Source organism: Elgaria multicarinata, chromosome 3 (genome assembly GCF_023053635.1).
Source record: "Elgaria multicarinata webbii isolate HBS135686 ecotype San Diego chromosome 3, rElgMul1.1.pri, whole genome shotgun sequence".
NCBI lineage: Eukaryota > Metazoa > Chordata > Lepidosauria > Squamata > Anguidae > Elgaria > Elgaria multicarinata.
The window spans coordinates 71,781,291-71,903,186 of NC_086173.1; the positions used below are offsets into that span (position 1 = coordinate 71,781,291).

The 121,896-nt window shown below is 42.1% G+C and overlaps 5 protein-coding genes across 7 annotated transcripts in view; 4 read left to right on the forward strand and 1 right to left on the reverse strand.

Annotated features, from left to right (window-relative positions):
• The window catches only part of IL12B (interleukin 12B), an 11,263-nt gene extending 4,821 nt beyond the window's left edge, over positions 1 to 6,442 (forward strand). Inside the window, exons 3-7 of the mRNA XM_063121540.1 lie at positions 1,013 to 1,145; positions 1,918 to 2,111; positions 2,406 to 2,554; positions 3,503 to 3,657; positions 6,409 to 6,442. Of these exons, the coding sequence (XP_062977610.1) occupies positions 1,013 to 1,145; positions 1,918 to 2,111; positions 2,406 to 2,554; positions 3,503 to 3,657; positions 6,409 to 6,442 (665 nt within the window). The remainder of the gene's footprint in view (positions 1 to 1,012; positions 1,146 to 1,917; positions 2,112 to 2,405; positions 2,555 to 3,502; positions 3,658 to 6,408) is intronic.
• Positions 6,443 to 14,181: 7,739 nt separating this feature from the next.
• SPINK5 (serine peptidase inhibitor Kazal type 5) lies at positions 14,182 to 55,710 on the forward strand. Its single transcript, XM_063121541.1, has 17 exons — positions 14,182 to 14,193; positions 14,604 to 14,719; positions 16,626 to 16,662; positions 20,139 to 20,254; positions 20,880 to 20,931; positions 36,348 to 36,475; positions 36,884 to 36,941; positions 44,133 to 44,260; positions 45,756 to 45,813; positions 50,513 to 50,640; positions 52,174 to 52,231; positions 53,546 to 53,661; positions 53,849 to 53,900; positions 54,127 to 54,254; positions 54,545 to 54,596; positions 55,328 to 55,443; positions 55,632 to 55,710. Exons 1-17 carry the CDS (start codon positions 14,182 to 14,184, stop codon positions 55,708 to 55,710), a joined length of 1,434 nt encoding a protein of 477 aa, XP_062977611.1.
• Positions 55,711 to 74,973: 19,263 nt separating this feature from the next.
• LOC134395380 (ovomucoid-like) lies at positions 74,974 to 79,142 on the forward strand. The gene is made up of 6 exons (XM_063121542.1): positions 74,974 to 75,031; positions 75,539 to 75,561; positions 76,483 to 76,598; positions 78,074 to 78,113; positions 78,752 to 78,870; positions 79,004 to 79,142. The coding sequence occupies exons 1-6, from the start codon at positions 74,974 to 74,976 to the stop codon at positions 79,140 to 79,142; spliced, it is 495 nt and encodes a 164-aa protein (XP_062977612.1).
• Positions 79,143 to 82,982: 3,840 nt separating this feature from the next.
• On the reverse strand, positions 82,983 to 85,071 carry ECHS1 (enoyl-CoA hydratase, short chain 1). Its single transcript, XM_063120570.1, has one exon. It carries the CDS (start codon positions 84,734 to 84,736, stop codon positions 83,864 to 83,866), a length of 873 nt encoding a protein of 290 aa, XP_062976640.1. The 5' UTR covers positions 84,737 to 85,071; the 3' UTR covers positions 82,983 to 83,863.
• A 694-nt stretch (positions 85,072 to 85,765) lies between these two features.
• FBXO38 (F-box protein 38) lies at positions 85,766 to 121,678 on the forward strand. Of its 3 annotated transcripts, XM_063120571.1 has the most exons (23): positions 85,768 to 85,849; positions 86,467 to 86,565; positions 88,102 to 88,285; positions 89,921 to 90,054; positions 93,727 to 93,890; positions 95,014 to 95,179; positions 95,491 to 95,628; positions 96,211 to 96,348; positions 97,188 to 97,281; positions 97,680 to 97,810; positions 99,446 to 99,616; positions 101,014 to 101,156; positions 102,151 to 102,370; positions 103,040 to 103,159; positions 103,706 to 103,885; positions 106,003 to 106,716; positions 112,991 to 113,091; positions 113,574 to 113,676; positions 114,370 to 114,536; positions 116,731 to 116,876; positions 118,325 to 118,428; positions 119,059 to 119,172; positions 120,817 to 121,678. In XM_063120571.1, exons 3-23 carry the CDS (start codon positions 88,158 to 88,160, stop codon positions 120,993 to 120,995), a joined length of 3,555 nt encoding a protein of 1,184 aa, XP_062976641.1. In that variant the 5' UTR covers positions 85,768 to 85,849; positions 86,467 to 86,565; positions 88,102 to 88,157; the 3' UTR covers positions 120,996 to 121,678. The 3 variants fall into 3 exon arrangements, with proteins under 3 accessions (XP_062976642.1, XP_062976643.1, XP_062976641.1); XM_063120572.1 differs by lacking the exon at positions 86,467 to 86,565 and having other exon boundaries at positions 85,766 to 85,849; XM_063120573.1 differs by lacking the exons at positions 116,731 to 116,876; positions 118,325 to 118,428; positions 119,059 to 119,172; positions 120,817 to 121,678 and adding an exon at positions 115,860 to 116,136 and having other exon boundaries at positions 85,766 to 85,849.
• The last annotated feature ends 218 nt before the right edge of the window (positions 121,679 to 121,896 follow it).

The following is a 121,896-nucleotide window of genomic DNA, read 5'->3' on the forward strand; positions in this document are numbered from 1 at the left end:
CTCCTGTATCTTTAACAATTGTATAGAAAAGGGAATTTCAGAAGGTATCATTTATATGCATGCTGCACTTGGTGAAATTCCCTCTTCATCACAACAGTTAAAGCTGCAGGAGCCCTGCCCTCTAGAGTGACCAGATACAAGAGAGGGCAAGGCACCTGCAGCTTTAACTGTTGTGATGAAGAGGGAATTTCACCAAGTGCAGCATGCATATAAATTATACCTGCTGAAATTCCCTTTTCTATACAACTGTTAAAAATATAGGATCCCTGTCCTCCTTTTCATATGGTCACCCTATATATAGGATTACAGTGAGCATCTTCAGACACTTCTTCCATTGTCCACTTAAAACAATTTGCTGATAACGGATAAATCCCATGCCTTTACACAGAAACACCAAGTCCTCCTTCCTGTAAAAGGGTTTTCTTAAACATCTGCTACATGACAGTTCTTTGTAACTTAAAAGTTCACATACTGTACTGGAAAAAATGGTTAGCCTTAATAAAAATGTATCCATTTGGCAACCATGTAATGGATATGGGTATTTAGGATTCCAACTGCTGTTTCTCACCTCAGTTAATTTAGTTTACATTGGGCCTGTTCAGACAACATGGTAAGCTATGGTTAGGCCGCTAACCCTTTTGCAGCAAATGGTTAATAAGCGTGTTTAAATCATGGTTATGTGTAGTCTCCATGACACGTTAGTCATAGTTCATATGACACACTAAGCCATAATGTTTAGCTCAAAATGCTTAACAACCATGGCTTAGCGTATCATCTGAACAGGGTCACTATGTTAAACACTTCAGTCAACCAGTACATATTCATATGTTAACTGTTAAGTCTATTTTATGGACTTCACACTTTCATTGTCTATAAAAGCTTGTGAAATCTTGAATCAGATTTAGCTTTTTGGTATGCTCTTAACCTTGTTATCTTTTTTTCTACTACAGTCTAACAGGGCTACTTTTTTAAAAACAAAACAAAACCCTGTGCATTCTTTGTTTTGTTCCAGAAACAAATGGCAGAAGCTACTTCAAATGTATGGCAAACAATTACTCTGGGAAGTTCAAATGTTTTTGGGAACCAGTTAAAGAGGATTCAGATTTGAAGTTTAAGGTCCAAACTGGAACTGAACATCAACCTAAGTGAGATTCATTTTCTTTTCCTTTTTTCTACATCTTTTCAAGCAATCTCAGCATAGACAGCGGAGCCCCTATAATAAGGCATTTAATGGGTTGCTGTATTACTACAGGTAGAGAATGGGTGAGAATCACTCTCACTTTTTCTTTTCTTGGTTTACAAAAAATCCAACATTATTGAGGGATGGAGTGAAACTATGGCAGCAGAGAGTGGCAGCATTGGGTAAAAGCTACAACAACACAACATTTATATGCTACCTTATCTGCTAAAAAAGCAGTGTACAATTTAAACCAATAAAACCTTACAATAAAAACAAGAACATAAAAAATTAAAACTACCCATTTTGAAAGGCTAAACTGAAAAGATACATCTTTGCACCCTTTCTAAAAGCCAGTAAAATGGGAGCCAATTATAGTTCTTGAGGGAGCACAGTCCATAGTTTGGGAGCAATGCAGGAGAAAGCCCTTTCATGTGTGCCTAACAAACAGGTCTCTGCAAGACAGGGCACCCTCAAAAGTCCCTCTCCTACAGAACTTAATCCAAATGATGAAATGGGCTCTACTCCATAAAAGTTGATGACACAATAAATCTGCTAGTCTTAAAGGTGCCACCGGACTTTTTCTTCCACCACCACCCCTTATTTCTGAATGCCTGTGTTTAATCATGTCATGTGTTCTTGCTGCTGAGCTTAGAAAACAAAATTAGAAAGTAAAAACGTTTTCTGAATTTTGGAGGAAACACTTATTCACTTCAGTTCCATCCCGGTTTTGAATTCAGGTCCAAAGAGAGCACTTCGGGAAACATTGTTTGTGAGGAGCCCGTGAAGAATGAAGGAATGTACTCAGTCTCCTGCAGTAAAGAACATTTCTGCCCAGTGACTGAAGAGTACCACCCAACCGAGATGGTCCTAGAAGTTTTCCATGGAGTTGTATACGAAAAACACACTGACAACTTCTTCTTCAAAGACATCGGTGAGTCATGCCCTTTCTCAATTTAGCTTAGCTGGGGGGAAAGGCGAGAAATGAAGTCCTGGTTTTTTGCCTTTATTCACAGTATCTGGTATTGGCACTAGAGGGCAGCATGGGTCCTTCCACGGTTGAGCTATACGTCTTCCTGAGAAAACCTTTCTCACTTCCCAATTAAAAAGTTCAGAAAAAATAACAAGACTGGTGTTTTGACATCAGGACACTCTCTTGGAAGGCGCAAGGCAGTCAATTTAGTGTGCATAAGCTTTAAAATGATGCCAATTTCATTTCTTCTTGCAGTAAAGCCTGACATTTCAAAGTGCCAGATTGACAAAAATGGCTATTTGACGTTGATGCCTCCCCCAAATTGGAGCACCCCAGCTTCTTATTTTGTACTGACGTACCAGATCAAAGTTTCTCGATGCAAGAGCACACTGAGGAAGCCTCAGGTACTTTGATGAATCTTACACTATCTATCATGGAGAGGCACACATATGGAGAAGCTATTAGAACGAGGATAAGGGATGAACTCAGTGATATTTTGATTCTTGCTGGACTAGGCAAAGGCCCACTTAGCTCATCATTTTGTTTCCCTTCCAACCTTGGACATCTGGAGGGGATCTACACTACTGCTTTTAAAGCGCTTTAAAGCACTTTGAAAACGTTTTGAAAACTGTATATGCAGTGTGTCCTGGGCCCCAACAGTTGTCAAAACTGTTATAAAGCGCTTTAAAGCGCTTTAAAGCAGTAGTGTAGATCCTGCCCCAGATGCCTGTGGGATGCTTGCAAGCGAGGGATGTTGTATCCAGTTTTGTACTCAGAGGTACATTGCACTGGAATATAGAACACATGGTGACATCAGCCTATGATATCAGCAATGACCCTGTGAACTCTGAACCAAGTCCTAAGCAGTTTCAGGGTTTGTCTTGAGAGCTGCTGAAAGCAGAAAACAGAGGGGGGAAAACACGTATGCACCCAGAAGTCTTCATGCCAAATGCCCAGTTGCTTTTTAAATCATGGGTTTGTAGGGGTTTTCCATGGGGAAACTGCTTCAAGGGCATTTCATGAGAGCTCAACTAAATGGGTGCTTCCCTGTCACCATTTTCAGTTTGACTAAGATCATGAAGCCACTGCAGCACGAAGGAGCAATCACCAGTGCTGTGTGTGTGGCTCTTCTAATTAAACTTCAGTAGCTTTCCATAAAGTCATTGAAAACAAGCCTCCGAGCCAAATTAAATCCAGCCCTTTCCAGACAACGAAGCTGAATATACTATAGACGTGGCGTACCAGATCATGGCACCAGGACGCTTCACATTCAGTTGGCTGTCCTAAGCTTTCCCACTTGATTGATGATCCTTGTAGTTCCCTCCTAAAGCTGGCTCTGCTTTTATTCTCAGGTCTTTGATGTTGATCGTGCTATATTACTTCAAAATGGAAGTACCCTGAAGTGCTCTTATCCACAGTGCAGCTCTGACCGGTACTGCTGCTTTATTCGATCGAGGGACCTCTATTACAAACATTCTCTTTGGAGTGACTGGTCTGAGGTTTGCAGGTATGATTCGACGCACCATTGATTTCTGTGATTGGGGTGTTTTGATGGTCAGAAGGATGCATTCGCGAGTGTTTTGGGTGCTCTGTCTGCAGCTAATCCACATTAGTAGTGATATCTGAAATTATTTTAGACAGGGAGAAACTCTCCCGTGTATAAGATAAATCTCATCATATCATCTTGGCCAGCATTTCCCAACCAGGTCCCCTCAAGATGTGCTGGACAACAACTCCCATCATTCCCTGCTGTGTTGGGGAAGATGCAGCATGGGGAATGCTGCGGCTCCAGGATTCCTCCAGCTGCCACCTCAATTGGGGCAGCTTTGCTGCGTGCAAGCATTCCTCGGATGGGGAAAGACTATGCCCAGTGAAGCCACTCCCTGGCTGAAACACCGGCTGGAACTTTGGCAAGGGGTCAGATGATATCAGGCTCCTTCTTGTCATCCGGACCCCAAAGTGTTCACCACCCTTGATCTATATAGATGTTGTAAGGGTAGCTGGGGGGGGGTACAAACTGCTTACCCCCCTTATCTCCATTGCAACCACCTGCCTGGCCTCTTGGTACCAGAAGCCTCAAGGAACCCTAGCACTGTAGCCCTGGATTTAGCACTGACCCAAATAGCAAGAACATAGCAGCACAAGCAGCTGAGGTAGAAGGGGTTTATTTACAAGTAAGGGTAGGGGTTGGGGGAAGGATAAAAGTAAAACACACATGCAGGCATGCAGGCCATAGGAAACCCCGTAACCTTAAAACAATAAAAACCTAGCTAAACTATCTACTTACTCCAAAGTAGGGCATTGTAGTCTGAGCCAACCATGGACAAGATGAAGACCGGGGGGGGGGGGAAGTTCTCTAACTTTATACCGTCAACAAGCTCTCACCTCCCTCCATGTTGCCTCCTCCCTCTCGCACAGCCCTGTTTCACACCTCTCTCCAGCTACAGCACCTCCTTCCTGTCATGCTGCTGGTTTATGGCCTTGAGACCTGATAAGAGAGCTCTCCTCTGGCACCAAGGTCTCTCCTATCTTTTCCACTTTTCCCCTAGCTGTCTTTGTGTTAAATCTTCAGGCCAGCACCCTTCTCCTTCTATATTTTAAAAGGGTCGTGCATTTTAAAAGTGTCATGCTAAAAACTATTCAGCCCTCTCTGCATGACTAGTATATGTGCAGTCTGTCTGATGTCCAACTCCTTTACAGATGTAGAGGGACAGCCTGAAGCGGGATAGGAAAGGAACATGCAAGCCCTTTGGCTGCTCCCAGTTTCTCCACTATGGTTAAGACTGCAGACCTATATCTATTTATAGCCCCATTGAACTCAATTGGGCATCTATAGGACTGTACTCTAAGAGATTCACAGCACTGTAATTTAACTGATTTCAAATTCTGGACGTGTTACATTTACTGCTTTTTTCCATGATTACTGTTTTATGTACTCCTGCACTATGGATTATACTCTTTGGGTGTTTTATTGTTGCAGGTTGCCTGGAGTTCTTTTTTGAAATAGGCGGGATTATATCCATTTTCTAAATAAAACAAGAAAGGAAAGGAAATAAATTTATATTCTCACGAGGCTGTAGGCCTTTCCACTGCTACCTCCATGCAAGGGGATTTAGGCCTTAGCTAGACCAGGCTTTATCACAGGGGATGCACAGGGGATCCCGGGATCAGGGAGGGATCATACCTCCCTTGCCCCGGGATAGAGCACTCCCCTTTGGGCCCGGAGCCAGGAGTACTGTGCCCATTGGGGGTAGGGTGGGGAGAGCAGGGAAATGAAATTATTTTTTTTAAAAGCACCTATCTTTAGCGCAGAAGCGTTGGTGCGCTCCTCTTCATTTAAAAATTTAAAAATGACAGGCGTGACGCCTCTCTTCCTGAGGTCGTCGCACCTTGCGTGTAAATGGAGGAGGGATCTCGCATTAATCGCAACGCACAGACTATCAGGCAGGTCTAGCTAAGGCCTTAGAGTAAATGTCGGGAAAATAAGGAATTGTTCAGAGAAATAATATGAGCAGGGAGAAGAACGTGGTCCAAGTTGTCAATGAGAAAGAACTTCTTGCTAAAATTATCAAACACATATGCAGCGGAGTTTCAGCATTTTACATTCCCCTCACCCAAGTTTTATTTTATTTTTCAGCACTGAATCTCACAACAATGACAAACTATACAATGAAGACAAAATAAATTCATGCGTGCTTCCAAAGAATTGAAACTGAAAACCTCCTGTGTATGTGTGTTTGAGGGATTATTTATAATAATTGTTATTTATAATTTTAAGACTAATAGCTTTTAAAATGTAATGGTGCCTCTAGAACTCCTGTTGCTCTCAAGAAGAACTAGCACAGTTTGGGCTGCAACACATTCCTCCTATATCCTACGTCTTTACTAAATGTGTTGATTATAATGGATGCAAATGGCTTCTCCTTTATAAAAACAGTGAGAGTATGTTCCAAATGTGAAATCAATGGTATTTTTGTAAGGAAATATGTTAAGAATTTGTGCATTCAATTACTCCATATGTGCTGTTTTGATGTAAACAATCCCAAGCTGCTAAAGGAGTAATAAGTTAATTTTATGAAGAAGGAAATTTAATAATAATAATAATAATAATAATAATAATAATAATAATAATAATAGATTGGTGGGTTCAATGCAAAGTAAGAACTTTCTCCAAGAGCAGACCCCCTTTGTGTTGAAGAATGTTTCTGTAAAAGCAAGATAAACATGAATTTCATCTTTCTTGGTCTTTGCACTGTAGCTATGATTTACAAGACTTGGATGAAAGGGCTTGATATGCAATCCTCATTTTATACTCAAGCTCAATATTTGAATGGTAATACAACCTTGGAATTTGCATTTAAGGAAAGAAGTGTGTCTTCTTTTTTGTAGCCACAATATTAATAGTAACAGAGAGGCACTGTCAAAATAGCCATGAGTAAACTTTGGGGACCATAGCAGCAGCAAAAGATGTGGGTGGCTAGGAGGAGCCAAAAACTGGTGACTGACACAGTCCTCTTTCCCCTGTACTTTAGGAATGAGGCCACTATAGGTTTTGTTTGATTGCTATTACTTACTGAAAAGGTTTTTGGGATTTTTTTTAAACAATAAATCCCCTCTCCTTCCTAATTAGACAGTTGATGGCACTAGACCTATAACATTAAGCCCTCATTTTGCCCTAGTTCCCTCCCCACCCATCCTCCACTCTTCCCTTCAGGGTATAAACTTCTGTGACCTACATATTAAACAATTTACATATCCCTTTCCCATCTACAAATTTGCTATTATGGTATATAAGGAGGAGGAGGAGGATCAAAAGAATGTGAGGAAAGGGAAAAGGAAAGTGATGGCCACCAATTTGGATGGTTTTAAAAGGGGGTTGGATAAATTCTTAGAGGACAAGGCTATCAATGGCTACCAGCCCTGATGGTTATGTGCTATGCCAGTATCCAAGGCAGTAAGCCTGCGTGCACCAGTTGCTGGGGAACATGAACAGGAGAGTACTTTTGCATGCATGTCGTGCTTGTGGGTTCCTCTTATGAGAAGCCATCATGGATGAAATTCCCCATTGAGTTTCTCATTTGAGTGATGGCCACCATTTTGAATATTTGACCAATGCCAGGGCCATGCCATAGCTTGTCATTATGGATAAACAAGCAATGGTGGGTTATTGGGGTGGTTATTTCTAAATTTGCTATACATACACACACACACACACACACACACACACTAGCTAAAAATGGGCTAGATGGAACAACTATTAGGGGGATCCACAGTTGGCTACGGAATCGGAGTCAAAGAGTGCTTATCAAAGGTACCTTCTCAAACTGTGGGGAGGTAATGAGTGGGGTACTGCAGGGCTCAGTCCTGGGCCCAGTGCTCTTCAACATTTTTATTAATGATTTGGAGGAGGAGATTGCAGTGCACGTAACTATACAAAGATCACTTTCTCATTTATCACTGACATTATACACCAGACGTGGCTCACTAGGACTGCTACCAGACCATAATGAATTCCTCTTTCTCAACCAGTTCCATTGAAATACAGAGGAAGTGTCAGATGCTGTATATTGTAAGTAATAGGGATTTACAAACTTGCACCACTATCCATTCGTAATTGTATTGGGTTGACACAAAGAAGGTGGAATGGTTGTTGTTGTTGTTTTGTTTTAATATCCACAATTTCATTCATAAGGAAAATTCAAGTTTTGAGAAATAGAAGGATTCTGCACTATAAGGTTGCCCCTTGATCTGGGATGTAACATGTACATGCACATTTAATACCAAATATTTTGCTTGAGCACATAAGTAGAGAGGGATAAACTTTTGTTGGTTTGATTCAAAATCAGCTCAGTATTTGTGCTTTTGGGTAGTTTCTTCCTGGCTCATAACATTGGTGCACACACCCTGGTTGTGTTGCACGCATGCACTTTGTCATACTGCTAATGGCTGGCTTGAGCTACACCTTCAAAGCTCTTCCATATCCACTGAGGAGGCTGCCCAGAGCAAGGAGAACTGACCAAGAAGGGATGTTGCTCTGCACTAGTGATAGATAAATCCAGTTAACAATGTAATATGCTATTATATATTAATAATATAATATATCAATAATATAATATTTCAGTTAATATAATATACACATTTTAGCAGCAATTTCCCTAGTATAATGCATTTTTGAACATTATTTTTCCTAATATGTGCATTTTTAATGCATTTTTTTGCATTTTAAAAACTTGACTGCAAAATTCAGAGAAGTGTAAATTTCGAAAGGTAACTGAGCTTCAGTTTGCATAGCGGTGTGAAATTGTGTCAGTCTGCACTAACATGCAAAGTGAACAACATTTTGCCACATCTCCACTCTACCACAGAGAAAAGGCCTCCTCCATGCAAAATGGCAGAAAGTCCATCTCTCTGTCCTGCAAGCCTTGCCTAGGCTAGGCAGCAGCAAGGAACATTTCCCTGTGCTTCTCTGAGCCAGAAGAAGCACAGGGAAATCTTCAGACCTTTCACCCAGCTTAGCCAGGAACTTGGCACCTCTCAAGATGTTTAAAAACCCATTTTTGTACTTCCGTAAACATCAGCATCTCCCCAAACCTGCTAATACCTCTGTCTTGTGCTTGGATGGTGCCATTATGGCTAAGGGTTGGCTCTTGGAGAACAGATATTGCAACATCTGTGTTGTGAAGTCCTTATTGCTAGTTGGCAGCAACTTTGTCATGACATCAGATCAGCCATGAGGGAGCTAATGTGTGTGAAAACATTCACTTCTGGTCCAAAAGACCTTTGTCTGGAGAATAAAGTAGGCCCTGAACGTACGGAATTTACCTTCTCTTCTCTAGATATTATTCACATTAGTCCTATTTAAAAATGATGGCATAGGCATTCACTGAACTCTTGAGTGGGGAGGATGGCCAGCCAGCTAGCCCAATCTCTGATCGCTAGTGACCCTGGATCGCTAGGTCTATGAGGTGCATGATGTTAAGGGTGGAGCTAACAGGCACAACCCTATTCCCTGTCAAGCACTCAATTAGCACATGGTCCCTAGCTCTCACTCTTCTTAACTAAGGCTGAGCTGAATTTCAAATTTGCAAAACCGACCATATCCCTTGGGAGGGGGACATAGCTCAGTGGTAGTGTATCTGTGTTGCATGCAGAAGGTCCCAGGTTTGATCCCCAGCATCTCCAGGTAGGGCTAAAAAAAAATTTCCTGAAATCCTGGGGAGCCACTGCCGGTCAGTGTCGACAATACTGGGGCCGATCTACACCAAGCAGGATATAACACTTTTAAAACGGTATGAAAACTGTATATGCAATGTGTCCTGGGCCTGAACAGTTGTCAACCATTATAAACAGTTATAAGCAGTTGTGTAGATCCTGCCCAGGGCTAGATGGACCAATGGTCTGACTCAGTATAAGGCAGCTTCCTATGTTCCTATTCTATGGCAGCTATATATTTCCTCACAAATTAATATGCCATTACTCTGTATTGCTATGTCCCTGGCACTTGCTCAAGGAAAGCACTCTGTTATGCATCTGGCCTTTTGAAAATGCAGTAGGTAGTATATCTTCCAAATATCCAGGAGTAGAGCCTAGAGAAGAATCCTGTTATATGCAGAAATCATACCAGAGACTTGAACGATGGTAGATGGTTAGAGCAGGTGACAGAACTGGCCACACATCCATAACTGAAAATCTGAGCCTCCCTCCACCCCAATTTTAGTTCATAATTCCCTTCCCCTCTTTCCTGTTGCTCTATTTTACAAGCTGGATCATCCAGATCACCCAGTTTCTTTAACATTGTTTTCGGCGTACGTTCATTGAGGACGTCAAGTTATTATCTTTATAGAGTTACGGAGCATGTTTCTAATAGTTTCTTTGTTTGAGCCCTGCTGGCTAATGATGATAGGATGCTAACAATATTGCATACAGAGTATATTAACCCTGTGCTGGCATGATGAAAAATGTAACATAGAATCATAGAATAGTAGAGTTAGAAGGGGCCTATAAGGCCATCGAGTCCAACCCCCTGCTCAAGGCAGGAATCCACCCTAAAGCATCCCTGACAGATGGTTGCCCAGCTGCCTCTTGACTTTTAGAGCTGTTCAGGGTGTCCTTCTCCTTCGGTTTTTCTGGATGACAGGGATGGGGAATACCTGGCCTTCCAGATGGTGAGGGATGATGGTAATTGTAGTCGAACAAGATATGTAGGTCCACATGTAGGGATGGCTGTCACCAGGAAATCAATTTTGTTTTGGGCTTCTTAGAGTTTTCTGGCATGCCCAACTTGGTTCTCATTTCTGGGCGAAGCTGCAGGTTTTGCCTGAACTCCAGGAATTTTTCCGTACTTTTTTATTTGTGCAAATAGGGATTTGTGCAAAGTGCGGTCACAATTTGCATGATTTGCTCAAATTGCAGCTGCAGTTTGCACAAATTATGCAAACTGAGGTTCCTGACCCACTTACAACAAGCAGGGCTACTGCTCTCTGTTACATGAACATATTCTCCAGGCCAAACAAGAAATCGTCCCTTAGTTCAGCGGAGTTCTTTCATACATCAAGCTTAATATTTGAACTGCAAATGGTATGCTTACTTCTTACTTACACTTACTTCTTCAGCTGAAATCAAAAGGACGTAAAAGTACTCATGCTTGGCTGTATAATGGCCAATAAAATCATGAGCAGAATTCTAGTTTCCAAATGAAATAAAGACCTTCCATGTTTTTAGGGGATTTGTGGTGCAATCCTATGCATTTTGAGAAAGAAAGAAAAAAGTCCTACAATTCCCAACATGCCCCAGCCAGCACAGGGAGTTGTATGTCTTTTTTTTATTTATTATTTGTTTTGTCCAAACATGTATAGAATTATGCCCTTGCATACATTTGTGGAAAGAATGATTGCATATACCCCTACAAACAATCTCTTATAAAGGATTTGGAGCAGAATGGGAAGAAAGACAACACTCCCACATTATGTACCTCTACAGAATTTTGCAGGGTCTCAGCTTAGATTTGAGGAAATCAGTGGGGTTCCATGCTCAGTAGGCATCCTCACAAATTTCCTAATGTGATGAGAGTCACAAAATGCCCAGAGCAATAAGATCATCTAGTTGCAGGTGTGCGAAAGGATTTACAAGAAAAGAAAGGCCAAAGGATCTCCCTGGGTGGTGCTTTCCCTTCTCTATTCTCAGTATCTATTAGTGACCTTTAGAGATGATGATCTTACGATGACAAGGAATATGTCCAGAAGAATGAATATAAACCAGGTGGGAATCTACACTGATGTTATTCTAACGTTTTGAATGGGTTACTGTGACGCACAGCGTCACGTGACCCTGGGTCTCCAACGCTGCAAATGAGTTGTACTTACAGGTTCTATTTCTTAGTTCTAGCGTGGCTACAGATTCATGTGCCTCATTCTACCGGTAATTCTCCTCTCCCTTTCTCAGAGCTGCTGGGTTTGCTCCGCCCACTTCCTGTTCTCCTTCCTTCGCCCCATTTGCTATCTTATCTGCTACAGCAGATAAATCACACCAGTGTTATACTGTGCAATCACTGACAATTGCATGCAAAGGACTCAGAAGTTTTCCACCTTAGAATCTGCTTTGATTGTGAAGTAGTCCCATGCATCCAGCCTTAATTGTGCTCCTTTTGCAAAAGATTCGTCCGAGCCGCTGCTGTGGCCGCAGGAGCAGGATTTTAAACAAATGCTTACATCTGCGTAAGCTTTATAGATAAAGACACCAAAATTGGCACAGTAATTCAAATACCAAATTTGAATCAAATTGGGTCATCGGTTGATTTTTTATGATTTTTTAAAAAACATTTTCCCCCTCTTTGCAAAGGAGCTGAGGAGCGCTCAAAGGATCGCTGTAGCTCCGTGCAGGAAAATTAACAAGGGTCCAAAATCCAAAACTCATGACCGGCAGGGCTTAAATGGGGCTGCTGCTAAAACTTTTCAATTTGGTCTCCCATCTAAACTCTGACCAGACCCAGCCCTGCTTAGCTTCAGCGAAGTGGCTGGCTCCTATACATTCAGGCAATTCCCTGGGACTTGCATTAAGATGTTTTGGGAGAAGGTTTGTGTGTGCTTATGACTATTGCCCTGCCCTGCTGGCTAGGAATGAGGCAGGCAGTGGGCAGAGCAAACCCAGCAGCTCTCACAGAAGAGGGAGAACAACGGAAGGATTGCACAATGTGCCCTGAAGTTCCCTTGCAGCGAAACGTAAGTCACGCTAGTGTGTCCCGTGATACAGAGAACCGATACAGAGAACCACGTTAGAAAGGGACACTAGCAACGTTATAAGACTAGTGTAGATCCGGCCCAGAACTCTGTGAAGTGTCAAGGATCCACCCTCTGAGCTTAGTTGCAGTTGATGGTGCATCTCTCCACCATGAAGACAATGCACATCTTCAAACTTCTCAGCTTTCTGGCACTTTTCTGTTGCTTCTCAGGTAAGTAGCTTTTGCTTATAGGCTGATGGTTGCACCATCCTCCAGGCTGTTTCTATTATAGATAAAGTCATGGGCATGGATCCCATTAAATAAAATCCTGCATAGCAGTACAGCTAAGGATGGGCTTTGGGGGCAACGTCAGCTAGAGAGCGGCAGGTAAAGAGGGCATCAAGGTAGCAGAAGCAAGCTCCATTTTATTCCTAGCCCTCATCTATACGACAGCTGAATGTCTTCTCATTAAATTTTAACCCTTTTTTGCTGATTCGGATTAGTCAACGAGCGTCACAGTGCAGCAGCAACAGCAATTTCTATTGAGTGTGCTTGATGCTGCGCACATTCTCACCTCTGCAATGGGTCTCACTCTTGTCATTCAGGTGCCAGTGGGGCTTTTTTGAGAGCTCTCTCTAGGCTCCAGCTGCATTCACAACAAGCTTCTCTTCCCCCCCCCCTCCTCTCTTTTCAGTGGTTTTATTTCTGGCCCTGCAAAACCTGAGAGGCTCTGACAGCTTCTCTGCAACTGTTTATGTCAGGCATAAACCACCCCACGGTTTACTATTTTCCCAAAATCAAAGCACAGCCACTTTGGAAAATTGTGTTTAAAAAGTAGGGTTTCAATGATGAAAAAGTAATGTGTGTTTTTTAAAAAATTGCAAGTTGCAGGGATTCATATTCCAAATCAGGACATTTCAAACTCCAGCAACAGCCCTGGTAAAATGACATGCTGAGGTTAAGTGTTATGCATCAAAAAAGGAGATGGGCAAAGCAAAAGCTAGCTGCTGCTGTAGACTCATCCTAAGCGTGACCTGGTGGTGTATTTCTGGTGGCCAGTTCTACTCCAAGCAGGATACAAAACTTTGAAATCAATTTGAAAACGGTATACAGAGTGTATCCTGGGCCCCAACAGTTGTCAATACCGTTATAAACTGTTTTAAAGCAGTGGTGTAGATCCTGCCAGTGTCATAGATCAGGAAGAACTAATGGGTTGTCTTAAGCAGCTGCATACGCAGAACCCCAGATCGGAGAATGCTTTCTTTATTCACCTGAGGCCTCAGCTAGACCTACAGATCTAGCACGATGGAGGGGTGAAGATCTCACAATATTTTTATCGTGAGATCTTCCCTGTCTTTACACATGGTGTGCGATGACCTTGGAGGGAGAGGACGTCATGCCCGCCATTTTGTTTTTTGTTTGTTTGTTAAAGGAGAAGAGCACACGAGAGCTCATGCGCAAAAGGCAAAGGATTTTTTATTTAAAATCATTTTCCCTGCTCCCAACCCCCATCCCCGATGGGCACAGAGCTCCTGAGGAGCTCTGCGCCCCGTGCGCGGTTCCCGGCTCCTTGCAAGTAACCGTGAGTAGCCGGGACAAACCACGACACCCGCCCACACGTTCCACAGTTTTGGGATCAGCCTGAGGCTGCAGAAAAAGTGGGCTCAAAGGGTAGGCTGAGATCCCTGGGAAAGGGAGGGATAATCCCTCCCTGCTCCTGGAATCCCCTGTGCATCATGTGGATGCACAGGGACGATCCCAGTAATTGCCCTGGGATATCGCCCCGTCTAGCTATGGCCTTAATCTATAAGTGGTATGGTAATTCAGGTACAGCTATCTTAACATGGAACCCATTTTTATTTAAACACTGAAACATGCCAAGGTTCATTGTTCTGTCATGCAAAAGTGTACTGTTTGTTAGGAACATCTATCAAACAATTCTTTTGCAAAAGAAACCGTTTTCTCCTTTGTGCATATACTGCCACTTTCTTATTTGTCTTACAACTGCAGAAAAAAAGGACAAAATATGCTGATCACCCTCCTTGGGTGGATGTTACCGTCATACTTTCCCACCTATTTTTTCTTCATTAACAAATTCATGGAACTCACTGGTATACATTTGAATTATATGTGACAACACTGCATGCTTGCCCAAGTAATCCGTGATTAAACACAATACTCATTCTTTTTTCAGTTCTTTATCCTTTCAGCTTTGAACACTCTCATTATGATTGCAGGATGAATGCAGCAGATGGCCCAAACCGATACAAGGTTGCACAAGGGAGCTCAATCCAGTCTGTGGTACCAATGGTGTGACGTATGACAATAAATGCCTTCTGTGTTTAGAAAGGCAGTGAGTAAACTGTTCATAGGATTTGCTCACAACAGTGCGATCAGCTGGAATAGTATTTATGGAAATCTGCACTTAAAAGGCATTGTGAGCCAAACTGGATCAAAATATGTATACCTGGATTCCAGAGAGATTCCACACAAAGTAATCTGGCAAAGGCAGGGGTTTTTCTATCCAGAAGCAGCACCTCATGTCTAATGGTATACTGCTTTGGAGGGCCTCCAAGCCACAGGGCAGCATAGGGGATGTCCACCAGAAGGGGCCACTGAAAAGACCCCATGCATGCTCATAATTCCGTATGTGTTTAGTGTGGGATCCAATCTCTCCACATCACGTTATCCTTCCATTTTCCAAAGTTGATAGCCTGATAATATGTTCTGCTGTACAAGGACAACAGAAAGTAGCACTGAGTAGACCATTGCTGTCTGTTATTGCCAGGGAGACAACTCTTATCTCTGGCCCAGAAGTAGAAACCAGCCATTCCTAAAATAGCAGCAGGTATCCTTAGTATTACCATGCCATCACTGCTGGAAAGCACACATCATTCAAAGAGCAGAAGGGGTTACATCCATATGCACTCACTAGAACCACAGAAGCCTAACATCAACACATGATGGTCCTGCAAAATTCTATAGCAAATGGCCTTTCAAAAGTCAGAAATGTGATTGTCCCACTGATCTCTCACAGGATGCTACTTAAGCCATTTCAACACAAGTCACTGCACATTAAAGTGTGTGTGTGTGTGTATCAAATTCATGATCATTGCCTCATTTGGGAAGTCACTTTGTTTTGTTTCTTCACTGGCATCCTCACTTTATAGCGTCACTTTTAAAAGTTAGAACATTTTAAATAGATCTTTGCTTTTTGCCACATGGAGGGTTTTTTTTGGGGGGGGGTTGTTATTATTGTAATAAGTGTTGCATGAATTTGAAGGGCATGCAGAGGTTCCCTTTGGTAAGATCTCTGCAAAGGTTTAAGTCAGTTATGTGCAGGGGTTGCTGACAACAGCAAAAATAGACTTTAAGATTCCTTTATTAATTGTATTATTTATACCCAACTGGTATAGAGATTATGCAGAACGGATGCTAGGAAAGAGGAAGGCACAGCACAACTACTTTGAAAAAATATCCTTTTCTTTCCTTTCCTAACATGGGACAACCAGACTTGATCCAAAATGTATACCTGGATTACAGACAGACTTATTCATACACACTAAGAAGTTCTGCAAATGCAGGGGTGTCCCTTGATTTTCCTAATGGCAGAGTCTCTTCCTTCGCAGGGAATACTGCACTGGGGGGTAGGCTGAGCTTGGACAGGCTTTGGGTGCCACAGGATGCCACTTCAGGCCTTTTAAGCTACTGAATGCTCCGAAGCAGTCAATGCTAAGATGTCAGAAGATGTCTATCGATATTATGACATTGCAAAATGTGTTAAACTTTAGGTCATCACAATTTTGCATCTTTTCCCTCTTACAAGAAACACAGGGGAAGACATCCACTTAAAGCATGAAGGCAAATGTAAGGGAAAGGTATCCATCAGTATTTCGTTCTGCATTTTATGTCGCTCTCTAGTCAACATTTCCACTGAGATGATGTGCGTACATAGCATACAGGACAGGCGCAGTCTGTATTTGAAAGCAATGAATAGGAGCGGTGCAGCACCATCAGGGTGGCATAGCTTCAGCAGGGTGTGATGACTAGGGATTGGATTCACATTTTAATGTGAGATTACCCAGTTTGCAGCCCTTGGACCAGGATGCAAACTGCAATAAAAAAAATCTGTACATTTCCGAGTGGCCAATACATTTCACGCACACGCACACACACTACTTTATGCAATGTATGTGCACATTTCAAAAATGTGGAAGGAGAAATTTTAGTCAATAGTTGATTTTTGGTGATTTTCACAGAATGGTATTGGAAAATGGCATTGGCATTGTGTTAGAGGTATCTTATGCAAGTTCAGCATAATTTAAGTCTGCGCTAGTGCTGAATACAACCCTTCTGTGATTCACTGACACTTCTTGGTCCCACAGCAATGAGCTCAACACTCTGAGCTCCTCCCTTTTACTTCACTGCTGCCACTATATAACTTTGCACCTTACCTCAGGTACTTTAAGAATCCAATCCAGTTTGGGAAACAAAATAACTTTTATTTTGCAATCAGTAAGTTCATGCAGTTCATCAATCTTGTGGTTTCATTTGTTTCAATACTTGGTTGTTACAATACAATATATCATTTATCCTTGCCTTCTCTACCCACTAGTCAAATCTATCTCCTCCTATTCCCTTTTTTCTCCAAAACAATAAAACACAGACCCTACATTGAGCCACCAACCTCCCTTCAGCAGACAAACCCCGACTCTCTCTCACTCTGTCAACTCTCAACTACTCACTCTAACTGCTAACTGCTTTTAGCTGTCATTCCCCTTCACATGCTTGAATCCAACAGCCAATCAGCATTCACTCCAACATTACATTCACTCACTCCCCCTCCCAACAGAATTAACCACTTACCATCCTTACCATATGAAGTCCAAACTGCATTTACATCATAAACATAAAACAGTGAACCACCACAGGCTCCAATTATGGTGGGGCTGTGCTGGGTTTTAGTCAGAACCAGCCAGAACACTAAAGGAGCTATCTAAGCTGCTGAACTGTATTCCCCCATCAGAGGTTCAGCACCTTGGATAGCTCCTTTAGAGTTCTATCTGGTTCTGACTGAGGCCACAGCTAGACCTAAGGTTTATCCTGGGATCATCCAGGGTTCGCCCCTGCCTGAGCACTGGATCCCCTGTGTGTCACCTAGATGAACAGGTTTGACCCCTGGACAATCCAGGGATAAACTTGAGGTCTAGCTATGGCCTAAATCTCAGAATGGATTCACAATCCTTCTGAAATCAGCGCCACCAGTTTCCACATGCTATTGTACTTATTTGATACCATAGAAGTACTTGGGCAGATTTTAGACTAAAATCTGGTTCAATGGAGCAGGGGTATTTTCTAGGGATGTGCTCCGCTCCGATTAGGAGCGTAGAAGCAGTAGCGGATTGGCCTGCTCCGCCTTACCCAGAGGCGGAGTAGGAGCGGACCGCGGACCCCCTAGAAGCAAGGCGAAGAGAAGCGCCCATTTTTCGGAGCTCCGAGTTCAGGCGGAGCGCTCCGGTCGCCATCTTGAAAACATTTCGCCATAGGATTGCATTGCGGCAAATAATCGCGCATAACTACGTTGTTTTTGAAGCTATCGTTCTGGAAATTCTTGTGCACAGAGAGTCGTGGATGGGGGTCATTTTGAGACCACTCTCACCTCTCTGCGTTGTCTGGGTCGCGGGCTATATTTTTTTGAAAATCGGGTCAACCGCGCGGCTCAAACTGCGTTTTCGGCTTTTCGCCCATAGGATTGCATTGAGGGAAAGAATCGGGGATAACTGGGGGGGGGGGTTTAAGCTATCGTTCTGGAAATTCTTGTGCACAGAGAGCCGTGGATGGGGGTCATTTTGAGACCACTCTCAACTTTCTGCATCGTACGGGTCGCGGGCTATATTTTTGTGAAAATCGGGTCAACCGCGCGGCTCAAACTGCGTTTTCGGCTTTTCGCCCATAGGATTGCATTGAGGGAAAGAATCGGGGATAACTGGGGGGGTTTTTAAGCTATCGTTCTGAAAATTCTTGTGCACAGAGAGTCGTGGATGGGGGTCATTTTGAGACCACTCTCAACTTTCTGCATCGTACGGGTCGCGGGCTAGACGTTTTTAAAAAATCGGCGGGAAAAATACCTTTTTCAAAGGGCTGAGGGGCAGAGTCAGCTCCCGGTCATGATGATCCCAAAGTTGGAGGAGGGCATAGGCAAAACAGGTAACTTGGGATTCTGGGAAACTTCTCTTTCTTCATCTGAACGGGCTTTTCCCCGTGTTTTTTAACACAGTAGCCCCACCAAATGCACAAACACAACCTGAAATCATATACTAAGCCAAGAATAAGAGATAGAAACACAGCACTGCTCCCCACCCTAACCTTGGGGAACAACTGAATCGATGTGGTGCAAGGGGATGAGCTCCCCTAGGGCATCTCATCGTGGACGTGCCCCCACTCTCTCCTGCACTGGAAGGCCATTAGAGCCTTCCAAAGAGAGTAAAACGGTGGAGCAATGCCTATCATGAGTTGAAGTGAATGGTCACTTTTCAGTGGTGGAGCAATGCCTGTTCTGAGTCGAAGTGAGCGTTTTACTTCTTCTCAGAGCTGTGGCTGTCAGTGTCTTGAACTGGCAGCTACTTCCCCCTCCCCCGGGCACGTCCCCCTATTGCTGGTAAAAGACAGATATAGCCTTTTAAAAAAAGTTCTTCTTGTTGTTTATTGAGCAACACTGCTGCTTTTAATTCCACCCCTCCTTTGTTTATTGATTGATTTATTCCATTTTATATGCATTACTGGCTTATCCTTGGCTCACTTCCTTATGCCCCCAGAAATGCCAGCTGCATGCCTGCCTGCCTTCCCTCCCTCCTCCCCTGCCCACCTCGCAGGGATGGTGTGTGTGGGGTGCCCGATTTTCAAAAATTCGCCAAAAATCAGGGGATGATGGGATTGCTTTGAAACTTGGCATGCATGTGTATATCCCCATGAGGTGTCATGGTGCCAAACATGAGGTTTCTAACTTGAACAGAAAAAAAGTTGTATAATTTTTTAGCTTTCAATGCAAGCCTATGGGGGGGGGAAACGGAGCTCCGGATCCGGATCCGGAGCTCCGGGCGGAGCGGAGCGGAAGTGGGCAGAGCGGGGGCGGGGCGGAGCGGCCCGATCCGGAAAATGGCGGATCTGCAAGTGAAGCGGAGCGGGGGGTCTGTGCACACCCCTAGTATTTTCCTCCTCTGGTGTTTCATTATTGCCTTTATGTCGGAATTAATATTGTTTTATTTCATTTTTCATATTTCTGTTGCATTGGAAGTGTTTATAGGCAGTAGAGATCACAAAGGATTGTTGAATTTTCTTATGGCCAAACTAATCATAATATCAAAAGCATATTGAAAAACTGTACATATTAAATGCATTTTAATGTAATGTAAGGTATGTCGAAAACCTGTCCCCCTGCCCAAGGAGAAAATTCTCTGAAATTCTCACCTCTCCCAGCCTCTTCCGCTGGAATTTTCATTTCTCCCCATCCCCCATGAAATGCTGAAAATGGAACGGGTTAACCCTTACCTCTCCTGCTGCAATCCTCCCCCTTCCTCGGGACTTCAATTTGCCTTGGGAGAGAAACTCTCATTGTTGGCAAATGCTCAGAACTAACAGTATGTGTTTGAAAACTTATGTCGAAGTGCCCCATTTGCCAAAGTATTGTATATAAGCACGGAAAGAATAAAACGCAACACTTCATCATTCAATTGTTTCGTCTTTTGACTTGAACTCTTTGATTATGATTGCAGGATGAATGCAGCCAGTTGCCCAGGCAGCTGAGCGGCTGCACAACAGTCTTCGCCCCAGTCTGTGGCAGCAATGGTGTGACGTACAACAATGAATGCCTGCTTTGTTCAGCAAGGCAGTAAGTAAACTGTTCGTACGAATGTTGCCAGCGATAAGGTCTGCTGGAAGAATGTTTGTGGAAATCTGCACTTAAAAGGTATTGTCAGCCAAACTACAACAACAAATTTTATTTTGTGTAGCAAAACCCATTACAAAAAACAGGACACATAAAAACAATAGTAAAATACACATCAGTTTAAAATAGTATTAAAACCCAACAGTAATGGCTTACTCATCAGTATAGATCAGCTTATCTCAAATTTCTCTCCTTAAAATGGGCCACCTTTTCAGAAACCTGGTGCAGTCTATCCCCCAGTAAGAAGTGGGGGTAAGACTGCACCAGGGGATACAAAAGTGGGGGATACAAAACATGTATTCCTGGATTCCAGACAGGCTTATTCATATGCACTAAGAAGTTCTGCAAATGCAGGGGTGTGCCCTGGTTTTCCTAATGGCAGAGCCTCTTCCTTCGCATGGAATACTGCACTGGACAGGCTTTGGGTGCCACTTCAGGCCTTTTAAGCTACTGAACGCTCCAAAGCAGTTGATGCTAAGATGTCACAAGGTGTCTCTCTATATTGTGACATTGTAAAATGTGTTGAACTCTAGGTCATCACAATTTTGCATTCTTTTCCTCTTTCAAGGGACACAGGGGAAGATGTTCAAATAAAGCATGGAGGCAAATGCAAGGAAAAGGTATCCGTCAGTATTTCATTCTGCAATTTATGTCGCTCTCTATTCAACATGTCCACTGATATGATAATAGAAATAGGAGAGTTGGAAGGGGCCTATAAGGCCATCTTGTCCAACCGCCTGATCTACGTATACAAAACACGGGGCTGGGGAGGTTTGCTTGCTTGCTTTGTTTTCTCTGTTATTAGTTTTCCTATCAATATTTCATTCTTCATTCATGTGCATTTCTCCATATTTTATTAATTTATTTCCTTCTTTATAACATTTCTATACTTGCCCAGTAGCCCAAGTCCTCTGGGTGGTTCTTTCTCAGACTTATGATAGAGTTGAAGCACATACCATGAGCACAATACAGATGCAGTTGTTAGTTGAAATCAATGAAGAAGAGAAGCATTGTGCTCCATCCATCACATCCATGGAGACAGCAGAGGGATTTATATGATCCCTCTCATGCTTTTTGTGAATACATGAGGGGTTGTGGGGCAGCTCCCCTTTCCTAGCAGTAAAAAATTCAATGAGTTGGATCCAGTCTTTGATCTGTATGAGGAGACCCATTGAAACTCATAGGTTTAAGTTAGTGATATCTAACTGAAGTCGTATTGATTTCAGTGGGTCTTCTCTATGTATTGCTAAGTTTGGATCCCACCCAATAATAACAAATTAAATTAAATAACTAACAGTTTGCTGCCTTTTCAGGACACCAAAAGATATCATGAAAAGATTGCCTCACTCTTTTTAAGTAGGACTGACCCTGCTTATCATGGTATCCCTGCTTTTCATTCCAATATTTAGTACTCTTCTTCTTTCATGTGTAACACTACTGATTGTCCAAACCAAGGTTTGGAAGACTGGAAGCAAACCTTGTGTTTCTGTGCTCCTCTCTATCCCTCTTCCCCTCCCCTCCTCTCCCCTCCCCCCTCACACACACAATCAGAGACAACAAATACCCAAACTGGTAAACTATAGTTTACACTGCACCCCCCCCCCCACAACCATGAAGAGCAACCAACCAAGAAGATTGAAGTTAGTTTGAAGTTCTAGGATTGAATCCAGAATCTTCATTCTGTTAGTGGAAAGATACCACTTGTGGAATTGGAATTCTGCATCCTCTCATTCCTCCTGCACCCCCTGTATACTTCATATTTCCTCCAGAGCGGCCTTCAATCCTCTGGAGGAGATTTGGAGGGTGTGGGAGGTCAGCAGAAGGGATGAGAGGATGTGGAAGTCCCATTCCACAAATGGTATTCTTGTGCTGGTGGAATGCAGAGTCTGGATCCAAGCTCTTGTTTGGATGGAAATTTCAAACCCTCAATGCTAAGATTGTACTTCAGATATAACAGCAAACTATGGTTTGCTGCAAACCAGGAAGTAAACGTCTGAGCATGTGAAGATGGAGGAAGCGCATAAGAGAGAGTTCTCCAAACTACAGGATGGGTGATCAGGTATGTTATGTATGCACCCACCTCATTGATATAATAAGAACTTTTTTTTTCATTTACCCAGGACAAGAGAAGGAAGAGTTAATGCAAAGCGGGAAGCTCTATTCTTAAACTGAAAAAATACCTCTATGAAAAGCTACAATCTGTATCATCAACTATTGTGAATGGTTTCTTGGTTTGCTGATAGAATAAAGTGAATTGGATTAAGTTTTCTGCCTTTTCTTTTTCTTTCAATGGATCTTGCATTGAAAATAATATTATTCGATTGGATTTTCATTTGTATGACACTTTCCTAAAGAAAACTACTGAGTGGTTCACCATATACCAAGACAAACAAAAATCAGAATAACATATCATAAAGCATTTCAGTTCCAACGTATTTCAGTTCTAAGCAAAAGAACAGTATCAGTCTAATGATGTAAATCCTACCCTATATCAAAGCAGCACTAGAATATCCGCAATACATAAAATACAAATGCAACCAAGTAAGCAATAATCACCAACAATTCGTAAAGCAAGCCTAGAGCCCTACACAAATGCTAGCCATCCATACAGGAAAAACAAAACAAATCCAGCCTCCTACCTCCAACAGAAACACAGGGGAGGAGTGAAAGTTCCCCTAGAACTATCTACCATTTCATGGATAGATGCTACACAACTATCTGATGCTCTCATTGTGAGACCAAAAGGAGACCCAACTTCAGAGGGGAAGTATCCTCTCACCAAGTAATCCATTCTGATTTGAGTGTAAGTATCAAATGACATTAAAGGGCTAGTCCTCATCCAAACACAACCCACCAACACTGATCTCCTATCCATGGCTGAAATATCTCTTCAGAGCCTCAGCGGAAAGGTTTTATTACATGGTGGTTGGTTCTTGCAGCTTCTTTGACAACTCCTGTATGGCAGTGGCTAACAGAGACACTGGAGGAGATGCAAATACAAAACATCCCCCAATGCTCCCTCTCCCATGTAGCTCTTCCCATGTACAGATGCTGCCCAATGGTGAAAAAGCTGTCTATTCTCTGTGCACAGAAGCAGACCCTTTTTATAAGTTCCAATAAAGGTGTAGGTATGTGTGTGTAAAGAGCAGGCAAGCCCAACTCAAAGCCCTGAAGATGATGAAACTCTCCTTTTATCTACCTACCTCAATGGTCTAGCAGTGATGAGCCAAATTAAACAGCAGCTGCCTGATGGCATTACAATGCCTGAGAAAATCTAAAGGTGCTTAACGCACATTGCCCCAGTCAAAACGCATCTCGACCAAAGCACACACAAAAGGGGGGAGGGTAGGAGATGTTTGCTAAACAATTTTTGAATGTGATACTTCTAAAAGAAATAACTCATTCAGATCTGCTCTGGTTCTTTTAGATATAGAGCTCCATAACACCAACTTTTTTTTCCTGATATGCACCCATGATTTTGACCTCCATTTCATTAATGCAGCAAGCGCTGGTCACTTTCACCTGCGTGCATTGTTGCACTATTTCATCTTATTTGCTCTCCCACTCGACCCCTCCCCTTCTCCTTCCCCCTCCATTTCATTGGTTCTTGTCATTGATGGACAGCTACCTTTCCTCCCTCTCTGGCTTTTTGTCTAGGAGGGGTGTGCAGAGCAGGTCTACTCCACCCCAAACCATTCCATTTTCAGATAACCGCTATATTATAGCCTATAGGAATTAACCAAAACACTTACAGGTCTGTCATTTTTAAAGATAAGGAGATGAAACTTTGCAATGTGGTAGCACTTAAGTGGGGCTTTAGGCATGCCAAGTTTGAAGCAGATCAGTCCATCCCTTAATTTTTAAGGATTTTTTAAAAAATTTCTCCCCTTAAACCATCCCCCACAAACACATACATGCATCTCTCTGATTCTGCATTAATTCACCCCTGTGCATTTATGGAGGGAGATTTTATCCTTTACTTTGCGGATGCACAGATGAACTCTGTTTTTCAGTTAATAAAAATAGAGATCAGCTGTGCATCTGCAAAGTAAAGGATAAAAGCTCCCTCCATAAATGTGCAGGGGTGAATGAACGCAGAATCAGAGACATGTGTGTGTTTATGGGGGGAATGGTTTGAGGGGAGAATTTTTTAAAAAAATCTCCTAAAAAATCAAGCGAGGAGCTGATCTGTTTCAAACTTCGCATGCCTAAAGCCCTGCTTAGTTCTCATAGGCTATAATAGAGCGGTTATCCAAAACCGGAATGATTCAGGGTGGATCAGACCCGCTCTGCACACCCCTACTCAACAACAAAGCCAGAGTGAGGGGGGAAGGCGACCACATCCATCATAATGTCCATCAACAATAAGAACCAATGAAATGGAGGGGGAAGGAGAAGGAGAAGGGGTGGGATGGAGTGGGAAAGCAAATGAGATGAAATAACACAACAATGTATGCATGTGAAAGTGACCAGCGCTTGCTGCTATAATGAAATTGAAGTCAAAATCAGGGGTGCATATCAGGAAAAACAAGTTGGTGTGATGGTGCTCATTCTCATTCTATTTCATATAATCTGATCTGTATAGGGAGGGCTCCTGTATCTTTAACACTTGTATAGAAAAGGGAATTTCTGCAGATGTCATTTGTATGCAGGCAAAAGGAGGACAGGGCATTTGTATGTATGCTGCACCTGGTGAAATTCCCTCTTCATCACAACAGTTAAAGCTGCAGTTGCTCTGCCTAGTGTGACCAGATGCAAATTCCTACTTGGGCCCTGAGTAACCAACTAAGCTTGTATATTACTACAATTTCTGGGTGAGAAGAAGCGATGGTTACGTATCTAGTTCAGGCTCCACCTCCAGTCTTGGTGCAGATGTGTCCTAAATTGCTGTGTTCCTGCCCCATCCTTGAAAGCATGCCAGAAATTATGCCTCTCCTGCAGGCATTAGGGAAACAGGTGTGTAGAAAAAGAAGATTATTTAAAAATGTTACATTATGGTTGTTGACAAAATACTAGGGGTTTGGGGAGGGTGTGTGTGTTTTAATCTCATTGTTGAATTATTGTTTTTGAGAAGTAGCAGCACTCCTGTTGCCTTACGTCTGCCCCAGGTAAAATAACGTAAGAATGTCCATTGTTAGAGATAATTGTAATGAACCATGACTTGATTTAGGTCAAGACTATGATTGCTTCTATAGATATGGAGTACTATAAGTACTTCCATGATTGCTGTCAGTAAGCTCTTGGGCAGACCAACCCACAGCCTGGATCTCAAGAGAACAGCCTTCATGAACCATGAAGATAACAGCGATATTTGAGATCCTTTCTCTAGCAAACTATTACTTCTTTTTAGGTAAGCATTGTGGTATGATCCTCAAATCTCCATAAGTGATGACCTCTTTATACATTACTTTTTCTCTATCCAAGTAAAAGAAAATCACAATATAGAATAACATGGGTTGGATCCAGAGTCTGCATTATGCAAGAGAAAGGGACTTTCCATGAGAAGAAGGGCTCTGCTTGAAGATGGTCCCCCTCCCCAGTTTGGGGGGATCCACCTTTGCCCCACACTGGGGGTCATCCCATTCAGCAGGGACTTCTGACTCTCTGTGTAGCATTTTAAATGGGCTGGAAGGACTGCTATAGGAGGAAGAGTGGGGGAAGTTCCCCACACTTCTACCAGTAGGGTGACCATATGAAAAGGAGGACAGGGCATTTGTATGTATGCTGCACCTGGTGAAATTCCCTCATCATCACAATAGTTAAAGTGGCTCTAGCTATAGAGTGACCAGATACAAAAGATGGCAGGGCTCCTGCAGCTTTGACTGTTGTGATGAAGAGGGAATTTCACCAGGTGCTGCATGCATACAAATGACACCTGCTGAAAATCCCTTTTCTACGCAACTGTTAAACAGGGTGACCATATGAAAAGGACAGGCCTCCTGTATCTTTAACAGTTGCATAGAAAAGGAAATTTCAGCAGGTGTCATTTGTATATATGGAGAACCTGGTGAAATTCCTTCTTCATCACAACAGTTAAAGTGCAGGAGCTATACTACAGTGACCAGATTTAAAAGAGGGCAGGGCACCTGCAGCTTTAACTGTTGTGATGAAGAGGGAATTTCACCAGGTTCTCCATATATATAAATGACACCTGCAGAAATTCCCTTTACAATACAACTATTAAAGATACAGGAGCCCTGTCCTCCTTTTCATATGGTCACCAGCATAGTTGATCCAGTTTAAATCTGGATCCAACCTTATGTGTTTTGCAATGGTTAAAAACTATGTGTTTTTGCTACTTTGGGGCATATTTTTTAATGCAGGTGAGACACTATTGTCTGCCTGATGCATGGATCGGTGATTAGGCAAATAGGGGTGGCAGGGAAATTTGCGTACTGCTCTTCAGTCATTGGGTTGGATCCAGATTTAGTCATTCTTGCAATAGAAATAATGTGACAAATTAATAATGAATAACTTGGCTACTTAAGTGCCCATTGATTTCAGTAGACCTACCCTAAGACTATGTCTGGATCCAAGCCACAAACACCATGTAGGGAACATAACTGGACTCAAGACACAATTCACTTGGTTATTACAAAACACTATGATTGTTAATGTGAGAAATCCATTGTATGCATGGCTTTGCTCTCAAAACCAGAAGCCACTGTGGGACCTCACTGGAGAAAATCCAGTGCTTTAGATTTATTGCATTTATTTATTTATTGCATTTATATACCACCCCATAACCGAAGCTCTCTGGGTGGTTTACAAAGATTGAGATTAATTTTTCCAAGAACTAGTAGAGTCCGAATCCAATACTGTAGAAAAATTACTGAAGATTGGGTTATTGAAATTAGTATTATTTTACAAATTTCTAGTAGTGTGGTGTTAGTAGGACCACAGCACTATCAAAGTTCATGTCATTTTATGAAGTGACGTCACAAAACAAAATGAAAGCAGGTCCCTCTCACAAGGAGCTTGCAAGCTAAATTATCACTTCCAGGTTACCAGCGTTACATTTTATTTACCACCAACACCCATTTTAAATGCTTTGAAATGTTAACATTTTGTTTTTACCTTATTTTTATACCACTTTTTCTGCCAAAGTAGCCAAAACAGTTTATATTTCCTATCCATGGCTTCCAATCTAAGAAATACGACAGCAGGAGGGGGAAAAAGGAATAGGGAAGGAAGAGGAAAATCAGCACATTCAGATACCAACTATTTCACAGTGTTCTTAGTGAAGTTGCATAATGATAAGGAGGAACAGTTGCTTCAGGGGAAACATTCTGGACGGAGAGAGACGAATGCAGTTGATCCCAGCTGAGCTACTGGAGGGGGTCTCATGGTCTCACCTCTCCCCTTGCTGCAGCTGGAAAGAATGTCTGCTGATGGAGACAGTTGTGGGAGGGCAGGAACCAAATGGCAGCTGGTCTCAGCTAGGCCAACAGAGGGGACCTCACTGTGTCACCTCTCATTCAATTGCAGCCAGGTAGAAGGAGTCTGTTTTTGAAATACAGTATATTATTATTATTATTATTATTATTATTATTATTATTATTATTATTATTTTGCAATAGACCACATGGACCAGGTGTATTCAGCATTTTTTAACGAAAAAATAGGAATAATTAGTGGCCAGAAAAGATTGATGCCCATGATCTAACTTTCTATAAGGTCATTTTCAATTCCTGGTAATTAGCGTTTGGAAGTATTGCCCTCTCAGCATTGAAAACTCTAGCATGTAATAACAATTGCAAGATAAGACTGCCTGAACAATGTATTGGAAGTTCTTAATGCTTTCTCAAATTATTTTTCAGGTGCTCAAGCTTCAAGAAAGGTCAGTTAATACAACATATTCTGCACGTTTTGTTGTTGTTTAAGAACTAAATTGTGCTCACTTTCTGCAGAGCAAAAATAAAAATGAATGTGTCACACAAATGAATAATGAAAGCAGATTAAAAGTATACAACATGACAGATATTATTTAAAAGTTGTAGCTAGCTAGCAGCTATGACTTTTTTCATTTTTACTCTAGAGTGGGTGCAGAGCCTCTGATCTGGACTGGGTAGCCTGGGAGTAGGGGTTTTTAGTCCTTTCACCTCCCCCCCCCCCAATCTCCCTGATCTGTGTGTGATCTGGGTCGGGGTGTGTGTGTTACACCTGCAATTTCAGTTTGCAAAACAGTGATCCTTAAAGCAAATCTATTGTCTGTTTTGAACCTACTGAGGGGCTCTGCTTTGAACTACACATGCCGCTTGAATAAACAGCAGTTCCTCTTTTGTACATTCTGCATGGTATATTTTGCCACAAGGCTTTTAATCTACTGCATCTACTTTTAGTTTTGTTGCAGAATTCAGCTCTATACAAAAAGCTCTTCCTTTCCTGCTTTTCTGCTACACAATCTCTAGGCGGCACTGTGGTGTAGCAGATTAATGCAAACACACAAGAGGAACTCACACTTCCTTTCGCAATTAGAAATAACACACCATTTCCCCTGGTCTAAAAAAAAAAACCTCGCAGAAAGTGCTATTTACAAACAGAAGTGAAACTAGAGGATCAGAATGTCATCTGAAGAACCCATAAACAGCCATGAGTAGGGAATGACAAGTCTCCAACAAATGTCTCATGTAGAAAAACTCAATGTGGATTAGCACCGGATGAAAGTTAAAGATCATGCAAATTTTTCTAAGCAAGTGAATACCAAGTCTGAGTTTAAAAATGCTTAAAATTATTTAGAATTTAGCAGGGGAACAAAATCTAGGATTGAAGAGATTGTAGAAAGATAATATCTCAAGGCGCAATACAGCTAGGTGACTATAAATAAAGACTTTAACAGCACTATATTTTAACTGGACTAATTTCCAGGTAAGTCAGTGTTTCCTGGGAATAAGTCTCATTTAACTCAATGGTGCTTACTTCTGAGTAGGCCTTTGTAGGAGTGCACTGTAAGGCTCCAACCCTTTTCACACTGAAAAACCAAATTAAGAAAAGCAGCTTTTAATTTGTTATTTTAACTCATTCATTTCTTACTCCTTTGTGTCACCTATAAAATCCAGAAGTGATATTATTAGAAAAAAATGAATATAAAGTAAATTATGTATTGTTTCAGCCTTGTAAATTAGCCTATGAAGGTTACTAGCTTGTAAAATTATTTGCTAAAAAATCTAGTAAACCCTGTTTCCATTCTAATTATTGAGGAAGGTAAGTCCCTTCCTTCAATGCCAGCATGGAAATGGAGTTTTCTAGTCTTTCTGCAAGCTATTAAAAAAGAAAAAAGGGTGTGTGGGGGTGGGGAGTGAAGCATTCTGCGGAAGCAGATGAGGGAGGGAGCGGTCTCTTCTCTGGTGACCTGCTTGGAGAAAGAGGCTTCTCTTTCTTTGGGACCAGCACAGAAACCAAGCAAGAGTTATGGAGGAAGGAGCGACCTGTCCTTCCTCTGCCAGGCTGCTCACTCACCTGTATGGAATTCCTGGTTGGCTATGGCCACAAGGTGAGTTGTTAAATATTTATTTTAGGTATTTATATGCCGCTTTTCAGTCAGCCCTCAAATTACATAAAATATTAAAACAATACATATCAATACAAAATACATAATAAAACAGAAAGGGTGAGTTGTGAGGGCGGGGGAGAGGCTTTTTGAAATCCAATTTCAGTTCTTAAATGAGATTGTCTTCTCCCCTCAGGTTAGGGTGGGTCAGGTTTTTCCCAGATCTGGCCAAGTCACATGTTGGCCATTTAAGCAGTTACCTGGTCCAGATTCTAGCCCTTATAGAAGCAGAGTCATTTTATTTATTTATTTATTACATTTCTATACCGCCCAATAGCCGGAGCTCTCTGGGCGGTTCACAAAAATTAAAACCACTCAAAGTATAAAACAACAGTATAAAACCATAATATAAAATACAATATAAAAGCTCAACCAGATAAAAACAGCAGCAATGCAAAATTACAAATTTAAAACACCATGTTAAAATGTATTTATAGATTGTTAAAATGTTGGGAGAATAAAAAGGTCATGAGAGAGAAAATGTAAATGCAGTTTACTACTCAATTACATGGTGAGAAACAAGACCCCAGAACCCATACCATTGTTGCTGCCAGTGAGGGAAGTCACAGAGCATAGGACTGACATGTCAAGGAAGGGAAAGGAAAGGAACCTCTCGTGCAAGCACTGAGTCATTACTGACTCTTGGAGGGACGCCAGCTTTCGCTGACGTTTTCTTGGCAGGCCTTATAGTGGGGTGGTTTGCCGTTGCCTTCCCCGGCCGTTATTCCCTTCCCCCCAGCTACCTGGGTACTCATTTTACCGACCTCAGGAGGATGGAAGGCTGAGTCGACCCGAGCCGGCTGCCTGAGAACCAGCTTCTGCTGGGATCGAACTCAGGCCGTGGGGAGAGTTTCAGCTGCAGAAACTGCTGCTTTACCGCTCTGCGCCACACGAGGCTCGACATGTCAAGGAAGCAGTGTAATATTCATAGAGATAGGAAAAGAGTAGAGTTCAATGTCTGAAAAAACTTCCTGACTGTTAGAGCAGTGTGACGGTGGAATCAGTTACCTAGGGAGGTTGTGGGCTCTCCCACACTAGAGGCATTCAAGAGGCAGCTGGACAACCATCTGTCAGGGATGCTTTAGGGTGGATTCCTGCATTGAGCAGGGGGTTGGACTAGATGGCCTTGTAGGACCCTTCCAACTCTGCTATTCTATGATTCTATGATTCTATAAGATAGAACTTTCATATTGCTTCTTTCTGAAGTTTCCCTGCACCCCTCCCTGGTAGTGGAAGTGAGAGCTCCTCATAAAAATAACTAATAGAGAATTTAAAGAAAGTAGCATAGTCTAAGCAACAGACAGCAGCAAACATGAGTTAATGCTCTTTCTAACTCAGGTCTTTGTTTGTTTGTTTGTTTGATATGATTCACAGTGCAATTCAGAAGGGTGTTCCATTGGTTTCAGCTCTGTGTATCTAACATTTGCAGCCTTGTTTGTTTATAATTTTCAAACATTGCTCTGCCAATGCTAATACAGTTCATTCTCTCCATATCACAAGTTGAGGATGGGAGCTGTGCCTGAGACAGAGTAACTTACAACAGTCATGCAATGTGGTCCAGGTTAGAGCTGCCCAGTTCTGCCCAATTCCTCACTGAGCTGTTGTTTTGTGAAAAAAAATGGTGGCTCAATTTTTGGAAATTGAATGTAGCTTAAATGCCAGCTGTAAGGGGGGGGGGCATTTATGCAGCATTACAGGTATGAACATGTTCAGGCCTGTAATCTTGCATAAATGGCTGCTTTACAGCCACCGTTTGAGAAAAAGGCATTTTACGTAGAACAATGAGCTGCCATTTTTTATTTCAAAATGGTGGCTCCCTGCGGGTTGGGCAGCTGCACGTCACTCATTGGATGGTTGCGAACCATATGGTGGCTTGTCTAGGGCACTGAGGCCTGGAGTCCAGGAGATCGCGCTGAAGGGAGTCCGCCAGTCTCAATCCCCCTCTTGGACTCCTGTGACATCTCTAGGTCCTGGATTGTCTTTGGCTGATTGTTTTAAAATTGCTTTTGGATATATGTTGTCTCTATTAATATGTTTTATGTGAATGGTTTTTGTATAATTTTGAACACCAACAATATGTACTAGCAGAGCGAGTGATGCTCGCAAAGTGAACCACCTTGGTATGAGAAGAGAGGTTGTTCAAGCATGTTCCTATTTCCATGTTTTAAAAGTTGGAGGGTATGACAGACCTAAAATAGTTCATACCAACAAAATGGCCCTTTTCCTTTCTACAGCATTACGATGGGGAGATTTGGATTAGGAAAGTGTGCGGGGAGGTTGCTTAATATAACCATTACTTGATTTGCATCGTTACGAATCTATTTGCATAATATGCAAGTTAGGATGCTTAGATTTGGGGAGACTGGATTATGGCAACTGTACCTGAGACTAAAGGCCTTGCTGGACCAGGGGTTAGTGCGGTGCGAGGCCCGTGCTTGTCCCTGTGTGTCCAAATGACACACAAGGGATCCCGGCCTCAGCCAGGGCTCGAGCTGCCCTGGAACTGCGCTAACCAGAACCGCCTGTAGCGCTGTTCTTCATGCGGTCCCAGCCTCAGGTTGGGCTGAGGCCGGGACCGCATGTGTGTGGACCGGTCCGCTGCTTTTCCTGGCTACCACACTTATGCGTGAGTAGCCGGGAAAAGCAGCGGACGGGCTGCAGTGCTCCATGTCCCCGGCCTCCGTTTCCCGCCCCCCCATGTGCTCGGTCTCCGTTTCCCACCCCCCCCCATGTCCCCAGCCTGTGTTGGCCTCCGCCGCCGAGTCCCCGGCCTGTGATGCCCGGCGCTGCCATGTCCCCCGGCCGGGTATCACAGGCCGGGGACTCGGCAGCGGAGGCCATCACAGGCTGGGGACATGGAGGGGCAGCCATCAAAGGCTGGGGACATGGGGGGGCGGGAAATAGAGGCCGGGGACATGGGGGGGGCAAGAAACGGAGGCCGGGGACATGGGGGGGAATTGCGGGCGGGGGACATCGGGCAGGGGATAGGACATCGTGGGCGGGCAGGGGAAGGAGAACGAGGCCGGGGGACATCAGGTGGGGTATCGGACATTGCGGGTGGGGGGGCAGGCGGGGGAAGGAGAACGGGGCCGGGGGACATCGGGCGGGGGATTGGACATCGCGGGCGCGGGCGCGGGCAGGGGAAGGAGAACAAGGCTGGGAGGAGAAGAAGACTTTAAAAAACAAACCCTACTTACCTTTCCTGGCTCCTGCGCTGCTGCTGCCTCTTTAAAAATAAAAAATGGCATCCGCGACAGCTCTCCTCCAGAGCTCGTCGTGGCTCACGTGTAATAAGGGTGAGATCTCACGTTATTCATAATGCAAGTTCTCCCCTCCTCTCCCCCGGATTTTCGACCACGTCTAGCAAGGCCCTAAGATGCTTTTTCAGTAACCTGGTTATGGCAATTGGGATAGGGGGGCATATTTGATGGATGGCGGGGGCAGTTCACCAAGTTGTTCCTGCTTCTTCTCACTTTGCTTCAGGCCGCAGCGTTCTTCAGCAGCCCCCTGGTAGAAGTTGGGGGAGGGAAGGGCCCTCACAATAATCACTTTTCAGCACCAAACCCTTTCCCTGTGCCATGTCAGCTATGAGATTAACCATGTCAATGAAACCTAGCATGAATTGAAGTAATTAAATCCACTCCTTGAGAAAACAGCCAAATGTCACAGCAATCCCCACGTTCTTTTGCCACCCTCCCACATTTTGATAAAGAAAGTAGCACAGACTTTAACCCTGTAAGGACCCATCTTTCTTAACGGTAAAATAACAAAGGAAAAATGACTCCTGTTTGTCACGCATTGTGAACTCATTTTATCTTCATTTTGCAGATTAACTGTGGAGGATACCCAAAAGATAAACAAGGCAAGCTAGGCTGCCCTAAGAACTTTGCGCCAGTTTGTGGAACTGATGGCATTACTTATGACAACGAATGTATGCTGTGCACCGCAATCATGTGAATACTTGCATATTCTGTTTGCATGAGTTGGGAGAGTGGTTGATAACAGTAACAGGTTTTTAGGGTGGGAAATGCTTCTGTGTGCCAGTATCCAAATTCCACGTTGTCCTGTTGTTTACCTCTGTTTTACTTTTCGTTACATACAGGATGCCGCCATTCTACCCCATCCTAAAATACTGCTTCAAGTCCATCTGCTTAGCACCATGTCTCTGCAATGTTAGTATATAGCACAGTAGTGCAGCTGTTGATATACGTCATTGAAAGAACAGATCAGCAGGCATATTATGGCTGCTCTTGGAGGCTGCTTTGAACTACTGCCTATGGTGCCTTTTCTCATTTGGCAGTCCATTCATTCATACCAGATCATCAAGTGTCTTGGACTATTGAGCATTTCTTCCAAGTTACTACCGGGTTTTTGGTTTCAGTTGTTTGCACTGGTAAAGCCACATTTATCTGAGCTATTGCACACCAATGGCTCATGTTATAGCTGCCACTTTTGATTGGTTATTATATTTGTCCGTTTACCATATGCACTCCAAACATAGCATATGCTTTTTCACCCCGTTACAGAGAAAAACATTTCAACCATTCCAAGAGGTAGATCCAAAATGTGATATCACTTTTCCTCATTCATTACTCCTGTGTTATACTATCAGTGAAAGAGAATCCAAGAACCAGAATATGACAAATTTTAAATATGCTTTGGATGTCAGTAGAGAACGAGGTTTGATCTCAATCGCCTATTTAAGGAGGAGACAGTACCAGACTAGAAAATCAAACACTGTATATTTTATTGTGGCTAATAAATATAAGCAAATTTAGCAAGCAAATATATAATTTCATCTTCATCTTAGAAAGATCTATTAATTGCAGCCTCTTTCTTTCTAGTTATGGAAGTAAGCTAGATCTGGCACATGAAGGAAAATGTGTAAGTATCATTGTCATTTCAGTTAAAAATAAAGAACTGTCTATTCATGGGGAAAGCTCTGTGGTGGCTGTGGATCTGCGCTGAATCAGTTATAAGACGCAGGTGCAGCTTCGCTGCCACCGCAGCGCTCTCCCACGACGCTGCAGAATGAAAACATCAGGGACTTACCCTGACTTTTTCAATTGGAGCAACGTCAGTTCAGCGCTTCTGCCATCTGACATCACTTCAGGGCCAATACGGGGCCAATAAGGGAGCAGCGCCTGGTGGAAGGCAACCAGCGATTGGTCGCCTTCCACCAGGAACAGGGCAGGGGTGGCTCCGGTACCCAGATGGCTGCTGGAAACCCCATTCTCCCTCCTCGGAATCAGAATTACCTGACAGCAACTCGGGAGAGGGATTTTGGAGGGAGCCGTAGCCAACCCAGCACCGTGAAGACACCTCCTGATCATTCCTTAAGAACAAACCTAATATTTCTACTCATATACTTACATGTAATGTTTCTGCCCAAGAACGAACACTATATTGCAAATTGCACCTTGAATCTATAAATGTGTAGCCCTGCTGAAGCACAAGCAAACTTAATCCAAAACTTATTTATTTCTTCATTTTCTATCCCACCTTTCAGTTTGGAAGGAACCCTGAGGCATCTTACATTAAAAGTAAATCAAAATCAATTAAATATATTAAACACAGATGAAATACAAATACATTAGACAGTTTCTGTTCCTTCCAACATGTATCATTTCTCCCCAACACAGTTCTCATTCGGTCATTTTGGCCCATCACAGTGATGGCAGATGAATGTTCTGTGGGCTAGCTGTGAGGTCTTTACTCTCTCCCTGCAAGACATGCACATCTTCTCACTGACTAAAGTCAAAGCCAGGTGCAGCACCTTGGCTTCAGGTGGGAGGCTGATATGGCAGGTAGATGTTCTGCATTAACTAGAATAAATATAAAGTAAAATATAAGGTAGAAAATAACAATAGCAGCATGGTTGACTAGCAGCAAGTTGTGATAGTACTGAACCACCAAAAACCATATTATTTGCCCCAAAGGTGACATTGCAGTAAATGATACCTTGGGGACAAATAGCACCTTAATGGACCATTTTGAAAGGAAATCAGCATGAGTCACACACACCCATCCCCCCCACACACACACACTGTGGTCCTGATTTGGATCACCCCTGCAAGTTCTAAAAGATAAATGCTGGGATAGACAATCATATGGCAAACATGCCATCTGGTCCATGCCAGGCTAGGGGAAGCAGAGAGTTGGTACATAGGAGGAAAGGCACCACATGACTGCTGGGTGCTCTGATTTGAGACAACCCCACTCACCCCCTACCTCATAATTAGCAGCTGAAGTGTTTCAATAAGCCACTAAAATTTCTGATATTCAGAGATCCTCCACAAAACCTGGCAGTATCTCCATCTGTGAACACTCTGGATAGAAACAGCCTGCATTCCCTTGGCAAATTTCTCAACCTGCTCTTTCTCATGAGCCATTATCAGTAGTGTCATATCCTGTATATATAATTACAGAATGATGTTCTGCTAACTAATGGATTATTTGGAGAACATTCTATCCTTGGTTTCACAGGATGAATGCAGTGAGTTGCTAGGGCCAGAGAAGGGCTACCCTCCTGTGTGCTCACTGTACTATTGGAAGTTCTGTGGCAGTGATGGCAGGACGTACCAAAACAAGTGTGAATTTTGTGATGCCAAAAGGTAAGTCACATAAAGTCCTTGTATACAAAAAAGAATCTTTGGAAATAGAGTCCTGCATCAAGGAGTAGAATCCAGCCTGAGGTACTGATGGAGCAACATCTACAAGCAAATGTTTCTCCAGTGAGGCAAGACAACCAGTGAACTTAGTATCAAAATGGTAGATCCTCCAATATAAGAATATATCACCCATACAGTGCCACAAGGTCATTCCAGCCATATGTATTTATCATGAGTTCATCTTCCAGTGAACAACTAGCAAATCATGCAGGAAATCATGACCTTTGCCTACTTCTGAATAATATATCAACCAAGCTGTATTGACCTATTAGCTGAAACATATACCCCTATTTCCTTTGTTTACTTTAAGGAAAGTTTTCAGAAGATCAATTGTGTTGCCTTGTTTTCCAGGAAGAGTGGAGGAACTCTTGAAATAGAGTACGAGGGAGAATGTGTGAACAAAGTAGAGGTAGGTTTAGATTTTACTGTGTTTACATTTCTGCTACATGTTATAAACCTGGAGGCATGAGCTAGAAGCCTATTGCCCTCAGGTCCCCCTTTCCCTTATATCACACCTTGATACAGAAGTATTAGAAAATGAATTTGTTTGCACCCACACCTGGAAGAAAGAGGAAAGTCACAGTTATTGGATCAGTTCAGAGCACAACTTCATTTAACATGAACAAAAGAAAACAGCAGCAAACTTTAACTGTGCAGGCTAGAGATCTCCCCTTCATTTTGAAGTTAACTGGGTGGGCCTGTTTCTGCTCCAGATGTGCAGGTAGCCCCAACAGCCCCAGCTGGCCACACCTTTAAGTCTTTTTTTATTATAAAATTTCGACAAAACAAAACAAAACAATAAAAAATGAAAAAGTGTAGCTACATATATCTGAATATATCAATTTCAGTATATTGGTATGATACACACACACACACACACACACACACACACGAAAATATAGCTTTCTAAGGTTTATACATAAACTTCAACAAAGGCAGACTAAATATCCATCTAAGTATCCATTCACACATGTAAGTCTAGAGGGATACCCTCCTAGATCACTACCACCCACCCCAAGGCCCAAAGTTTTAGGCATGTTATCCAGGCGAGCCTCAAAGGGGGCCCTTTCCCAACCCCATAGCTCCCACAGCCCACTGCCTACAGGGGACAGTTTAGGGGACATCAACATAAAAATGCCTCAAACCAGCTCTGCCCTGATCCCAGCAGCGCCTCTCCCAATATATGCCTGCCTGAGATTTGAGATCTGTTGGAGGAGCCCTCCTCTGCATCTCACCAACATGAGACGTACATTATTGTGGGACATGGGAGAGGGCTTTCTCGGTTGTGGCACCCTAGTTGTGAAATACCCTCCTCTTGGAGGCCTGACTGGCACCGGCACTAGTTTCATTTTAGCACCAGGTTAAAACATGGCTTTTTATCAAAGCCTCTGAGGGCTAAATTCTCCATGGTCACACATAGTTTTAATTGTTTTAACTGTTTTAATTATTTTATTGCTTTTAATTTTTTCCCCTACTGGCTTTAATTTGATAACAATTTAATACCTTTTTAGCTACGTATATTTATGTTTACATTGTTCAGATTTTATCTGTACACCACCCTGAGATCCTAGTGATATAGGGCAAAATACAAATGTTTAAATAAATAAATAAATAAATAATAAAAAAATCACGTATGTTCCTGCTTGGAACCTTAGGTCATTTTTAGATGTCCTCCTTTCCCAAAGAATGTAAGGCAGGTAGTTACTGGGTTGTTTATGCAATGTCAGTCCCAAGAAGACATGCCTGGCCACCTACATTGTTATTTTTTCAACACAAGATCTTTCTTTTTCCCCCCAAGCATTTTAGAGATTTAGTTTTTAGATTTTATGGATGCTGTTATATTTGTTTATATTTACTTATTCCTGTGCTGTTTGTTGTTTTGTAATCCACCCAGAGGACTATTGTTATTGGACTGATTAAAATTAAATGTTAAAATAAAAACAAAAATAAAAACACAAGTGTTTCTTTGTCTTGTTGGGGCTGGGATTTGTGCAATATTGATCTTCTCTTGTTCCTTCTGTTATATATTGGAATCTGGCTTGAGCATATTTTTCCTGGGCCATCTAGAAAGAAGGGCATTTACTTCCCTTTGGTTTGCCTTGGGATAGGGTGACCACATGACCGGTAAAACCCCAGAGACCTCCGGTAAAACAAGGCTTCTCCAGGGCAACCGGGGCTGGGGCCCAAAATATCAGGAAAAACAGGTGCCCGGCAGTTCCCAGACTTCCAGGAACACATTCCCCAGCCCCTCTCCATGCCAATCTGGCCTCTCCTTGGCCGGTGCCATTGTGCCGGCCAAGAAGAAGATCCAGATCGGTGTGGGGAGGGCCTAGGAAGACACATTCCCAGACTTCTGGAAACACGTCCCCCAGCCCCTCCCCACACTGATCTGGCCTTCTCCTTGGCCAGTGCCATCGAATCTGTGGGGGGAGGGCCTAGGAGGATGCATTCTTGAACTTCAGGGAACATGTCCCAAAGCCCCTCCCCACGCCGATTTGGCTGTGCCAGCCAAGAACAAAGCCCAGATCATTTGCAGGGGAGGGCCTAGAAGGACATGTTTCCCATGCCTCCCTGCCCAGCGCCTCCCAGAAAAGAAGCAAGTAAAGAGGTGTGTGTGTGAGAGAGAGTGTATGGGTGAATGCAGTGCATAGGGTGCCTGGTTGTTTGACTAAATGGATGGATGTGCATGTGTTTTGGAGTGGGTGATCCTGAGTGTGTGTGTGTTTGTGTGCTGGCAGCGGGTGAGTGTATTGATGTGATGATGTCTGAATAGGGTGCCTGGTTGTTTGACTGAATGGATGTGTGTGCATGTTGGCAGTGTGTGTGTGTGGGGATGATCCATAGACTTTCCTCTCCAATTTGTTTGATATAATTGGCATGACGTATAGTTTGTAACAATTGCTGATAATTGTTCATCCTTCTTAAAAAAAAATCTTTAAAAAAATTAACAATGTTGCCATAATCATCATCATCATCTCTCTCTTTTCTTGCTCGTGGTGGTTTTTCTAGATGAATGTGATGGGCTTTGCCAAGTCATGCTGCCTTTTACTTATTCAGACATTTCCTGACTATTGAACATGTTTTATGTATGACTGCTTTCTGGATGTTGGCGTGGATGTATTTTGGTAGGCCTAATTTCTGAAGGGTTTCTGATATGTGTGTGTGTGTGTGTGTGTGTGTGTGTGTGTGTGTGTGAGATGCTGGTGACTGATGTAACTAATGGAATAATTGTAACTTTTTCCTGTTGCCATAGTTCTTTGACTTCCATAGCCAGTGGTGTATATTTCCTCTCTTGTCCTCTTCCTTTTTTGCAACATTTTTTTCATTAGTATTGATATGTCAATGAGGTAGGTGTGCTTTTCTTTGTTGTTTTTGACTGTTATGTCTGGTTGAAGTTGAAACAAGCTGCTAGCCTTTAGTCCATTTTGTTCCATGGCTAATGTTTGTGGGGCAATAGTAATTTATACTCTCTCTGAATGCTTATTTGTTGTACTAGATTTTTCTGTACTTGTCAACTGCTTCATTTGTTCAGTGGTAGCAGTATGCTGAAACTGTGAGTATGGATATGAAAAAGCTGATGAGGAAAGAGTGTTAAATGTTAGGAAAGATGAGACTATGGTCTTCCAGTAAAGGATTTGCAGACAGAAAAGATATTTGAGGGAAGGGGAGATTGGATCACACAGAGTACAGCAAAAGCTACGAAAGCAGGAATGAGTGAAGATAATTTCAGATACATTGAATGTCTCATTTGTTCTTTATTCCAGTGATTTTAACATTAAGATGTCATGTAGAAGAGGTTTGTCTTAATTGTGTGCTGTGAAATCAGACATGTGACCAAGGCCATGTTTGGGTGGAAATGCCCCCTTGTCGGCTGGGTGTATTGGTGGGCACCCCCCTTAGGGTGACCATGTTGTTCTCCTTTTTGGTTTCCAAAATATGGTCACCCTATGCCTGCCCAAACAAGCAAGTTCTCCCCCTCCAAAGTCCTCCCCCTCCCCACTCTAAGAAAAATTGTTACAAGCATAGACAAGCTTGTAAAACTGCTCCGAATAGCCTTGGAGTGATTTGGGGTGCTGGGGACAAGCCTCGACTCTATTATGAGGTCCCCCAAATCACCCTGCCATGGATTCAGGATTCAGATCCGAGGGGATGAACAGCCCTAGCATAAAGTTGCATTTAGCTCAATGCCTCTATTTTATAATGGGCATCGTCTTAGTGACAGAGGTGGCAGCATAGAACCTCAAAATACCTTAATTAACCTTATATTATCACATTGGAAGAACAAATGCTCGCCTCCCATAATGCAATGGACTGAAGACCTAGTAACACTATCAACTTTTGAACGGGTGTTATATAGGTGCAACATGTGAGTGGACAAATAAACGGATATCTAGTCTGCTTTTTTTGAAATCTATGTATAACTCTATCTCTCCACCCCCCTTTTTTTTAATGAATGGTACACATAATGAAAAATGATGATATTCCTATATATATATAGTGTTTTTTTTTTCTTTACATGATATATTTTCTGTTCTGCGTTGTTGATATACACAATAAAAGGGGGGAAATACCTTAATTATATATCTTTATGTCCCAAGGTTCTGTGTGTTTAGTCATTTCAAAATGGGAGATTTTTCATACCCTGCTAATAAACAGTTGTTTCTGAAAAGCATGTATTTTTTCTCTCTCTTACTAGTGCATATAGTGTTTGATTTTACAAAAGCAGAAAAGGAAAAAATAATAGGCTGATCATCCTCTTCTTCCTTTTCCAACTGTGTAATTTTTCTTCAATGAACAAATTCATGAAACAAACTCTGCATATTATTTGCATTTTCTATGAGAAACTCCACACTTGTCAAAAACATTCACAGGACCATGAAAACCATGAATCAAAATACTTACTCTTCTTTCAGTTGTTCAATGAATCAACTTAAGAACATTTTAATTATTACCGCAGGATATATGCAGCGAATTTTCTAAACCCATAGTATTCTGCACAGATGTCTTCCGTCCAGTCTGTGGCACAGATGGTGTGACATATGATAATAAATGCAAGTTTTGTTCAGCACGAGAGTAAGTAATCCATTCATAAACATTTTTGTTAAGAACTAGATCCATTGGAATAATTTTATGGAATTCTGTACTTAAAAGATATTCTCATCATAACTGGTTAAAATTATATATACTGCTGGGATCAAGAGTATTTATATATCAGGCAACCATTTATTCCTTTCTCCATATTATGTCATCCTTTCAACTTCCTGAGTTAGCCACCTGATTTAATGACAGAAGAACATAGAGCTTCTCTACATGAGTGATTTATTGCACACTTATGAATGGCCACACAAGGAAGTTTGCAGGTCCTTTATATGGTGCATCAACCTCCAGGATGCCTCCCACACTTTCCCCTGGTAATCTCACATTTTTTAAAAAAAAGAAATGGAGATAATGCAGTATTTTAAATAATCACAGGATTAATTCTGCCACTAGATGGTGGTGTTTCATTGAACTTTATGGAACATTGCCCAGAGGGGAAGTTTTCAGTTACACATTATGTGGTTGCTGTCTGAAGAAGTCCATAGTGGATGTGGAAAGACGGGGAGGGGAAACCATGGTAAGGGTGCATTTTTTTCCTCTTAGTGTAGAGAAGCCTGTAGCATTGAGCGATATACTACGTAAGGCTGGATCATGGCAGCACTTCATACTTTCACTGCAATACCCAGCACCTGCCGGTCATATCTGCCAGAGCACTGGTGTGACTACCCAAGCACTGGGGGAAATCATGCAACATCCAAAGGGATTTGCTGGTGCATAGACCTGTGTGGAGGAGGCACCTCACGGTCTTCAAAAGTATATATGCCAAATTCTCAGTGCAATATTGTGGTGCAAGATGGCATTGTAAAGGGTGATTTATTGCATGCTTATGATTGCCCACTTAATGAAGTTTGAAGGTCCTCTACATGATGCCATCAACCTCCGGGATGTCTCCAACACTTTCCCCTGGAAAAAAAATGGAGATAATGCAGTATTTTAAATAATCACAGGACTAATTCTGCCACTAGATGGTGGTATTTCATTGAACTTTATGGAACATTGCCCAGAGGGAAGTATTCAGTTATACATCATGTGGTTTCTGTCTAAAGAAGTCCATAGTGGATGTGGAATGATTTGGGGAGGGGGAACTCTGGTAAGGGTGCATTTTTTCCTCTTAGTGTTGAGCTGCCCATAGTATTGAGCGATATACTACCTAAGGCTGGATCATGGCAGCACTTCATACTTTCACTGCAATACCCAACATCTGCCGGTCATATCTGCCAGGGCACTGGTGGGACTACCCAAGCACTGGGGGAAATCATGCAACATCCAAAGGGATTTGCTGGTGCATAGACCTGTGCGGAGGAGGCACTTCACGGTCTTCAAAAGTATATATGCCAAATTCTCAGTGCAATATTGTGGTGCAAGATGGCATTGTAAAGGGCCTTTCAAACATCACCTATGGGTTTGCCTCACTTCGTTCACAAGGGTTCCCCTTCAGTCTTTTCATTCTAAGCTACTGAGCAACTAGACCATATCATTAGTATTTAATGTGACTTTATGAATTATGTTAATTTGAAGAAGAGTCATCAAACATATTACTCTTTTGTTTTTTAAAGGGGAATATGGGAAGACATTGGCATTCATCATGAAGGCAAATGCGAGCAAGAGGTATCTCTCATTCTGTATTTTTATCAGCATTTATGTTTTCCTTCTCAAAATGATTACTGACAGCCAAACTGGATGTGGCTTCAGAGATGTTTGAATGCTTTTATGGACCTCTTTTTGTTTGGCTAAAACCAGCAGCAGGGAGCTGAATTTAGATCTGGGCCGCAGCATGAAAAGAAAGATTTAACCCCCCTGCTCCTGTGCCATGGCCCAATTGGAATCAAGGGCCTGCATGGGTATTTTTAGGAATTAAAAAATGAGCCAGAAACTCCATCCACTCATCTCCAACTTCACATCCAGTCCTGTGTTGTGCAGTTAGATACACATTGCACAGAGTACAGGTGCAGTCAGTATTTAAAAGCAGTGGCCCAGAAGTGATGGCAAGGAGGAAATGAATACAGAGTTCTTGGGTGAGTGGGTGGGAATAACAAGGTGAAAAACTAAGAACAAGATTAGGATGTGGACTTCAAGTGTAGGACGAGGCAAAACCACCCAGATTTTTGTGAACCTCCCAGAGAGCTTCAGCTATTGGCCGGTAGAAAAATATAATAAATAAATAAAAATGCAAGGGAAGACATGTATGGTTCAAAGAAAAGTATTGTTTTCAAGACTAAGGTATCAATGCAAACTGATACAGAGGGTTTTCTGCTTGAGTGCATTCCATTACAAGTAAAGGCAACTTGACAATAGATATCACCAAAATGTATGATATTCAGACTCTCAAGACTCCCTGCCCCGTTTTCTTTTGTCAAATTTCTCAATCTGCTCTTGCTCATGGGGTTATTAGGGGGTTTGTTTAATACTCTGAATACATACAACTAATGTGCAATGTTACAAAATGGCATCATGCTAATGAGTGGATTTGTGGGTGGGGGAGATTCTGTGGTCGATTTTACAGGATGAATGCAGTGAGTTTCGAGAGATAAAGAAAGGCTACCCTGTTATGTGCATTCTGGATCATGAGAAAGTCTGTGGCACTGATGGCGTGACGTACCCAAACAAGTGTGAATTTTGTGTTGCCAAAAAGTGAGTAAATCCAAATATTCTCAGAAGAAACTTTGGACAAATTTCCTGTTAATGGTTTTTTCCCTGAATTCCACCTGACTGATGTGTCAATGTCACACACCCCGAGTAATATTTGGCAACATCCACCCGATACAAACACAATTTTGATATACACTCACAGGATGGAAAATTTCAGGTGCTACTGTGGCTCCAGCTTTAATGGTATTAACTAATATTATTGTAATACTTTTGAAGGGAGTTTGGGACCTGGTTCACATAGGATAATGCCTTACTGGAAGTTTACCCATGATTTATCTGCCAGACAGTCATGGAAAGTGCAGGTTGTTTTTTCAATTATTGGGTTGTTTGATTCCCTCCTCCTTTGTCTGCTCCCTCCCTATATCCAAAAAAGCTTTGTGGTGTTGTAGTACTGGCCTGTAGAGCAGCTGGGTTTTTTTACCATTCTGGCCCGCTGCCTCTCTAGAAAAAAAATATGGTTATTGGTTCACACATAACAAGCCAAAGTTAAAACAACCAGAGTTGGGTTGTTTATGGTTAACAACCCATAGTTAACCCATAGATCTAGGTTCACCTACAACAACAACCCAGGATTCAATAACCTATACTCAACCCATACTCTGGGTTGTCATTTCATGCAAACCAGGTCCTCATCTCTTAGCTCATTGCTTTCTGCAATGATAGATGTGTAAACAAAGAACAGTGTGTGTAGCAGCATTTTGTTCAAACAGGTACCAACGTAGTAAATCCTCTAATGTGCGGATATAATATCCATGCAATCATGAAGTCATTTCAGCCATGTATATTAGTGCACAGTCTTATGGGTTGCACCCTCATCCGATGGAAACCTCCAATCTCAGAGGCTTCTGAGCACCCAATGTCCTGAAAAGCTGCTACCAGCAGGGTGGGAGGAACAGAGCATGTGATTTTCACCTGTCCATCCTCCTTCCTTCCCCCCCCCCAGATGGGTCACTCAGCCTGTCTAGTGGAGGCCCATTGGTGGGGGCGGGGGGCGGGTTATGGATGTGGTTGAAGAGGCCATCAGATTTCTTGTATCCTAGCCTCCCTTCCCATCCTGACTCACTGCAACCCCCCTTTCAGACCTCTCTGTGGTTCTCCGATGCTGCTTTTATGACCTCATATGGCAAATGCCAAAGTTCTTGCTATGACAGTTGTGAGGGGCTGCAGGGAGGGATCAAATTCTGAGTTTGTAGCATTGCCTATGGTCTCATGGGCTTATCTTGGAAGAATCCTAGGGCCCCTGGGACACTGTTTAGGGACCACAAGATTGTTTTGTTGATCAGGGTTCACCTTTCAATTCGTACAATGTCATCTGTGAACAACCAATAAAGCATGTAGAAAATCATGATGTTTGCATACTTCTGAATAGTATATTAACAAAGTTGTATTGTCCAAAAAGATGAAACGTATACCTTAAATCTTTGATTTCTTTAAAAAAAAGATTTCAGAAGTTTAATTATGTTTCCTTGTTTTCCAGGAACTATGGAGGAGCTCTTGAAATACACTACGAGGGAGAATGTGAGAATGTAATAAAAGTAGGTCTATATTTTATTGTGTTTACATTGATGTTACATTTTTGTGCTTTAAACCTGCTGTCATCTCTATCCCCATGATCTTCACTATTCTCATTATACTTGCTTGCATCTGTCTTCATATGCAAGTAGTGCAAAGCAGAAGTATGAATTGAATTGAAAATAAATCAGTTGCAACGCGTTATAACCTGAGGACAGGTTGGAACTCATCCAAGTGTCAATAAATACCTAAATGTATGTGCGTTTGTTTGTTTTTCTTTTGACCTGGGACAGTACAGGATTGCCCCTTCTCCTTTCGGTGCTGTTAGGTGCTGCCATCTTGCTTGAGGGATGATCTTTGGCAGATGGTACTCATATCCCTTCCATTGGGCCTGGAAATAGTCTAGGTTCCACTCAAATGTTGGGACTGAAACTGCCTTGGTTGCCTTGGTGGCCAGTGTTTCCTGGGAGATACAAGGAATGTGAGCCTATTGATGATCTTTGAACTCTCATTGGCTTTCACAAACTGGCCCTGTCTAGGTGGTCACATCCCCAGAGTTTTTCTGATGGAGTCATGCTAGACTAGTGCCTTCTTGTGGAAGGATCACAGCAGTAGGAGGAATGTAATGCAATTCTACTATTGACACAAGTGACCCAAAAGTTGTCCTGTGTCAGAAACACAAACTGGCCCTGCAAGGCAGGCCAAAACAGACAATATTGTGGAGAGGTGTGCAGGCGGACAGGCACACAGGGAACAAGTATGCCATAGACTCATGGTATTGTACCACTAAGTCTTGCTTCATCCCCCCTCCCACCCACCCCGTCACCAGGTGGGCAGAGAGTTGGCAGGCAGCTAAGGACATCCAAAACCTCTGATGTAAGATCAATCAGCAGGTTTCCCCCTATCATCAAAGAAGAAGGTGGCGGTACTCCTGAGTCTGCCAGGGGGGCGCTTACTTCCACCTGAAACAGTGACCTGCAGGCACTGCTCTCAGAATGAGACGCTTCTGCCTGCTTTCGCTGCTGCCAAAGCGAAGGGTGCATGAGTGTAACTGGAGGCGAGCCACATGGCTAGTGTTGGTGCTGCTGGTCCCACAAGCACCTCGCCCACACCCACCTTTGCCAAGAGCAGTACCTCTGCCATGGGCTGTTGTGTCCCTATGCTTCATAATGAAGAAGAAAATAAATGTAGTGCTTTGTCAAGCCAGCAGCGGAGTGTGTGTGTGTAGTGCTTGGCCATACATTCAGTGTTTCTGTGCATTAATTGAATTTATGTTTGGGAGCGCTGCTGATCACAGCATTGAACAGCAGACCTTCCAAACAAACCCACCAAACACACACACACACACACACACACACACACACACACGGGGAGAGAAACTGAAGAAAGGCTGAACAAGGAAGAGAGAAACGCAGTGATGTGTGTGTGAGAGAGTTTAGAACAGAGAAAGAATGAGGACTAAACTGGAGAATGGTGAAGTTTGGAAAAAGAAAAAAGGGAAGGCGCTGGGGAGACAGATCAAGGGAATAAACAAACTAAATCTACAACAACTACAAGATTTTTAAAATAATTTTTGAAAGAAATTCCTGCATTGAGCAAGGGGTTGGACTCGATGGCCTTGTATGCCCCTTCCAACTATGCTATTCTATGATTCTAAGATTCTAAGAAAGATCACAACACACACACACACACACACACACACACACACACACACACACACTATCCTATGCTATTTTCCTACTTTGCCTGCCCAAAGTCCTCCCCCTCCCCACTCTAAGAAAAATTGTTACAAGCATAGACAAGCTTGTAAAACTGCTCTGAATAGCCTTGGAGTGATTTGGGGTGCTGGGGACAAGCCTCAGCTCTGTTACAAACTCCCCCCCCCTGAAAATCACCCAGCCATGGATTCAGGATTCAGATCCGAAGGGATGAACAGGCCTAGCATAAAGTTGCATTTAGCTCAATGCCTCTATTCTATAATGAGCATCTTCTTAGTGACGGCAGTGGTGGCATAGAACCTCATAATACCTTAATTAACCCTTACATTATCACATTGGAAGAACAAATGCTCACCTCCCATAATGCAATGGACTGAAGACCTAATAACACTATCAACTTTTGAATGGGTGTTATATAGGTGCAACTTGTGAGTGGACAAATACACGGATATCTAGTCTGCTTTTTTGATATCTGTGTATAGGGCTCTCTCCCTCCCCCCTTTTTTTTAATGAATGGTACACGTAATGAAAAATGATGGTATTCCTATATATGTAATATGTGTTTTTCTTTACATGATGTATTTTCTGTTCTGTTTTGTTGATACACAATAAAAGAGGACAAAACCTTAATTATACATCCTAATGTTCCAAGGTTCTGTGTGTTAAGTCATTTCAAAATGGAAGATTTTTCATACCCTGCTAGTAAACAGTTGTTTCTGAAAAACATGTGTGTGTTTTTCTCTCACTAGTGCATGTAGTGTTTGATTTTTACAAACGCAGAAAAGGAAAAATAATAGGCTGATCATCCTCTTCCTCCTTTTCCAACTGTGTAATTTTTCTTCAATGAACAAATTCATGAAACAAACTCTGCATATTATTTGCATTTTCTATGAGAAACTCCACACTTGTCAAAAACATTCACAGGACCATGAAAACCATGAATCAAAATACTTACTCTTCTTTCAGTTGTTCAATGAATCAGCTTAAGAACATTTCATTTATTACTGCAGGATATATGCAGCGAATTTTCTAAACCCATAGTATTCTGCACAGATGACTTCCGTCCAGTCTGTGGCACAGATGGTGTGACGTATGGTAATAAATGCAAGTTTTGTTCAGCACGAGAGTAAGTAATCCATTCATAAACATTTTTGTTAAGAACTAGATCTGTTGGAATAATTTTACAGAATTCTGTACTTAAAAGATATTCTCATCATAACTGGTTAAAATTATATATACTGCTGGGATCAAGAGAATTTATATATCAGGCAACCATTTATTCTTTTCTCCATATTATGTCATCCTTTCAACTTCCTGAGTTAGCCACCTGATTTAATGACAGAAGAACATACAGCTTATATACATGAGTGATTAATTGCATGCTTATGATTGCCCACTTAATGAAGTTTGAAGGTCCTCTACATGATGCCATCAACCTCCAGGATGTCTCCCACACTTTCCCCTGGGGAAAAAATGGAGATAATGCAGTATTTTAAATAATCACAGGACTAATTCTGCCACTAGATGGTGGTATTTCATTGAACTTTATGGAACATTGCCCAGAGGGGAAGTATTCAGTTACACATCATGTGGTTTCTGTCTGAAGAAGTCCATAGTGGATGTGGAATGATTTGGGGAGGGGGAACTCTGGTAAGGGTGCATTTTTTCCTCTTAGTGTTGAGCTGCCCATAGTATTGAGCGATATACTACCTAAGGCTGGATCATGGCAGCACTTCATACTTTCACTGCAATACCCAACACCTGCCGGTCATATCTGCCAGGGCACTGGTGTGACTACCTAAGCACTGGGGGAAATCATGCAACATCCAAAGGGATTTGCTGGTGCATAGACCTGTGTGGAGGAGGCACTTCACGGTCTTCAAAAGTATATATGCCAAATTCTCAGTGCAATATTGTGGTGCAAGATAGCATTGTAAAGGGCCTTTCAAACATCATCTATGGGTTTGCCTCACTTCGTTCACAAGGGTTCCACTTCAGTCTTTTCATTCTAAGCTACTGAGCAACTAGACCATATCATTAGTTTTTAATGTGACTTTATGAATTATGTTAATTTGAAGAAGAGTCATCAAACATATTACTCTTTTGTTTTTTAAAGGGAAATATGGGAAGACATTGGCATTCATCATGAAGGCAAATGCGAGCAACAGGTATCTCTCATTCTGTATTTTTATCAGCATTTATGTTTTCCTTCTCAAAATGATTACTGACAGCCAAACTGGATGTGGCCTCAGAGATGTTTGAATGCTTTTATGGACCTCTTTTTGTTTGGTTAAAACCAGCAGCAGGGAGCTGAATTTAGATCTGGGCTGCAGCATGAAAAGAAAGATTTAAACCCCCTGCTCCTGTGCCATGGCCCAATTGGAATCAAGGGCCTGCATGGGTATTTTTAGGAATTAAAAAATGAGCCAGAAACTCCATCCACTCATCTCCAACTTCACATCCAGTCCTGTGTTGTGCAGTTAGATACACATTGCACAGAGTACAGGTGCAGTCAGTATTTAAAAGCAGTGGCCCAGAAGTGATGGCAAGGAGGAAATGAATACAGATTTCTCAGGGGAGGGAAATAACAAAGTGAAAAACTGAGAGCAAGATCATGATGTGGACTTCAAGTGTAGGAGGAGGCAGAAAAATGCAAGGGAAGACATGTATCATTCAAAGAAAGGTATTGTTTTCAAGACTAAGGTATCAAAGCAATCTGATACAGAGGGTTTTCTGCTTGAGTGCATTCCATTACAAGTAAAGGCAACTTGACAATAGATATCACCAAAATGTATGATATTCAGACTCTTATGTGCAAACATTCAAGACAGACCCCCCCCCCATTTCCTCTTGCCAAATTTCTCAATCTGCTCTTGCTCATGGGGTTATTAGGTGTGTTTTTTTAATACTCTGAATACATACAACTAATGTGCAATGTTACAAAATGGCATCATGCTAATGAGTGGATTTGTGGGTGGGGGAGATTCTGTGGTCGATTTTACAGGATGAATGCAGTGAGTTTCGAAAGATGAAGAAAGGCTACCCTCTTATGTGCATTCTGGATCATGAGAAAGTCTGTGGCAGTGATGGCGTGACGTATCCAAACAAGTGTGAATTTTGTGTTGCCAAAAAGTGAGTAAATCCAAATATTCTCAGAAGAAACTTTGGACAATTTTTCTGTTAATGGTTTTTTTCCTGAATTCCACCTGACTGATGTGTCAATGTCACACACCCCGAGTAATATTTGGCAACATCCACCCGATACAAACACAATTTTTATATACACTCACAGGATGGAAAATTTCAGGTGCTACTGTGGCTCCAGCTTTAATAGTATTAACTAATATTATTGTAATACTTTTGAAGGGAGTTTGGGACCTGGTTCACATAGGATAATGCCTTACTGGAAGTTTACCCATGATTTATCTGCCAGAAAGTCATGGAAAGTGCAGGTTGTTTTTCAATTAATTGGTTGTTTGATTCCCCCCTCCTTTGCCTGCTCCCTGCCTCCCTGTATCCAAAATAGCTTTGTGGTCTTGTAGTACTGGCCTGTAGAGCAGCTGGTTGGTTGGTTGGTTTTATTTTCCGTTCTTACCCACTGTCTCTGTAGAAAAAAAACCTTGGTTCACACATAACAACAAGCCAAAGTTAAAACAATCCAGAGTTTACAACCCACCAACAAACCATGGGTTCTCTGCTTGGGTTGTTCATGGTTAACAACCCATTGTTAACCCATAGATCTAGGTTCACCTACAACAACAACCCAGGATTCAGTAACCTATACTCAACCCATACTCTGGGTTGTCATTTCATGCAAACCAGGTCCTCATCTCTTAGCTCATTGCTTTCTGCAATGATAGATGTGTAAACAAAGAACAGTGTGTGTAGCAGCATTTTGTTCAAACAGGTACCAACGTAGTAAATCCTCTAATGTGCGGATATAATATCCATGCAATCATGAAGTCATTTCAGCCATGTATATTAGTGCACAGTCTTATGGGTTGCACCCTCATTTGATGGAAACCTCCAATCTCAGAGGCTTCTGAGCACCCAATGTCCTGAAAGGCTGCTACCAGCAGGGTGGGAGGAACAGAGCATGTGATTTTCACCTGTCCATCCTCCTTCCTTCCCCCCCCCCCAGATGGGTCACTCAGCCTGTCTAGTGGAGGCCCATTGGTGGGGGCGGGGTGGGGGTTATGGATGTGGTTGAAGAGGCCGTCAGATTTCTTGTAGCCTGGCCTCCCTTCCCATCCTGACTCACTGCAACCCCCCTTTCAGACCTCGCTGAGGTTCTCCGATGCCGCTTTTATGACCTCATATGGCAAGTGCCAAAGTTCTTGCTATGACAGTTGTGAGGGGCTGCAGGGAGGGATCAAATTCAGAGTTTGTAGCATTGCCTGTGGTCTCATGGGCTTATCTTGGAAGAATCCTAGGGCCCCTGGGACACTGTTTAGGGACCACAGGATTGTTTTGTTGATCAGGGTTCACCTTTCAATTCGTACAATGTCATCTGTGAACAACCAATAAAGCATGTAGAAAATCATGACGTTTGCATACTTCTGAATAGTATATTAACAAAGCTGTATTGTCCAAAAAGATGAAACGTATATCTAATTTCTTTTAAAATAGATTTCAGAAGTTTAATTATGTTTCCTTGTTTTCCAGGAATCATGGAGGAACTCTTGAAATACGCTATGAGGGAGAATGTGAGAATGAAATAAAAGTAGGTCTATATTTTACTGTGTTTACATTGATGTTACATTTTTGTGCTTTAAACCTGCTGTCATCTATTAGAACTCTATCCCCATGATCTTCACTATTCTCATTATACTTGCTTGCATCTGTCTTCATATGCAAGTAGTGCAAAGCAGAAGTATGAATTGGATTGAAAATAAATCAGTTGCAACGCGTTATAACCTGAGGACAGGTTGGAACTCATCCAAGTGTCAATAAATACCTAAATGTATGTGCGTTTATTTATTTTTCTTTTGACCTGGGACAGTACAGGATTGCCCCTTCTCCTTTCGGTGCTGTTAGGTGCTGCCATCTTGCTTGAGGGATGATCTTTGGCAGATGGTACTCATATCCCTTCTATTGGGCCTGGAAATAGTCTAGGTTCCACTCAAATGTTGAGACTGAAACTGCCTTGGTGGCCAATATTTCCTGGGAGATACAAGGAATGTGAGCCTTTTGATGATCCTTGAACTCCCATTGGCTTTCAGTATTCCATGGCTTGCCCTTGAATAACAAACCATCTCTATAGTTCTAAAGCTATGACCCGAGTTTTCACCCAGCTCTTTTGTGTTGGCTTCCCCATCTCTTCCCCTACTCCACTCGACTCATGCAGACACTATTAAAGGGTACATTCAGATTTTGAATGCCGAAATGCCATGCAGAAGGACAAGTCTCCTGCACCTGTAGAGAAAGGGACTTCACCTGGTCTATGTGACAGTGCAATCCTGTAGATGTCTACTCAGCAGTAAGCCCCACTGAGTTGAAAGGGGCTTACTCCCGGGTAAGGAGTGCAGCCCCCAAAATCTACATTCCCCCCCTTGTGAAATAGGTTTCATGCATTCTGAGTTAAGCATCCCCTCATACCAGAAAACAGGTGGCTATCAGTAGAAAGGTGAGCGGGGAGGACGGGACTTGAAGCTTTGGGGGTAAAACTGTTCAAGTTAAAGTAATTATGCTGTAGAAATCTTACCAGTTTCCAACACAAGGCCTTTATGCCATTCTAGTCTACTCAAGGATTTAACAGGCTGCAATCCATGGAATATATAAAAAAACAAATAGCGGAAAGATCATCTAACAAGATGAAAACCATGGAATATACTGTAAGGAAGAGGGGGAGAAATAGAGAATCTGGCACTCTGTTACAATTTCCCTCCCTGTGAAATAGATATGATACACTTGCTTCCAATTGTAATAAACTAATATTGGGGTGTATAAAACATATTCTCATACAGAGTGACAATTTCAGATATAGTGTGGCTAATATTTGATGATTTCAAATTTAGTTTTTCAATATTTCTTTTAGCCAGATATCTGCAGTAAACACCCGAAAATGAAACCTTGCAATAATGAGCACAAACCTGTCTGTTCCACCAGCGGAGTGACATTTGCTAACAAATGCCTTTTCTGCGAAGCATGGAGGTTAGTGAATTTAGTTTTTAATGCAACAACCTCTGAAATGGTGAACCATTCAGTGAGAGGCTGTATCATCCATCTAATGAGAAAAGCTGATTCCATACTCGTATGCTTTGAGGCAGTTACTATAGGTGGAAGTGGGTCATGGTCACAGTTATTTGGTGATAGACTGGTTCATTGTTATTCTTTTTAGGAAATACGGAGGTACTTTTGACATACGGAACGACGAAGAGTGTGAAAAAGAGGTAAGTTCCAAATATATGGAACCCTAAAATACCATGGGGTACTCTTAAATACCACTGGGAAGGACAAGTCTGAATGTTGGTGTTATTCACAATCCACTTGTTCCCTCATAGAACACCATTGGGGGTATAATTCAAAATGCTGCATTCATGAACTGGAATGCATCATTGATTTTTTTTAATGCAAATGAAGATATATTTTGAAAACATCCTGTCCTTTGTTTCTTAGGATAAGTGCAAACATCTTTCAGAGGCAGAGCAGGGTGAATCTGCTATGTGTCCAATGGACTATAATCCCATCTGTGGCAGTAATGGTGTGACATATGGCAATTTATGTGTTTTTTGTTATGCCAAAAGGTGAGTACATTTGTGTTTACCAATGTACAACTTGAAAAATAAGATGTCCAATAGGGCTCTGCTTAAGAAAAGTACAGTTAGAATAAGCAGTATTTTTCTACCCATGGAATCAATATTAAGATGGTATTTTGATACATCTTTGAATACTACTGCTGTCTGTATTTCCTGAACTGTGCAGTCAACTTCTATACATGTCTACTGAGATGTAAGCTCCATTGAATTCAATGGAAATTATTCTCAAATAAGTGCAACCTTTTTCTTTCTTTCTTTCTTTCTTTCTTTCTTTCTAGGAAAAGTAAAGGCGATCTCACTATTATTCATGAGGGTGGATGTAAGAAAAAGGTAAATCCTATATTGCATCAAGTCCTCTACTATCTATTGTGCTTCTCTTAAATGCTTTTAATAGCTTATTTTAGATGATATAACAAGACCCACAAAACCTTCACGAGAAGGTGAAACAGCAGCCACACGTGAGTACCTTGCACTAGTTCCTACAAAGATTGCAAGGGTTGCTTTAGAATTAAATTACCTATTTCAGCTGTCAAAATTGAGACAGCTGGTCTTACTTCAAATATGGAACACTACGAGTGCAATCCTGTGCTCCCGACAGAGCGTTCCAAGATGCAGTCTAAAATACCATGGGAAGTCCTAAATACCATGAAAGTATTTAGAAAACCAAGTCTGAATGCTTGGTATTATTCAATTCATGAGACATCATAAGAATCCCATTTAAGATTATAGTATACCAGGAACCATCAATACTTCACTGTCATGTGACAATGGCACTGCAAATTTTCCCTGCTGGATAGCCCGTGCTCATTCCTACCAGGTAACCCTATCATTGCTGCTTTGTAGCAGTGATGCTGTGGGTTTTGGGGAGAATCAGTAGCTGAAGCAGTGCTGTTGTATAGGCACCACCACCACCACCCAGAGATCATGTGAACTAGGCCAATGTTTCTTAAAGTATCCTTCTCAATGAAATGGGCATGATACTAGTGGGACATGTACAACTTATCACATGATAATTTCAAATAACAAGCATATGATTAATATTTTTTCAACGGTTTTCTTAGCCAGATATCTGCAGTGAATATCCAGAAACAGAGCAATGCAAGGATGATCACAAGCCTATCTGTTGCACCAAAGGAGTGACATATATTAACAAATGCTTCTTTTGTGTAGCTTGGAGGTTAGTGATTTCTTAATATGCAATAGTCATTGAAATGGGGAATCATACAGTGTGAGGCTGTATCATCTGTTTGATGCAACAAGCTGATTCTATACCTGATCATTCTGACATTTTTCTTCTGGGTGTGAGTGGCTCAGGATTGGTTGGTGATTGTTTGATTGATAGATTAGTTGTGTTATTCTTTTTAGGAAACACGGAGGCACGTTTGAGATACAGAGTGAGGGAGAGTGCGAGAAACAGGCAAGTTCCAAATACACAGAGCACTGAAATACTACGAAAGCCTCTCTTTTTTTCATAATACTTGATATATATATTTCTTCAAGAAGTGGAAAAAGGTAGATGTTATATAGCTGAGCCAATCTAATGATATGTAATGGGAGAATGTTGATCATCACCAATCTATCCCTCATAACCACAAAAATTAATAAGCCAGTTCTTATGGTGGGTTTTATTCTTATTCTGTGTTCACGCAATGTGTGTGCAAGTGAATGGATATTTCATTTCAGTACAGGATAAATTCCCCATTCTTAGCCACAAGAACGTAAGAAGGACCCTGCTAGATCAGCCCAGGGGGTCAATCTAGTCCAGTATCCCATAAGATGCATCCAAGAAACCCACCAGCTGGCTTTGAAGGCAATACACCCTTTTTGCTATCGCTTGTCAGCACATAGCAGCACTATCACATCCCCCCGAGTTGCACTTAAGAAGAGCCCTGCTGGATTAGACCAAGGGTCCATGTAGTCTAGCATTCTGTTCACCCAGTGGCCAACCAGCTGTCAACCAGGGTCCTCCCACCCATGTTCCCCAGCAACTGGTAAAGATAGGCTTACGGCCACAGTCACTCTTTCCCTGTCCCATGCCCCCCCCTAAAAACCCTTTTGACATGCCCAATTCTATGATGCCCATAGTTCAAGAGAGTGGAGGAAAAGACAAAGCCTTCCCTGTGTCTTTGCCTGCCTCTGCTCCTCCCAGATTCTACTGTGTAAAATCCCTGGGAGGCTACACTCCACCTAGTAGAGCAAACGTTGGCTGAATGTCACAGCCAGCTAGGACTACAGTTTATGGCTGTGGCTTCCAATCCCATCACTGCTTCATTCAGAGTCCATTGGGTATCAGAGACCTCACTCATCTGGTTCATATAGTGGCGCATGCCAGGCATAATTTGAATAATCACTGTCTCTGTGCGGCTTACTGTGTTGTCAAGTAAGCCAACAATATACTGGCTGCTGATCGGTTATTTGAGGGTTGTTTAACCCTCCATCAAGCTATGTGACCCAGGCTGAGATGGAATGACAAGCCACGCCCAGACAGTGATTATTCAAAGCACACCCAGCATGCACTGTGGCTTAAAGAAGCCACCATGGCTTGTTTAAGCTACAAGACACCTTAAACCACGACTTTAACCACCGTGAATAAAGCAAAAAGCCTTATTCACAGTGGTTAAAGCCATAGTTTAAGGTGCCTTCTGAAAACAGCCTGGCTTTCTGGCTTAACCACCATGGATAAATCCATGGTTTAAGGTATCTCCTGATTGTGAGAACCAACTTCCTGCTGCTGTGGTTCCTTGCAGCTTCAGCCCACAAATTGAAAGCAGACTTTAATTTCCCTGATGCAGCCAAGTACAACATTCCAGGGATGCACTGTGGAGGGAAACTATGGCAGCCACCAATCAGAGCACTGCTATGGCTTCTTGCCATCCCTGGTATATACGCACATATGTGACTGTGAATATATGTGTGTGTGCACACAGATTTAGAATTACTAGAATTTATTTATATTTCATTAAAGTTAGCAAAAAATAACTGGAGTAAAGTGTGCCTCTGAGCATATGCAGGAAGCAGTTCTCTCACCATTGAGCAATTGCAGCCTGCCCTAGGGTGACCATATGAAAAGGAGGAAAGGGCTCCTGTATCTTTAACAGTTGTATCGAAAAGGAAATTTCAGCAGGTGTCATTTGTATATATGGGGAACCTGGTGAAATTTCCTTTTCATCACAACAGTTAAAGCTGCAGGTGCCCTGACCTCTTTTAAAACTGGTCACTCTAGTCTAGTATAGCAGCTTTAACTGCTGTGACGAAGAGGGAATTTCATGAGGTTCTCCATATATACAAATGTCACCTGCTGAAATTCCTTTTTCTATGCAACTATTAAAGATACAGGAGCCCTGTCCTCCTTTTCATGTGGTCACCCTATGTTACAAACAGACCAAAAACATTTTGTTCCCCTCAAACAACAATCTGTCCTCATTTTTCCATCCTCCAGCAATGCTTCATCAAACAGATGCTACCTCCTCCTTGTTAAGCACAAGCTCTCCTTTTCTCCTTCTCCACATAACTTAATTTGTGCTGACATTTCACCACCGTTCAACAAAGGTGTCTGCTTTCAATACTAGGGCTAAAGTATGGGGAAAGTACCTCTGAGTAGACACCTTTCCCTCACCACTGAAATTGGAACCCCTGCAAAAAAAAAAAAAGGGGGGGGGAACCAATGACAAAACATGTTGGATTTAGCTGAAAGGGTAGGCAGATCAATGGAATAGAATGAGTTGGGCATTTCATTACAACTGCAGTACCAGGCTCACAGGACATTTCTGAGTAAACATGCAGAGGATCATGCTGCAAAAAAATATCCTAGGTGCAGCCCTAGGTAAAAATAAAATAAAAATGGGAGTAAGCCCCATTCAACATAATGGGACTTACTTCTGAGAGGAGATATATAGGCTCGTAGAACCATCAATTCACTCCCTTTTTTTAATTTAAGCTTGTCATTCAATAGCTGGTTAATAGCAACTGACAAACAAAATAACCCCAGATTCCTCCCTCTACAAACATGTGAACCCACTTTTCACAAAGAATTGGGTAGGAGAAGGAGAAAAATGCACTTGTCTGGTGTATATATATATATATATACACACAATTAAATACAGTTCAGGTCATCTCTTATCCACCACCCTCCTCTCTTGAGGATTCCTTATCTAGATGGAATTAAGAAGAGGAAGAAAGACCAGGATACAATAAGGGAGGGGGAAAGAAGAAGAAAAGAAGAGTGGTGATTGGATATGGGGTGGGAGAGAGGGGATCCCCCAAGCCAAGTACCTCCTTTCAGAGGCGTAACACTTCAGAGGAATTGGGGTGGAGATGGGGTAGCTTCCTATGTTCCTGTGGCAGTGCCATGAGCCATTCTGCACACAGGCTCCTTAGCACTTTCTGGAGCATGATGTCACAAATAGTCTAAACCCTTCTGCAGCTGTGTGGGAGAAGTTAAAGGTAGACCGAGGGGGAGACATTTTGGAGGCTAATTCAATCCATTGTTGTGCTGAACGCACTGAGCTTCTGTTGAACACAAAGTTCCAGCCTGCGGCAGTAAAACCAAATGCTGAATGAAATAGCGGTATTTCACGGGGAACTTTACCTGCCATTCCCCCTCCCTCTTCACTTTCATTGCAAACAAATCCCAGAAGTGGCCATGTACGAATACAAAGGTAGGGGGAGAGGAACTTATGGTATATTATTATTATTATTATTATTATTATTATTATTATTATTATTATTATTATTCCCTTATCGTGTCCTTTAGCCAAAAAAGCCTCTCAAGGCAGCTTACAAAAATAATTCTTTAAACAGTGCCTGCCCACAGACTTACAATCTGGGGTGGGTGGGGAGGAAATGACACAAAAGGAAAGGGGATTGGGTGGGAGGAGGGGGGGAAAGCAAATTTAGGCACTAGATTCTTAGTTGCAAAGTTCAACACACAGTGGAAGGGCTGCTGCTTCCTCTCCCTCCCATAGAGATCCAGTCACAATGGAGGGATGCCTGACTGCCACTTCCTTTCACTCTGAGCGGATTGTGGAAGGAAGTCCTAATGTCCCCAGTTACTGCAAGACTGCTGAGCTCAGACAGAATAAGCAGGCAGATGATGTCATTGGGACATCTCAAAACATCCATGACACAATTCAGAAAGATCCAGGGAACATGCCTAGGCGTGCTCTCCTCTAAAAATGCTCATGGCATTGACTCCAGAAACAGTTTTTATCCTCATATATTTGGTTGGCCCACTGCCAGCTCGGACTCCAACCACATTTAGCTTATGGCCTGTCTAGCACACACACACACACACAAGATATTTCTCCCATGGGAATGTTGACCTTGGAATGTTGAGCTCCGGCTATTGGGTGGTATAGAAATGTAATTAATAAATTAATGTAATTAATTAATAAATAAAAAAGATATTCCCCAAATGGCATTTCATGTGCTGTGTGGAGCACTGTTATGAGACTATTTGCCCAAGAATGAATTCTTCAATCTAGGGATACGATTGCTTGGGAGATAAAACTTTGTGAAATTCATAAAGCATTGTAGATGGAGTGTGCCTTTACAAATGTGAAGTTGTTTATGCATATTATTTTCAGATTTTAAAAATAAAGTATTTTATGAATTTATCTTAGCAGAATGGAGAAACTGACCAAAACCCTGAAGAGGAGAAGAAGGAAGAGGGAGACGGAGATGGAGATGGAGACAGAGGGGAAGATGGAGGAGATGGAGAGAAGGGAGACATTGGAGATGGAGGAGATGGGGATGGAAATGGAGGAGACAAGGGAGATGGAGAGGAAGATGGAGGAGACAAGGGAGGAGATGAGGATGGAGATGGAGGAGATGAGGGTGAAGGTGAAGATGAAGGAGAGGAGGATGGAGATGGAGGAGACAAGGGAAATGGAGGAGATGAGGATGGAAATGGAGACAAGGGAGATGGAGGAGAAGATGGAGGAGATGGAGGAGACAAGGGAAATGGAGATGAAGGAGATGAGGATGGAAATGGAGGAGACAAGGGAGATGAAGGAGATGATGATGGAGATGGAGGAGATGAGGATGGAAATGGAGACAAGGGAGATGGAGGAGAAGATGGAGGAGATGGAGGAGACAAGGGAAATGGAGATGAAGTAGATGAGGATGGAAATGGAGGAGACAAGGGAGATGAAGGAGATGATGATGGAGATGGAGGAGATAAGGATGGAAATGGAGGAGACAAGGGAAATGGAGTAGATGAGGATGGAAATGGAAGAGACAAGGGAAATGAAGGAGATGAGGATGGAGATGGAGGAGACAAGGGAAATGGAGGGGAAGAGGGTGGAAATGGAGGAGATAAGGGAAATGGAGGAGATGAGGATGGAAGTGGAGGAGACAAGGTAGATGGAGGAGATGAGGATGGAAATGGAAGAGACAAGGGAAATGGAGATGAGGATGGAGATGGAGGAGACAAGGGAGATGGTGGAGATGAGAATGGAAGCGGAGGAGAAAAGGGAGATGGAGGAGATGAGGATGGAAATGGAAGAGACAAGGGAAATGGAGGACATGAGGATGGAAATGGAGGAGACAAGGTAGATGGAGGACATGAGGATGGAAATGGAGGAGACAAGGTAGATGGAGGACATGAGGATGGAAATGGAAGAGACAAGGGAAATGGAGGACATGAGGAAGGAAATGGAGGAGACAAGGGAAATGGAGGAGATGAGGATGGAAATGGAGGAGACAAGGGAAATGGAGGAGATGAGAATGGAAGTGGAGGAGACAAGGTAGATGGAGGAGATGAGGATGGAAATGGAGGAGACAAGGGAAATGGAGATGAGGATGGAAATGGAGGAGACAAGGGAAATGGAGGAGATGAGGATGGAAATGGAGGAGACAAGGTAGATGGAGGAGATGAGGATGGAAATGGAGGAGACAAGGGAAATGAAGGAGATGAGGATGGAAATGGAGGAGAAAAGGGAAATGGAGGAGATGAGGATGGAAATGGAGGAGACAAGGTAGATGGAGGACATGAGGATGGAAATGGAGGACATGAGGATGGAAATGGAGGAGACAAGGGAAATGGAGGAGATGAGGATGGAAATGGAGGAGACAAGGTAGATGGAGGACATGAGGATGGAAATGGAGGAGATGAGGATGGAAATGGAGGAGACAAGGGAGATGGTGGAGATGGGGATGGAAATGGAGGAGACAAGGGAAATGGAGATGAGGATGGAAATGGAGGAGACAAGGTAGATGGAGGACATGAGGATGGAAATGGAGGAGACAAGGTAGATGGAGGACATGAGGATGGAAATGGAGGACATGAGGATGGAAATGGAGGAGACAAGGGAAATGGAGGAGATGAGGATGGAAATGGAGGAGACAAGGGAGATGGTGGAGATGAGGATGGAAATGGAAAAGATGAGGATGGAAATGGAGGAGACAAGGGAGATGGAGGACATGAGGATGGAAATGGAGGAGACAAGGGAGATGGAGGACATGAGGATGGAAATGGAGGAGACAAGGGAGATGGAGGACATGAGGATGGAAATGGAGGAGACAAAGGAAATGGAGGACATGAGGATGGAAATGGAGGAGACAAGGGAAATGGAGGACATGAGGATGGAAATGGAGGAAACAAGGGAAATGGAGGAGATGAGGATGGAAATGGAGGAGACAAGGGAAATGGAGGACATGAGGATGGAAATGGAGGAGATAAGGGAAATGGTGGACATGAGGATGGAAATGGAGGAGACAAGGGAGATGGAGGACATGAGGATGGAAATGGAGGAGACAAGGGAAATGGAGGACATGAGGATGGAAATGGAGGAGACAAGGGAAATGGAGGACATGAGGATGGAAATGGAGGAGACAAGGGAAATGGAGGACATGAGGATGGAAATGGAGGAGACAAGGGAAATGGAGGACATGAGGATGGAAATGGAGGAGACAAGGGAAATGGAGGACATGAGGATGGAAATGGAGGAGACAAGGTAGATGGAGGACATGAGGATGGAAATGGAGGAAACAAGGTAGATGGAGGACATGAGGATGGAAATGGAGGAGACAAGGTAGATGGAGGACATGAGGATGGAAATGGAGGAGACAAGGGAAATGGAGGACATGAGGATGGAAATGGAGGAGACAAGGGAAATGGAGGAGAAGAGGGTGGAAATGGGGGAGACAAGGGAAACGGAGGACATGAGAGTGGAAATGGAGGAGACAAGGTAGATGGAGGCCATGAGGATGGAAATGGAGGAGACAAGGGAAATGGAGGAGACAAGGGAAATGGAGGAGATGAGGATGGAAATGGAGGAGACAAGGGAAATGGAGGACATGAGGATGGAAATGGAGGAGACAAGGGAAATGGAGGAGATGGAGGAGAAGAGGATGGAAATGGAGAAGAGGATGGAAATGGAGGAGATGAGGATGGAAATGGAGGAGACAAGGGAGATGGAGGAGATGAGGGTGGAAATGGAGGAGACAAGGGAAATGGAGGAGATGAGGGTGGAAATGGAGGAGACAAGGTAGATGGAGGAGATGAGGGTGGAAATGGAGAAGACAAGGAAAATGGAGGAGATGAGGGTGGAAATGGAGGAGACAAGGAAAATGGAGGAGATGAGGTTGGAAATGGAGGAGACAAGGGAGATGGAGGAGATGAGGTTGGAAATGGAGGAGACAAGGGAGATGGAGGAGATGAGGGTGGAAATGGAGGAGACAAGGGAAATGGAGGAGATGAGGGTGGAAATGGAGGAGACAAGGTAGATGGAGGGGAAGAGGGTGGAGATGGAGAAGACAAGGGAGGCGGAGGAGATGAGCATGGAAATGGAGAAGATAAGGGAGATGGAGGAGATGAGGGTGGAAATGGAGGAGACAAGGGAGATGGAGGAGATGAGGGTGGAAATGGAGGAGACAAGGGAGATGGAGGAGATGAGGGTGGAAATGGAGGAGACAAGGGAGATGGAGGAGATGAGGGTGGAAATGGAGGAGACAAGGTAGATGGAGGGGAAGAGGGTGGAGATGGAGAAGACAAGGGAGGCGGAGGAGATGAGCATGGAAATGGAGAAGATAAGGGAGATGGAGAAGAACAGGGTGGAGGTGGAGTAGACAATGGAGATGCAGGAGATGGAGATGAAGGAGACAAGGGAGATGGAGGGGAAGAGGGTGGAGAAGTCAAGGTTGATGGAGGGGAAGACCATGGAAATGAAGACAAGGGAGAAGGAGGAGAAGAAGTTGGAGATGGTGGAAACAAGGGAGATGGTGAAGGTGGAGATGGTGGGGACAAGGGAGTCGGAGGGGAAGAGGGTGGAGATGGAGGAGACAAGGGAGATGGAGGGGAAGAAGTAGGAGAGAAGGGAGATGGAGGTGAAGTGGGAGGAGACAGAGAAGGGAATAAAGGAGGCGGGGAAGAATCAGATAGGAGGGAGGAAGAAGATAAGAAGGAAGAAGGTGACAGCGATAATATAGTAAAGAAGCCTGCAGTAGATGTACGTGTACAATTTATATAGATTCAATATTATCTTACTATTGATCTCACTGTACAATCATGTCAATTTTTAATAAATATCTGTCTTGCTTATGGTGCTGCTGGGACAGAGTTCCAAGGACCCACACTGAATCAATTCCAAAGTCAAGTCAAAGGAAATCCAGAAAAGAGCTGGGTTAGCAGGGAAATACAAGGCATGAATAAAATGTTGTTTTAGTACCTGGAACGGAAGGCTTTTATGCCTCAGCCCCATCAAAGCACAACTGCAGGACATGAATGTCATCTGAGGAAAGGTTTACTCATTTCCTTGCTTATAAGTATACCTTTAGTCAGGAGGAGTCCTTATTCCTCTAGTGGGTTTCTCTTTATCGGGCAATTGGCTGAGCATTGATGTTCCAGCATTCATACTGGAATTGGAGCCCTCCACTAGGGGCATAACAATATCAGAATAATCCAAGCTTCTGTGTTCAGTCATTTAAAAGTGTCCTGTCATTTGCAGACTCTTCTAATTCTTCTCACTTTTTTGCTCAAAACAACACATTTTTCACTCAGTCCTATACTGTCAGTTTCTTAATGGCAAACTTGAGGTGACCTTAGTTGCATGAATACAATAGATGTGCATGTTTTTGTTCTGTAAATTACATGGGAAAAGCCTAATCAGCCTTGGGACTATGTGGGTTGGGTAGGAGGAAACAAACTCTGCTGCAATCCCACAAAAATCACCATGCAGATGTTTGGAGAATGCAGAAAAAGACAACATTCTTCTCTCTCTACTCAGCTTTATACAACAGAAAATAAATGCTCCTTAGCATTATACACTGTTTTCCGAGAGCAGTGAATATGCGTCTTGTTCAAGTGCCGATTTACCGAGCTAAATGTTGTCCAATCAAAAAAATAATAGCAGATTTTAATTCCTGACATCAAAAGACATATTTTTAGATCCACTAATTCAAAAATTTGTGAAAAATAATTTTTAACCCTCTAAATGACAAGCCCTATAAACTCCCTTCTTTGTTACCTGTCTAATTTATGTTCAACAAAATTTTTTAGGGGGGAAACAGTATAAGTTTGAAAGCCTTATGAAGAAGCTTCATGGTTGTCAAAGGAATTTATATAGCTATGAAAAGAATTAATCACTATACCTAATCTTTCAATAGATAGGCAGGCAACGTGATGCACGTGATTCAGCACTCCAAACAAAACAAATGAACAGGAGTAGTGCATACAATATATAGATTTTATAAATTTAAAATGTATAAAAATATATAAGCACACACAAACACACACATTTAAATCTATAAAATTTAAAATTTATAACATTTATAAACTGGATGTGCTACTCATGGTCATTCATTTCATTTTGTTTTGGAATTCTTTCAATGGCACAGGCATACTGAAAATATTCCAATTATTATTGCAGGATGAATGCAGCGGATTTTCCAAACCTATAAAAACCTGCGCAAATGAGACCGCCCCAGTCTGTAGCACCACAAACGTTACATACGGCAATAAATGCATGTTCTGTTTTGCGAAACAGTAAGTCTGTGCACCTATGGCAGTGCAGCTGTGCTTTCCTTCTAGAACCATCCTCTCATTCCTTGCAGGTGCAAGATTTCCCAAATTTCAGGGTGCTTTTCAGAGAACTCAAGGCCCTTATGCAAGCACAAAACGCCACAGGCAGCAGTTGGGATCTAGAGCTATGTCTAGAAATTAAGGGTAGTATCCAACGTTGGAGTAGATCCATTGAAATGATGGAACTTAAGTTAGTCGTGATTAGTTAAGTCCCGTTGATTTCAATAGGTCTATTCTACACAAGTCTAACACTGGACACTACCCTGTGTCATTTTTCCACTTTCCTTCGCTGACAGACGGATGCTATGTTCTGCAGGACAATAAAAACAGAGCAAAGCGTTAAGCACTAGGGGCAAGTCATACTCTTGCCACAGTGCTGGAATCCTGCTGGTGCAGCAGGAGTCACTAGTGTTGCTATACTAGCATTGTAGGGCTAAGGCTGCCCCATAGACAGGGCTTTTAGGGTGGCTAGATGGGTGTGGAGAAGGCAGTACAGCCATCCTCAGGCTTCCAGAACGGCATCAGAACAATCTTGTACTGCAAAAATGTTGCAGCAAAGAGCCATTCAATAGTCACCTATGTGTTTTCCCCATTTTCCCCATAGGATGCCACTTCAGCCATTTTATTGTAGTTGAACCTGAGTATAGGATGGGAAATCCACACCCTGCAGGGTCCCATTAGAGGAGTTAAGTGCAGCCTGCTACAGGTGCTCAAGCCCCAATTCGTACCCCATCCCTGCCCTTTGGGACATTTGCTGTTCAGTTGTTTGGCAGCCTGCGGGGAGAGGGGTTGTTCTAGTGAAGAGGCATAGTGCAGGCACCTTCCTCCCCATCACAACTGCCCAGCAAGTAGTTTTGCAGGCTGGGTGGAGCACTACTGGAATGGAGAGAAAGGCAGAGAGTGCCATCCTCTCCACTTACGTCGTGCACCCCTGCCCAGATGATTGATGCAGGGGAAGGTTCCAACCAGCTGGGCAGTGTGGTTGCACCATGAGATCTCAGCCTATGCCGAGGGAAGATTTAAATTTCCCCATCCCCGCCTTCTGCTGTGGGGACAGAGCATGTCTGTATGCACAACATATGCTCTCTCTCTCTCTCTCTCTCTCTCTCTCTCTCTCTCTCTCTCTCTCTGTGTGTGTGTGTGTGTGTTTATGTGAGGGTGAGAGGTGAGAGGAATGCTAGCCCTGGCCACCCTCATCACCACCTTTGGACATGCTCACTACCAGTATTTGAGCCCCAACCCACCAATGTCCATCCCTGATCTGTGTATAATATGAGTTTGTAAAACATGTTAATCTGAGCACAAATCATCAAACTTGTTGCCTCTTTTTCTTCCTTCAAGGGTAACAAACAGAAACATGTACATCAACTATGAAAATGAATGCAAGGTCGAGGTATCTATCTATTTTACTCTGCATTTATATGTCTCGGTCAGTGTCGACAATACTGGGCTAGATGGACCAAAGCGGCTTCCTATGTCCCCAAGGCATAGTAATGAGAGCAAAAAAGACCGAAGGTGGTCACATGGGCAGTAAGATTCTGAGGAACAGAGCTTTATCTAGTTAAGAGAAAGGATAATTCCCAAGACTGAAGTACCAATCTGAAGTGGAGGGTACTTTGATGACAAAAAGGGTAATTGCAAGAGACTTTCATGACATGTGATGGCATGCTGGCAACTGAAATGTTTCAGTGATCCGCTAAAAGACATAAAATCCATACATTCTTGGCTTGGTCCACATGACATGACAACCTTCTTATCACCCATGATGGGTTAGCATGTCATCCGACAGCTTCCTGTGGGGTGGTTAATTATTATTTTCAACAAGTCACAGCAACAACCCACTGATTGTTCTTGGGGTTGTTTTACCCACAATAGGTCAGTGTGTTGTCATGTCAACCCATTGTGAGTAGAAGCATTGGGCAGTGAGCTGCTCAGCAAGAGCAACAGAACCCCCCAGTGTGGCTATGATCCAGCCAAGCCACTGCAAATGGTCCTTTCCCCTTGCCAGTGATCCCAGTCATAGTTGGAGCCTTTTAAAAAAACAAAAAATACCTTCTCTATTTTTGCACAAAAACAGATCCGAGAATTCTTTTTCACATTTTCCTGTCCCTGGAGAAGGTACCTATTGTCCCACATTTTTATTGGTTATTCAGTGTTGTGCAATGGCACAACTTGCCTCACCTGGAACCTTGTATGTTGCAATTGTCAAACAAACGAGGTAATAGTCAAGGCTACACTGCATATGGGCTGATTTAATAGCCTTGGATACTTGATAGGTGGGGAAATGGGGTGTAGCTCACCCTCATAGCATGGGGATCCCAAGGTTCAAAGGGCGGCACCATTTTTTTCATAGAAAAATGCACTCTACTCCACTTTTCACTCTCAATTGCAGTATAGAACGGTATTGGGAGTGGAAAGTGGGGTGGCATGTCTGGCACCCTAAAATAATGATTGCTGGGTACTTGGGCAAGTGGAGATTCAAATCCGGGGCACTTCCAAGGTTCAGGGAAACCCTTTGAATTATGGGGATCCCCTTTTTAAAGGGAGCATTAACACACAATCCCTGTTTCTGTGTTAGCTTGTTGTTGCCTGTTTGCTGAACCAGAAGGGCTTCATATACAGAGTATTCTGTTTTGCTGCCAGGAATAGCAAAAGAGAGATATGGCTGGTAGGACAGAGAACTGCATTCGTGTCATGGGACAGTAAAGTCTCGATGTTCTCATGATGTTGCTTCAGAGCATTGTTGCTCCTTTTCATTATGAATACTCTGAAGAGTGGAAAGTGAGTGCCCTTTGCTCATATCACAAATTGCTTTCAAAATATAACTCTCTGTGCACTTGACAGGTATTTTAATTTATGAGTGTTTTATGCAAGACATTTGATTTGTTGGGTGTTTTATCCAAGTCATTTATTGAAGCAAAACGGTGGGAAATTTAGGACAGATAAACGGAAGTACTTCTTCATAGATAAAATGATGGAATTCTCTTCCACAAAATGTGGAACCCCCAACCCCCTCCCCCATCTCAGAGGGCTTTAAAAGGAGAATAGATGCATTCATGTAGGATAAGATTAGCATGGCTATTAGTCATAACAGCTATGCATTTCCTCCATGATCAGGGCCAGCATACCTCTGAATACAATTTGCAGTCAAAGATGAGAGGAAGAGTGCTATTGCGTTCATGTCCTGCTTGTGAGCTTCCCATAGGCATCTGATTGGCCCTGGTGAGAACAGAATGCTGGACTAGATAGCTCTTTGGTCATGCAGCAGGGCTCTTCTTATGGCCTTATATGCCCCTTCCAATTCTTCTATTCTTTGATTCTATGTTCTTAAGCAGGTAGTGGAGAAAAAGCCTGAAGGAGAGGGTGACAATGATTCCCACGTGAAGAAAGAGGAGGGCGATGACAACAACTATCTTCATGACAACGCACAGGATGACACACAGAACAAGCTCTTGGTAGATGTATGTCTTCCTATATAACTCCCTGCCCCACTCCCCTGTTCAAACAACACACTAAGCCACAGTGGTGAAGCATTTTGAGCTAAACATTATGGCTTAGTGTATCGTGTGAACCATTCGTAACAATGGTGGCTACATAAGCATGGTTTAAACATGCTCACTAACCATTTACTGCAATAGGGTTCGCAGGCTAACCGTGGCTTGGCATGTTGTCTGAACAGGCCCATTGTGGAGTAGTGCCTGGACAACCTATCTCTCGACTCTAATTCTGTAGAGGTACTAGGCTAAAGTCACTCAATGCCTGTGTTTCTTCATTGACCCGTTGACCTACTTCCACACAAGCTGGGACACTGGCAATGGCTTCTTTAATCCCTGTTCCCCAAATGGAAATAGTAGATGAAGCTTTGGCAGAGCCCTTCCTTTGGATATCTCAATGGCTTTCTACCATTTCCGAGTGTGTCTCTTGGCTTGTGCACAGGAGTGAAAAATAGAGTCTTACAGAAGAGCAGGGGGCTATTTCCATGGTGTCGGGTTGGCACCACTTCCCTCTCAAACCTCATGCTTTCCCTCTCCTGGGATGGTGCCAGGTAATCCTGACACAGAGGAGGGAGTGCTGGGAGGCCATCTCGGTACCAGAGCTGCCCCTGCCCTGCCCCTGGCAGAAGGGGACCAATTGCTGGTCGCCTTCCACCAGGCACTGCCCTTGGGTTGACCACAGATTGGCCCCAGAACAACGTCAGATGGCGGAAGCACCATATTGACATTTGGAAAAGTCAGGGCAAATCCACAACCTTTTCAAAACGCAGCATCGCGGAGAAGCTCCGCAGTGGCTGCGGCTGTGCTTGGGTCATCTAACTGACACAGCACAGACCCACAGCCACCACAGGGCTCTGCCAAAGCATCTCTTGCTGTTCACACTTGGTCTGTGTTCTAACGTAGGAGGAAGAAAGAAGCTGAGGTGCATAACACTGTGGGGAGGGAGGCGTTTCTTGGGAACCGAGGCTATGCTGAAGCAGGAGGAGCAGGCAGAAAGCCATAGACACCAGATTTGGCCCTTGAGCCTCCAGGTGCCTATCTTTAGTGTAGAGGGATGGTTTGATTCTCTCGTTCTGGCTTTATTTTTCTCTTTTCTGTATTTAAACATTTTTAAATTCACTAAAAAATATATAATCATCTGATTACCATGGCCCTTTCTACACCTAAGGGTTATCCCAGGAAAATGGAGGGATCGTCCCTGCCTGCTCCCGGGATCCCCTGTGTGGCATTTGGATGCACAGGAACGATCCAGGGATGATCCTGGGGGAAAAGGCAGATGTAGAAACGGCCCATGTTAGGGACGATCCTAGACTACTGATTTGTTCCCAAGTAGCATTTCACATGCTGTGTAGGACACTCTTAGCAGGCTGCTTGCCAGAGGGTGACTTCTTCTCTCCAGGTCTGACCAGTCCTAAGCAGCCCACACCCATTGGGACTGAAAGTCTAGAAGACGCTTGTGCCTGACTGCACTGCTGCTTGCACTCTTATCTGGAGGCGAGGCAATGGAGTGAAAAGGATAACAACTTCTCACCCAAATGAAAGGAAAATGACTGCACCAAACACCACAAACCCTCAAGAACTTCTAAGATCGTTATTACTTTTGTCATACTTTTATTCCATTATGCAAAACATGAGTACTTAAGGATCTGACTTGGGTTTGCCTTCCTGAACTTGGGTTAAATCCCGCTGAAATCGAGTTTTTCCTCCCACTTCTAATTTAGAATACATTTTAAAACTCACGCGTGCCCTTGTTCAATTACTTCTTCATGCAGCATTTATTATGATGTTTATTTTTATCTTTTTTTATTTTCCCAGGAATATGGACAATGATGGATGGCGGTGCAGAGCAGGAAACATTATTCTTAAACAGAAGGCATCTTTTTTATTTTTCTGTGCAAATACCATATTTCTAGTGTCTACTGTAAAGAATAGTTTTTCTTGATTTGCTGATAGAATAAACTTATTTGAATTAAATTATATCCCTTTGTTCTGTTAGCATGATGGATCAAGAGAGAAGCGTTTTGCCTAGATGTAGTTTTTACTCATCTCTATGTATAAAGCCCATTATCTTATAAAAGAAACAGAGCCAGTTATTTCCAATTGAAGTAACTGGCTCAATACGTGGCATGCAAACATCTCTTAGGTGCTTAGGCTTAGGCGAATATTGAATGGGGAAAAAAGAGGGGGGCAGCACCAAAGGACAGGGAGTTAAAAGGGGACAGGTAGGCAAATCTTTAAAATTATGCTTAAAGTAAAAAAAGAAAAAAAGAAGCTCTATTGTCACACCCAATGTGCTCAATATGTGATCCACTTAAAGGGCAAAAGATCTCATTCCACTTAAGGTAGCTGTTTATTTCAAGTATGAGAACCACCTGCATCTCTTTTTTCTGGGGTCTTTTTTGTTGATGATTCTGGTGTATTACCCAGCCCTCCGCCTAACAAAAGAGTGGTTGGCTAGCTCTCCATAATTAATGACAAGAAAGAAAGCCAGGTGTTAAGAATAGGATCCCCTTATTCCTCCTCAAAAATTAGATTTATTTGTTCAAGACTTAAAGAGATTTTTTATAAGATGATGTATAGATGGCATATGTCACCTACAAAGCTGGCTAAAATGTATAAGGGAGCTTTGAGCAAATGTTGGAAATGTGAGGAAGAAGGAATCTTCTATCGCATTTGGTGGACCTGTAAAAAAGCTAAGGCATTCCGGACGCAAATACGTTCTTTAATTCAGAAAATATTAAAGACCAATATACAAATGAAACCAGAAGCTTTTCTATTGGGGCTAATAGACAATCAGCTGAAAGAGAAGGGGGAACTTTGTTTTTGTATATGACAACGGCAATGAGATTATTGTATGCACAGAAGTGGAAAAATGAAACTACGCCAACAGTGCAAGAATACATATTGAAGATACTGGAGTTGGCAGAGATGGCAAAACTTACAGTAATAATGAGAAATAAATCAACAGCCACATTTATATCTGATTGGAAACCTCTGATAGAATTTCTGCAAGAAACAGAAAAATTATTTATTTGTCTGTGGATTCAATGTATGAGATATAGTTAACTTAGAAGAAAGAAAGGAATTTGATTATTGTGTTAAATGTAATAAACAAGGAGAGAATATAATTCACGTTTTTGATGTGCAGAGCGCCAAAAATACACCTTAACCTTGATGTGTGTATTTCTTCTTCTTCTTTTTCTCTCTTTTTCTTTTTCTTGTTCTTTAACTTTCTTCTTTCATTTTTTCTTCCTCCTTTCCCTTCTTTCTCATTAGATGTAATGTCTCCATGTAATGCTTTTATGTTATGTATGTTCATGAAACAATAAAAAAAGATATAATAAAAAGATTAGATTTATTTATTTATTTTTAAAATAAATCATTATACATACACCGTTGTGGCCAAATCTCTGTTTCCCAATGAGGGCTGCAGCTGGCAAGCATGCCTAAGCTAAAACAAAACAAAACATGGCACTCTTGGCCATAGTTGTAATCTAAACATCCAGTAGCACAGCTAAGTCCAGCGGTACCCCTAGATTCCAGAGCTGCTCCTTTTAGGGGACTCTTGACTCCATCCAGAACAGGCTCCATCCACCTTCCAAGACAACCAAGTGCCCATCATGGACAACTCCATTTTATGTGAATGTAAGCCTATGCGGCAGGGTCTTGCTATTTATTGTTTTACTCTGTACAGCACCATGTACATTAATGGTGCTATATAAATAATAATAATAATAATAATAATAATAATAATAATAATAATAATAATAATGTGGATTGTGCTGCAGTTTAGTGATTGCTCAGGGCCAAAGTAGGTGACATACAGAACATGTCTGCTATTTATGTAATTTTTTTACTACTGTGAAGAAACATGGGAGCTGTGATCAGGGGCAGAAGAGTGGCAAGCAGTGAGGGAGGCTGCTTAACCCTTCCTTTCTACTCAGGACCTGCATCTTTTCCCCTGTGGGAAGAAAAGCAACTTGTGGAAAGCAATGTTGAGTGGACAAAGGGGAAGGATTAACCAGCCATTCCTTTGCTGAAATGTGCAATTTCCAATGGTTGTTTTTCATTAATAACACACACACACACACACACCTCCCCCACCTTGGGAAACTATTCATGGATCTCCCATGCATAGTTAACTTTGGCCTTCAATTCAGTGACATACTTCTTCCAATATTTCACAAGCATTGACAATAGCTATGAACAAGTTAGTTCAGATATGCCCCCATCACATCTTCCTTGTATGGCTGTTTAAAGAGAAGGGGAGAAACTCTTCCTTGTTGCTTATGTGTTCATGTTGCAGATTCTGCTATTGCAAAAGAAAAGTCAGGACAAAGCAATGTGGCAATGTGAAATCCTTACAGATATTTTTTTTCAATGGATAGAGGGAAGGGAACGCACTTTCCAAGGGAAGAAGAGTGTGTAACCGAGGCAACTGTTGAAGTTAATACACCAGAGTTCATCCCCGCACTCTAATGTTCTACCATTCCAAGTATCCCATACATCAGAGTTCTCCAGCCTTTTGGGAAATGGGGGCACATTTTGGATTTTGAAAAGCTGTTATAGGTGCTATCATGGCCACCCCACTCTCTCTCTCTGGGCCTGTTCATGCAACACACGAAACCATGGCTAGGCTGCTAACCCTTTTGCAGCAAATGGTTAGTGATGCCTGCAATTGAAGCAATGGTGGGGCCTGCTCAGATGACTCACTAAGCCATGGTTAGGCCATTAAACCCTTTGCAGCAAATGGTTAGTGAGCATGTTTAAACCATGGTTATGGTTCACACGACATGCTAAGCCATAATGTTTAGTTCAACATGCTTAACCACCATGGCTTAGCATGTCTTCTGAACAGGGTCAGTGTGTGTGTGTGTGTGTGTGTGTGTGTGTGTGTGTGTGTGTGTGTGTGGTGGGATCAGTCACAACATTGTGGGATCAGTCTCCACTTTCTCTGTGTGTTTGTGCAAGTACATGCCCTTTCTCTGTGTATGTGCTTTCGCTCTCTCTGGCTGTTTACTCTCTCTCCCCAACCTCTACTTGTTCATGTAACAAATATAAAAGAACTACTATGGTAAGAAAGGGAGCCTACCAGTTCCAGAAGCCTCCTATTTATATCTATTGGGAAAGGAGATGAATCCTTTCTCCAAATATGGTTAATTAATTGCTATATCGGGGTAGGATGCTAATAGCCTAATGGGATGGAGACCCTGCTCATTTAAGGTGACAAATACAGGGGGTGAGACCAGTGAAAATGCACCTTCATTTGAAGAAACCATGCAACAATAACAAAATCACCTCCTTCCCACTTGCATTGATGGAAGCTTCTATTGGATCAAAAAGACTTCTGTGGACAGATGGACAGCATTGGATGCAACTGGATGAGTCTTCCAGATGGTCCCTGGCTTGCAGGGAAGTTTTCTGGGTGCCTCAGTAGCACCCTCATTGAATATGTATTGAATACTTATTTTCTTCTTCCTCTGCAGACCTCCTATGCCACCTCCACCACTGTTCTGGGGTACTTCCAGACAGACAGGTTCTAGCGCTACCAATCCAAGCTTTTTCTCCTTAACAGATTTTCTGCAGGCTTGTTGTTTATTTTTTTTAAAAAATAAAGATGGAAAAATGGGTTGGAAACCAGGGGAGGGTTTTATGTGAAAGGCAACATCTGGTTCCCACCCCTTAAAATTTTGCAAATACACATGGGGTGATGGAGTGATAAAAGCCTTATCTGTAAGCTCTCTGGAGGGCCCCCCAACAGTCCAGAGCAGATTTTTGGGGTACATAGTGGACTGCAGACAGAGGGGGAAATTAGGAAAGACCGTCTCCCCCTCCCATTCAACTACTGGAAAAGTTCTGCTGAAATCAAAAGCCTCCCACTGATGAAAGCAGCCCTTGTCTGTGGGAGGATTTTGCTGGATCCAACCCACTGGGAAAATATTCTCTCCCCCCACCCCTCCAATTCATTTTTAAGGTATGTTTTAAAAGTTGAAAGGGAGCATGCCTCCTGCCTTACATGTGCCCCAGGTGAAATTCCTTAAGAATGTTAGTTATTCGAGACAAGGGTAAAGAATGAGATTGTTTTTGTAGATACCTGGTACTATAAGTATGTCTATGTTTTTGTAAATCCATCCTTGAACAGAACAGAGCACTTGCTGAATCCAGAGGGAACAAAAGACCGACCTTAGCAACCATGAAGAAAACAACCATATTTCTGGTCCTTTTTCTAGCTAACTGTTGCTTCTTGTTAGGTAAGCTTTCTTTCCATTGAACTTGTTCCATTCCATGAGTGGAATGGAAAACATGCAAAATATGGCTTTTCCACATAAGACATTTATCACGTCCTCATCATCCTCTACTCACGGTTATTGACAGGTTCTTTAGATGGTGTTGTGACCCTACAGTTTCACTTCTGTGTCTGACCAGCAGTTTGGGTGATTCCCCCCCCTTTTTTTTTGTTTAGATCAGGGGAAATGTGGCATTTAATTGTGAAAGTGAAAGAAACCGTGATTGCCTCTTCTGTATTTGTGCTCTTCCACTACAAGCTAATGTCACCTAGAGGTTATGTAGTGGTAAAGAACTGATTTTCTATAAGGCAGATTTCAAATTGCCCCAGATCATTGCCCCTTTATTGCTGAACGTTTGCAAATATAACAAAATTATTGCTGAATACTTGTGAATGCAAGATCAGATTTTGCAAACTCCTGTCTTTGGTCATAGTTTTAATGTTGTTGTGTGCGTTTTTAATTATTTTACAGCTGCTGGGACTCCAAGAAAGAAGGTCAGTTCACATATTTGTTAGTTGTTTTTTAAAAAACAACAACAACACATTTTTTATGCTATTAGGCTGCAGTCTTTTGTGCACAGGCAAACCAAATTAAGAAAATATTTGAAAGAAAGGAGGCAGCACTTTCCAGAGTCCACGCTGAAGACATACAGAAAGAATCCCTCCGCAAATCAATTTTCATTTATTATTTTACACTAGTTAATGCTTTCTATTGTAATGTAAAAAACCAGAAAGTGAAGAAATAATGGTAATAGAAATAACAGCGATAATCTGTTTCCACAACAAAACCTTTCATTGTCCCATAAAGCAGCTAAACCATTAGTAGTTCAATTTCTTTAATTTAGTGGAAATGAGCAGATCTTGAAGCAAGAAAAGCCATTCCTAAGACAGTCCTTCAAAACGAAGACTGTTCCCTGGTACATGGCCACTCTAAGAGCTCCTCAGAATGAGCAATGTATTGCATGCTTGTGATTGGCCACTCATGGACATTTGCAGGTCTATTATATGATATTGTCAACATCCGGGACATTTCCCGCACTATCCCCTGGAAATTTCACTTTTAACAAAAAGCAGAGATAATGTGATAATGAGCACTCTCTCCCAGTGTTTAAACTCAGCGTTGCGCTACAATTATGCCACTAGATGGCAGTGTCTCATTAAACTGAATGGAGTGTGCAGAGAGAGGAAGTATTCAATTCAAACCCAGTGGCTGCCCCTGCAATTGAGCTGATTGTAATCCCAGAAGCAGAAAGCCCTGGTACAGCAGTGGGATTTTTTTTAAAAAAAAGCAGAGATGCTCTAGCACAACTATTAACACTACATGGGCTCTCTTGCTAAAGGGCAAATGGTAAAGGGGAAGGATCCCTATTTGTTTACAAATGGCAAATGGATTTTTTTATCTTCATTATTTTGCAGATTGACTGCAGCAAAGTGAAACACAGCCTTGTAGCCTGCCCTAAGATCCGTGCCCCAGTTTGTGGAACTGATGGCAAAACATACCTCAATAAATGTTTGCTGTGTGCCCAAATCATGTGGGTATTTGCACATTTCATATGTGCAATATGCATATTGTATGTGTCAGGAATAGGGATTAAAATTTTAATAAATTTTGAGACCATGGGGAGGGTGGGAACCTGGTTTTTGTTTTCTTCATTTTTTTCCCCTGAAAAAAATTGACAAATAATGAACATTTATGTTTTATGCTAAGAAGTCTAAAGTCACTTTGTAGTTTTACGGCAGACTTCTCCAACCTGGTGCACTCCAGATATTTTTGATTTCAACTCCTATCAGTCTCGGGAGGGCTGCTAAGTAAACTAAAGCGGCTTTTCTGTTCCTACAGTTATTTTATGTACAACTTAGTTTGCTCATAAAATTATCATTATATTTTACAACTTTTAAAAATAGACCCAGTTAGTAAATTTGTAATTATTGCCTGGATAGATTAGAACTACATTAAATGACTGCTACACCATCAGAAACATAGGATTCTATAGAACAAAACCCAAACCTTTACTTCCAGGAAAGTACAGTAGTGATTCAACTCAAATGTTGGGAAACTGAGCATAAATGTCGATCAGTAAAATATGCATTAGATCAATCACTAAAAAGAAATGGAAGAAATAATATGCTGGAAATCTTACAGAGAGGGTTAAAAACATTTTCCCCATGCCTTCGTCATTTCCTAATATTTTACATCTCTAGTCTTTCTATAAAAGTGTTATTACATAGTTTTTAGAAATCATTTTGTGGGGAGTAAAGGTGGGTTAACAATATATAAATACTTGGTCTTAAAATCTGAAAGAAAACATTTCATAATCCAAAGCTACTCAATTTTTCTTTCTTTTTCTTCTTCTTTTTTTTGGGAAAAACATAAACGGTTCTTTGATAGAAACAGGGAATGAAAACGTTTCCCCCCGAATTTTTCCAATTTCTTTCTGGGCCTTCACAGGTCTGGTCAGGAGAGACGTCATGAAGGGTGCGAACATTATGCATACTTTCCTGGAGAAAACCACCACGACAAATAGCGAACATCTAGATATAGATCAGATATGTAATGTAATACAATAATTTAAAATGAATCAGATTTTAAAGGCCAGATGTTCAAAAGTCTCATTGTACAAAAGAGAGCAGTTATGTCTACCCTGAAGTCGTGTCAAAATAGCGTGAAGAATGGCATTAACCTGGAAGTGAAAATGTGTCATTCTGAGTACTCTCTGAAAAGTAGGATCTGAGAAGACAGATGTTCCATTAATGTAAACTGGAAAGAGAGAGGGGGTGGGAGGGCAGAGATGACTGTGAAATAGCATCCTACTTTAAATGAATTAGGTGCGAACCACTGCAGACTTGCCTGGGTATAAACCCTATTGAACATGCTGGGACTTTCTTCTGAGTAAACATGCATGGGATTGTGCGTGGTCAGATTGTAAAATGCCAAATGCTTTCCTTGGGAATTGGATTACACACTTTGCAAGTACCTTAATCTACTAACTCCAGCCTCTCTTTCTAGAAATGGAGCAGATATAGACTTAGCATTTGAAGGATCCTGTGTAAGTATCATGGCTACTTAATCTGAAACCAATTAGCCTAATGTTTGAACTGAAAGAAAAGTAATGAAAAACAACTCCGTCTTGAAAAACGGAGTTTCGCATAGACCTTGCTGGCACCATGATGGCTACAATGCCTTTAGGACAGAGGGCAAGCAAGTTCTTACTCCCATCTGTACCTGTTCTAGCTAGCAAATCTACACTATTATCCATTCCCTTCATTCTGGCATCCCAAGGCTATCATATTAGCAATAGGCCCATAGGGAAGGAAAGGGGGTCAGCTATGTTGGGGAGGGAGGGTTTTGTAGTACAGGCCTAGACTTTTCCACTGCTTGGCTCCCCTACCCATTGTCTCCTGTGGTTCTGTGGCATCTTTGCCAACCAATACGGGGAGAAGAGGTGGGCACCCTTCTTCCCTGTGCCATGAACCCTGCAAAGCACCAAGAGCAAATGGGAACCAACAAGGGAGGGGGTGGTAAACGGCAGAGCAGGGTAACTGGGGGGGGGGGGAGCACTACAACCTTCTTCCTGCAATTTCTTATGGGTCCCAGGTAGTCTCACCTGTCAAGTAAAGGCTGAACATGCTCAACACTTCTGTGGTCAAGCTGCATTTGTTTACACCATCTGGAACACACCCATAGGTTGACTGCAGGAAATATCCACAACCACCGACTGGCGACTGCCCAAATAAACACGTACCTGTATGTGGCACTGATGGTCAGACCTATGCCCATCCGTGCATCTTGTGCGCAAGAATCTGGTAAGTTCAACATCTAAAGAAACTACTTTAAGACCATTGCTAGACACTATGTGCTGCTCTGTGGACTACTACTACTTCCTGCAGAAAAACGAGGAATGCACTTGGGGATCCCATGTGTTATACTTACCATTAGGAGCCTGGCCCTTTACCTGGGCCAGTGTCAGCACTTGGTATTCTTTGGCACCTGCCAAGGCCTAATTGCTCTGGCTGGTCCCACCATTGACACCTTCTCTGAATGCTCCTTTCAAAACAGTTCTGGTCCAGACCTCTAGGCAGCTGGATCTAGGTGCCATTTTAATTTCCTACCATGCTGCCAACATAGCATTATTTGAGGGTCCAGTTGGTTATGGGAAAGGAAATCAGCATTAGTAAGAGATCCATACCTCTTGAAGACAATGAGCCATAGTTTTCTAAAATCCAGCTAGAGAAATCCCCTCCTTGGTCCTCTTTATAGTCAACTCCCTTCAGCCCCTCAACCCACCCCAAATGGTTTGGAAATGGCTTAGTGTCTCATAAATCCTCTAATCATCATGTTCCCTGCACTCGCTGGAGAGAGTGACTACAGCTGCTAAGCTGACAGGCAGCTCCTTCAGATGAGGGGAAAATGTGTTCCCTTACCATGGCTCTGCTTTCTACATCTCTTCCACTTCTGCAATGAGCTGTAATTACGAGGAAGAGAGAAGGAAAAAAGTGGTGACCACGTGGCTTATACAGTCTCAATGCAGTTTAATGGGACAACGCCTTAGTGGGCGTTTTATAGCACAACTTCTGCACACGGCAGGAAATACTGATAAATACTGAGGTTTTTCAGAAGAGCTGGGTTTTCTGAGCCATTTTTTAAGTTGCTAAAACTGGGATATGGAGTGGGAGACGCGCAGGAGGATCACTGCGTTGTCAAAATGACCCACAAACATCCATGATCATAAGCGTACTACAAAATGCTTGTTTAAAGAAGCTCAGTATGTGGTTCACAACTCCACTAATATACTGTATATAGTGCCTTCTGCTTATACAACTCCCCTTTATTTATTATTTTTAGGCCACTTTAAACTGTCCCTGCATTTAAACACTGGACACTTACATCAACTTACATCAACATTTCCCCCCTTTCTGCTGGCTCTTGTCAGCTTGTATTTTAGGCTGCTTTAATTCTCTTACTGTGGCATTTTAATTTAAGTTGGTGGTGGCATTATTTATTATATTTTAATTTTCTTTTAAATGATGAATTGTAAACTGCCAAAGGTTGGAAGTTTATTGATTTAGAAATATTTTAAATAAATGAAGTGCTCAAGCACTTCCTGCAAGCAATCTCAGTAATCCTCACAACAACCCTGTAAAGGTAGGCCAAATCCTCAGAATATCAGAGCCTCAGGCTTTTGGAAGTCATTCATACATATATCTTCTGTTATAGGACAACTGGACAACAAATTGGCATAGATCACCCAGGAAAATGCATCCAAAAAGGTATGACCAATTATTCATGTCAGCATTTATTTAGTATAGGAGGATATCCCACAAATAGACTTACTTTGGCTGGCAAAATATCAGTTTCTTGTTTCTGTACAACTTCTAAAATTGTTTTTAATGTAATAGGCAAATACTGCAATCTTATGCATGGTTAGATAGAAAAAAGTCCTGCAACTACTAGAGATGACAAGGCTTGGGGGGAAAACAGAATATATATATATATATATATATATATATATATATATATATATAAAAATTTCCTGCTTCCTCAACACCCCAGTTGTTGTTTTCTTCTCCAAAAAATGGAAACATCTAACACCTTTGAAATATGAAATAATTTTTTAAAATAATGAAATAAATGATTTAGAAAAGGTGTTTATATATTGTTACCCAGCCTTCATTCCCCCAAAATAATTTCTAAAGACAAAGGGGGCAATCCTATGGCCACTAGACACTGTTTAGAGGACCATAGGGTTCTTTGGTTTTTGGAACTGAGGTCAGAACCAGGACTCTGACCTTGGAGCCCAGAAACTGCTCTCCCCACCTCCCCATAGCCAGTGCAGTGTGAATCGAGCTGGCTACATCTCCAAGAGTGAAAAGGCGCGGGGAGAGGAAGAGACCACAGAAGCTGCTTCACACAGCTTCCTATTGGGTCCCCAGGTCTCTTTCCTCCCCTTCCCTGAAATTGCCTTTCTAGGCAAAAATGCAGGGTGGCCAGAGCATGGAGAAGAGGATCCCCTCTGTGCTCCAGCCGCCGTGCATAGGATAGCTGCCAGCTGGATAGAAATGGATAAACAAGAAATAAATGAAATGTAATGAAAATATTTCTATTTAGTGAGAAAAGTGTCTGAAAGCATAAACTCATGCAGAATTTCTCATTAAATTATTTCCTAATCATTTTCTTTTCCTCCCCCCCCCCCCCGCCAGGTTAAGTTGTAGAAGAACAGGTGCTTAGAGGGATGGATCAAGTCAAGAGTTCATTGTATTATCTCCAATATCTGTCTTTTGAAATGCCTTTGCTACACAGAGCTGCTCTCTATTGTCTTGTTTGGTAGTTGGATAAAATAAGTAACTGCATATTCAGTCTCTTCTCTTTGACCAGCACAAATGAATAATCAAGCAGCAGTTAGCAGACTCTGCCTTTCACACCCCAGTAGATAAATGCTCCACAACAAATGTGTGGGCAGGAAACACAGCAACACCACCCAAGTTGCCCCAACATAAGACAGCATGTTAACAATGCTGCATGCTGTTCATGCTGCTGTTTGAGGGCAGCACCAAAAATCGTTCAGGTTCTTTTGTTGAGACATGCGCTACTGAGTCCAAATTGAAACTGAGTCCAAATTGCACTGTTCTGATGAATGTGCCTTTAAAAAACACGTTCAAGCTAAGCCAAACATATTGGGGCAAAAAATGGAAAGAGGGGGCAGGATGGGGAGGTGTCCAGAATTGAAGTGATACTTAAGGAGTTCATCTTCCTTTTAATTTATGAAAATAAAACACACTCAGTTTTCCTTTTAACATTGGCCTTTTGGCTCCCATGGGCCAGTGATTTCCTAACCCATGTTCCGGTCTTCTCCAAACTGGCTCCCTCCAGATGTTGGACTACAACTTCCATCATCCCCACCCAGCATAGCCATACATCTGGGGGAGGCAGTGAGTTGGGAGAGGCTTCCCTATTCCAATTCACAAACCACAGCTGCAGTTTCAAGGGTGAAATATGAGCGTAACAGTGCAATCCAAAGTAATCTGCTCAATAAGTTTACTCAGATGTAAGCTCCATTGAGTTATATGGGACTTACTCCCAGGTAAGTGTGCATAGGATTGTAAACTGAATCAGCGAAGTCTTGAACACAACTAGCCACTGCTTTTTAATAAACAACAACAACCCTCTCCTTCTGTAAAATTTCTTTACACCAAGGTAATTTTCCTTCAATCTGGAGAGAACTAAAGCATTATTGCCATTCATTCAATGCGCAGCTGCCTAGATCTGGGAGAGGGGAAACATAATGTAGTAAACAACAGAAATCTTCCAGTAAGCAATCATCTTAAAATCTGGTTATTACAAGTAAGTTGTGGCTTCTGGCACAGGGTGGCTGAAAGTGTTTCTTTTTCCTACCTCTTTGATCTACCAGAGTTGCTTTGGGAGCCCAGGAGACACACAACAAATGTGACAGTGGTGGAACAATTGTCACATAGATGTCAGAGGCATAGAAAAGGCTAGAGTGACACAGTATGGACTTCTTGGGAAAACTGAAAACCAGCTTTAGACATGACCCTCAATGGACACAGAGAGGAGTTGCTCTGTCTGCCCCTTTTCACTTCCTTGATTGAAACTGTATATACTTTGAATTAGAAGTTGGGAGCAGAAAAATACCTGAATTTTAAACCAGAGAGCTGTTGATAAGGACGGTGATGGTAAAAGAGATGTAGGAATGGGATGTTGTGGGTCTGCCACCCAAGGAATGACAATTCAGATTGAAATCCTAAGCGCACTTACCTGGAAGTGGGATTTACATCTGAGTAAACTTGTATGGCAGTAGGTTGCCAGAGAAGGTTGGCAGAGCGAGGTGACAGACAGGGCAATCAAATCCTTTTTATATGATTTAATTTTATTAAAGAAATTCATTATTACAATCATGAAGTTAATTCAAACACCTTTCATTTTATTTCTCTTTGCATTGACTTTGGAAGCACCCCCACCGACATAGCCTTTTACCCACTACATTTCTGGCTACAGGTTGGAGCTTATGAGCTTCATTAGCATCTACAAACACGCAAGACAGGTCCTGCAGTCTTGCCCGTCTGTAATCCAACAGCTACAGCTCAGACTCACCACCAGAACAGCAGAACTCTGCAAGTGGCAATAGGTACATGACTGGAACATTATAACCACATTTGGCAAACCTCTCCCATTTACCTCAGTTTGGAGGTAGAATGTGCAATTTGAGTTGTGGGAAGAGACTTAAAGCCATGTGTGTGCATGTAACATCCCCAACATCTGGCACTGCAGTATAACTCTGCAACATACACTACATCCAAACTATCAGGGAAAAAAACCCTAAGCCATCTTCAGACAGAAGCATTCCCCCAAAGCTTGTTTAATGGGAATTGGGGAAAAGAATTACTTCCAATTATTTTCTTACACAAGAAACGGATAATTAGCTTTCCATGGTATGAATCCGCCCCATACTCATGGGACATGTCAGCTTCCTGGCAAGCAGAAGGCAGCCCCTTTAGGGCAGGGGTGAGCAGAAAGTAGATCTCCTGGATGTTTTGGACTATAACTCCCAGAAACCCCTGCCAACACAACCACCGGTCAGGAATGGTGGGAGTTGAAATCTGAAACATCTGGACATCTGCTTTTGTGCACCCCTTCAGAGGTTTGCAGTTAAAGGCCTCTTACGGCAGAGAGATACAAACTGGATGAACCCAGGCAGTATTTCTTCAGGTAGCCCAACTGTCAGCCAGCCACACGTTCCCACGATGATGCTCTGGTGTGTATCAGGGGCTTCTGTGGGGTGAATCAGTGGTCTTTAAAATCTGCCTCGCGCTTCTCCACAAAGGCACTCATCCCCTCTTTCCGGTCATCCGTGGCAAAGGTGGCATGGAACAGCCTCTTCTCCACTTTATTCCCCTCCGCTAGGGTCATCTCAAAGGCGGCATTCACCGCTTCCTTGGCCATGGCTGTCACTAACTTCGAGTTCTTGGCGATCTTCTCGCCGCAGCTGACGGCTTCTTCGAGCAGCTTCTCCACAGGGCAGACTTTGCTGACCAGGCCTGCCAGCTTGGCCTCTTGGGCAGAGATCCGCTCGCCGGTGAGGATCATTTCCATGGCCAGCGACTTGCCCACGGCCCTGGTCAGCCTCTGGGTCCCGCCAGCGCCGGGAATGGTGCCCAGGAGGATCTCGGGCTGCCCAAACTGGGCCTTCTCCCCGGCATAAATGATGTCGCACATCATGGCCAGCTCGCAGCCACCCCCGAGGGCGTAGCCGTTGACCGCGGCGATGACCGGCTTCCTGACGCTGGCCACCCGGTTCCAGTGCGCCAGGAAATTGCCCCCGTAGCACTCCTGGAAGGTCCTGCCCTGCATCTCCTTGATGTCTGCTCCGGCGGCGAAGGCTCTCTCGCTGCCCGTGATGACGATGGCGCCCACGGCCGGGTCCTGCTCCAGCGACTCCAGGGCCTGGTTCATCTCGCTCATCAGCCCATCGCACAGCGCGTTCAGGGCCTTGGGCCGGTTCAGCTGGATCACGGCCACGTTCTGCTTGGCCCCTCTCCGCTCCACCACGATGTACTGGAACTGAGCGGCCCCGGCTAGGAAGCGGCGCGGCGGCAGCGAGGTGGGGGCCACGGCAGGCAGGCGGACCAGGCGGCGAAGGAGGCACGCAGCGGCCATGCTAGCGGGAGGGCGGGCGGTGGGGAGGTGGAGCCCGGGGCTGCAAGCTCAATGGCTCCTCGGCAGGACTTCTGGCTCCCAATCGGTAGGGCCCTCCATGTGTGGGGTCGAGAGGGGTGGAAAGGCTTAGGGAAAGCCTAGGGATTTTAAGAGTTTTTAAAAAGAGGCAGGCAGGCGGGGGAGGCAGGCAGGCAGGATTCGAGGCAGTACCTTTCGTGGCAGTACTTCGAAATAACCCAAACCTCTTGCTCCGCCCCTGCGTATTTCAAAATGCCAGGCAAGGGTTTGTTTATTTTTTAAAAAATCAACCAACCTGATGCTGGCTGACATACAGAAGTTCAGGGGTTGTAGACTCACCGATGAAAAAGATTCACCTGTCGAGTTTCTACCTGCTGCCTAGGTTTTAAAGCAGTCGTCTCCAATCTTGCGCCCTCCAAGTGCTTTGGACTTCAATTGCAATCAGCCCCAGCCAGCACGGCTAATAGACAGGAATGCTAGGAACTGTAATCCAGAAACACTGTAGTCTAAAAGATCTGAAGGGCACCGGATTGGATTAAAGCTTGTAAATTACACAGCCTCCTTTTCGTTTCAGTGCTTTGAAGGTAATCTCGTCCTTTGCCCCCAGATCCAGAAAACAAGCTACATTGGATTAAAACCAACGCAATTCTCCCCTGCTGTTTCAGATATGACAGACAGGCAGAAATTCAGCAGGTGAATTACACGCTGTCGCTCCCTCTGTTAAAGCGACAACAGCACCTATTTAAAGTTCTAAGAGCCCCAACCGATTGTCGCCTCAGCTGGTGAGGGGAGAATCTGCTTAGAGAGACGACACCATTACATTTCATGGGAAGGACGCCCCACACGCTGCCTGTGCAGCGCTTCCTCCACTACGGCCTGTCGTACCGAGCGTTCTAATCCAAGCCGGAAGTGAGGGTTGTGGAGCACTCCCGTGTTTTCTGGGACCCCTTTGGGGGGGGGGTAGGGGGCGGAAAATCTCCGGAAGTGCCCGATGACGGACAGGAAGCGGAAGCGCTGTGTAGCCCTGGGAGGAAGTGTCTCTCGCTGGAGTTGCTCCTCGGATTAGAGCCCCAATAAGTGGAGCTGGCCGGGCAGGTGAGTGTTGGTTGCCTCTGGTGGTGGCCTCTGGAGGGTTCCTGCTCTTTCAAGGGGAGGGAAAGCCAGGAGCCCGGCTGACAGTGGCTGCTGCTGCCGCCACCGGTCTCGGCGGGCACCTTTTTGAGAGACAGCCCGCGCTGACCTTTGACCTTCCCCGGCAGGCGGTGAGGAGGGGGTGGCAGCGGCGACAGCCGGGTGACGGGGTGACCCCTTTTTAATACCCGCCTTCGGCCTGGCTGCCCCTCGCCGCCTTTCTCGGCCTGCAGTGTCAGGCCCTGTTTACAGCCGGCTTCCAACCGTGTTGACTTGAGAAAAAACTCCGGTGTTTTTAGTAAAGCGCTTCCAAATATATGTGCTTAGGGTTAGAGCGTCAGCTTGGGAGGCTGGGCTTTTCACTGCTGCTGCTAGGCGAGAAGCAATTGGATGTATCCCAGAGAAAGGCAGGAAGGAACAGAGAAACAAACAGCTCTTTCCCTCTCCTCCCGTCCCTGTCTGTTCTTGGGAAGCCTGTTTACTATTTACTGCAACTGTGGTTATCGTCCAACTGCTCCAGTCTAGCGCCTTCTCTCGCTTAATTCCCTCCTCTTCTTGTTTTATATTTCATGCAATCTTAGTGATTAATGGCAGCGATGATCTAATCTTCTCAAATAATTTGAAGGAAGAGTTAATCGGTGAATTGCTTGGATCAAGAGTGGGAAAAAACCCTTCAAAATGTATGCAAAATATTTCATATTAAAAGCTTGTTTATGCTTTCTGATAAGCTTAGATTTTTTTTATTTATTCCATTTCTGTATTGCCCAAAGGTCAAAGCTCTCTCGAGGCAGTTCACAAAACAAAAATTAACACTGTAAAATGCAGTGACATAATAAAGCATAGTATGAAAACATCAAATACTGCTGAGTCATGTTACTAGACTCCGATGGAGAGATATAGGACAAATTGTTTACATTTTCAGGATGGTAGCTATGTTAGACTGTTAAAGCAAAAACAGCTAAGAGTGTAATCCTATGCATGTGGTATGCTGGGAGTTGTTGGGCTTTTTTCTGTCTAAACATGCATAGGATTCCTCATTAAAACCCTTGTCGCATCCTGGAGTAATGATGGCATAAGCTTTTGTGGACTATGGTCAATTTCATCAGAGGTATATAGTATTATTTTGAGATATACATATGCATCATTGGGGGCAGATGTAAACAGTAGAGTCAGTGGGAAATCAAATGCAGGAAGTATAGATAGTGACAACTACATTATTAACAGTGGCTATTCACAATTTTGAATGAACTAGCAGGCTGATCTTATGAATGTTTACTATGAAGTAAGTCCCACTGAGTACAGTGGGATTTATTCTAAGTAAATATGCACATGGTTGTGTCCTGAATGTTGTATAATTTGGTATAAAAACATATCGGTCTTGCAATTTGCTGTATGCACATACTTCCCCTACTATGTTAAGCTTGTAAGCCTGCAATCCTGTATCCACTTACCTGGGAGCAAGCCTCATTGAACTCAGTGGTGTGTACATCTGAGAAGGCATGATAGGTTTGTATTGTTGGTGCTCTTGTGCATGCATCCTGTGGCTATAATCCTATAAATGCTTTTAAACTTCCAGTAAAAGCAATAGGGCTTATGAGTGTGTTGCAAACATGTTTTGTACTTCAGTTATGAAAAAGTATAAATGAAGAAAAAGTTTGTCTCTCTGCTTATATGCAGGATGAGAAGCTGTATACAGAATTTGTGTACAGTTTTATAATGCGTGTTTTACGTTAGATCTTTCTCATTTTAGTATGTAACTTCTGGCAGAAACTTTTCGGGTCAATTTGTTCATTTTAGAAAGTAGGCTCCAGCATGCCAAAATTTGTGACAAAATAAATATGTTAGCCTTAAGGTTGTCACAGAACTTCGCCCTTAAAATTTGTTTTCCAGAAGTTGGGTACTGAGGAAATGGCATGCAGTTAAAACTTATGGGAATTTTTACACACAATATCCTGTTTACTAATTAGTCTTTTCTAACCAGACGATTTCTTCAGTCTTTATTTCTGATGGAGATTTTGTATGTGTGAGAGATCATAATCTCTATCTTTCCAGAAATATGCTTTTATGTGCTTCTTGTTTCTTAACTTTCATGGTGGTGAAAGGTTCTTCTATATGCTATTTTTAATTAATATACTTAAGTTACTATTGTCTCTTTCTACTTTTATATGATAACTTGAATAATTATATTCTTTCCTTGTTACCATTTTCTCTTTCAGTTCCATTGTAACTGCCTCACAGTACCAACCTCCTTTAATCAGCAAACATCACCAAAATGGGGCCTAGACGGAAAAATGTGAAAGTATGTTCCACGAGTAGGGAAGGCCCTGTATGCATCAAAGCTGCTGAACTGAAGGACTATATGAACCAGCTTTCACATGAAGTGCTTTGCCATATTTTTAGGTAGGTGAGAAAATGTGTTTTTGTTTTTGTTATTCGCTGTAGTACCTGATGTCCAAAAACACACATATCTGGCAATTGTGAAAGTGCAATAACGCATGCCTACATTTAGCGGCTTCCATATAGACTTTTGGATTCTAAACTGCACCAAACCTCTTTCTTCAGATTTATGTTTACTTGTGTTCTTGGAATTGCTGGTAACTGGGCTGGTGGACTTCATGCTCTCTCTTTCCTATGGCAGTCCCTCCAGTCCCTTGAAAATGCTACCCAGAATCAGGAGACCTGCTAAATGGGGTGGGGAGGGGGATCTCCCAAAACAAGGTAGAGGGAGCTTTTGGAAGTGGAGCTCTTCCTCTCATGGAAAGTCCCTTCTTATTACAGAAGGCAGATTCTGGATCCAATCCAAGCTAATGAAAACAATCATTTGCCAAATAGGTCATTATATACCTGTAATATGATTGTAATTAGCGAGGTGCAAACGAAACAAATATTTGTCTGTTTATCATCAGTTTGCATTAAGGAACTACTTTTTATGTCTTGTTGCCGAACAAGAATATGGTTGTTTTGTCTTGATCAGCACATTTGAAAGGTTCTCACATGGAGGCCTTTCAAATGGCAGCTGTAATTTAAGCTTAGCCCTCCGTAGTCATGTTCAGGTACTATGGAGCATGTGCAAGCTTATGTACCCTTACCTGCTATTTAGCAGAGTTTCCTCTTTCCATTCATCCATTATGTTTTTTCTTTTGATTGAAGTATACAGTGCAGTTTCATTGGAGAACAGAAGGAATTAATTTCATTCATTGTTGCATTTCTTAAATTTTATTTAAATTTTCCTCTGAAAAGAAGACTCAAGGCAGCCAACATAATCAGGAAAAGGTTAGGACCCAAAGAGGAGGTACTGCTCGGATTACCATCTCCCCAGGAAGTTCCATCTCTTATGGCACAGAGTGGGGTCTTCTTGGTTGTGTTGCCCCAGTTGTGGAATTTCCTTTCTAGAGCTTTTTAATTTTAGTTTGGAAGCCTTTCAAGAAGCTTCAGTGTAGTATCCAAAATTGTAATGTTATAGATGTTTTATGGATTGCTGATTTCTCACTATTTTTTAGGAAATGCATGCTTTGAACAGGATCCTTTTGAGGTTGATCTTCCATTGAGTTAGATTGACCTAGGTGTAGTGTTAAATCTTAATATTCATAATCGAACAGCCAGCCCCTAAAATCATGAGAGTTGTGTTTAACTATCATTATGAGATTTGAAAGCATTGAGTGTGAAGGTTGATTTTTATTTTACCTGCCTGTAAAGTACATGGAGAGAAACATATTGTTTTGACAAACCTAGACGTTTTCCAGATTCTACCAAAACATCTTAGATTTCCTGATGCTGTAAAAAAGCAGTATTAGCTGCAATTGCACTGTCTGTGGTCAAACTAGGTTTGAATTTGAGTGTCCCACATAATTGAGAGACATATTGCAGAGCTTTTCTTCATAACCAAATTGTACTGTTCTGCTTTTATTAACTGCTGAATTTATTTCATGCTATAATTGTGTGTGGGCAAGTCCACTGTCATTTCGATTTTTTGTTTGATACAGTAATAGAGGAAAGAAACCATGTGAAGATTAATCCTGTTTTTCCCTTCTGAAGGTATCTTCCCCTACAGGATATCATGTGCATGGAATGCCTCTCCCGGAAGTTAAAGGAAGCAGTTACGCTGTACTTGAGAGTGGTGAAGGTTGTGGATCTCTGCGCGGGTCGCTGGTGGGAATACATGCCCACTGGTGAGTACTGTTCTTATTTAAGTCCGTGGTGCACTGTGATATATTTTATGCCAAGTTATTATAACCAGTTATTTGTTTTTTTAAATCAGCTCAGGGACTCTTTTAAATGTATAATGCATTTTCAGGACTTTGCAGTGTTGCTTTCAGGACCCATTTCAATGCTAGCTACTTTTTTTTCTTCATGGAAGTACACCATCATACAACTGCTTTGATAAGAAATTTTCTATTGATTTTATTTTTTAAGAAAATGATTATGATAGCAGTAAAAGGTAACATAACATTCCTAAAGTATAAATTCACAGTATTCAGGAAAAAGAACAGGAATGAATAATCAGTAATGCCACAATGATCTGGACTAATAGTTTTATTTATTATTTATTTATTTATTTATCACATTTTTATACTACCCATCAGCCGAAGCTCTCTGGGTTGCGCACAATTAAAAACCAACAAGTATAAATTTTAAAAATTAAATGTTCAAAAGGCAATGTAAAACTAGCTACACATACTGTTTCACAGTGTTTTCCTCAATCAGAATATTAGTAATGTCAGACAAACTTCCCTAAAAGACAGTGTGCCTATCCTGTAAATAAGTCTAAAACGAGAATTGCCAAAGATGATATAAAGCCTATGGTGCAAGTTGTAGAGAAGTTTAAACATATAATGAAGAGAATTCTGGTAGAGCTTTTCAATATCTTTTTTCATATTTCATTAAAAAGCAAATTGTGATCAGCTAGCTAAGGCCAGGCAGAAATGATGACGCAGGCATCCAGATTTAAACAGAAGTGACTAATGTAAGGATTTTCCTGGATCGATAGAGACTTGATCCCTAGAGTGAAATTATTGAAACATTTTTAGCAATCTTCTTGAGGAGCCAGGAAGCCTGGAGAAAATTGTCATAGATACAACAGAGGAATATGGTGCCTGCCTTTAAAAGGGAAAACAAGAAAGCCTGATGGTCTAGCTGGCCTTACTTAGTTAACAGGAAATATTAGTCAAAGCATATTGTGAGCACATGATCAAGACTATAATGTGTTAAATTACAAAACAATCCAACATAAATCTGTTGTAGGAAAATTTGTCAAACAAAATGTGGCATCCAACCAGAGCCAAGCACCTTTACTCCCATCATACTTCATGGGAATTAAACATGTGCTTAATTCTCCAATTGAAATCCACAAGACTTTGAGGCTTGACTTCTGCAATTTGCTCTACGTAGAGCTACCTTTGTGCCTAGTCCAGAAACTTCGATTAGTTTCCGTGCGAAGTATAAAGTGTTGGTTATTACCTTTAAAGCCTTACATGGTTTGGGTCCAGGCTACCTGTGGGATCGCCTTCTCCTGTACAATTATTAATTTTTCTCTGTCCTCTGGTTCATTTCCTTCTGCTTTTAAACATGCTACAGTCTCTCCTATTCTCAAGAAACCCACTCTTGATAGGCTATCTCTGTCTAACTACCGACCGGTCTCTTTGTTGCCGTTTGTTTCAAAGATCCTGGAGCGTGTGGTCTACTCTCGTTGTCTTGACTTTCTTTCTAGTAACTCTGCTCTGGATCCTTTTCAATCTGGATTCCGTCCTTTGCATTCCACTGAAACAGCCCTTACTAAGATTACCAATGATCTTCTTACTGCCAAGTCTAAAGGCCATTATTCCGTTCTTATTCTCCTTGATCTAACTGCAGCCTTTGACACGGTAGATCATGATCTTCTTTTAGATTCCCTTCATGACCTTGGATTTTGTGGCTCTGTCTATAACTGGTTTGCCTCCTATCTAGCGGGTCGCTCTTATAGCGTGTTGGCTAATGGCAGCTCGTCTTCTTCTTTTCCCCTTTCAGTAAGGGTTCTGCAAGGCTCGGTGCTTGGTCCGTTGTTGTTTTCTTTATACATGTTGCCCTTGGGTAATCTTATTCAATCTCATGGCCTCCAATATCATCTGTATGCCGATGATACACAATTATATCTTTCATCTCCGGATCTTTCTCCTGGTGTTCACGATCGTATCTCGGCATGTCTTTCAGATATCTCAGCTTGGTTGCTTCATCGTCGTTTGAAACTTAACATACAAAGACTGAATTGCTTGTTTTTCCTCCTAAACCTTCTCCTCATCTCTCATTCTCTCTTACTGTCAATAATGTTACGCTTACTCCAGTCAAGGAAGCTCGTAGTCTTGGCTTTATATTTGATTCCTCGCTCTCCTTTATTCCTCATATTGAGGCAGTAGCTAAATCCTGTCGTTTTTTCCTGTATAATATTGCCAGGATTCGATCATTTTTGTCTGTCTCTTCTGCCAAGACGCTTGTTCATGCATTGGTTATTTCTCGGTTAGACTACTGCAACCTTCTTCTCACCGGCCTTCCTTCTTCTCACATCAGTCCGTTGGTTTCTGTTCACCACTCTGCTGCTAAGATCATCTTCTTGGCTCGCCGCTCTGACCATGTAACTCCACTTCTGAAATTTCTTCATTGGCTTCCAATTCACTTCAGAATCCAATATAAACTTCTCCTGTTGACCTACAAAGCTTTTCACGGTCTAGCTCCTTCCTATCTCTCCTCTCTCATCTCACACTATCGCCCCGCTCGTGCTCTTCGCTCCTCTGATGCCATGTTTCTCGCCTGCCCAAGGGTCTCTACTTTCCTTGCTCGGCTTCGTCTATTTTCTTCTGCTGCCCCTTATGCCTGGAACGCTCTTCCAGAACATTTGAGAACTACAAGTTCAACCGCAGCTTTTAAAGCTCAGCTAAAAACTTTTCTTTTTCCTAAAGCTTTTAAAACTTGATTTTGTTCTGACTTTATACTGTTAGTTTTACCCTACCCAGTGCCTGTTTACCCTACCCTGTGCCTGTTTGCATTCTCTTCCCCTCCTTATTGTTTTATTATGATTTTATTAGAATGTAAGCCTATGCGGCAGGGTCTTGCTATTTACTGTTTTACTCTGTACAGCACCATGTACATTGATGGTGCTATATAAATAAATAAATAATAATAATAATAATACAATCTGCCCCACACACTCAGGCCTTCTGGGAAGAATCTACTTCAGCCAGCCAAAACTGGGCTGACAGGTATTACCTGTCTGCTTTTATTACCTTCTGCTTTTCCCAGACTGTGGAATGGCCTGCCGGAGGAGACTTGTCAACTTAACAGTCCTTTAGTATTTAAGAAAGCTATAAAGACTGATCTATTCCGGCAGGCCTATCCAGAGGAATTTTAGGATCTTTTAATAATGTATACTATGTTTTTAATTCACTTTTATGTATTTTATACTTGTTGTTCCCCACCTCGATCCAAATGGAGAGGTGGGTAAGAAATAAATGTTTATTATTATTTTATTTTATTTAAAGTGCATCAGTTCAGCTGGATTGTGCCCAAATTAAGTTCAGTCTTTTTGCCTCTAGTATTTCAGTCAAAATTTGATAGATCAGATCAGTTTTGTTGTTATTTTAGTAGAGGAGTACTTCTGCAATTCTGTAGTCTTGCCTTTATGGTTTATAATTACCAAATGAAGTTAAGGGTCCTGCAAAGCATGGATGGTAGTGCTTGCAAACAGCAAGAAAAATCCTTGCCCTGTTTTTATTATTATTATTATTATTATTGACTGAGAACTACACTGTTAGTGTTTCTTCTACATCTAGACATCTCTCCGTACTTAAAGATAAAATGTATCATCTTCCCAGGATTCACAGACTCCAGCTTCCTGACTTTACTGAAGAAAATGCCTGACATTGAGCAGCTGTATGGGCTTCATCCCAGGCATCTTGACAGGCGTAGAGTTCGTGGCTATGAGGCTTTCAGCATTCCTGGAGTTCTAGAAGCCTTGCAGGCTTGCCCAAATCTATTAGTAAGTGTTTTGTGTTCAAAACATCAATCTACGTCTTCATTTGACTGTTGTGATCCTTCATAACACTTGGCAGTGGTGGTGGCGGGGAGCAGGGAAAGAGGGGAGGAAGGAGATGTTTCTATGAAAAGGCAGATGACGTTTTATCTCATGGATTGGATTCATTTAAATCTGTTTCATCTAAACAGCAGAAGCAACTGCGGTTTAAAATGTTGCGACTACTCAGCTGGAGTTTATATTGCTTTAATTAAATCTAGAATTCTGCCCTTAAATCTCAACTATTAAAACTGGAAGGCTAAAACTTTGTAACTGAAATATAGTGTACAAAGAGCTGCGCATGAATTCATATGATGTGTACTCTTAATTTGTATGTGGAGCATTCTGCGAACATTTTTTATAACAATTGACAGAAGATTGGTAGCTTCAGAATTGTGGTTAGGCATGATGTGCTTCTCTACACCTGTACTAGAAGTTGTGTCACATACTCATTCCACCATTGACAGCTAGAAGCCTCCACCAGTTTCTCTTCTGTTTGTTTGTTGTTTTGCTTTTAGCAAGCATTGCCCGGGAGCATTGGTTTTAAAACAATGAAAACTTTTACTACAGCTTAAATTTCAGTTGTTCTGCATTCTGCACAATTTTCTGAGATTTATTTATTTACTGCTTGCTTGCATTGGAGGCCACGTTATGTTTTCCGAAGTGTGATTCCAGCCATACAAAGTCCTCACCAGACTGGATGAGTTGCTTTATGGCTTTATAGCACTTAATTTATATTCTTAAATTATGCTGAGATATTCTAGTTTCTTCCATACCATTGTATTTTATTATTAGATTCTTTGGATTTATAGAAAAATGACTATAAATGAAGAACAAATAAAAGTGATGTCTAGATCTCCTGATCTTAGTGCATGTTCTGAGTGTACACTAGGAATGAATTCTCACAATACAACTAATTACTGCCTGTTTCATCAGTTTAGTTTGTACTGTTACTCTTTATTTGAAGTAGCTCATGTATTGAGCATTATTCTTGGTTTAATATAAATACTTAGTTGACCGTAATATATTTTTGTTTGTTTACGATGCTGCTGGGGTTTTCTCTTTACTAAGTACTATTCTCCTGCTTTAGGGTGTTGAGACTTCCCATTTGGAACTCGTAGAAGCCATTTGGACTTATATGCCACAAGTTCACATCCTAGGGAAGTTTCGTAATCGTAATGGTGCCTTCCCAATTCCACCTGAAAACAAACTGAAAATACCAATAGGAGCTAAAATTCAAACTTTGCACTTAGTAGGTAAGACTTTTTAAGAAGTACTTCTGTCAGTTACCAAAGGATGCTATTTTTGAAAAGCTATGAAATCAGAAAAAGAACTTATCCCACTTTGCTGTTTTGTTGTATAGTAGAAATGAGGGCCTACTCGTGTCAGTAGGCAACGCAAAGACATTCTCAGGTTCAGCGCTCTTTTGTTTGCTTTGGAGTGCCAGTCCACAGAGACTGCTACAAATCTCCCTATGAAAATTAACCCCTTTACTTGTATTTACATTGTTTGTCTTGAAATATTTGGGTTTTGACCCCGACTTCCTGCTTTGCTTTACATGTTTTAGGAGTTAATGTCCCTGACATTCCTTGCATCCCAATGCTGAGGCACCTGTATCTGAAGTGGGTGAGGCTCACCAAACCACAGCCATTTAAGGATTTCCTTTGCATCAGTTTACGCACTTTTGTCATGAGAAATTGTGCAGGTAAAAGGACAAACTGTCTTTTTATCCCATACATTTGTACTGTGGGGAGGGGAAATGATGGCCGTAATGCGGTAGGGACACAAGCACGTTAACACTGAATAGTGAATGAAGCCCTGCATTTAGAGCAGGTTTGGATAACTAAGTAATCATTCAGTTGCTAGATTAGTTATTTGCTCTTTTGTCAGCTGAATGTTAAGACAATTGAACTACGTCTTTGCTGGTGATTTTGGCAGCTGCCATTTGTGTTGCTTGGTATAGAAAGGATCAACCATTTGGATGAGCTTCCCTTTTGTGTTCAATGGGGAATTTTCTCCACTATATTTGCTATAACCTTTAACAATGCAATTTCTGTAGTTCTTCTGCAGAAATGTAGATATGTAGGTAGAAACCTCTGTCTCCATCTTCTGCATTCTCTTCAATCCTGATGAATTGTCAATTTCCCCATGTAAATATAGTTTAAAATGTCATCTAGCATGTAGAGTAACATGGAGCAGATGCTATGGTGCCCTAAAGTTTCTACTCTACCTACCCAGCCATCTATGCATGTGAATCCTGACTGTTTGAAAATTCTTTCTTCTGTAGGACCCACAAACTCGTTGAAGTATGTCCCCTTGGTCACAGGTTTGGCTTCTGCTCGAAACCTGGAACACCTAGAATTAGTTCGTGTTCCCTTCCTTGGCGGTCTCATCCAGCATGTTGTAGAAGACAGCTGGAGATCTGGTATGCAGACTCTTCTTTAGAATTGAGAATAGTATACAGTTTTCAGACATGAATTGGTTCCCACTCTTCCTTCATGTGCCCTCTTATAAAAATGATCACTACCAGTAGTCAGTTCCAAAGAGTTTGTGTTAGTTCTGGATGTGCAGAATGTAAGTGAAGGCAATAGGTAAAGTTGGATGTATCTCTATTTTTATGATGAATCAGTATTTGAATTTTAAAATACTGAGTACTTTGGGCTAGTTTGCACATAATGATCACTGTCACGCTAGAACAACTAAGATATAACAATAATAATCTAACCTAAAAACACCATACCCAAGTCAGGAACTAAATAAGAAGATCTCTAACTTATGCTTAAAAATGGTTACAGTGGGGGTTAATCGCTTTGCAGCTGTGAGTGGAGAGTGTAGCCCATAGAGGCTGCACACAATATTTTTGTGGTTAATTTGGTTAATCTCGATATTGAGGGGGAAAGGTACGTGCTTGCCAATGTTTGAGTGTTGGCATCCTTTTTTCTTTACTGTATGTACATAGCTCAGAAAGAAGGTACTGACAGCTGATTTCCAGTCTGTGCATCCATGATGAAAAAGACACATGCTTCTATTCAGATATTACAAAGTGTACTCTTTTTCTGACACCGAGATTATTATCTGCTCAAGAAATTGTGATTTGTTGAAACAAATTTAGTCATGGCTTCCCTTCACCATCACGGATCATCAGGAAGGTGGGGGTGTTCTTTCCAATACACTATGTTCACAGTTCTTCTGGGGTGTCTTAGTACTGTTCCTCACCCACTGGAAAAATATTTATTTTTCTTTCCTTGATTACCTATCAAATAGGGGGCTTCAGAAATTTGCACACAATTGTTCTGGGAGCTTGCAAGAATGCTCTTGAAGTGGACCTTGGCTACCTCATCATAACTGCTGCACGAAGGTACTTGAAGTAGTATATTTGGTAGACCTCTTAATTTTATCTGTCAAATGATACCATTATGATTGTAAATAAGGCATATAGATGGACTTCTGTGCGCTGATATTGGTGCATTCCGTCCACTGCAATTCTGCAATGAATGTCATTCAGAAAGCAAATATTGTAATTGCACTTTCAAAGAAACATTGTCATTAGATTGTTTTTAACTTGCAAGGATATGCAGTTGCAAAATATTGCCTCATGAGTGAACATACATCTATCTGTTAGGCTTCCTTGTGGCCTAGTGAAAGTGCCTCTGCTATTGTCTGTCTTCTTCAGTCAAGGGCTCTAACATGTACACATTCTATACTAGGAAGTAATGGGGTCTGTGTTTAATCACTTCTTGTTTTGCCTCTTTTCAGGTTGCACGAAGTACGAATCCAGCCTTCCCTAACCAAAGATGGAGTATTCTCTGCACTAAAAATGGCAGAATTGGAATTTCCACAATTTGAAACACTACATCTTGGATATGTTGATGAGTTTTTGCTGCAGTGTATGAAATCCTTCAATTTTCCTTTGGGTTACCTATCAGCTGTTAGGGTAGATCTGGATTTTATCTATCTATATACTTCAAATCTTAAAAAGTGCAGATGTTGTGATACCACCTTGTGTAATGCACAAGCCCCTCCCCCCCATGTTCTTCTAAGATCAGGCATGCAGTCCTGGGATCATCTGTAGCTGGTGTGGCAGCTGCCCAGTCTGGACAGTCACTAAATGAAATGAATAAGAGAACGTGCACAGACTCTGTTGCAAATAAATATTGGAATGCAGCTAGTGAAATTCTCCAGTTAGCAACTGCCATCCATTCACCTTTCTGTATTTCATGTGAGTTCTCTCTCCTCCCTGAAGAGAGAGTCAATAAGTGAGTAAATGCAGAAGAAATAACCACAACACATGTTTGTATTTCCCCAGCCATAGAAATACATTACAGAGCTAGCTCTCATTCTGGAGCTGTTCACATAACACGACAGCCCACTGTGGGTTATTTAACCCACAGTGAGGCTGTGGGATATGTGCAGCCACCATTGTGAATATGCATCCCCCTCTCAGGGGTTGTGATGTCGTGTGAACCTGGTGAGCATAGGCTATGTGAGGATTAAACAGCCCTCGCATAACCCATGGTCTGTTCTTCAGCTTTTGCATAATCCGTGCTCGTCAGGTTTGTACAACACGACGGCCGCCGAGTGGACGGTGACATATCAACCTGGCACCCATTGGCTGTCCAAACCCGATCTCTGTGTGTCTTTGCCAAGAGAGGAGGAGAAACCTGTGCGAGCTGCCAGTCTTAAGAAGTTGGTATGAGCAAGACTCCAGGTGTTGGAAGGAGTAAGAAGGTATATGCATTTGCCACTTGGAAGCTCACCTGGGGATTCATTCCAGGCAAAAAGCAAATGTGTTTCACATTCATAGATGAGATAGGAGGTTGGTTGAAGTATTGTTCCTTCTTCAAACCTGCTCTCTCCCATTTGCAACTCTGCAGTGCATTTTGCCTATCAAATTCCTTAAGATGGAGACCGCAAACAAGATCCAACCTGGCTCTTACTAATTCCTAATAAAGTAGAAGTGCAAAGATAAGTGTAGCATGGAGGGGGAGGAATTGACCCACTCCTTTTTGTCGTCCTTGTTCTCTCATCAAGAGTTACTTCAGTCTCAGATCCCCATTGAGAGAAAAACTGTTTTTAAGTGGTTTGGGAGGAGGGGTTTCTGCTTTATAGGAATGTCACTACAAACCCAGTTCTGTGAAGGGGACTTCTGCTGTTATATCTAGTTTGACACTTTAAAAATATGTCCACCCCACCTTCTAATGTAGTGCTAGCTTGAAGGTATTATATTAGCAGTTCCGGTGGTTAAAACTCTTAGTTTAATTCAAGTAAGAGCCCCCTCCCCCCCAAAAAAAAGAAGTTTGTAGGCTTTATAGGCCAATCTCTTTTAGGATGAATTTACGAGTATTGGAAACATTTTGGCATTTCCCCTATTTTTTAAGGTTTCACTTTACCTGCTTTGCTGTTTACATTGTTTGGAATCATCACGTGAACTCCAGTTCTAATTATAATTGTAGCCAGTTGCCAGGATAGCTGTAGAGAATTATGGAAAGAGCAGATTGCTATTTTTTTCTATGTGTATCTAGGTAAAATGATCAATGCAGACCTAGTGAAGTATGGCTTGGCTGATGTGGTTGAAAATCCAGGCATCATCACAGACATAGGAATGAAAGCAGTGAATGAAGTCTTCTCTTCTATTAAATATCTTGTCATATACAACTGTCCACATCTACATAATCCAAGCAGTTGGATCACAGGTACTGTGCCCACAAAAACACATCTGGTAAAGTCCCTCAACAAGCTGAATGCAGCTCCTCAATTAAATTGATTACTGTTAGTGATTATTACATTCCTCTAATACACACCTTTAGAGCTTCAGCTAATGGGCGGTGTAGAATGTAATAAATAAATAAAAATAAATAGTATCAATATAATCCTGTTATTGGGTATAGTTCAGCCTTCCCCAACCGGGTGCCCTCCAGATATTTTCAACTATAAATTCTAGCATTGGCCATGCTGGCTGAGGCTGCTGAGAGTTGAAGTCCAAAACATCTAGAGGGCACCACGTATAGTCAGTGTGTTAACTTCTATGATTCTGCCAAAAATATAATTTTAATCAGATTCATGGATGGATATGGCAATGCTCTATTTTTCTCTCTGCGTCTTACTGAGTCATGGGAAGTTTGACATACATTATCGGCTGATAGAACTGACTTACTGAATTATTCCATATGAATCTGCCTGTTTATTAGTTGGAGTACTCCTCCTCTTGGGGTCCCTAATTTCAGAGGTTAGGCAGTTGGCAACCAGGAATAGGACTTTTATGTGGTGGTGCCCTAACTGTGAAACGCTCATCCCAAAGTTGCTTTGGTTTCATAGCTTCTCCCCTGACCTTTTGACATCAAAAGGCTCAAAATAGTTTTATTTTCTTGAGCTTTTTGTGAACCTCAGTTGTATAGCCCTGGAACTTTTGGATCCTAGAAGAAATAGATATGGGGGAAAGTACTGTTGTGATTGACCAAAATTTCATTTAGCTTACAGCTTTTAATGAATGGATTCAATGCAAACAGTCCATGAATGGAAATGGCTTCTGTTCACGAAACAAGAGTTGTGGTCATGGAAGGAGTCCTCCCATGAATTCCTGTCCATGGAATGACTGTGTCCATTAAACTCGTAGTTTTTAAAAACATATAGATTAAAGGAAAATGTCACTTATGAATGGACTTCCCTCTATATCATCTTACTAGGCTCCTTGGCCACACAGGTCCCATTAGTTTCCAAGATGATTGGTTTGGAATTGAGCTATGTTTTTTCTCTATACCAAAGCAAAGTGAATACACTTTCAGTTAGGAAGCTGAATTCCTTTGGGCTATAATAATATTTCGTCTGTGCTCTAATCAGTCTGAATAGTTACTGAATAGCTGTGAAAAGCTGGGTGATACTATTCACTTGTATTTAATCATTCTAAGTAGCTGCTGCGCCTGGATAAAGAGTGCTGTATCAGAGTAACCAGGGAGTAGAACTTTTTAGAATGGTGGCAATGGAGAAAAATCTCAAGTAGAAGTGGAGATAGAATGTTAAAGCCATTCAAATTTGGAAGATAAATTAGATAAGAGATCTTGTGATAAGCCCATTTGTCGTCCCCCCTCCATAGATCATTCAAGATGGACTCGGCTATTTGATCTCACCTTGGTGAGATGCCATGCAATAAAGCTAGACTCCTTTAGTCAATTTATTGAGTTACTACCAAGCCTGGAGTTTATCTCACTGGACCAGATGTTCCGGGAACCTCCCAAAGTAAGTTTAACAAATATGTGTCTTTTTAAGTGTCCTGTTTTAGCATGAACATATACGTCTAATTAAATAGTTCTTTGACTGACTGGTTTTAAACATTTAAATTAATTACATAGTTCAGTGACTGGATTAAGAACAGAATAACATGAAGATAAAAACTAGTTCAATATTGTATATTGTACTAGTACTATTAGTCAAGATGTTGATTATAAGAATATTTTGTTCTTTCTGAAAAGATGTATAGTTGCAGTGATCTCATTTTACTAGAATCCTTGTTGCTCTTCATATTTCTATTTTTCCCCTGCTCTGGCTTGGTTTCATGCTTAAGGATGCAAGTCTGTGCATTTTTAAATGGAAAAAAGTCCCACAACTCCTGGCATTCCTTATGCTTGTTGGGGAATGCTAGGAGTTGTAAGACTCCCCCCCCCCCCATCTAAGGATTGCATAGGATTGTGTGTTAAGATATTCATTAGGCCGAGTAATCTCATACAATAGTAACATTGGACTTCATCAGGAGTGAAAAAGACTGGAAGCTTATCACAAACCAGCTGCATATCTAACGTTACGTAATAATGACGCACATTTCTGTGCATCTATCTGCCTTGCTTGGCAGTATGGTTTGGAGAAGTACTGTCAAAAAGTTGAGGCAGAGGGGAAGCTGATGTTGTAGGCTTCCCAGACACACACTTTTTCCCTTGGAAGAGAGACCCACTCCAGGCTCTTTCCTCCATAGAAGTTGTAAAGGACACAGCACTGTTGTCTCCTATTTTAGGAAAACATGTCGGCCGTTGTATCATCTGAAGCTTCTTCTCCAGTCTCTACCCTCACCTCAGACCTATTTGCATGCCTAAGAATCCACACACCAGACTAGGGGAAGGGGACAAGTGCTTCCTTAACTGGCTAAGAAACCAAGGGGTCAAGCGATCCTTGATATAAACTGTTTTTGTTCTTGAACCTCTTGTGAGTTGTCTGTCAGTGATCTTCTCATATATTTCAGGGGTGTGCTCGTGTAGGCCTAAGTGCAGGCACAGGAATTGGTGTTTCCTCTGCTTTGGTCAGCAATCAGAACTCCAACAATGATAATGACAACAATAATAACCACCAGAATAATAATGCAAATATACACCATAACAACCACCAGCAACCAAATGACCAAAATGAGGAGAATGAGCTGAGACAGGAGGAACAAGCAGAAGAACAGCAGATTGCAGCAGAGGGTAAATGCAACAAGCAGTTTAACTTAAGAGCTTTTTTTTGTAATTGAACAATATGATTGTGTGTACGTGTATACACATGCACAAATCCTTAAAGCTGCTAACATTCATGATTACACCTCTTTAATATCAAATAACAATTAAGTCTTCCATGTCACAAAATCTTTTACAACTATTCCTTTTGATCTGGTATTAATAGCATTTTTTAATTATTATTCTGGCCAATACTATTTTTGTGATAGAAAACTTAAAACAAGTGAATGATATCTGCTTAATATCCCTAATGATGTTATTTGCATAATAACCATCATTAATATTTTAGTTATAAAGTGAATATGCGTTAGTAGTTTCAACTTACAAACATCAGCTTAAATTCTCTGACTTCTTTTGGTTTGAAGGCCACATTTTCTATCTGAGAATGCCCTGTAGATCACTTACATAAAGGGCAGAGCCTTCATCAGAAGCTAGGATATAGGGGTGAATCAAAATCAGATTGCTCTCAAGTAATCAGATTACTTGAGATCTACTTTGTTATGTTTTCCTGGACAAAAACAGGCTCTCATGCTACAGTTGGGGCCTTTTGAAGCCTTCCTAAGATTGTAGTGCAGTTATGTGTGAATAGCTTCTGCCTACTTGTGGTGTTATCTGTGTCATTCTTGTCTCTATGTGCAGCACTGAATGATATGGAGGAGGTTGCGCAGGAAGATGGAGTGGCTATGGCAGAGAGCCACAGTGAAGCCTCTACAACTAATCAGGCACTTCTTCCTATGGAAGTTGATGAAGAACAAGCAGGTAACTGTCGTATCAGGATCATTTTCCTCTTGTTACATAGATTGATCGTTGAACAGTTTTTTTCCCTCACTGAGGTATATCAAGATAACCTCTATTTTAGGATAAAAAATAAGCTATTTAGGGTGCAATCCTGTCTGGATAGTTGCCCTAAATAATAAATAATAATAATAATAGTAATAATAATAATAATACACTGGCTACAAATAAGAAGCACATTGTGTAGTGCAAATTGGTAGGGGAAAGGGATTGGCAAGGAGAGGGGTGAAGATGGGAGCGAAACAGCAAGAGCCACTCCAAATTAAAGCACAATAGAGTATGTACTGTTTTGTTTCTTCTCTTCCTCTTTGTGTTTTGGTGTTGAGGGGAGCTTGAAGAAGAGCAAGGTGAAAGGTGTGGACTGCAGAAGCTCCTCCTGGTAGGTATGTAAAACCCATCTGGTCTGGGCCCATGTTTAGAATCCAGTGGAATAAGGAGCTCAGCCAAAGCGAGTCAAAGCATTGTGAACTCTGGAAAGTATACTAATCCATTGCTGAACTTTTCTTACAGGGCCTAGTGGCCTTCAGCCTAATGTAAATCTAGCACCTATTACTGTCCATGATTCAGATAGTGAGGATGAAGATGAGAACATGGCAACCTCGAGATCATGCATTACAAACAGCATTGCACAAAATTACTCAGATGGAGAGGAGAGAGTCAGAGATCCAGTGGAAATCCGGGAGCCATCAGGTGAGTTTTTGCTTCTTCATGTGTGTAGTGAAATTGGTCCTCTTTCAGCTATGAAGCATATAATACATGAATAAGAATTTTCTCTGAAATGTGCTTCATAGTGGTTGTGGTTCACTGTAGATAGATTTCGCTTGTCCCTCTTTCAATTCTTTCCCATATTTCTGCAGATCACCTTCTGCTTGTTTAAAAATGTTCTCAGGAGCATTCTCTGGTGGTGGTATGATTGCCCCCAAAAACACCTTGGATGGCAGTAGTTCCACTGTAACATATATGAAGGGCTACTTGGGCTTCACAGTGAAACGCCACATACATTTGTTGTTCTTAAGTATTGTGTGGCCAGTTTTGTTAATAGGATGCAAATACTTAGTTTCTATTACTGACTTGAAGTCCTTCCTTAATGGAATTTTCTGTTGCTGTTTGGGCTTTCACCAATCCCCCCCTTTCCTATGTAGAAGGCAGCTACCATCCACATAGTTTTTATTTCCTCAAAATCTGCCTGGTTCTGCGAAGATATTTTTTGCTTACTGTATGTTCTGTAAACTCCTTCATTCAGTCGGGATTGGCAATAGACTGCAATTTGGTTTTATTTCTGCATTTCCTTTAAAACAGTCATGAATTGGATGGTGCATTAACCGGTAATTCAAAGTATATGTTGGTTTGTCCGTCTAAATTAACTAACCAGGCTATCAAGCCATGGTTTGACCCTGCTTTGTTTTAATTAACTGTGGTTAGAACATACCACATCTGTCTTAAGTTTATATGCAGTGGGGACCTGCGATCTGTTCCAAAGTCAAAATGGAAGCTATCTATGCCTTTCTCTCATGTGTGAAGGAGGGCAAGGGGTGTGTGCAAGCTCAAGTCTTGTGCACGCTCATTTACAATTGTTTGAACCCGACCAATGATTTTGGATTGAATACTGTTGCATGCTTTGCTGAAATTTATGAGGACCAGATATTTTAAAAATTCTTCTCGAATAATCATCTGGAAGACGCGTGACTTTCTCTTGCAGGCTCATAGCTGTCCTTATTGCTTCATCTTTTGCGGTTTTGTTGTACAGTCTTCTGCAACCTAAAATGTGAGCGCAAAGCACATCAGCAAAATGTGGGGAAAGAAGTCATGTTTCTGCAGGCATTTTATTTATTTTATTTATTTATTTAAGGATTTTTATGCCACCATTCAGCCAAAAAAGGCTCTCATGGCGGCTTACAAAAGTATTTCTTGACAGTCCCTGCCCACAGGCTTACAATCTAAAAGACATGACACAAAAGGAAAGAGGATTGGGAGGGAGGAGGAGGAGGGGGGAAAGGAAAGCAAATTCAGACACTACAATCTTAGTTGGAAAGTTCAGCAGTTACAGGTGACAGCAGGAGGGAGGGGTGCTCTCAGCTGGAGCTGGACCCAGGCACGGTGGAGAGGTGCCTGGCTGCTGCTTCCTCCCTCACTGGTGGCCTCCGCAGAGACAGTTGATAGCAGGAGGGAGGGGGCTCTCAGCTGGAGCTGGACCCAGGCACGGTGGAGAGGTGCCCGGCTGCTGCTTCCTCCCTCACTGGTGGCCTCTGCAGAGACAGTTGACAGCAGGAGGGAGGGGGCTCTCAACTGGAGCTGGACCCAGGCACGGTGGAGAGGTGCCTGGCTGCTGCTTCCTCCCTCACTGTTGCACAGCTCATTTCTGGTAGTCAAAAATGCCTTAAGGTGTTGGTATAAATCTGAGGAGTGAGTGTATTAGATGGGAAGGAATCTATCAAAATATATTTTCTACAACATATTCCAGGAAGAATGGAAATTATTGTGGAATTAAAGTTCCCATCAATGAATGGCAGGTTTTATGTTCTGAAGCAGGAGTACTGTTGTTAACCAGGTAGCAACTATAAGAAGATATGAGATACATGTAACTAATATGAGCGTTTTAAGTTACTTAACTGTGTGTGGTAAAAGACAGGTTCAAGACATGAGGTAAGTGAAGTAGCCTCACATAGCTGCATAATGCCTTGTTTGGGGCTTTCCACTTGAATCATGTTCTAGGTACTCCTGTGTGTGTTGATAGCTGTAACTGTGTGTTGCACACTTTTCCATCACCTCATGTCGCTCTTCCCTTCTATCCACTGTTGTTCTTGTAGTAGTGAGTGGTAAAGGCAAAGCTCCACTGCGGAAGAGATGCAACGCCAGCCGGGTGAAACTGTTCCTTTCTGAGGAAAGCAGCTGTGAAAAAGGCTGTCAAGTCACCAGTGAGCAGATTAAAGCGGACATGAAAGCAGCCAGTGATGTGACAACAGAAAGAAATAAAAACAAAGATTGTTACCCGGGCTGTGGTGGTGGTGGTGGCGGTGGCACTGGACCTCCAGGGACCTCAGGCACTGCTGCTTCTCAAAGCCCTGATGGGGTGAGGACAGCTGATGGCACAAGCGAGGCCCCCGCCGCTGCTGCAGAGGACTCCGGGAAGTGTCTTTGCAGGAGTGAAGGCTCCAGTGAGAGGGATGAGGAGGAGAACTCTTTATGCTCCAGGTGTTCCTGCTATTCGCCCCAGAGCCAGCCAAGGAGGACTAATGGAGCCTCTGATGGCGAATGCCCGTCGGCCAGTGGAACTCGGGGTATGAATGGGCCAAATGTGGGAGGGGCGGAATTCTCCCTGAGAACATTACCAAATGGTGCCTCTCCAGGGGAGACCAACCATGAGAGGACTAATGAGAGAGTCTGTGGGACTGCCAATGAGGAGCAGAGCACTGGTTCGCCGCAAGGGAGGTATGAAGTGGAATATAATGAAGATTATCCCCGCAGACCTCTAACAAGAGCCAGAAGCAGACTTTCCCATGTGCCTCTGGTATCTCAATCAGGTACAGCTGCATTTGCATAGTCTTTGTCTTATGTTAAAGCAGTGTATTGTCAGAGGGTGCTGGAGGAGGGACAGCTGCATGACAGCAGTGTCATGCTTGCTCTGAAGCAGCATAAGGGTAGAGAAGAATAAGCTATTGTCGGAATAGAAGTGCCTTCTTTTTTTTTTTTTTAATGATTATGCTGATCCGTCCCTGTTAACAAAGCAGCTCACGAATAGAAATGGAACAATGATTGGGGTGGTGATATTTGAGCTCGTGATCTGGGAGAGGGCCAATATTCCTCTTGGGAAATTTCCCCCAAATTGCAGACTCTGATAACTCTTGATTTGGAAGCTGTTTTAAAAACGAAAGAGCAGCGTTGCTGAAAGCTATTCGTCAAAGGATAACTGACACTTGTGAAAGGCTTGCCTTGTCCAAGTAATGTATTTTGTGATACTTTTCTTCAAAGTGTAGCTGGAGAGCGTGACAATCTTGTTCTCCCCTCCCGACCCCTTGCCAAGGGCAAAGGGTCAGCTAGTGTCTGGCTGGTGGCATGAACCTGAGGCTTCCGTCAACGGCTGGAGCTGCAAAAATGGGAGGATGGACCCCACCCCAAATGTGGGTGGAATCCTGTGATTTGTTTAGCTCTCTTCTTGCTGGGTTTAAGCAGAGAGCCAAAACAAGCCACTGGGCCTGTTCAGAAGACACCTTAAACCCTTCTGGTTAAGTTTTTTGGTTAAGCGGCAGGTCTTGTGCGATGTGTTTTGCCAAACCCTGCTCACTCACAATTGGACTGTCCACAACAGGGTTAGTGGCTCTAACTGTGAATTAAAGTGTTGTGTGCGACAGCACAGCTTGTGGTTAGTGTTAACCCCAGAGAACCACAGTTTCACTAACCAAAGAGTCTGAAGTGTTGTCTGAACAGGCCCACTGTCTGGTTTCATGCTGGAAGGGGATGGCTCAGATGTGGAGGCCTGTATCTATGCCTGCCAGGCACTTGGAGCTCCAACTGCCCACAGTTACAGAGGCAGAAATGTGCTTCTGCTCCTCTGCCACCCTTTGCCAGGTCTGAGCTGGAGGGAGACTGCTGAGGCTTGTCTCTGCACCTGCTGGGCAACGGGAATGTCCACCACCTGGTAGAGGCAGAAACCAGCCTCCACTGCCTTTCCCTGGCTCTGAGCAGTAGGGATCAGCGTTGGCTCACCTCTACGACTACCAGGAGGTCAGAGCTTCAACTCCCAGCAGAGGCAGAGAAAGCCAGCATTGTTCTGCCACCCTTTGTAAACGGCCCAGAGAGCTTTGGCTATGGGGCGGTATATAAATGTAATAAATAAATATGAATAAAATAAACTGGAGAGGCACAGCTGAGGTTCTTCTGTTTATCCCTGACTTTGTGCTGTGTATCTAAGATGCAGCCCTGCACCAGGGACAAGATCCTGCCCGTTGGGACAGGGGCATCTCCTGGTGACCACAAATCCGTCAACCCCTGGTTATATGAATGTTCAACGTGTGTTATCTGTCTGCAGACGAAATTGGAAGACACACTTGAATTTTGTCTTCTACCCATCCCAGCATTATGCCCATATCCATCCACAGTTGGCGTCCTGTTGGCACGGTCTACCATGCTGGGATGCTAATATGTAGATGTACACTTCAGCTGTAGTAAGCATGCCTCCCAATCCGGATTATTTCTCCTACAATGCACTTTGTCTATCCAGTCAAAGTGGTTGAGGGATAGAGTTTCCTATTCTTTTAACTTATATGGAGAATGGTAATCTTGCTATACACTTTGTTTTGTTTAATTATAACACCGTAATTGCAAACATTTTAATGCTAATTCTGCTTTAATATATGTGGATATTCTAAAAGTTCCTTTTAGGTGACAATGTAAAAGCCCATGTTTTTTTTTTAGCATGTTGAGTATACAGTTGTTGCAATAATTTTGTTTTGTTCAACATCGTTACCAAAATAGATTAATATTGGAATGTGTTCATTTACTTCTCATAGCATTGAGAGGATCACTGCTTTTTATATATGATGGGAGGGAAAGGGTAATGAAAGTCACAGAGGGTGTGTTTGGACAACACTTTAGTCCATGGAGTGTGAATAGTCCACTCCATAGATGACTATTTGCATGTCACACTTGGGCGACACAGAAGTAGTGCTCCATGGAGTAGAGTATTCACACTCGTTGAATAGTTGCTTCTCCCTCCCCACCGAATGGCAGTGGTGGTTTCTGTTTACCTTAACAGGGCACCATCATTCCATGGGGAGGAGAGGCACAGTGCGTGGTGACACGCCGTGACCGTTGCTAGAGCAATGGCGGAAGCAGCACATGGATTACACCTCCTGTCTGGAGGCGGGATTCTTCCGCCGCTGCTTCTTTCTCCGGTGCCAGCTATGGCGCATCTTTTGCAGTGGCTGTCACTAGAGAAAGAAGTGTCGGCAGAGGAATCCCACTTTCTGACAGGAGGTGGAATCAATGCACCATTGCTCTGGTGGGTGCATCACCTCCCCTGCCTTTGGAGCCAACGTGCCCGTCGGTTCTTGCTGTGGCAGCCACAGAAGGACAGGTGATACAGGCACAGATGCGTCCTTTGCAGGTGCATGGATCTTGTAGTTTGACACATGAGGAGACCACTCTGCAGCCTCTTCTGCGCCAGGCATGGCATGTGTTCCTCCACATGCAACCGCTGCAGAAGCAAGAAGCAGCAGATTGGTCTCCTCATGAGTCAGGGGACAAGATCCATGTGCCGGCGAAGGATGCATCAGTGTAGAGCCATCTGATCCCCTGACAGGGATGATGTCGTTCAGCGCTGACATGCCCTTCCCTGTCAGCGCCATAGCAACAGGGAAGTGGGAGGCTATAGCAACGCTGCCCTCTTTCCTGTTGCCATGGTCCCGGCAAAGCAAGAGGTGTGCTGCGGCAGCGCAAGGATCTGTCCTTCACCTGTCACAAGCAGGAAAGTTTCTCTTACTCTTGCCTCATGACTCTGTAAGCACAGGAAATAATCAATGGAGCCCCCACACGACACAATAATCAACGGTTGTGCAGATAGTCAACTCTGCACACCATTGGCTATCTCCAGGAAATAACCAACAGTGATGTGCATTTTTTCCGACAGACAACACGTTAGTCAACGGGGGACTATTTAAGTAATGGTTGCCTAAATAGTCCCCCGTTGACTAACGTGTTGTCCGAACTGAGCCAGAAAAAGACTCATCAAAAAAATTGGGGAAAGAAAAAAACCCCAGTGATAATCCAGCATGTTGCATGACCCTTGTAGTATTTGGTTTATCATTTAATGTTTAAAACCTATGAATGATATTTATTTAGTCTTTGAAATTTATTACAAATTAGCATTTTACCAGTTCAGGATATTTTCTTAAATACAAACACAACTGGACTTCATTTTGCATTTACTTAAAGAAATATTTAACAAATGCAGAAACATAATTGAAATTAAACTGTCACTGCCATTATGGCTGAATTTTAGTAAATGTGGCTCTTAAATATTCCAGTTGCCTTGTTGGAATCTCCTTGAGCAGAATCCTTCAGCAGCCTACCAGATTTTTTCTCCATACCGTATTAAGTAAAACTATCCTCTTCTTGCAAAGCCGATTTCAGGTAAACAAAAAAGCGGCTGCATTCCTCTGAGTAGTTCTTCATTATTATTATTTTTAAAAAGAGTTTATCCCACATGTAGCTCCTATTACAATATTTTTAAAGATTTGTTTTGTAAGGGCATGTGTTTCATTTTAAACAGCATTGTAGCTCTTTCACTGTTGTCTTGCCATTCTAATATGGTGCTCATAAAATATGTACTGCAGGCTCATTAGGAATTTAGACAATGCTGAACCCCCTCTCATTAAGATGAACAGAGTAATCTCATGGACACACAAAAACGTTTTCAGTTGTGTTCTACCGTCAAGTTTTCCTAGTTAATATGGGCTTTCAACAGTCAATCAACAAAATTGGCAGCTGAGTATAATTCTTACATGCTTCTTTATTACTCAAGGGTGAATTGTAGTTGTAATGACAAGAGGAATTTTGAATCATTAAGTTTTTGAATCATTAAGTTTTTTGGACTGTACGTGTTAATTTTTGATTTTAAGTGGCTGTTGCTTTTTTTAAAGATGATTGCTGGAAGTACTGTGACTTCTTCTAGGTGTTGCCATCCTCAAATCTTCTTTGTTTCATTGCTATATGCAGACAGTAAGGTGATATTTATATGGCTGTGTTCTCTTGTCTGCTTCAGTAAGCAGAGCTCTTGTAAATGTCACTTCCCTGCAGGTGTGCAGGCCCAGAGAAAATAGGAATTGGAAGTGAATCTAAACAAAAAGATGACATAGATCCTAATATTGAAATTCCTATTCTCAGATATATCGTTCATAACTCTCCAGGCATTTACAAAATGACACATTGATTTATTATTTATTTAGTTTAAGAATGTGTATATATAGCCTTTCAACAATGTTTCCAGAACACGTCAGCTTTGGCAGAATCTATGTACCTGATATATGTAATTCTACACTTGCAGAATTTACTTGTGTTTGTACAGTGTCATCATAGGAATGCAAAGTGGAAGGGTACTTAAAAATCTTCTGACAAGACAGGAGGTATTACTCCTGACATATTGGAGCTGTTGATTATCACTGTCTTGCCATAATACCTTATTTCAAAAGTTAAACATAGCATTGACTAATTATCAATGATTTCATACTCTGTCCTTGTCTGAGTTCTGATGTTACATTTACATGTTCTAGAGACTATAATCTATGACCAGAGCACATGCAGGTCTCTGAATTTAACAGCTCACATGGGTTTCCTAAAGATTCCATGACAAGTTCTCCATTATCCATCTTGTATCAGAAATCATGTCATTTGATTCAATCACAGAGCTCAATTCTAATCCCATTTGTGCAAGTCATGTCATATCTGGAAAATATTGCATGGAACTTGCTCTTCACATTTTCTTCAATAGATTAAAACCTGGTTTGAACATTACGGTGGGAAGTCGTGGATTAATTAATCCAGTGATTTTCTGCAACACATGCTGTGGCAATTTTGAATATTCAAACTTTGATCAGGGCTTGCTATGTCCAAACACAGACAACGACCTGGTTCACACCTAATAAAAATCCTATGGGTTGTCATTGAACTGTGGGTGTGAATCGTGAGTTCTTGTTACATGCAAATCCTGCGCTATGGGTTTTTAACCATGAACAGCCCAGGAAGAGAACACATGGTTTGTGAATTCTTAGTTGATCATGGATAATAACCTATAGTAAACCATAGTGCAGACATTGCACTTAACGGCAACTCACAATTCATCGACTACCCACGTTTCATTGAGAACCCATACTCAGTCCCTACTTTGGGTTGTCATTACATGTGAACCAGTATCTGGGTTCAGATCACGTAGCAACCCCTCATCTGGGGCTGAATATTCCAAAAGGCTACAGTAAGTCATAGGTTAAATAATCCACGATTTGTTTCTTATGTGAAAACAGGCCCTAAATCAGTGAGATACTACACACACCATATTCAGTCCAGTATTTTTGTGATCTTTTGGCCTACTTAAGGTTTGTATTCTTTCAAACATTTTCAGTGGTAGGAATATTATCAAATTGCTGCAAGTACATGATTAAAAGCTAAAGATTTAATATTACTTCTTTCCAGGTTGGGCTCCGTCATGTGAATAGACCCAGTTTTTAACATTAGGCTTTATGCTTGCCTCATTAAGACCTAAAAATAGCATGACTGAGAGCATTATTACTGAACTCTGAAAATGCTCACACCATGTGGTGTAATTTTTCTCTCCTGAACATGTTTAATTTGGTGCAGGTCCCACTGAGTTCATTGACTCTTACTTTCTGGTAAATAAGCTTAAGATTGCAGTTTTAAAAAGGTGAGTCCATGATGGTACTTAGCAGTGGAATTTTCGCTCAGAAGTAAAACCACTTCTCCGATTATACTGTATTTTTCTGAACCCCTGGTTGTAAGCTCTTTGACCTACCGGTGATTCATATCACAGCATTCTAGAATCCCTCTTCTCCAGGGCCTTATTCTTTTTAGTTATAACTAACAGGATTATTATTATTATTATTATTTATTTATTTATTTATTTATATAGCACCATCAATGTACATGGTGCTGTACAGAGTAAAACAATAAATAGCAAGACCCTGCCGCATAGGCTTACATTCTATGTTTCCTTAACATCCATTGCTACTCTGTTACAGCTATGCACAAATAAGGAAGTTTCAATTTTTAATTAATTTTTCTCCCCAGAATCAACCAAACCAAAGCCCAGGCATTCAGTGAAGCGGAAAAGGACAGCTGACAAGTCCACCAGCACCAGCGATCCTGTGATTGAGGATGACCATATCCAGGTGAGGTCTTTCTAGCCTCAAGCTGAAAGGCCATTTTACTGACAGTCTAGATGGATGCGCTTCAAAACCACAGAAACATTTGGTTCAAGGTCTTTTCTCTACAGTTGGTTGCATTTTTGTAAAGGACATTGTCAGACTGAAAAATCACTTTCTCCAGGGCATATCGAACACATTCTTTTTGTTTTTTCCCTCCCAACATATCTGACTGATGAACTCTTTGTAAATATGCATATTTTAGTAGCAGCTGGAACCAGTCAGTGTCTTTTAAGCAGTGAGGAAGAAGTTCTAGTAGAGAGGGATGTCAGATAACCCATTTAACAAGGAATGCATTTTGTGTTGTCAAATATTTCCTCACCGTTTTCAGTATCATATAACATTCCACATTCTGTCATAGGACAGCTGCTGCCCAAATTTCATTGTAGTTGATTTATTTGTGTGGTTCATGTAGTAGCCTTTAATTTTTTAAAAAATATTTTCTCTAGATTCTGACACTGAAATCAAAGAACCTTGTTGGGATCACCTTGACAAACTGTGGCATAACAGACCTAGTGCTGAAAGACTGCCCTAAAATGATGTTCATTCATGGTATGTATGTTTTGATTGTTGGAGCCTGAGGATTTTTTGAAGTTTCTTTTCACCAGACTTGGCACATCTCTCATCCTAACTAACTGCACCATAGGATTTCTGGGTTTTTTCTCTGACCGTAATCTACAGAAAGCAAAAAAAATGCTATAGTAATGAATGCCATTAATGAGCAACACTTTACCTTCACATATCTAAATAAACTGTGTTATAAACTATGACGCTCCTGTGCCCCCCAAAAGGAAGATTCCATTGTTACTTGTCAGCTATATTCCCCATGCTTATGGGCTAAGGGCCCTCTCTTTCTCTTGTTGCCTTGCCATCAGAAATGTGCAGGGTATCGATAGAGTTGAGCCACGTAGAGCAGAGAAGTGGAAGAAGTAAAAGAGGTAAGAGAGAATCAGAGATTTAACGCTAAGATTAAAACGGTAGTCAAACCTCTCAATTTTTATATATGTGCTTTTAGTTCTCATTTCCTAATTTCATTAACACAGGGAAATGTGAATTAATTCAACAAGGCTTGACGCTGAAGTGTTTCTTAAAAGCTGACACGTTTTGGCAATCTTTCCAGCACTGCAGTGCAGCCAGCATTTTGTAATGGGATATATTTTTAGTTATGTGCGTCTAAACTTTAATCTTTACATGTTATCTTTTATGTTTTGCTGACTTAGCATTTTGTTTTCCTATAACTTGTAGCCACCAGATGCCGTGTACTTAAGCACTTAAAAGTAGAGAATGCACCAATTGTTAATCGGTTTGACTATGCTCAGTGCAAGAAATTAAATATGGATCAGGTACTGGATCAGATACTGCGGATGCCACCAGAGAGAAACCGGATAATTTATCTTCGTCCAATGCAGCAGGTATTCATATGACTTCCATTAAATCAGAATGAACCTGCTTGTATTCTTATGTGCTTTGCTCCCCCTTTTTTTTTTTAACATGAAGGCTGCAAGTGCAAAGTTAAGGTTAGAGAGCACTCAGTTTCTCTAAATGAGTTTAAGTCTCACAGGCCAGATGAATTACATCCCTAGTTACTGAAGGAATTTGCTAGTGTTATTGCAGAGCCACTGTCTGAAATCTTTGAGAACATCTGGAGAACAGGTGAGGTTCCGAAAGACTGGAGATGGGCAGATGTCTCCATCTTCAATAAGCAGAAAAGGGTAGATTCAGGAAACTAGAGACCTGTCAGAATTATGCAAATAATCTTGAGCAGATAATTAAGCGGTTGACTGTGGGCATCTACAAAGTAATGCACTGATTATCAGAAGTCAACATGGGCTTGTCAGGAATAACTCATACCATAGCAACCATGTCTTCTTTTTGATAGAGTTACTAGCTTAGTAGATCATGGGGTTGCTGTGGACATAGTATATCTTGATTTCACCAAAGCATTTTACAAGGTTTCCCATGGAATTCTTGTTGAGAAGATAATACAATGCGGGTTGGAAAATTCTACACTTAGATGGATCCACAGTTGGTTGAACAACCGTACTCAGTGACCCTGTTCAGATGACACGCTAAGCCAGAGTGGTTAAGCATTTTGAGCTAAACATTATGGCTTAGCATATCATGTGAACCATGACTTTCTGTGTTGTGTGAACCATTCCTAACCATGGTGGCTATATAAGCATGGTTTAAACACGTTCACTAACCATTTGCTGTACAAGGATTAATGGCCTAGCTATGGCTTAGTGTGTCATCTGAACAGGCCCAGCTTCCTCCTGGAGGGAGGTCTTGAGACGAGTGAGTTAGGGCTCTGTCCTAGGCCCTGTGCTATTCAACATTTTTATAAATTACTTGCATGAGGGTGTAGAAGAGTTGCTGATCAAATTTGCCGGTGACATGAAGTTGGGAGGGATAGCCAACACATAGAAGACAGGATCAGGATTCAAAAGGATCTAGAGATGCTGGAATACTGGGCCAAATCTAGCAAGATGAGATTCAATACAGATAAATGTAAAGTCTTGTATTTAGGTGCAAAAAAATCAAAGATAGAGGTATGGGATGGGGGAGATCTGGCTTCGCAGCAGTACATGTGAAAAGGACTTAGGTGTATCACAAGCTGAATGTGAGCCAGCAGTGAAATGCAGCAGGTAAGAAAGCTAATGCAGTTTTGGGCTTCATTAATAGAAACATAGTGTCCAGTTCACGGGAAGTAATATTTCCGCTCTATTCTACGTTAGTCAGGCTGCTTTTGGAGTACTGTGTCCAGTTCTGGGTGCCCCATTTAAAGAAGGACATTGACAAGTTGGAGCGGGTCCAGAGAAGAGCAACCAGGATGGTGAGGGCTCTGGAAACCAAGTCCTTTGAGGAACATTGAAATTGCTGGGTATGTTTAGCCTGGAGAAGAGAAGATTGAGGGGACACATGAAAGCAGTCTTCAAATATTTGAAAGGCTGTCATTCAGAAGATGGAGCAGCCTTGTTTTCTGTTGCTCCAGAGGGCAGGGCTAGAGCTAATGGGTGGAAATTGCAGGGATGCTGGTTTTAGCTAAATATCAGAAGGAAACCTAATGGTAAGAGTTGTTTGACAGTGGAACTGACTGCCTCAGGTGATGTTGGGCTCGCCTTCACTGGAGGTATAGAATCATAGCTGGCTTTTAGGACTTTTTCCTGTCTAAACATACATAGGATTGTGTCTTAAATGACTCAGATAAAACAGAGAGAAGATCAGCGCTAAAACTAGAAAAAACAATAAGCTAGAATTTGCTAGAGTCTCTGTATGGTCTATGTTTAATTCACCAAATAGATCAATATTCTGTAAAATAAATGCAGCTTAGGTCTGAATGGTCATGTAAACTAAGACTTTCCCCCTGCTCTTCTTTAAATTTGAATGTGCTTTTAGAAGTGTCGACAGCATCTTGTACAGAATTTCTTGATCTAGTAAATGGTTCTCAAATTCTCAATTGTGTTCATACTCTTTCAGCTCATCACTACTTTCCCTAAAGAAAAGTGTGGCACACTTTGACTGCTGATTGCATACACCCTGCGAAGTATGTAGATATATGTGCCTCTTTTCTCTTGGTTTCAAGCCATGCTGTGCCTTTTTCCACAGGTTGACACGCTGACGCTAGAACAAAAGATATTCAGTGGTCCTTACCCATACCACATCTGCGTAATTCATGAGTTCAGTAACCCTCCAAATGTCCGCAACAAAGTGCGCATTCGCAGCTGGATGGATACAATAGCAAACATAAACCAGTAAGTCAGTCTCTCTCTCTCTCTCTGTGTGTGTGTGTAAGTGTTTGTCTTTCACTCTTTCTCTCTGAATAGATCATATGCAGAGCTCAGAAAGGTCTCATGATTCTAAGCAAAGAAGTAGCTTTTATTAAACTTAGTGGAATTGACTTACAAATTTAGGACTATGGTTGCTGGTGTTCAGATAGCCATTTGTGTCGCCCTACTTACCCGGTCCTGCTGTTGTTTTAAGAGTACTTTGAGATATTTGAGAAGACGAGGTGTGGAATATTAATGACATTGTTACAGTTTAATATATCAGAAATGCCCTGTTCCTTGGCTCTGTTGGAAGTAACAGTATTTAAAGCTTTATATGCCACTCTGTGCTCCTCTAGCAGATTCTCACCAATAGGAAATAGTCTGGTCTGCCACTTTGACCTGGGTGTGTTTCTTTTCCTGGCTTAGAATGGTGCTGAGATTATTTCATAGCTTGCTTTTGGGGGATCATATTTCAGTCTTGATTATGTCAGCCCTGTCCCTCAGACATCAGAGGTACTCATCATATTTCCATTTTATGTGGAACTCAGTAATCTAGCTTCAGTCTTATTTTGTCTAATCCTCTTGTTATATAGGACTTTCCCAATGCAAGGAGGTTAGCTCCAAGTCCAGGGACTGTTGTCCTCATTACATTATAGTCTATAATGTCAGTGTCATGTATGCCCCTACTGCTCCAGTGTTGGGAGCAGGTGACGCAGGGAATCAATCAGAAACAGATTCTGATTCAGAAGATGCTGAGCCAGTGGGGGAGGAAGTTCACACGGAAGAGCCTCCAGATGCAAATGCGCCCCTTCCAGAGTCTGTCTCCCCAAGGCCAGATCCTATGCTCTCAGGAGACAGGGAGTCAACTTCCGGGGGTGAACGTTCGAAAACATTACTGGATGCTAGGAATCGCCCGAAGTAACGTTCAGCAAGATTAGCAGCAAAGAGACAGTCGGAGAGATTGTGTGGATTGCTTAAGAAGGCCTCTATGCTCCCTCTTCCACCTTGAAGCTTGGGACATTTGAAAAGCCTTTTCTTTCCTTTAAAAGGTCAATTGTTTTGCTTAGTTTGCATAGCGTTGCCTAGGGGGGATTTTCCCATAAGGGTGCCTAGTTTGTGTTATTTATTTATTTATTACATTTTTATACCACCCAATAGCCAAAGCTCTCTGGGCAGTTCACAAAAATTAAAACCACAATAAAACAACCAACAGGTTAAAAGCACAATTACAAAATACAGTATAAAAAGCACAACCAATTACAAAAGTGTTAATTGTTTGCAATAAAGCTTTGTGGATTGGCCTAGGAACTTTAATTGGTTTTGACTCCTTGGGGACACTTGAGCAGCTACAGCCCAGGACAGTCCGCTTCTTAGGTTGAATCCAATATATATCCCATCAATGTTCATATTCCTCCTTCCTCTTTGTCCTTCAGAGAGCTTATTAAGTATGAGTTCTTCCCTGAAGCCTCACGAACAGAGGATGATTTAAAAAAATATACAAAGTATCCCTGGGGGAGAGACATCTACACTCTAGAAGGTAAGCATTATGGAAACCTAGAAAACAACTATGTACATAATCCTCAAGAAAATAATTATTTTAGGATATTAAAGTAACATTAAAAAAAAGTACCTTTTGAACATACAGTTAGAAACCAGCCATTATGAGACAAGAGTGTAGAGATGCAAAGATACTCCAGGAATTGTCTGTAATAAAATATTTAAATGAAAAGCTCTGGCTGTGGGGTGACTGTGTTTTTTAAAGAACAGGATCACTGGATGAAATAAAGAACGTTGGTTTGCAGAGGTGCCGAGCGTTGTCATTTCAGATATTCAACAAGGGGCAAGATGTATGAAGGGAGGGGGATTGAGATTGCTGGCGCCATTGCCTCCATGTGTTAAAGCTGCCACCTGCACAGGCAGTAGGTCACCAAAGTGCAGGGTATAGGTTGCACAATGGCTACAGGGCACCTCTTATGCCTGAGGAACCCGATGTGCAGAAGAAGCAGGGCAAGCGTGTGCAATCTCCATCTCCTCACCTCCATGTTCCATCTCACCCCTGATGGAACATCTGCTTAGAACTAAGGCAGTTGCAGAGGAGGGGAAAGGGTTACAATGGGGAAAGGAGCACAGTTACTTCCTTATTTTGCTCTGATTGCCTCTATTGTAGGTGTTGTGGATGGGGCTCCCTACTCCATGATTACTGATTTCCCTTGGTTGAGGTCACTCAGGACAGCTGAGCCTAATGGCTATGCTAGATACGACTTTGAGGATGATGAAAAAAGTAAGTGAATTGAAATACAGTTATTTATATAGCATATCTGAGTTGGACATCTGCTTAAAGGCACCTGAAGCACTGTATGACATTAAAATGCAGTACAGTTTCATTCTAAAAAACGACCTGTATCTAGGAGCTCTGAGGGAATGGTTTCATCCATGCGCTCCTCCTTGTTTATTAATATCTGAGTGAGGCCTTGCTCTGTAATTCAACAGTTAACCATGTTCATTCTGCTTTGGCACAGGACATTTTCTTTAGCTGTGTTCATGCTTTTGAATGTCCTTCCCACTCAAGTCATAGGGTCCCTTTTCAGCATCAGGTTAAGGCATTTTTGTTAAAAGGGACATTTCCTGGGTACAGAGTTAATTCAGCTGGTGCACCAGGTGCGCTCTTTCTTGAGGACGATGAATCTTGCCACAGCAACCCATGTCTTAATTATCTCTCATTTAGAGTACTCTAATACCTTTGTCCATGTGGCTGCCCTTGACAAGTATTCAGAAATTACAACTAGTGGAAAAAGTGTCGGCTGAACTGTTGTCTGGCTTGTGCTTTAGGGACTATCTATTACCTTTCTTGAACCAACCACACTGGCTTCTAATGCAAGGTGCTGGCTTTTACCTATGAACCCCTAAACGGCTTAGGCCAGGATATGTGAAAGACCACCTCCTCCTATATGAGCCTGCCCATAATCTGAAGCCTTCATCAGAGGCTGTGCTGTATATCCAACCACCAAGAAAGGCAAAGTTCGTAGGTACACAAAACAGGGCCTTTTCTGTAGCAGATTTCCAATTATGGAAATCCTGAGGGAGGTCAGGTTGGCTCCATGCTTACTGAGTTTTAGACATGCAGTAAAAACTGCACTGTTCTGCCAAGCCTTTAATTGATTTTAATATTGACTTGGCTCATTTTGAAGAATATTTTGTTTGCTTTTATTCTGTTGTCATTTTATTGAATTGTTCTAAGTTGTACATTGCTTTGCAGGCCCTGGTGGGTAGAAAGGCGATTGTAACATATTCATAATAAATATTGTTATCATTTGGCTGCCGAATTGATGTTTTTTTTATATGGTTGCAGTGTGTGATTTGTATTGGTTTATACAGGGAATTTGAGTTTTTTAATTTGGTTATTTTACCTTGTGTCTGTTTTGATCATCTGTTTGCTTCTTGGGGTACAGCATGTAAATAAAGCTGGTAAGCAAAATTAAAAAAATATTTTCTGCAGTATTTCCTCAAAATAGATTGCATGTGTGTCTTCTCAAACTTTGCAAGATAACGTGCAAGAATAGCACTTTTATATGGCAGGCATCACTGAAATGAGCTACATAGCTCCAAGAGCAGCAAAACTCAACTATTAGGGAAAGTCTGATAACACTGTTGCATTATGTGCTTGGAATAAAAGAGAGGACAGTTACACATATCCTATTTGTAGGAGCTGCTTCAGATCTAGGGGAAAGTTTGTTCAAAGCAATATTGTGGACTGTTAGGCTGATCCTAGCCCTGTTTGTTAATCACTTTACATTGTTTATACTTAAATTTGAATGATTGATGCCTTTTGGCTGAGAAAACATTTGTTGATTTAAAAAGTCAGTGTGAATTCCAATGAATTTCTCCTCTCTCTCTCTCTCTGTCTGTCTGTGTATATATATTTTAGCGACTATTTATGCTCCCCGAAGAAAAGGACAGCTGTCAGCAGACATCTGCATGGAAACCATAGGCGAGGAGATTTCTGAGCTTCGTCAGATGAAGAAAGGTGTATTCCAGCGGGTGGTTGCTATATTCATCCATTACTGCGATGTTAATGGGGAACCAGTAGAGGATGATTACATCTGAATGGATCAGGCTGCAGGTTTCCAGCCCTTCCTACCTTTTGACTGGCATTGCCAGCAAAGAAAGCAAGTGGATTCCTTCCACTGCCTTAGTGCACTGAGAGGTCTTGGAACTTGTGTGGTTCACAGCTGCCTCCAACGCCTACTGGAATAGTTTGTAGTAAATGTATAATGAGAAGTTGCGTTGTATACTGAGGACTCTACACAGAAGAAAAATCTTCCTAAAGTTGACTTTATTTCATATGTTTATATTACGAAATTTAATTTAAGTTCCATTTTAATGAAAGCAACTAGTTATGGCAAGGGAAAAAAAGTTTGAATTTCTTAGTCCATATGATTCATAGCAGTATTTTTGTTGGTTTGCCACAAGCAAAAACCCCATCTGCCATGTTCAGGAGCCACAGGAGTCTTTTAAACTGTGCCTTTTTTTCTCTTGAGCATCTAAGAGTCCATTCTGAGTAAATCTGTTGAACAGTCTGAGTCTTGTGCATTTTTCAAGGGGAATAAAACAGAAGTTAAACCAGTGAAGAATGACAGAAGTGAGACGAGCAGCCATGCAGATGTTCTATAGAAAACTTATTTATTTATTTAAAAAAACAAAGAACAAATCTTGATTTCAGAATTTAATAAACTAAGAAGCTTGTCGGCCGGAATGTGCAAGATTAATAAAAGGCAATACATTCAGAAGTGTTTTCTGTTGCAGTTTTCTCCTTTATTTTGGTATATAGATTTCTAAAAAAAAAAAAGATGCAAATTCATTATGAACTCAGCAAATGTAGGTTCACTTGTCTTCAGCGTATGGCTGCTCATGTTACTTCTGCCTGAATTCCACAATGGTCATTTTGTCTCCAAATGGTTAATCTGCACAAAGCACATTACAGGTGTCTATTCCTAGGATTATGGGA

Excerpts from the sequence above, each read along its gene's own strand:
- SPINK5 (XM_063121541.1), top strand. Across the intron at positions 20,255-20,879 it reads CTGCTTTGTTCAGCAAGGCA|GGACACAGGGGAAGATGTTC; the intron begins GTAAGTAAACTG and ends TCCTCTTTCAAG. Across the intron at positions 36,476-36,883 it reads GAATTTTGTGATGCCAAAAG|GAAGAGTGGAGGAACTCTTG; the intron begins GTAAGTCACATA and ends CTTGTTTTCCAG.
- LOC134395380 (XM_063121542.1), top strand. The coding sequence starts at position 74,974 with ATGAAGAAAACAACCATATTTCTGGTCCTTTTTCTAGCTAACTGTTGC. Across the intron at positions 75,562-76,482 it reads CTGGGACTCCAAGAAAGAAG|ATTGACTGCAGCAAAGTGAA; the intron begins GTCAGTTCACAT and ends ATTATTTTGCAG. Across the intron at positions 78,871-79,003 it reads ATCTTGTGCGCAAGAATCTG|GAGCCTGGCCCTTTACCTGG; the intron begins GTAAGTTCAACA and ends ACTTACCATTAG.
- ECHS1 (XM_063120570.1), bottom strand. The coding sequence starts at position 84,736 with ATGGCCGCTGCGTGCCTCCTTCGCCGCCTGGTCCGCCTGCCTGCCGTG.
- FBXO38 (XM_063120572.1), top strand. The coding sequence starts at position 88,158 with ATGGGGCCTAGACGGAAAAATGTGAAAGTATGTTCCACGAGTAGGGAA. Across the intron at positions 97,282-97,679 it reads ATCATAACTGCTGCACGAAG|GTTGCACGAAGTACGAATCC; the intron begins GTACTTGAAGTA and ends GCCTCTTTTCAG. Across the intron at positions 114,537-116,730 it reads ATCTTCGTCCAATGCAGCAG|GTTGACACGCTGACGCTAGA; the intron begins GTATTCATATGA and ends CTTTTTCCACAG.